Here is a 144179-nt window from a genome sequence, read left to right on the forward strand (position 1 = left end):
CAAGGCACAAAAACATGTTATCCATTTTCACCACATTAAAGCCTATCTCTGTTCTCAGCAGGCACCGAAACGATACTCACCGGTTGACACTTTCACACAGCCTCACCTCTGCAGAGAAGGGGAAAAAACAAAAAAAAAAAACAAACAAATGATGAGGTGGAGAACTTACAAGCTATCTCACGATTTTATCACAACTTGATCAGATTCCATCAATCGCAAAGCAGCATGCTGTGTTCTGACTCACCGTCCACTACTGTTTCTTCGCACTGGTGAGAGGGAAGACAAAGCAAGGAAAGATTAAAAAAAAAAAAAAACGTTATGTACAGCTTCTATTGGGCTTCAACTTTACTCATAACCAACCTACAACAATGAAATACTTACGACACCGACAGGGCGAGGAGGCGTGCAGCCTGAGGGAAAAAAAAAAAACATTTGCTAAGAACTTTACCAAAGAACAACACAGCATTCTTTACCAATTTGAGGAGCCCTGGTCAGGCCATACTGTACCTTCTGGTGCTGACTGTCGAAGTTCACCTATACTTGACTTCAACTCCACTCCAATTCCAGATGGGAGAACTGCCAAAGCGTTCTCCAGGCCTTTCAATCTGTGGAAACGTGCAAAAATGAAAAAAACATCTCAACATTTACTTCTACTCACTGAATGAAGACAAGAAACCAAAGGGAGCCAGATTCTTTACACTGCATCGTAAGAGTCACAGGTGAGGTTGGCGGGGATCACCACCAGAACTGAAGGACGGAAGCTGGCCAGCAGGACCACGAGATTAATTTGGAACCACAGCTCGTAGTCACTGGTTTGGAAGAGAGGGAATTTGGGAGCCAGAGCCGTCAAAGTCAGGTTCAGAATTGCGTCCCGAACGCCTGCATTGGTGATGTAGGTGATGTTTTCCTGAGAGGGGAGGGTGGTGGGGAAAGAGACACCTTTAGGACCACGATGGGACCTTCTAGCACAGCCTGCTTTTTCACAAGCAGCACATTCTTTGTCTAAGCCATTAAGGTTAAACTGCATAAAAAATAAATCAATCAATCAATAAATAAAAGAATAAAAAAAAAAAAAAAAAAAAAAAAAAAAAAAAAACTCACCTCCTTGCTGACCTCCACAAACGTTTCAAAGAATTTCTCTAGCTGCTCCTCATCTCGGGATTTTAGGATGCTGCTCAACACCTCCTTCACCACGGTCACATTTTCAATAGCACCCGTGGATGGATCCAACAGCAGCTCCGCTTTCTGGTCAGGTGACAGGGATTCCAAAGCTGCCAGCTAAGGTGAACAAAACCCCAACACAAAGCAAATGACACATGATTGTTGAGGACTACATAACTTAAATAATTGTTTTACCCCGCTGATGTTCAGCTCCTTGAGGTCTGTGTAATTGGCCACCTTGGAGAATAGACCCAAGTTGATGTCAAGCCACTCAGCATCGCTTCCGATGTCCTTTCTGCAATCTGTTTGTCAAGACAGGGGTGGAAGATCAGCAGCCTGCTTCCGGTGCACCGACACGGGGGGGGGGTGGGGATGAGCTTCACGGGGAACCACACTTCCCGTCAGGGGGCCCCAAATTCCCGGAGCTTGGGTGCAAAGATTCCGGAAACTTCATCACCCTTCACAGCAGGGGGGTTTAGGACTGCAGGGACAAAAACCGGGAGTGTGGGGTTTGGGCCCCCGGGGTTACCCCCCCGCCCCCTTTGACTCTTTATTTCCTCGGTTTGCTTGGGGGTGGGGTCCAGGTTCTGAAAACCCCTTAAGGCCGGAAAGGATCATTTCCCCGGCCCCGGGAAAGGAGCACTACGGTGGGTGACCAACGAAATTCAAAAGAACCAAGTCAGGGGTTTAATCCGGGGAGGGTTGGTTCAAATAAGCTTAATCTTTTCCCCACCCCCGGGCTCACGAAAATTGTTAGGTTGCAACGCCAAGGTAGGGGGAAGAGAGGGGAAAAGTTTTGGGGTTTAGGTGCGTGGCCCGCCCCAGGTTTGGAAAAAGGGGGAAATTCCCCCCTGTTCCCCGGGAAACCACTAAACCCATCAGCAGGCCCGGGGGTCCCCCCCCTGCTGGCGGAAAAATTTTTTTGTTGCTACCTTGGGCAGGCAAACCGAAGCCTTCCCCCGGATTCCCGCCCCCGGCCCTGGGGGGTGCATTAAATTTTCAAATTTTTTTTTAACCCCAAAACGGCCGTTGTTTTGTTTCGCGGGCCCGAAAAGGGGGCCGGGAAAGCACAACCTTTGGTCCCCTTTTTTGAACTTGGGCAGGCTAACAATCATTTTGACGGGGGTTGACTTCTACTGAAATTAATCACCCCTTTTAGAGGGTTGATGCCAAAAATGTACCCGTGGGTTTTTTTGGGGGGTGTTGAGCCCCCCCCACCAAAAGCAGAGGGAAGCGAAAAATTCTTTAAAAGGTTTTTGGGGGGTCCGGAGGGTTTTTTTTAATTCCCCTTTTTTAGGGGTTGTTGATATAAGTTCCCTTTTGCAGAACAAAAGGAAGGGGGTTTTTGGGCCCCGGCTTCTTTTATTTATTGATTGATTGATTTATTTTTTATGCAGTTTAACCTTAATGGCTTAGACAAAGAATGTGCTGCTTGTGAAAAAGCAGGCTGTGCTAGAAGGTCCCATCGTGGTCCTAAAGGTGTCTCTTTCCCCACCCTCCCCTCTCAGGAAAACATCACCTATATCACCAATGCAGGCGTTCGGGACGCAATTCTGAACCTGACTTTGACGGCTCTGGCTCCCAAATTCCCTCTCTTCCAAACCAGTGACTACGAGCTGTGGTTCCAAATTAATCTCGTGGTCCTGCTGGCCAGCTTCCGTCCTTCAGTTCTGGTGGTGATCCCCGCCAACCTCACCTGTGACTATTACGATGCAGTGTAAAGAATCTGGCTCCCTTTGGTTTCTTGTCTTCATTCAGTGAGTAGAAGTAAATGTTGAGATGTTTTTTTCATTTTTGCACGTTTCCACAGATTGAAAGGCCTGGAGAACGCTTTGGCAGTTCTCCCATCTGGAATTGGAGTGGAGTTGAAGTCAAGTATAGGTGAACTTCGACAGTCAGCACCAGAAGGTACAGTATGGCCTGACCAGGGCTCCTCAAATTGGTAAAGAATGCTGTGTTGTTCTTTGGTAAAGTTCTTAGCAAATGTTTTTTTTTTTCCCTCAGGCTGCACGCCTCCTCGCCCTGTCGGTGTCGTAAGTATTTCATTGTTGTAGGTTGGTTATGAGTAAAGTTGAAGCCCAATAGAAGCTGTACATAACGTTTTTTTTTTAATCTTTCCTTGCTTTGTCTTCCCTCTCACCAGTGCGAAGAAACAGTAGTGGACGGTGAGTCAGAACACAGCATGCTGCTTTGCGATTGATGGAATCTGATCAAGTTGTGATAAAATCGTGAGATAGCTTGTAAGTTCTCCACCTCATCATTTGTTTGTTTTTGTTTTTGTTTTTTTCCCCTTCTCTGCAGAGGTGAGGCTGTGTGAAAGTGTCAACCGGTGAGTATCGTTTCGGTGCCTGCTGAGAACAGAGATAGGCTTTAATGTGGTGAAAATGGATAACATGTTTTTGTGCCTTGCAGCGATGGACTTGGGAGCCAGGTTCCTTCCTCGGATCGGCTGTGCGACTTCGGCATCTCTGAATATGCCTGCTCTTCGGTAAGTCTTCCGTGAGCGGTGCACCTGAATGCACCCGTCTTTGCAAAGAGTCCGCTTCTCTGACTGCACAAATCTGTCCACTTCTTTCAAGGTTGCATCATCTCTGTCCTCTGGCGACCTCGTCACGCTGCTGACTTGCAAGCAGCCGAACAGCACGACCGGCGCGGAGGCGTGGACTTTTCTTCCAGAAAGTCGCGGGAGTCCTGGAGGTTGCTCTGTCAGCGTACTCCAGCACAGTATGACACCCCTGCTTTCGGGAACAGGAGATGAAGTGCCGCCTCTGAGCTCTACACTGAGATGTGTCCCTTTGCTTTTTGCAGAACCTCAGTGACCGTCAGCCTGAGCCCCACGTTCTCGATGCCATCGGAGAGGTCAAAGTCAACAACTTCAGCGCCACACAGCTGACGGATGTCAGCTTCGTTGCCCACTGGTTCCAGGGAAGGCTGAGACCATTCTTGCCAGCAGCCTCAAAGGACTTCCTGTCCTGCCTTAGCTCCAAGAACTTCAGTTGCGACACCTACCAAGTTGTGTAAGTATCTTCAGTGCTCTGGAAGTCCTGAAGTGGTATTCAGGGGGGGTGTGAAGTTGAGCGATCCGTAACGGCCGACGATCTTTCCCCAATTAGGGTGCAGGCACTCAGTCGTCAGGCGTCCCTCATGGAGGTGGGGCAACAACGGCTCGTCTTCGCTGATTTCGTCCTTCTCTTCCTCTCTCGAGATGACCTAGCAGGTACTTTAAGCGCATCACTGTCTTGAGCTGCCGTCCGTCACGCTGTAGTGCCCTAGGCGTCCTTCAGCGTCTCGGCTTGTCACGGGTGTTTTGCCAGTTCAGTGCTGTTCTGTTTAATTCCCCCCCATTGTTTAATCCAGATCCTGCCTGTCTTGCTAAGACCACGAGCAGCGCTGACTGGCTGGAGAAGAACTTTGGCAACTTCTCTGTCTACGCTACCTTGGAGCAGTTGCAAACGCTGAATGCAAATTTCTCCAGTGTGAGTAACCTTTGGGGCCTGCTCCAGTTGCCCATGTGAACTGTCATTATTATATGAAACTATATTTTGAGTTTTACGGCAACGGCCTCATCCGTGCATTAACGTCTGCTGTCCACGTTGTGCTTCAGTTTGAATCGTTGACGCTGCTGAGCCCTAGCCAAGTAGCTGAGCTGACACTGAGCTCCGGAGCGTTGAACAGCACCAATCAGATCGACGCTGTGTTCGACCGCCTGGAGGACGGCGACGCTTTCAAGAACGTGGAGGAGTTCCTGACGACTCTAACCGCAAAACCTGAGGCAAGTCAATGAGTCAAAGTGTCTGACGGAGGCCGCGTGGAAGCCACGGAGAAAAGCCCGAAGTCACACTCCCGGTCTTTTGTCCCTGCAGAATCCTGATATCACCCCTGCTGTGAGAGACGTGATGATGAACCGAACCTTCGTAATCATTGCACCCAAGCTCCAGGAATTTGCGGCTCCTGACTGGGAAGTGTGGTTCACCGTGAAGCTCATCCCCATCCTCCCCAGTTTCACCGCAGAAATGCTGCTAGAGGTCACAGCTGACGTCAACTGCACCAACTACCACGTGATGTGAGTTGTTCTATACGTTATATCTTAAAATGGTTTTATTTAAACTAACCCTTTCAGTACAATAGTAGCACTTTTTTGTTGGTCAACTACTCATTCCTAGGAGTAGTTTGTTTTGACAGGTTAAATATATATTTAGAACATATCAGATAGTACCTTTTTTTGAGTGTTTTTTTTTTTTATCACAAATTGCCATTTTCCCATCATTTTTTTTTATGTACAGATGGGCTGCTGTCAATTTAAAATAGTTACATTTTATGTTGTATGGTAAACAGTTATTAGAGGTGTCAAGAGAATCAGGATGTCAGTGATTCTCATATTGTTCACAGTGTTAAAGGATTGAATGTGGCTTATTCACAAATGCCTGTTGAAAGAAGAGAGGAAGTTGCTGCAAATCTAGTAGTTTACCTCAGACATTCTGTGCACCAGATCAGTCAGCCAGGTATGTCTCCATTTATTTTTCACATTGGTAATTTGCTTTGCATCACGGTGCGTACTAAACTGTTTAATCTAAATGAATGCCAACACTTAGCTATATTGTTTTCATGAGTAAAATTCTTCACCATATGCAATTTTACTTTTTCTAAATTTTTTAGCCTGCAAACAGGTTGTCCAAAATGACACTGACTGGCTTGCTCTGAACCTTGGTCAGTTTTTCACCTATGTTCCTAATTCAGACTTGGCAGAATTCAACATCTCTAGGGTAAAGAAAATTCTCTGTGCAGTGATAATATTGAATCCAGTGTGGAGGTTTCCTTCCACAACAGAAGTAAAAGTGCATTTTCTTACTACGCAGGAAGTCATACTTGACTCTCTAACTGGTGAACAGAAAGTGGAGAGAATCTTGACACCAGGTCTGGTGGATGAGGAGTCTGCCGTTAGAGAACTGTTTGGATCTGTTGTAAAGTCTTCCGGCCAGAACCAGTTGGATGAATTCTTTGAGAAATTCGTCAGCATGTCTGCACAGGTGAGAATGTTTTGTGCTGACTTTGCTGTTCATATCATGTTTTGTTTTTGATTGATTGATAGTTTTTTTTTTTTTTTTTTTTGCCAAATAAATGGTGTTTCAGATATTCTGAATCAATGCATTTTTTTGTAGTATTCTCTACATTAGTAAAGGCTATGATGATTAGCAGTACTATGTAAATATACGTTTTTTCTTTTTAAAATACCTGAGAGGGCTTGAAGAACACAGATAAACCATTTATTGTTACAATCATGTGCTTGTTGTGTTTTCTCATTCAAAATGTCTCTGTTCATCTACAGTGATAGCTGAATATCTTTGTCCATATAAGGGCTTTCCTGGAAGTTTTATCTTTTCTATATTTAGCTGTTCAAGAGTATTTGTGACATTTCAGTGTTGTGCTTTGTTTTCAGAGAAACGTGTCAAGCATCAGCACAGCTGTGAGCAGCATCATTCTGAACATGACATTGACGGACCTGGTGAACAGATTTGAAACCTTTGAGCCGCAGATCTTTGCTTTATGGTTCCAGTCATACCTGCATGTTTTCCTCCCTGGGATCGGTCCGGATAGCCTTTCTGTCATCCCCAGGACCATCAGCTGTGGTTCTTACAGAGAAATGTGAGCACTGGTTGATTTTGTGTGACAGGCACCTTTTATCCTCAAAAAATCTGTAACTAAATATTGCTAGCACTGATTTTAGTGTGCTGTAGAGCAGCTATTTTGAACCCAGGTGTATCTAGTCTAGTTCAGTCATCAGTGCGATGCCAGGGTCAGTCAGTCATTTCAAGGGCTTTCACTTTGTGAGAATCATTACAGTGGGCATTTGCTCCTTGAAATGTCACATGAATGGTTGAAATCCAGGTTATGAAACTTAGTGCATTAGTAAGGACCATGCTTTTTAATTTTTTTTTTTTTTTTTTAATGACCATGTTATTTGATGAAGTTCAGGTTAGTGTTTAGTAATGTTTGTTTGGAAAAAAGGTTTCATTTTAATAATACATTTTCCACTTGGTCATTGAAGGAAAGGGGCTCCAAAATGAAGCGTTTCAGGTCAAAGTTAACACCCACTGTTCTGATTAGCTGATGTCTCTGCGAGGGAAATGATCAGCTGAAATGACTAAAGTAAACAGAATTAAAAACTCTAGTTCCTAAAAGATAATTAAGCATAATTTGGGGAGAACCATATTTATATGTTGTTTTAAGTGACATCAGTGGGGAAAAAAATGGACACTATCTACAAGCATGTAAGGTTTATCAATCTGTCTCCAGATGATTATATTATACCATAAATTATATTGTTTTGTGTCTGTTTAGTACGTGTGGCCTCTGATGGAGAGAGTGTCTGTTCTGGGTTACCCAGATATTTAGTTTCTCCACAGCAATGTCTGGGAAACTTTGTGTTTGACATACATTTCCTGTGTTTGTAGTGTGAAAGGCTGTGATGACATTTTCAGCACTCTCACACCGATTCAGACAGAGTACGTCTACAGTTTCACACGAGACTATCTCTCCCATCAGCCCAGCCAAGGTAATGTGTGTGTATGTGTGTGCGCGCTTGTGTGTTAATTTAAGCAAGTGTTAAATAATGTGTCTCTGATATTTTCAGGAAACTCCTGTGTGCAGAGTACTAACAGTGACTCTGACTGGCTGCTGAAAAACTTTGGACAGTTCCGCATCATTGCCAACTTCACTGACTTTATCAACTTGAAAAGAGACTTTAATGGGGTAAGCAGAGAGACGGTAATTTGTGTGTGGTTTTAACTCTCTCACACACTCAGACACCATTTTTGCTACGTTTTCAAATGAATACTTTTTTTGGCATGATTGTGTTGCATACGGTACAACATTGTCAAAGAATTATAGCTAAAACTAGTAATGACAAGAAAAATCAGTATGCTATACCTCATTTTCATATATCCTTAACAGTATGCATATATACTGTAAATGTGTATATGTGTGTTTTAAAACATCATGAGGAAAAGAAAATAAGAAATATACATGGATAGTCTTTGATTTTATTGATTAGTAACTGTTTTTTGGAGTTTTGCTGTAATTGCTTTAATTGTTGCTGTAATCGTTTTCCTGCAGTAGCATCTTCATTTGATCTGTTGTCTCTCTCGATTCTTTTCTCTGTCTCTCTGTCAGGTCAAGGCTGCAGAGTTTCTGACTCCATCTCAGCTGGCTGAGCTTTGCTCCGACCCGTCACGTCTCAGCGGACCAGCGGATGTTCAGACTGTGATGAATGCGCTTCAAACGCAGCAGCTTTCAGAGTTTTTTGATGCTCTTTCTCCAAACATCCGGGTACGTTGTGGATTTTTTTTCTTTGCAGCTGTAAATATCCTCTTCACTTGTTTATTTTCATTTGCATCTGTCCTCCTGCCTCAATCTTGTCTTGTCTTCTCTTCTGTGCAGGTCAATGAACCGGGCTACTCTGCGGAGGTGAGGCGGACCTTCCTGCAGACGGTGTTTGCGCGAGGCGATCTGTCGTCTCCTTCGGTCACTGATTTGGAGCTGTCGGTCTGGCTCACGGTTCGACTCAGGCCGCTGCTCTCTGCCTTGAGCCCAGCCAACGTTACGGTGTACTTTGACATCGTCAGGGCTCGAGGCTGCAGCGTCAAACAGGAGGCGTAAGTGTTTTTACATAACCTTCGTACAGCTCAGTTGTAGAGAGAATATATTTATGTGGTTTACAAACAGTGAAAGTCGATGAAATTTGTTTTTAGCGTATTTTATGGCAGTGGATAACGTATGTAACATAGTTCCTTCAGGAAACCACAGTGACACGGAGTAAAAAACAACAACAGTGATCATGGACAGTATCACAGACAGTAGCATATACACAGAGTAAACGCAGTGTTTTCCATATTTCTCCATATATTCCTTCTCGTCAACTTCGATCTTCTGGAGAGAAACTTCTTTGTGTTCCTACATCTTGCCTTTCATCTATGGGAGGGAGATCTTTCTCTGTTATGGCTCCTAACCTTTGGAACTCATTGCCCCTGTGTCTTCAATCAATAACCACACCGCACGAGTTTAAGTCTAAACTCAAAACCTGTTTAAAATCTGTTTAACCAATATTACCATTCATTATCTGTTTCTTCTTAAACTGTTATGGCTTAATGTCTGTTGTATTTGTTATTATTAATTATTATTATTGTTATTGTTATTATTAATGTGTGTGTGTGTTTGTGACGCAGTGTCAGTGTGCTGGACTCTCAAAGAACGGCTCTGGATGAAAACACACAACATCAGATCTATAGTAACATCCAACAGTTACTCACAGGTGAAACGCACCCAACAAACAGACTCACACATACACATCCATGCATGTCTTCAGCTGTGTAAACCCACTTTCACACAATTTCACATGCTTACATGTTATCTGTGTGCCCTTCACTGACACTGTTGCCTCCTTGGCAAACAATTAAACAACATTCATGAACTTTTTTTTTTTTTTTTTTTGGTGCAAAATGATTGCTTTTTGTTGTAAACGTATATAAACATAAAAGTATGTACATATAGATATATTTGTTTGTTATTTTAAGATTGTCGTGGTTTTTTGAATGTATTTTTAAGATAGATTCATTCATGTCCTAAAAGTTCTTCATGCTGTATGTTCCTGCAGACGCTCCTCTTCGCTGTTATGTCAGTGGCAGTTTCTACCTCTTCCTCAAGTCTTTCTTCCTCCAGTTTGGATTTCCAGACCTCAACTCCTTCCAGTCTCTGATCCCTGAGGACAGGAGGCCTGAGGTACATCAGTGTTCCTCTAATGCTCGATCATTTTCTGTCGCAGCCCTTCTGATTTGTGCGTTTCCTCATGCAGCTGTTGGGCTCCATCTCTATGGCCGAGCTGAGCGAGTTTCTGAACGCGCCACAAACCCTCGGAAACGGGTCGGGACTCTGCGATCTGCTCAGCCAGTACAACCAGACCGCACGCTATCTGGAGATGGTAGGTCTTTCTGATGCCACCGAGCTGCGTTCCACTACCTACGGTAGTGTGCTTAAACCGTAGATGCGCTCCTGATGTGAAGACGCCGCAGTTACAGATCTGAGGCGTCATTGTACATTTCCTTTGGATGTGGATGTGGTTCATTGCAACAAACTCACGTGGACAAAAGATTTCATGTTGTTCTGTAGTTTGAATCTGGCCCATCTCACCTCCCATTTCCCCCTCTCTTTCTTCTGTGTTGCTTCTCTGGGACTGCGAGTGTAAAGGCTGGAAAACACTACATGTCTTAAAATCTGAACAGATTTGAAAACACTAGACAGCATATACTTTCAGATGGTTACCGAGGAAAACTGCTCATCACAAAGTATATATTTCAAAATCTATATTTCAAAGTATCAAATGAAGCTAAAATCCATCATACGCTGCTCGAGTGTTAACATAAACCTGCAGACTGCCTCTGACTTTCTGCAACTAGATTGCAAACCAGGGCAAAAATACAGTATATTTATATTATTTTGAAGGAAGTTTAGAATTGTTTCCTGGAAGATAAAGGTCTCTTTGTGTTAAGCTACCCCTGTCTCGCTGTCCCGCAGGAGCCGCTGGGATCCGTGGGTTTGGCCCGGCAGGTGCTATCCTGCGTCTGGCCTCGAGTTCTGAAGCTGGAGATCCAGTCTGAGGTGGATCAGTGGTTCGACCGTCGGCTCGTGAGATACCTGCCTCTGCTCAGCTCGGCGCTCATCAGCCCCGCGCAGCTCAGCAGCGCCGCCTGTCTGCCCTACAGGAAACTGTGAGCACTTACACGTCGTTAAATACTTCCGCATAAATGTCTCCCTTTATGCTAAGCATTTGTCTGTGTGTGTAGTGTTTCAGTTCTTGGAAACAACTACAACTTCTCCAAAACCGATTTCACCCCAGAGGACGTTTACGGCTCCGTGAAAGTATATCTCACAAATGGTAAGAATATGTACTTTGTATTTATGTTTCAGAAGTGTGGAGCTGTGTGTGTTTGTTTGACAAGCACAATCACACCGGAACATTGAATCTGCTGACCCAGAGAGAGCAGTTGTCATGTACAGATGTGAAACAGTCTTTTCAACCACACAGTATTGTTATTTCTGTGTTACAAACATTTAGATGATCACAGAAGTATGGGGATAAAACTTTATAGTTTGAATACAAATACTGAAGTCTATATACAGTAAATCACCTTCTGAAGAGTAACTTGACCCTTCTAATAAAGATTGTATTGATTACATTGTTGTGGCAGTGGGTGGCAATAAGTGAAGTAATGTTGTTGTTGTATCATTCATTCAAGAGGTTTGTTCAAAAACACTGATTCATCCAGTGATGAAACGAGTGAAGTCTTTACAAATGAATCATTCATTCAAACAGATTTTTTACATTAATTTGTTAAAATGAATATAAACCAAGAAAGAAAAAATAAATGTGTGAGAACTGTGATCACTGTTTAAAAGAAATATGATTCTTAATTTATCCAGCTGTAGTATTTAAATAATGTGTGTGTGTGTGTGTGTGTGTGTGTGTGCAGGTGGCTCACCACGTTGCTACAACGCCTCCAATCCTCAGCTGAACTCCACAAACTGGCTCGTGAGCTACATTGGCATTTTCATCAGATACGTCAATCTGTCTGACCTCAACTCCTTTGTGTCGCCTAACCAGGTAACAAAGGCACCACTTCTGTCACCTGGTGGAGTTTAGGTTCCTTGCCACTTTCACCTTTGTCTTGCTTAGTTGGTGTTTAAAAGAAACATATTATTCAGTTATTTTGATGTCATGGCGCTGACAAAAAACGTAAGCTGAACTGATCTCAATGATGACATAATTGTTTTATGTGGAGCTGCTTTACAGCTGAAATCCATGACAATATTTAAGCGACAGCTGAAGACTCATGTCTTCCGTCAGCATTTGATTGCATCCTGCTGAGAAAATAAATCATTGCTTTCACTTTTCCTTAAAATCTCCCTGTTCTTGCTTGCACTAATCTGAACCATGTCTGAAACTTTGTATTATGAGCACTTCTTGTGTTTATTTGCCTCTTCGTGAAGATTTGCATGTTGTATTCCTCAACTGCAAGTCTGTTTGGATAAAAGCATCTGCTAAATGAATTAACAATTGATGAATTTTGTAACATTGACAACACTGGCTTGACAAACACAAATGTGCATTTCTGAACGTTCCAGTTACAGCACTCTCATGTTGTTCCGTAGATCAATGTCTTCTTGGAAAACCCAGAGAACCTTCAGCTGCTCAACGGCACGGCGACAGTCCAGTCGAGCGTAGCCAACTACTACGTAACACAGCTGTACAATCAGAACCCGTCCTTCAACCCCATCAGGTACGCAGCTGGTCTGAAAATGGCCCGGCATGTCACCAACATGAGCTACGTCTAAAACTCTGCAACTGCAAAAACAACTGCTTAATGCAGAGCACACATGTGTTTGTGTATGCGTGTCTACAGTCTCCCAGGTCAGTTCCTGTGTGGAATCCCTTCATTTGCGTTCGAGCTTCTAGGAGCAGCAGACAGTTTGGTGCTCATCCAGCGGATCAACGTGTTCTGTAATGGAACCGAAATCCCTGAGGTAATCAATCACTCAATCAATTAATCAGTCAGTCCATTGATCAGTTGATCTCATTTGACCCCAATCATCCTGGTTTCAGATCACCTCTGCTCTCGCGGCCAATCTCCCTTCGCTCTCCTCCGACACCATTCAGCTGCTCGGCAGCCAGAGCGCTGGACTGACGGAGGCTCAGATAAGCTCCGCCCCCTCTAATGTCATCAAGGGCGCGCTTTCGACTCTCAGCGCCGTCGCCGGCTGGAATCAGGGCCAAGCTAACGCGGTCATACAGACCCTCATCGAGTCCGACTTTCCGGTGAGTCTGAATAACATGTTTCCTATATGCCTTGGATTCTGTAGTGAGTAGCAGTGTTGGGAAGGTTACTTTGGAAATGTAATAGGTTACAGATTACAAGTTACTTGATTTAAAATGTATTAAGTAGTGTAACTTTTCAATTACTTTATTAAAGTAATGTAACTTATTACTTTTAATTACTTTTTGATTACTTTTCTAAATTTCTAATATTTTCAACTGCTAATCATTTTGAAACATTTAAACCAGGCAGAGTGAACCTTACAGTAGCACTCAACACTGATCACTGTCAGACTTTCAAAATCCTTTATCACTTGAATTAAGATTATATAAGTAAGGGATAATATACATCTTTATTTTGCAATAACAACTGGCTGAATGTACATTATCTCACTTATTACACAGCTGCTTGATAGATTATTTAGATGTTTTGTGTCAAAATTATTAGACACGAAACACTGATCTGAGCTGAACTATTTGAACGCAAAGCTTTCATGAAGAAATCAGTTGCTAGCAAACAGCAAGTTCAAACTAGACATTTTAGGGATACAGCGCAGTCATACCAGTTTTCTTACACAACATTTCACCACATAAATAATTAAGTAGTAGTACTAGTTTGTTAGTTATCTTATGATCCATTACAGTGTACAAAAAAAAAAACGTATGAAACAATAGAGCAAGTCCACAATACCAGGATGACAGAATTAAGAAATTGTACACATAATATTGAATTAAGCTTTAATATTTTATTAGCTAACCAAACATAAAGCTTCCGCCAAGAAAAATTATCAAGCATACAGTACTGACCCGAAAGAGTCTGAGCTGTGGAATAATTTAATTTAAAGCAAAGCCACCACAAATTTAGACTTTTCTTTCTTTTTTTTTTTTTACTTATATTTTTGGGCTTTTTATGCCCTTTATTGTGACAGGACAGTAGAGAGATGACAGGAAAGAGCTGGGAGGAGAGAGGGGAGCGGGATTGGCAAAGGATCTCGAGACGGGAATCGAACTGGGGTCACCGTGAGCGCAGTTGCGCTATATGTCACAACAAGATCATAACATAAATGACATCATAACAAGAAATAGTTTAATAGCTGTGATACTGGGTTTGAAATCAAATGTTTGCATAGTTATGACAGAAAACACTAGCATCTAACAATGCCTTGGAAAAAACAATCTTAAAAAATAAAGTTTATGCATAAACCCAAATAGGAAATAAAAAAGTTATGGAATAAGCATGTGTCCTATTCTGTGTCCTAAACTCCTGAAACATTGGTGTCTTATTTTAGAGCAGTCAATGCAATTTAAAAGAAGTCAATTAAATCTGTAAGTGGGGGTGGGTGTGTGAAAAAATTCAGATGTAACCCCCTTTGTAATCACTGGCATTTTTCAAAAGTAACTGTAATTTAATTACATATTTTTTTCTCAGTAACTGTAACTAATTACAATTACATTTATTTTGTAATTAAATTATGTAATTCCGCTACATGTAACTAGTTACTCCCCAACACTGATGAGTAGGATACAGTTTGCAAACTGCACACTAGGCACAACACCAGGGATTGGCAAGTTTGTTCCTGGAGAGCCGCTGTCCTGCAGAGTTTAGCACCAACTCTGATCAAACACACCTGAACTAAGCTAAACAGTGTCTTCAGGATCAGCAAGGCTACAGGCAGTTGAAGGTTTTTTTCGGGGTTGGAGCTAAACTTGAACTTGTCTACCCCTGCACTACACATTAAACCCAAGACTGGAATGCTCTCAACCGCTCTATTCTTGCAGACAAACTTCAGTCACTTCAGCACTCTCGCCTGTAATTTTCACCTGATCCTAAAGATTCGTTGCCCCAGGACAGTGTTGGAGCTGAACATCACAAGAACAGAAAGGCTCTGCTATACACTAAAACTATATAAAAACTGTTAACTGACATAAAATAAAGATGAACTGAAATAAAGTATACAGGACCTAAGAGAAAATTTCTGATGAATTAAACCAATTAAACTTTGTGGTGTTTTTTAGATCAACACCGGCTCTTCACTGCTGTCTCTCGGCACGCTCGTCAAGGGCGTTCCAGCAGAAACCATCTCCGGCATCGAATCTTCAGAGCTCCTGGCCATATCCCAAAATCCCACCTTCATCAGCAACATCCTCTCAGCGCCAGACATCGTGCAGCTGGTTTATGTCATGAAGGTGTGTGTTTACCTAAGTAACGGTCACCTCTACATCTTGAACCTTCTCTCAGATTCTCTCATCCTCTTCCTCCTCAGATCGTGTCCATAGATGAGACTAAAGTCATCGAGAACGTTCCGGACGCGTTGGCTGGCTCGATCCCGCGCGTCTTGTTGATCCCCCAGGAGTCCGTGAACGTCACTCTGATCAACCAGAAGCACTGGACACAGGAGCAGGTGCTGACATTTTCTCCACTTCTTCTTTTTTTATTTTTATATTGTTTTTTTTTTGTTTTGTTTTTTTACACTTGATCATCAAGTGTTTTAATGATGATGGAAGAAAAAAACATGTAAAGTCCCTGCGAATGCTGCGATTATTCTTGCAAAGGTGTTTGTGTCAAGTTGAATTGCATTGTTTCCCACACAATTCACCGTGAATCACCTCTATGAAAAATCATGTAAAAACAGAAAACCCACACACTAAGGTTGCACTTGTTAACCCTAGTTAATATGAACTGACAATAAAAAATACCTCTAAAGCAATGCCTAAACTTAAACGTCAATTTCAACATTTATTACTTTACACTGGGGAACACATATTTACAGTTATCTAAGGGTTTTCCCTCAATTAACTCGTCGATAGTAAGCAAGTAAGTGAATGAGTTGATGTAGTAGTTATGTTTAGGTGTGGTGTAGGGTTAAGGGATCCAGCTCATGCTTTAATATGTGCCTATAACTACTAATAAACAGCCAATGTGCTTGTAATATGCATGCTACTAAGCAGCTAGTTAATAGTGAATAGTGTTCCCTAGTGTAGGTACTGTATTATTTAATGTAACTGGACTTGCAATAAACAGTTTTATTGTTATTACCTAACAGTGACAAAAATTAATAAATAACGTAACAAATGTATTGCTTATTTTTAGTTAAGCTTAGTTAACACATTAACTAATGTTTACTAATAGGAACTGTAAAGTGTCACTGAAAATTGTAGCTTGTCAGTGACTAAAAATATTGCATTGAAACCTTTGTAGTCTTTCTAAAACGGTGGAAACTTTGCATGCACATTCACGAGCCTGATTAAGAAGTAGTCATGGTATTTCAAGAAGAAATTAATAACCAGTGTTTCAATCAGTTTAAATTTGACCCCAACACAAAAGGAGGGTTAAAAGTCTGTTTGTGTGTTTATACTGTACTTGTTTTTTTTTGTTTTTTTTTTTGCCATATTGTAGGCTGTGATGCTGTTCGGCTCTGTGGCGAGTGTCAGTAAGGACGCTGACGAGTAAGTTACTCAGAAACGTGCTCGTCACACTGCTCTTTTTATGGAGAGCACAGAAATGATTGAAACAGCAGGTGTTTAATGAGTGTTTGTCTCCCTCTGCAGGCTGTCTGAGGCACTGCTGCAGGGTTTCACCTGCACGTCGGCCCAGACGCTCGCCGACCCGAAGGTCAAGCAGCTGGTGAAAGCCTGCAGAAATCGTCCGGGGCGGCAGAAGGTCCAGCTGAAAGAGAGTCAGGTAGGCACCTTCCTTACGTCTGCTCAGTATTTATATTTGCGTTTGTGAGGTTTACGATTAAAGTCTTTAATTGTTGTGTTCCAGCTGATGTGCATGTACAACTATATGAAAGACGAGGCTTCGCCAAGCTTTACGGATTTGCCTTCAGACATGCTGCTTTACTACAAGTGAGTACCTTGCAAACGAAAATAGGTGAATAATCCAAGGTAGCAAATAAACGAGTGTTGCTATCGTACCAAATCTTAGCTGAGCAGAAGAGCATGTTGTGCTCTTGGACGGCAGACTCCACAAAGAGTGACAGGAGTTAGAAATGGTTTACATTAATGAAGTAAACATGTATTACTATTAAAAATGACCAACTGATAAAAGTTCTCCTCTCTGTGAGCATCATTCTATTTCATTTATGGATGTCTCACTGTTTCGCTTTATTCTTGATTTCTAACTTCTCCCTTTCAGAGTGTTTGTTTGATTTTCTTGTTTGTGGTCACCTGTTGTTTGGTTGGTCCATCCATTCGTTTGTTCTTCTGTGGTAATTTGTTGACGTTTGTCGGTCAGCTACGAGAAGGTGGAGAAGGCGAACTGCCGCTCGTATTTCAGCGCCGTGGGCACGGCGGATTACACCGTTCTTTCCGGCGTCCTTGACAAACAGAAGACTCTGTTTAACAACGCACAAAACTGTCTGGTGAGGAGCTCACACACACACACACACAAAGCGTTTCTCTTTCTACCCCAGACTCTTGTAAACGTGCGTATGTCGCGTGTGTGTCGTAGGGTATTTCGGGACAAAGGCTAAGCAAAGATCACGTGGAGGTTCTGGGTAACCTGACCTGCACACTCGAGCCCGTCTACATCCAAAACTCCGATCCAGCCATCATTGAGAGCCTGAAAAACTGCCGCGATCTATCCGACGCTCAGATCAGCGCTGTGCAAACACTGCTGCTCTCAGGAGAAACTGTCTACGGGTGAGAAAAATCATGTTTCTGAATGCAAAGAGCTCTTCGATTATCATTCAGCCATTCAGGGATCACTGCGGTTAGAAGAGTTATTGATTATAAAAAAGAACATTAAAAAAACTGTTTTACCTGGCAGAAAAGGGTTTATTATGAGTGTTACTGACAACGGATTAATTAATTTCATGGCATTTTTTATAGATTGTCTCATACAAACACTTAAATAATGAAATTTCAAACTCAGCCCTGGTGAAAAAAACAGCATATGCTGGTAGGTTTGTTTTGATGGTGGTTTAAGCTGGTCCTTGAGCAGCAACATGACCAGCTTAAACCAGCATCAAAACATAGCTACCAGCATGTGCTGGTTTTTTCACCAGGGAGACCACAGTTAAGCGGTGCATTTATTACCGTGAAGCTGTCTGTTTTTGTAAAGCGCTGTATAAATGAACCTCACCTGACGTATCATTGAGCGAATGAGTGAGAGCTGCGAGGTGTGTTTGCTTTCAGGAGCTCCTCTGGTTGGGATCAGCAGATGCTGGAGAGCCTCGACACGCTGCCGCTCTACTTCACTGGCGACTTCTGGAGCCGCTTCAGCGCGGTAGGGACGCTCATTCTCTGACTCTGTCCTGTCCTCGTTGGTTCCAGGTGTGTGAACTGCGGTTTTATCTGTTGTGTGTGTGTGTGTTACAGCCTACAAAGAGGAAGTACTTGAAGGTGTTCATGCCATTGCTGAGGACGAGAAACACGGAGAAGCCGAAACTAAAGAAACTCTTTAAAAACTGCAACGCTGTATTAGACGCTCAAAGCAGAATCAGGCGCTCTGCAGGTAAAAAAACAAAACAAAACACACACACACACACACAGCTTAAAATATTTGATTTCTACATGTGGGCGAAACGAAACGCCCCTTTCTGCTGATTGGTCAGCCGAAGATCAAACCACGCCCCCGTCAGTTCTTCCGCAGAATAATTAACGCATTTACTGCAACTACATTTAATCTTTTTCTCATCAAACAACAACACTAACGAATAGCGTGACACAACCCGTACCGGGGCAGAGCCTAGACAGGGCTTTCCTCTGCTGTTCTCCAGGGGGTGCTATAGCCTACCGTATTTTCTGGACTGTAAGTCACGTTTTTTTTTTCATGAAACATGCTGTGATTTATTCTTAAATAATTTATATAATGCATTTAACGTCAAATAATCTTATTTTAGACTGTTAAAAGTAGACGTGCCAGTTGTGTTATGGTTATGTGGCATACACCAGAAAGATGTTCAAGGAGACGAAGCAGCGCGTTTTGTTGTTTTATATATTTTTAAAGGGATGAATTTTGCACTCATTTTGATTTTACACAAATAAAAAGACATTTTTTTTCCATTTCGAATGATGCCCTGCTTTTATCTGTGTAACTGAATATTAAGTTGTTTCCGCTGCTGAGGAAAGAAATTGAAGTGATGGCGCCTCGCGCGCTCACACAATCAGTGCACTGTTTATTATCAAAGTAAAACACCGTCAACCAAACACAGAAAAAGTTATTAAGCTTAATTAAATGTGTCTGTTGTACGATAGCCTATAGGCTAAAGGTATCATCACTTGTATAGCTGCTGACTATTATTTTACTTGCACGTTACTGGGACCCGGCTGAAGAAGCATTCTTTACCGAAATATTTTAGCAGGTAAATCGCAAACAGGCTATGGAAACTTTGGACTGAATGAGAGATGCAAGTCCAATATATGTTAAAATATGTTTATATATATATATATATATATATATATACATACATATACATACATATACAATGACAGCACGGAGAGAATGCACAAAGACTTGCTCTGGAAGTTTAGTTGGCAGAGAAAATAAAACACATCAATTATTTGACAACATTTAATACCCAATATTAATGAAAGCAAAAAGCAAAAAGTTATGACTGCTGTGTATTTACACTTCACCACTGGTCTGCACTTGACAGGGCGCGTTTATCTGCTTAGAGTTTATTTAACCCATTGCAACTTATTGGAACTATATGAACTATAGGTTAGGCCTACTCACCTTGTTATTATCTTATTTATTTGTTTATTGGAAATAACTAAATAAATAACTACATAACTTATTAACTAGCTAACTAAATAAATAAAAGCCCTGTCTAGGCTCTGCCCCGTACGGGTTGTGTCGAGCCATCGTTAGTGTGGTTGTTTGATGAGAAAAAGTTTAAATATAGTTTTAATAAATGCGTTAATTATCAGCAGCAGAGGACTATTATTCACGAAACTGCGGAAGAAATGACGGGGACGTGGTTTGATCTTCGGCTGACCAATCAGCAGAAAGGGCCGTTTCGTTCCGCCCATGTGTAGAAATCGAATATTCAAGCTGTTTATTCATTTTCCCACCCCTGAACGAAAAAAAAAAACAAAAAATCAAGCTGAATTCTTGTTTTTCGTTTTTCTGGAAAAATAATAATAATTAAAAAAAATGAAAAAGGAGCCCTTTTTTTCATGTTTCTTCTTTCAGTATTAAATCAGAAAACGAATGGACGAATGATACATGGATTTTCCAGAATCCCTTGAAGCTTTTCTAACATTTCTAATCCATTTAAACTCATTCGAACTCATCTATCTATCTTGCTAATCATGCTAAAACATGCTAGCAAATTACTAATGTTAGAATCATGCTAGAAACATGCTAGCAACTTGCTAATCATGTTAGAATCATGTTAACAACATGCTGGTAACATACTGATCGTGATAAAATCATGCTAGCAACATGCTAGTTACTTGCTAATTATGTTAACAACATGTTAGTGGCATGATAATAATGCTAGCAACGTGCTAATACAATGCTAGTAACTTGCTAATTATGTTAGTAACATGCTAACAACATGCTATCTATCTATCTGGGACTGTATTGCCTTCAAAACTACTTTAAACTTCAAACTATTTCAGATTGAAAACCATCAAACTTAAAACTTTCTGGTCTGGCTTTCTCAAGCCAACTTAAAGTTTGTCTTGACAAACTTTCTTTTATCTAGTTAAATTGATACTACATTAGATGTTTAATGAGTAATGACTGCAAACAACAATGATGGAGCCAACTGGAAACTGATGCGTTATTGCTTGTAACTTTTGACTAGGGATGGGCGATACCTCGTATTTTATTTTCGATCCGATACCGATATTTTCAAGCCAAGTATCATCGATACCAATACCGATACTGATACCTCTAAACTACATTGAGCTTTTAAATTATTTAAAGAATAAAATCAGTAATTATACTTACTTAACATTATATTTGAAAGTCATGTGTTTTAAACATTTCATTTTTTTTTTGTGTATAACACTGTCAGAAAACTAAAATTTTGTATTTTAGCTCTTTACTGGGCAGTAACCTCAAAGGTGCACCTTTCTTTACCCCTAAAAGCCAGGGAGCACACTAGTACCATACAAGTACACACGCATTAAGGGTAGATACGGTGTACCTTGGAGGGTACCTGATGAAAAACAACCATGGTGTTACATAAGTACTAAAATGTATAATAATAATAATAATAATTAGTAGTAGTATTATTAATTATTATTACCATGATGCACAAATTGTTTCTTACAGACAGCAATTACAGGATATAACAACCAATTTGAACTTTAACAACCAGTTTAAATAAATTTACTTACACAAACTAGCCTAGTTAAAATAAATATTTCACATACACTATACTGTTCAAAAGTCTGAGGTCAGTACAACTTTGTAATGTGTCAAGGCTGCACTTATTTGAACAACAACAACAACAACAACAACAAACAGTAAAAACAGCAATATTGGGAAAATGAACAATTAAAATAACTATTTTCTATTGTAATATATTTTGAAAAATGTAATTTAAAAAGCATCTGTGATCAAAGCTGATTTTTTTTACATCATTACTCCACTCTTGAGTGTCACATGATCCTTCAGAAATCATTCTAATATACTTTGCTACTCAAGAAACATTTTTTTAAATAATGCTTTATTATTTCAATGCAATGAGAAGAAGAGGAAGAAATATCATTTCTGATTATTATCAATGTTGAATGAAGCGTCAGCAGCGAACGCTATGTGTGATCGATTGGTTCTGTCTTACAGCATTTGCTTGTATTCCGATGAGCAGGAGAAATAGTTCTGTCCTACACAATAACTCGTTAATAGTCTGTTGTTCCTCTTAGAGGTTTATTTTATGCACCAAACTTCTTGTAAAATAAATAAAATTATATATTTATATATATAATTATATAATTATATATATATCGATATTTCAGGATCGATCCGCCCATCCCTACTTTTGACCAGTAAGTGATCAAAAGGCTTGAAATTAAGGCGATGACAGGTTGTCCTGTCCTGTCATGCCATCTACGCCACTGTTTTTGGTATTTAATTGGTTCAACCAAGATTCTTAATATAAATAACTGTGGATGAAACCTTAGAAAGGCAAATAAAGTTCTGATAATCATAGGAATATATGGAGACAGAAAGTTTGAGTTTAAGCCCTAATCATTTTAGATAACTGTGGCAGAAAGCCAATCACAGAAAGAAGTATAATGATAAGAAGAAGAAGAAGAAGAGGAAAACCAGGATGCTTACACTGGGCCCCAATCATAGTTGGCTCACCATACTGTAGCTGTTAGAGGATTGTTCGATGGTGTTGATGTTTGTGTCGGTCAGACTGCACCGCGGGCAACATCACGGAAGCCACGATCGCAGACGCCTCGTTCCCGTTCGGCTACACCGCGGCCCAGTTTGATGCGTGTCTGACCGTCCGAGTCCTCAGAGATAACCTGGCGGCCGTCACGGAGAAGGTGGACGACAGCGATTTCCAGAGAATCATTCTGAGCAAGCTGAAGCAGGTGAGTGGGCTGTGACGTGCGAGCGATCTCAGCCGTGTCGCGAGCATCGCCGTGTAGCGCTGATGGCCGCTGTGTTTCAGGTGTATCCGGCCGGTCTGTCCGACAGCGCGCTGCAGCTGCTCGCGTCTGTTTCGCGGCAGGCCACGCTGGACGAGATCAGGACGTGGAACGTCACCAGCATCGACACGCTGACAGCGCTGATGGACCATAACAACGGAGAATGGGACAAAGACAAGGTGTGTGTGTGTCTTCAGTGTCAAAATGTGCTTCTGTGACATCTTCAGAGATACACACTGTTTGTGAAGTAAATGTGGTAACACTTTACAAGAAGGATCCGTTCGTTAACTACATGAACTAACAATGGAAAACGCTTCTACGGCATTTATTAATATTAGTTCATGTTAGTCTCAATATTCACATTTTGTTATGACTTAATATATGAAATGTTGGAAGTCATGAGCGGAGCTAGATAAACCTCCATGTGTGTGTGTTTCATAGAGCAAGGAGGTGATCCTCAGGTATCTGAGTGTGACCGGTCACACTTTAGGCAGTAATGAGCTGAACGTTATTGGCTCGAACATCTGCGCGCTGAACATCTCAACACTTCAGAGCATTACAGCAGGAGACCTGAGGTGCTACACACACTCAAACCTTCACTCACACACTCCTTGACCGGCTCACTTCATTCATTCATTCATTCATTCATTCTCATGTCTCTCTCTCCTCGTGTGCAGCAATGCAGAAGTTCTGGATCTGTCCTCATGTTCGTATGAGCAGAAATCAGTTCTGTACGTCACTGCCAACTCCTCGTTCAGAGCTCAGCGCAGCAACGGCCCCATTTACTTCCACCTCATCAGCCCATACCTCGGTAAAACACACTTACGAACATATCATGTGGGTTTGTGCAGAAGTGATGTTTTTTGCTAAAGCCAACTCTCATCCCTAACCCAGCCTTAACCTGTTAACTGTCGGCCCCGCTTTTTATGCGTTGACCTGGAAATGACATTGACAGCTCAAACTGTCATAAATCTTACATTCGTTGAAGCACAGACTTAAAGACTTCAGACGTATTTATTGCGCTACATTTAAAACACATTTTTCAAAATGAAAATCTAAAATGGCTAGAAAATCAAAGTCATAAATCTAAAGTTGTGTTCCAAGTTTGACATTGATATCTCAAAAATGAGCTTTCAGTACAATTTTGGTTGGCTGCAGTACCAGACTTTGATATGAACTGAGCCAGCTCAACCATAAATTTCAGTTTTTAGAAATGGTATGGCAGTATTTGATTTGAATTCGACTTTTAACAACTTGAAGAAGATGCAGAAAGCAGCCGGATGTGCATTACAGTTCGCATTTGAGATGCATCATGCGTCTTAAATGGAGAATCTCAAATTTTTAGACAGAATATTAGAATGGATATCATTCTTTGCACTATTACATGAAACCTAACCAAAGGATCTACCAAGGTTTGCATGATTTTACGTGTTCCTCGCTTTTTCATAATGAAGGTCTGAACTGACTCTGATCGCACGTCACAAATTACTTATGCTAAGTCAAGCCCACAGAAAATCAGACCCAAACTATGAAAACTGATGTCTTGGAGCTGTCCGTTGAGATGTATTGTGTCAAGCTTAGAAAGGTTTACCATGCAAAACATGATTTACAGGTCTTTCATATAGTGTGCTGTGCTCAACATGTTTCACTGTATTAGTGAAGACATTTTTAATCATGTGTGTGTGTGTGTGTGTGTGTGTGTGTAGGTGGAGCTCCTGTGGAGGACGTGAGGGCTTTGGCCTCTTCTAACATCACTATGGACATCAGCACCTTCAGAAGCCTTAGCATACCTGTTGTCACGGTAACACACACACACACACACACACACACACACATATACACATATACACATATACAGCTTCACGTTCCTCTCAGCTTGGATGTGAGTGTGACTATGGCGCGTGTGTTTCAGGGTCTGAGTGTGTCTGACGTTCGCGCTCTCATGGGTTCGGCCGTGGGCGACCTGAAGGTGTTTGAGAACGACTCTGTGGTTCAGGCCTGGATCGCCTCACAGCCGCAGTCTCAGTTAGACACGCTGAACGTGGGTCTGTATGGAGGCCGTGCCGATCCGAGCGCACCCGCACCCACACCCGTCACCGTCCAAAGCAACAGCACTGCTAACAGCACCGGCAGCGTCATGTCGACGGCTCCCGGCCAATCATCTGTGGCGACAGTCACCGCACAAGGTAAAGGCACACCCACTCTCTGATCCACTGAGATTTGTCATTTAAAACACCAGACCTGTGATGTGATCAGTCGAGCACTAATGATGTGTGTGTGTGTGTGTGTGTGTGTTTCAGGATCTGCATCCGCTCTGGGTCTCGGTCCAGGCCTGTGGCTCGTCGTGTCCTGCGTGTGGCTTCTGACCTTTACATGATACATGAGCTCAACATCCATAACCAACATTATCAAAAATGAATGAAATCATGATCAGAAATCAGTTCGATTGACACTCTCTAGTTCTGCACTAGATCAATGTCGGTAATCAATAATGTAGTATCACTAATGAATAGGAACTTAATATCACTTGATTTTTGTCTCTCCCATGTCTGTGTAATCACATTTGTTCTCAAATTATTTTTAATTACATTTTTCAGACTTTTCCAGTCTAATAAAAATATTGACACTTGTTATCTGACAAAAAAGTTATGAAGGAAACCATATTTTGTGAGCTTAATATAACACAACAGCTAATTATTTTGTGCATCAAGAGTAAAATATTATTTTCACGTTCACTGTTACAGTTATAATTACTGACTTTTGTCTTCAATAAAATTAGCGTGCATAAATGAAGCCTGATAAATGTATGAGTAAATATTCAAAATACTTATGTTTATTCAGAGATGTGTGTGTGTATTTGTACCTACCAAACAGTATTTGTGGACAAATCTGTGCACAGATGTTGAACCTGACAAAACCTCCTTTTGGTTTTCATTTGTCCAAAAAAAAAAAAAAAAAAAATTACAGAACAGCAACCACTGCTGGATGAAAGAAGATTACAACAACAATTTTGTGGGGTTATAGCTGTCAGAAATTAGTAGGAAGTGTAGAGAATCACACTTCCACTTTCTTCCATACTTCAGTGACTGTAGTGGGTTTCTGAGTCATTACTATGTTGCCAATAATTTTCATTTGGGTTTAGATCAGGTCTCTGGGCTGGCCATTTCATTATTGCAATGTTTTCAGCTTCAAGGAACTGCATTAGCTGTCTTACGTGGACGACCTTTTTGGGGGCCTTGAATGAATTATCGTCATTGTAAAGCTGCAATATTCAAGAAACCACAGATATATTTGGTTCAGTTCTGATGGCTTGGCTTCAAGTTTCTTTTTTTTTTTTTAACCCATAATAGGACGGATTAGCCACTATTGAGCACTATAAACAAATGTAATATCTGTTTAATTTATACTTGAAGCCGTAGGGCGCCTTCCTGCAGAAACTCCAACAGAGCTCGAGACGCTCCAGGGAATCCCTAATATGGACAAAGGTATCTGACTATTGCTGTAACTGAATAAAAAGATAGAAATGTTTTGAATGGGGAAACATGAAGACAATACACATCTGACTGCCACAACATATTGGTGCCCTGATAGCACACACACATCTCGGAGACGTCTATTTGTCTGCATTTACATCTGCAAGATGTAGTTTGTAGTTTGTATCTGCAATACGTCTATTGGACGTTTCCTATCAGATGTCAAATAGACGTCTATTAGATGTCTTTAAGATCTTTCTGATTTAGAATGTATGTAAAACTGACATCTTACAGACGTCTGCCAGACGTTTGTACACAACAGATGTGTTCCAGATCAAGAGATCTTTAACAGACATCTTGCAGACGTACGTGTACCTGTCTGGGTGTTCTTTAAGCCATTACATAAGTACATTTGTAATCCATTGCTAATTGACGGTATAGAAGATGTGTTCTGCCTCATTCTGTGATCAGAAGCCACATCAGATAGCAAAAGGAAGTTATTTCAAACATTCAACTGATGCATGTTATAACATTTTTTCATGACCCAGAAAATAATTCAAGTGTGTTCTCATCTCGTGCAGCAGAAGTAGAAGTGGTTCAGTCAAAACACTGCATCTGTAACTGCATGAGAGGGTAAAAATCCCCCGCAAATGATCTACCGTATTTCGACAAACTCCGAGGTGCCGTGATAATTTTAGTTATCTCTGTGATTTGGCCAGGATTTGGCGGGGTCGTAAATGACGCAGGCCATAAAACTATATTTGTTGTTGTTTTTTTAAATCTCTCTAACCGGACCATACAATGGGAACTCCCTGAAAAACCATTGTCAACGTCAACTAAGTTACCCACTAGAACCCCTCTCTCTCTCTCTCTCTCAGAAAGGAATGGTTTGTCCCATTGTGGCATAATTTGGACAGTATGATGATATTTCCTCTAGAAGCACATGGATGAAACAGCAGAATAATATTATTGGTTAAACTAGCAAACCTGTGTCAAGAGTGGATGAACTGACTGTCAACAAAACTTAGGTTTGAAAATATGTTTCTAAACATACCATATGCTCAGTTGTTCTAGGCTTCCATGTTAAGTATAGGCCCAAAACACTAGAAATGTCAACTGTGTTAGTCAGTAAAGGTAACATGGTGGACAGCAGCAAACACAGAAGGTATTTTATGCACATATTCCTACAGATCACCTTTATTTATAAGCACTTTATACAATATAGATTGTTTCAAAGCAGCTACTGTATTTAAGGTCATGTCTGGGTTTTCGGGAAAAAGGAAAACTTTTTTTCTTCACATTGTCAAATTCTAGATGTCCCCCTAATTATAGAATGACCCATATATCTTTATTTTGTACAAACTGCAAAAAGTCTTCTGTTAGGTTATAATATTTATAAATTTATAGCTAGTTGTGTATATGATAGAAAACAATAGATGCCTATGCAATGACTACAATTACAACTTTTTTTTCTCTCTCTCTCTTCTCATTTTTCCATGTGTAACATATGGGGGGGATAACATATTCCAGGTTGAATACAGCTTTGTACTGTGGTCAGTTTCTACAGGAAATTCTTTTAAATCATCCATCGGTTTGTGAACACAAAAGTGAAATGTATTTACAGTAATGGGTTAGGGTTACTTACGAGTCCCGGCGCAGAAACACTTGATGAACCTCCGAGCATCTTGCAAGAATGAAAGTAGAGCCTGTCCAAAAAAATAACACTGGCAGTGGTGGGTTACTCTAGTGCTACAAGTCCATCCTCTCAAAGCACATTTCAAGGAAAACTTGTGCTTGTAGTGGTGCTTTCTCTAGAGGAAATCACAGTGCTTGTTTTGAATGATTCTGCAGAAATGCTGCTCAGTTAAGACAGTAAACGAATCAGACGTTCATGCTCCTATCACTACATCATAGAATCCATTACACCAACAAGTGGCATAGCCCAGTTAGCCCAACACTGTATTTATGAATAAACAGAAACAATAGAACAGAGATAGAATAGAAAGTGCTAGTATTAACAGGTCAACTGTTGATGAAAAAGATGCGTCTTTAGCCATTTCCTGAAAGTGGCTCATTTATAACGAAGAAATGTGTGTTAAAGCACTTAGATGGATTCAGTTTGGTCAGTGAAGTTGGTCAAGTCGTCCATTTAAAGTTAGGACATCATCTTAGGTGGATGAATATCTGGTGTTGCCAGTGTATACTAGTAATTCAAAGGAAAACAAAAAAAAAACGAAACGAATGAGAAATCAAAATGAACAAGTACAAAATTCTTTGTATTTGACAAATCAATGGTTATTTTTGATTGCCGATAACTCACTTATTGAACAGTATGCGGCGGTTCAGTCTTCATATTTCCTGCTTCAGACATCCTCGCACTGTACTCGACCGCTGCCTGACCCGGGTTAATCGTTCAGAATAAAGAAATATGTATCATTTACCAAACAAAGACTATTTTCACTTGTTCATGATCAGGTTCAGTTAGACGACAAATGTCAGATATCTTCATATCTTCACCATCAGCTCCAGGGCTCACGATCAGAGTACAGATCAAGTCTGCATATTTCAACAATAATCTGACATGTGTTTATTTTTGGATCTTCGTCCCTGTTTCAGTCGCTTTCAGGTCACGTGCGTGATTCCTCCTGAGTGTCTGCGGCGTCTTCCTCTTTTTATTCTGCAGTCAATAAATTAAGATCCTCAAGAACTCTCACAAGCTTATTTTATCAACCGTGACGTATATATAAATGTGAGGTGAAACACAGGCCAAATTCCTAAAATCATATTTCCCTGTGGTAAAACCTGAAATTACAGTACTGGTGTGTACCAGAAGATTGTTGATCTGCACAAATCAGGAAATAACCTACAGCTATGAAAACACCCTGAATACAGTATATAAGACGCTTGAGATGAAAGCTTCAGACATGAAAATATGCCTTTTCATACATGACACCTGGTTAAACTGGTCTGCCAGTGGTTAATAAATAAGACGCAGGATTTAGTGAAATACTTCCTCATTTCAGGACGTCCTATCGCATAGTCTGCCGTGATGTTTCTCATTTGTTTCAGTTCCAATTCCATTTTCTTTTGTGATTCAGAGCTGTTTCTTGTTTTGTTATTTCATCAATATCAATATGCATCTATATATGGGAATGTATATGCTAAAGTGAAATGTTGAGTCGATTTTTATTGTTCTATTTTTGTTTTTACATTAATACTTTTGTTCTTGTGTAAAATTGTTTGTCTTGTGTTGGTCTTGTTCTGGTGTGTTGTGGAGCCAAGACAAATTTCCACTTGCGGTCAATAACTGTGCTAACGAACTAACTTGTTATTTAAAAGGCCAGATGTCTCTCTGTTACCTGTGACCTGTTTGTCTGTCCATCTCTGTGTGTGTGTGTGAGTGTGTGTGTGTGTGTGTGTGTGTGTGTGTGTGTGTGTGTGTGTGTGTGTGTGTGTGTGCACTGTGGGTGGAGTCCACTGAATGGCAGTGGCTTCAGGCTGTAGAACAGACTCACTCAGTTAAATTCTTCGTGGCAAACACAGCTGACAGGTAAGCTCAGTGATTTCTCCGTGTAAAGAGCAATGGGTTTGTCTGTGTTCTGAGGTTGACCGTGCTCAGGCTGGTGTTTTACCTGTGTGTGTTGTGCTGTTACTCTGGTAATGCTCCTCTGAGAGTGTAGTGTGTGTTCTAATGCTTGTGACAAAGCCTGTAAAATCTGAACTCTTATTGATCTAATCAGATCTGTTGTCTTAGATGAATTATTAAATTCTTCATTATGAGATCAGCTTTGCATGTCTCTACACGGATCATTTCAGTCCCATTAGTCAAAGCTAGTTAATACATTCAATTAACAGTTCATTTGTTACAGTTTTTATTCATCTTTGTTAACATTAGTTCATAAAAATACAGCTACTGGTTAGTTCGTGTTTGCTGATGTCCATAAATAATATTAACAGATTCAAACTCTCATCGATTCTGATTTTTCATTGTAAGTTGATGTTATCTGATGTAGTTGACTAAAGTAGTGTAACCAGTGTTACCAAATTTTCCATTAATTTGTATGATTTTTCACAGCTTTCAGTTGATAATCATGTGAGAGTTTGGCTTCGGAAAGATCAAGTCAAACGTTTGTACATTTTTTCCGTCATGAGCCGATCGTGATTTAGATCTCGTATCTGGAGAATTGAGACGTGACCGAGACGTCTCTGAAGAGTTTTGTAATCTTTTACGTGTTATATCGTGGGAATAAGTGGCGGCGTCTCGAGTGTATGAAGCAAGTGGAAATGATGTTTAAATCACGAGCACCTTCGAAACTGACATTTTATTAAAAGTTTACAGATTTACAAAACTAGGACAGAGAATTTCAGGTGAAATAAGGACATGATACAGTAAATTTACACTATTACACTTATCAAAATGATCATTTAAGTCTAAGTTTAGTTGCTTACCATCTGATGAGCAATTTATACACTGTAAAAAATGATTTGAGTCAAACTACAATAATTTGTCTTAAAATTTGAAGTTCAGTCAACTCAAAAAAAAAAAAAGTTTAGTCAAGTTGAAATGTTAAGTTGTACTATGTGACAACTTATATATTTGTGTTGATTCAACTTAAAATTTTTATGGCAGCTGGGTTACTTACCTAGCTTTTAAGTTTAACAAACCAAATTTTTTGTTAAGTCACCTCAAATATCTAAGTTGTCACTTAGTACGACTTAACATTTCAACTTAACTAAACTTATTTGAGCTGACTGAACTTCAAATTTTAAGGCAGCCGGGTTTTAAGTTGACTCAACAAATTGTGCTTTTCTGTTTTTTACAGTGAAGATATTGTTCCATGTTACCAAATTACATTGGTGAAAGTCCTTTTGTAATAATATGTCAGTATGATTAATTCACATATCGTCTGACAGACTGCTACAGATTCCTTACAGTTTATGATATCATATTAAAAATGTACAAGATTTTTCCAGCATCTGATGTTTTATATTAAGCAATGTGTTTTCCCTCCAACAAATTTAGAGATTACTCTACATGTACCATGCGTGTGATTTTTTAAAAAAAAAACATAGACCGATAAAATAGTCGTAGAAAGTGGTTAAAAAAATTATCATGACATAAATCACAAGCACGGGAGGCAGTGTGTCATTACTTTTATGTTTGATTGTTTTGTTTTATGGAAAGACATTTGTCTTAAGTAGTGTGACTCAGGAGTGTGTTGCTGAAGCACTTCTGCGGTGATCTCCTCGCCCAACCGGTCCGACCAGCTGTGCTCTCCGGTGGCTCTGTTGCGTTTTGTGTGGAATGACAGAGATGTGTGTGAGAACGCGCCGCTGTTTTGTGTTTGTAAGCCAGCACATGCCGCCCCACCGCCCACAGCTCCACGTGACACCTGACACTCATTCAGCTCCCTATGATTTCTAGCTGATCTTAATTCATATGAACAGCTGAAATACATATTCTGGAAATGCTCTTTGAGTTCACCTGTTTCATTTAGTTTAAGTTTGTTCAGTGGATTTTAACTGTATACTTTAAATAATTATATTCCATATAATTTCATTTGAGCCTTTGTATGAAATGAGAAACGGATTCCATTATTTTTCATGCAAAACGTATTTATTATACTTTATTCTAAAAGACTGTAATAATTAACATTTGAACATTTTTGAAAGACCTGTCTTGCTCGCCTAAGCCACATTTATTTGAAAAAACAGAAAAAAAAACATCAATATTGTGAAATATTGTTGGAATTTCAAATGGCCGTTTTCTATGTGAATATCTGTTAAAGTGTAATTGATTGCTGTGATGCGCAGCTGAATTTTCAGCATCATTACTCCAGTCTTCAGTGTCACATGATCCTTCAGAAATCATTCTAATATGCTGATTTGCTGCTCAACAAACATTTCTGAATATTGACAATGTTAAAAACAGTTGTGTTTATCTTTGTTTTTAATTTAAAAGACATTTTTAAACATATAAATGATAGTAATTATATTATTTTATATTAGATTTTATAAGACATTCTGCTTTATGAAATGCCTTTACTTTTGGGTGTAGGGTTAGGGTAAAGGGATTGAAAATACAGTTTGTACAGTAGAAAAAGCATTATGGCTATGGGTGAATGTGTCAGTTCTGGGTTGTTTTGATCCCTTCTTCAAACACCTGTAAAAAGGGCTGAAAGCATAAGACTAACAAAACTTCTGTTTTCAGCGATTCAGTTCAGCAGTCATTTGAAAGAACAGCAAATTAGCATTCCATTCATTTGGCATTGTGTTTTGTTTCTCTAACAGCTGAATTTCGCCTAAGGGAAGGAGATCTGTCCTCATGAGAACGCCTCTTATTTTCCTGCTCCTGTATATGGGAGCGATGGGTTTTGGTGAGTCCACAATTTTCATTTATATTTAAACTAATTAACACAACAGGCACATAATGTCCACGTTATGAGTGTGTGAGAAATGTACAGGATGGTTACTTCATGCTCTGGAATACCTGATTGTGATTGGTCAGTTTCATTTCTAATTTTCAGTGGATTTCCTCCATACTAGCTGTGCTAGTTTCATGTCTGACTCTCCTTCTTCTCACAGAATTAAATCATGCAGACTCTGATGAATATGTGTGGAATGCATTTGTCAGTAGCTGTGTGATCTTCATCTACATGACGTGACTCTCTGTCTCTCTGTATTTTCAGGCCCCGTATGTTCAGCAGTGCAGAAGTGAGTGAAACAGTTCAGATCTTTCCATTATGTAACCTAAAGAAACCTTTGAGACCAAAGGACCCATCCGGAATGCAGTCTTTCTTGTGTTTGATGCTGTTGTTTATCGAAATGACTTAACATTTCTGCCTTTCATTCATTATCATGACCTCTTGCTCACTTTCCATTCAGCTCCATCTCCTCCCTCTGCCTACATTAATCTCTGTCTCATTTCACAATTCACAGTCAAACCAGTGGAACAAGTGTTGGACTTACAGCAGAACAATGCACTGATGTGAGTTCATACTCACACACACACACACACAGATATTTTTAGATTGTTCTTTGTTGAAGAGTTTTGTCTGTTTTGGTAAGGCAGCAGCTAAACACACAAGCTCACTATGAACTAATCAATAATGCAGAACGAGCAAAGTGATATAAAGAACTCTAAGGCTGTTTTTAACATTAAAAGATCTAAAATGACACAATCAAAGACTAAGCAAAACCATTAACAAGACACATGTAGTAGAAGAAGAATACAAACAGGCTGATTAGACAACAATCCTCCAGACAGAAACATGAAACCAAAGGGAACTTGACCGCTCTTTCTAAATGAAAGTAGCCTAGACAAAAACAAGACCATAGACGCAATAAAACCCCACCACTCCCATCAGTCACTAGGGAAAGCCTATGGAACATGTGACTTATCGACTTCTAGAGCAGCTCCTGCTGTTCAGGTAACATATAAAACATGGGAATGATGGACTGTGAGGCAAAATCCAGGGTGACAGAAGAACGGGATCAAGTCAAGTCACATTTATTTTAGGGCTGGGCTATATGGCCGAAAATCACATCACATTTTTTTGGATTTGGATTAAAAATAGATATTTATTTTATTTATTTATTTATTTACTTTTTGTCCAGTGTTGTCTAATGAAAAGATTTATATTAAAGGCAATGAAAACAAATATGGTGAAAGTAACCATGTCGGCTATGCTATATATTATGTGCAAAAAAGGGTTAAGAGCACTTTACATTCTAACATTGTAACATTAAGTTGACTATATCGTTCAAGTTATTTTAAAGCCCTTTATATAAGGCATGTCTTACTCACTCTGTTAAATCGTTAACATTACTGAATATTGTGTATCTTTTAAACAGTGACCCGAACTCCAGCCTGAAATATCAGCTTTTTTGTTAATGTAATTTGAGCATAAAAAACATTTATGGGACAGTTCACGTCAGATGTTGTCGCTGGTTTGAAATATGTTCTCCAGATTTTGGGTTTTCTCCTTTCAAGTTGAAAGGACGTTGTGCCCGGAATACCAGAGGCATTGCAATTCTGGTCACAGAGTGAACAGACTTCACACACATGTGATGCTGTAAACGCACAGTCTCACTTGTGCTGTTTTTATTGTCTCAGTTGGACGGCCCCACGCAAAGCTTCCTGATGTGTGCCGGCGTCCCATCGGAGCCTGACGCAGACCACGTCCTGCACCTGAAGGGACTCATCAGCGCCGCTTTGGACGTCTACTCGTTCATGGTAAACCAGCACACACAGACACACATATCCCATGTGCCTTCACTGCTGCGGCTCCGCCGTGACGCTGTCTGTCTCGCAGCGCTCCAGTGTGGCCGGTGTCCCGGTGGTGGATCTGTCGGGGGGCTTCGATATGACCGAGGATCATGTGATTAAAGCGTGGCTGGACATCAAACTCACTCCTCTGCTGTCGTCCATCTCCAGAAACTTCCTCACATGCCTCAGCAACAGAAACTTCAGCTGCAGCGCCTACCAGACTGTGTACGACAACACGCACACGCGCATTTGAGAAACTGGGGTGTTTATTTTGTTGCGTATGTGTGTGTTTGACTGTTGTGTGTGCTTTGTTGTGTGTATAGTGTAAAGGAGTTGAGTCAGCATTTCTCCGGTCTGGATCCAGTGCGACAGAAGTGGATCTATTCCTTCTTCATGTACCCGTTTCTCTCTAGAAACACATCCTCGGGTAACGCTTCACCTCCAGCACTGGCGTGTTGTGTTGTGATATTTTTCGGGTCGTGTTGTTTGTGTTCTGTGAGGGTTTTCGGGCAGGTTTGAGTAGTTTAATTTTGTGTTGTTGCAGGTTGTGTAGATCCAGAGGACAGCACTGAGGACTGGCTCACAAAGAATTTCGGTTCTTTCTCTGTCCTGGCTCAAGTGCGAGACTTCACATCCATCAATGTGCTCTTCAGCGGGGTAGGAACACTCACTCTCGCATCTGATGTTTGCCTGATGTTCATTCGATGGCAACCTCAATTCTATGCTGATGTTCTGAGCTTCTTTCTTGTCTTGTCAGCTGGAGGTTTTGCACCTCTTGAGTCCAGAACAGAAGGCAGAGCTTCTCCTTCATCCAGAGGTGGTGGGCTTGACAAACAGCTCCCTCGCCCTGGTGTTTCAGAGTTTGCTTTCCTCTCTGATGCCCTCTGAGGATCCATGGCCTTCAAATAACAGCACACAGTTTTACATGAGCACCGCTCCATCCGCCTCACCACAAGACCCTCTCGGACAGGCAAGAATCGTTCCAGTTAGGTCTCACGGATATGTAGATCAGGGCTGGGAAACTCTGGTCCTCGAGATCCATTATCCTGCAGAGTTCAGCTTCAAACGTAATCAAACACACCTTCAGGATTACCAGAAAGTTTGATCAGGGTTGAAGCTAAACTCTGGACGGATCTCGAGGGCCAGAGTTGCCCATCGCCGATGTAGATGAGTAAATACGTAGATGTTCAAGAGACCATAATGTGCTAATCTACTGAGATTCTGAATGATTAATCTGCTCTGACGTATGGCTTCAGGCGCTGAACGGATTCATGACGGCATTTAGTCCTGTCGGGAGTTTTGTTAGGCAGTTTGTGTCCTTGACACAGCAGGTAACACCACACACACACACATTCAGTAAGACATTACAAGCCTAAACTCCATCACCTGAATTCTGCTGTCTATATCTGCTCACTTCCTCAAGCAAAACTTGAACAGCATGCGGAGCGCCACACTGGTGCAGGCCATGATCAACCTGACGCTCGCTGAGCTCGCCGCTCCGTTCAAGCAGAATTCCTCCCAGCAGCTGGTCGCTTTTGACCCCATGAATGTTAACGACTGGTTCACGCACGTGGCCTCTCCCATACTCCGGCGATTCCTTCTTCCCGGCCAGATAGAAATCCACCCCAACCTCACGGCTGTCTTCCATAACCAGTTGTGAGTTTACCATGCTAGTACTGTCATAGTTATGCAGAAGCTTCCTCTGATAGAGTGCTGAGAACTCTCTGATGGTGTTTTCTTTAGCTACATCGAGACAGCGATAGGAACTGGAGTCCAGAATGAAGGTCAGGACATCTGCAGCGTCTTTATTGACAACAGAACGTGCGGGGTAAGCTAAACATACATCTGCATTATTCCAAAACATCTTCTCTGCTAGCATGGCTTTATGATTTCATAGCACATCTCACACAGTGCGTTTATGTCTTTCTAGCTGACGGACCTGGTGGAGCATGTGGCCACTGTCCTGCACTGTGCAGCACGCTCAAACCTCACGCTCAATCAGGAGACGCTCTCCAACGTCCTCCTGCATCTCTCCCAGAACCTCAACGCTCTACTGCAGCAGCTGACCATGACTGTAAGAACTGCCAGATTTCACACCAGTTGTGTAGAAACCAATGTATTTAATATTTTTAAAACAAATTCTGCTTACGTGTTGCTTCTTGCCACTCTCCCAGAACTTCAGTTCCCAGAGTTCCCCCTTCAGTGACATCCTGGACCAAATGGTTCATGACACCTTCACGATGAGCAACTTGCAAGATGAGTCATTTGTGAGATTATGGTTCCAGGTCAAGTTAAAGCCTCTTCTTTCCACACTGACTCCAGAGTATCTCACATGCCTCAGTCACAAGGAGTTCAGCTGCCACACCTTTCAGATACTGTACGTCCATCCTCAAGTGCTAATTCCACCCAATGAACTCTGTTCTTAACTGACCTCCACTCTCATCTGACTTTCATGTTGTCCTTTCAGTGTTTCTGAACTCAGTGACAACATGCTCCTGATGTCAGAAGAAGGTGTGCAGGATGTTTATCTGTATTTCATCTCATCCTTCCTGAGCCGACAAAATGTTTCAGGTACATCAATTTATCCATATATCCCGGTCCATCAATCCATCCATCCATCTATAAAAATATGTTACCGACATGTTTTCAGGTGGCTGCCGTGCTGAGAACAGCAGCATCTGGGTTACTCTGAATTTTGGTGGATTTTCACCATTTGCAACACTGAGGGAAATGTACCAGCTGAGCCAAGACTTCAATGCTGTGAGTTCCCACATTCCCACTGACAAGAACATCTGCTGCATTTCAGCTTGTTTTATTCTATTTCTTTGGCTCTGTTCTCTCTTTAATGTGTTTGATAACTGGACTTCTGTTTGTCTGTTAAATGAAGTGTTTCCTTTGTGCTTTTCAGATAGACGCACTGGTGGTTCTCTCCCCCAGACAGACAGCTGAACTGATAGTTGAGGATTTTGCAGGTCTCCCAGAGAAAAGTGTCATCATAAACATGGTTTTTGATCACATCTTGATTTCTCCTGAAGATCGTGGTCTAGTTCAGATGCTTGGATATCTCATCATGCTAGCTGGCCAGGTAAGAGCATTGAACAGATGGCAGCACATACAAAAGACTTTTTTTACTTAATTGTTACTCATTTAGGTTTTATTTCAGATGGGTTTGGAGTGCTCGTCATACCAGCAGATGTAAGTAAAACTTTTTATATTACACTGTTTCTGAACTGCTTCAGTCGAGGCCCAGTTTCACGTGATTTATCTTTTTTTTCAGCGTTCAGAGGCTGCAGGAATCTGTGCTTCCTCCACACATGATGCAACCCATCAAGGACTACATGAGTCAGCTGGAACAGATGGCACCTCCTGGTACAGATACATGCATACAAACAAAACAAATTAAAATTAAGGTGGACTAACTAAATATCCGAAGATTTTTTTCAGCAATTTAGCTATAGTTAGGATTGACACAAATATTTCTACACTCCGTTTCTGAGATTGTATTGTTTTTTTGTTTTTTTTAACAGGTTGTTTTCTTCCACCGGTTACGGTAAGAATCTCAAGTTTCAATTTCAGGAGTTGATATTTTCACAGATGTAAAGAAAAAAAAAAGTACTTAATGAATCATTATTGATTTGTGGTTATGTCTTTGCAGTGTATTTCAACACCAATCAATGGTAAGTAAATTATTGTAAATAAGCTGTAAAAAAACAACATAATGCACTGCCAATTCAAAAATACACTCTTTTTATTTCCCCTTCTTTTACTTTTACAGAAACCTCAATTTGTAATGGAATCAGCAGGTAGTGCTCATTATGGACTTTTAACTGAAAACGATATTCATGTCAAGAAAATCAAAATAATAAGAAGTTTATCTACCCCACAGTAATGAGACTCTCCTGTCTGCTGGTCTCGTGAGCGCCCCCCTGTAGTGTGGACCTGCAGCAGTACGCTTGCTCGTCGGTAAGAAGAACATCAGTTTAAATGAGCTGATGTTGATGATAGTTTAAGAATCTACGTCCTTCCAAATGTGCAGCAGTTTCTGGAATCACAATAATATTTCCTGAACATCAATGTCCTGATGAAATCATCTGTGTTTGTAGCTCACAGGCTTCACTGCTGAAAACCTGGCTGGACTCCTGAAGTGTCAACTATCCAGCAGCAGCAGTTACTCCAAGGAGATCTGGAAACTGCTTTTCATCAAAGCAAATGATGTTCTGGACGGAGCCCTCATCAGCTTTTCCAACTCGCTAACAAACATGGTAAATAAGCCTTGCACAACTCTCCTCTAGTGTTCACTGTAAGATTGACTGAGAATATGACAGTAATTCCTCCTCATTACATCATCAGTCTCAGCCAATCGGAGGTGATGTTGTGTCCCAAGTGCTGGATGTGATTGGAGAGCTGAGACTGGAGCGCATCAGTCCTGACCAATGGAGTGACGTCACTTTCATCAGCATGTTGTTCACTCAAAATCTGAAGCCGTTTTTACAGTTTGCGTCACCATCCCTACTGCAGTGCACTAGCAGCAAAAACCTCAGCTGCCAAACCTACCAGCACATGTAAGAAAACCATATCCTCAACAATAGCTCAAGACTATCAGGAGCCGTTAAGATGCTTGTTTAACTTTATTCTCATCCATTTTTCAGCTTGTCAATGGTCACACTTTTCAATGAGACCCAAGGAAGAAACATGGTGGACTTCTTCATCTTGCCCTTCCTCAGAAGAAACACAACAGGTGAGGTGGAGGTTCACTGATGTTTCTGCTTCATGTGGAGGTTCTGGAGTTCATGAAGGTGATTTTACTGTGTGTGTTTTGTGTCAGATGCGGGCTGTGTGTCGACTGCTAACAACAGCACTGAGTGGCTGCAGAAGAACTTTGGCCCGTTCTCTCAGTTTGTGTCTCTCACAGATCTGCTCTCCATCAACGGACTCTTTAATCCCGTATGTCTTCACATGTGATTTCATCAAAGGAAATTGACGAAAATAACACCAACAACACTGTACCTTCATTGTTATTTTCTTGTTCTTCTGTGTCTGTAGTTGGAGACTCTGGACAATCTCACTCCAAAGCAGGTGGCTGGACTGATGGCGGAAAATCTGCCTGGTCTTCCAGAGAAGGAAGTCATCATCAATAGGGTGTTTGATCATCTGCTTGTGTCTCCTGTGGAACGAGGACTTCCTGATGTTCTTCAAAACCTGCTCTTAATCTCACAGATGGTAAAATTTACACAGTTGTTCTCAATGGCTCTCCATCAAACCGTAGTCAGATTTCCCAGGGTTTTGCTTTTGCATGTGGATTGTCTTAAATGAGATTGTAAAGTAAATGGATGAGTCTGAAGAAACATGTATGTGTTAACAGCACTGACACTTGTTTGTGTTTCTACAGACCATTATTCCGTGCAGCTCCTACATACTGATGTAAGTGTATTTGGTACCTGATATTGAGTCTCTGGGGTCTCTTGTGCTGAGATCTGCTATAATTCTGTGGTTCTTTCTCAGATTTCAGAGGCTGTTTCAGGCTTTACCTTTCCTGTCGACAAAGATGGAGACTGTGGTCTTCCACGTAACTGAAGAACTCAAGCAGAATGGAGCAAGAGGTGATTCTTGATCTTCATTATCTCTCACTGTCGACTCCTCTAGAAAATCAACATGTTTCTCATTATGTCTGCTGGAATTAATGAATTAATGCTTGTCTTATTTTTAGACTGCTCACTTCCTGAACCTCCAACAGTAAGAGTTTGTTTTTAACATCAGTTCTTTCTCAATCTTGTTGAGTCCTACAGTCCTCACTATGCTAAAAGTGAATACATAAATATTCAGATATTAACAATTGTTTTACATTGTGTTTTTTATTTTGTTCTGTCTTTTATTTTCTGTTGCAGTGTTTGATCACACCTGTGAATGGTAAGTGCATTTCTTCATCACACCTGTTTGGAATGTTGAACCAATCAGCATGTTTCAGTCTGAATGAATGTTGTGATAAACTGGACCTGTATCCTTCCACTAGCCAACATCCATAAACACTGAGCCCAGTGTTGCTCAGATTTCCTCTCTATTGATGTGCTACATTGACAGCTGTTGTCTGTACAGATCTACAACAGCCCTAGAGCCCAGCCAGATGAATAACAATAACTACACTAACAGATACTACAAACCTTCAGTGTTTGGCTACATATGAGAATTAAAACAAGATTTGCTTAGCACTGTTTGTTGTTCAGAGGGACTCATAGACTGAACAGTGCTGAATGAGATTCAAGACTCAAAGTCACTCACTAATCGTCATCACCTACTACTCTGTTCAGAAGGAAATCCATGTTCCTGTGTTAGATGAAGCCCAGTCCCATCCATAAAACATAGAACCCTTTGTTTTGTGCTCATTATTTGCTATATATGCAGGGAATACATGACACTGGGAACATAGGAATGACTTTGTTTTTAACCACGTATCTGTTAACAAGTCTGGGCAAATGTTGTTTTGATCTATTTTATACTTTTATTATTTTCTCCAAACTTGTTGCACTGTGATTTACGGGTGTTGTACTGAGTTCTAAATGAAATCCAGTAGCACTAATCAATGTTTTCTGATGGATTTAACAGCTACCAGAGTTTGTTCAGGAGTCAACAGGTACAAGCAAACACTCTTTTCACTACTTTGACACTGTGACATCATCTGTCAGACAGGAAGTGCTCATGAAATTTTGATGTCTTCCACAGTAATGAGACTCTCCTGTCCGCTGGTCTCGTGAGCGCCCCCTGTAGTGTGGACCTGCAGCAGTACGCTTGCTCGTCGGTAAGAAGAACATCAGTTTAAATGAGCTGATGTTGATGATAGTTTAAGAATCTACCTCCTTCCAAATGTGCAGCAGTTTCTGGAATCACCATAATATTTCCTGAACGTCGATGTCCTCTGATGAAATCATCTGTGTTTGTAGCTCACAGGCTTCACTGCTGAAAACCTGGCTGGACTCCTGAAGTGTCAACTATCCAGCAGCAGCAGTTACTCCAAGGTGATCTGGAAACTGCTTTTCATCAAAGCAAATGATGTTCTGGATGGAGCCCTCATCATCTTTACCAACTCGCTAGCAAACATGGTAAATAAGCCTTGCACAACTCTCCTCTAGTGTTCACTGTAAGATTGACTGAGAATATGACAGTAATTCCTCCTCATTACATCATCAGTCTCAGCCAATCGGAGGTGATGTTGTGTCCCAAGTGCTGGATGTGATTGGAGAGCTGAGACTGGAGCGCATCAGTCCTGACCAATGGAGTGACGTCACTTTCATCAGCATGTTGTTCACTCAAAATCTGAAGCCATTTTTACAGTTTGCGTCACCATCCCTACTGCAGTGCACTAGCAGCAAAAACCTCAGCTGCCAAACCTACCAGCACATGTAAGAAAACCATATCCTCAACAATAGCTCAAGACTATCAGGAGCCGTTAAGATGCTTGTTTAACTTTTTTCTCCTCCATTTTTCAGCTTGTCAATGGTCACATTTGTCAGTGAGACCCAAGGAAGAAACATGGTGGACTTCTTCATCTTGCCCTTCCTCAGAAGAAACACAACAGGTGAGGTGGAGGTTCACTGATGTTTCTGCTTCATGTGGAGGTTCTGGAGTTCATGAAGGTGATTTTACTGTGTGTGTTTTGTGTCAGATGCGGGTTGTGTGTCGACTGCTAACAACAGCACTGAGTGGCTGCAGAAGAACTTTGGCCCGTTCTCTCAGTTTGTGTCTCTCACAGATCTGCTCTCCATCAACGGACTCTTTAATCCCGTATGTCTTCACATGTGATTTCATCAAAGGAAATTGACGAAAATAACACCAACAACACTGTACCTTCATTGTTATTTTCTTGTTCTTCTGTGTCTGTAGTTGGAGACTCTGGACAATCTCACTCCAAAGCAGGTGGCTGGACTGATGGCGGAAAATCTGCCTGGTCTTCCAGAGAAGGAAGTCATCATCAATAGGGTGTTTGATCATCTGCTTGTGTCTCCTGTGGAACGAGGACTTCCTGATGTTCTTCAAAACCTGCTCTTAATCTCACAGATGGTAAAATTTACACAGTTGTTCTCAATGGCTCTCCATCAAACCGTAGTCAGATTTCCCAAGGTTTTGCTTTTGCATTTGTATGTGGATTGTCTTACGTGAGATTGTAAAGTAAATGGATGAGTCTGATGAATCATGTATGTGTTAACAGCACTGACACTTGTTTGTGTTTCTACAGACCATTATTCCGTGCAGCTCCTACATACTGATGTAAGTGTATTTGGTACCTGATATTGAGTCTCTGGGGTCTCTTGTGCTGAGATCTGCTATAATTCTATGGTTCTTTCTCAGATTTCAGAGGCTGTTTCAGGCTTTACCTTTCCTGCTGACAGAGATGGAGACTGTGGTCCTCCACGTAACTGAAGAACTCAAGCAGAATGGAGCAAGAGGTGATTCTTGATCTTCATTATCTCTCACTGTCGACTCCTCTAGAAAATCAACATGTTTCTCATTATGTCTGCTGGAATTAATGAATTAATGCTTGTCTTATTTTTAGACTGCTCACTTCCTGAACCTCCAACAGTAAGAGTTTGTTTTTAACATCAGTTCTTTCTCAATCTTGTTGAGTCCTACAGTCCTCACTATGCTAAAAGTGAATACATAAATATTCAGATATTAACAATTGTTTTACATTGTGTTTTTTATTTTGTTCTGTCTTTTATTTTCTGTTGCAGTGTTTGATCACACCTGTGAATGGTAAGTGCATTTCTTCATCACACCTGTTTGGGATGTTGAACCAATCAGCATGTGTAACGGAGTCTGAATGAATGTTGTGATAAACTGGACCTGTATCCTTCCACTAGCCAACATCCATAAACACTGAGCCCAGTGTTGCTCAGATTTCCTCTCTATTGATGTGCTACATTGACAGCTGTTGTCTGTACAGATCTACAACAGCCCTAGAGCCCAGCCAGATGAATAACAATAACTACACTAACAGATACTACAAACCTTCAGTGTTTGGCTACATATGAGAATTAAAACAAGATTTGCTTAGCACTGTTTGTTGTTCAGAGGGACTCATAGACTGAACAGTGCTGAATGAGATTCAAGACTCAAAGTCACTCACTAATCGTCATCACCTACTACTCTGTTCAGAAGGAAATCCATGTTCCTGTGTTAGATGAAGCCCAGTCCCATCCATAAAACATAGAACCCTTTGTTTTGTGCTCATTATTTGCTATATATGCAGGGAATACATGACACTGGGAACATAGGAATGACTTTGTTTTTAACCACGTATCTGTTAACAAGTCTGGGCAAATGTTGTTTTGATCTATTTTATACTTTTATTATTTTCTCCAAACTTGTTGCACTGTGATTTACGGGTGTTGTACTGAGTTCTAAATGAAATCCAGTAGCACTAATCAATGTTTTCTGATGGATTTAACAGCTACCAGAGTTTGTTCAGGAGTCAACAGGTACAAGCAAACACTCTTTTCTCTACTTTGACACTGTGACATCATCTGTCAGACAGGAAGTGCTCATGAAATTTTGATGTCTTCCACAGTAATGAGACTCTCCTGTCCGCTGGTCTCGTGAGCGCCCCCTGTAGTGTGGACCTGCAGCAGTACGCTTGCTCGTCGGTAAGAAGAACATCAGTTTAAATGGGCTGATGTTGATGATAGTTTAAGAATCTACCTCTCCTTCCAAATGTGCAGCAGTTTCTGGAAATCATTTCTGATGAAATCATCTGTGTTTGTAGCTCACAGGCTTCACTGCTGAAAACCTGGCTGGACTCCTGAAGTGTCAACTATCCAGCAGCAGCAGTTACTCCAAGGAGATCTGGAAACTGCTTTTCATCAAAGCAAATGATGTTCTGGATGGAGCCCTCATCATCTTTACCAACTCGCTAGCAAACATGGTAAATAAGCCTTGCACAACTCTCCTCTAGTGTTCACTGTAAGATTGACTGAGAATATGACAGTAATTCCTCCTCGTTACATCATCAGTCTCAGCCAATCGGAGGTGATGTTGTGTCCCAAGTGCTGGATGTGATTGGAGAGCTGAGACTGGAGCGCATCAGTCCTGACCAATGGAGTGACGTCACTTTCATCAGCATGTTGTTCACTCAAAATCTGAAGCCGTTTTTACAGTTTGCGTCACCATCCCTACTGCAGTGCACTAGCAGCAAAAACCTCAGCTGCCAAACCTACCAGCACATGTAAGAAAACCATATCCTCAACAATAACTCAAGACTATTAGGAGCCGTTAAGATGCTTGTTTAACTTTATTCTCATCCATTTTTCAGCTTGTCAATGGTCACATTTGTCAGTGAGACCCAAGGAAGAAACATGGTGGACTTCTTCATCTTGCCCTTCCTCAGAAGAAACACAACAGGTGAGGTGGAGGTTCACTGATGTTTCTGCTTCATGTGGAGGTTCTGGAGTTCATGAAGGTGATTTTACTGTGTGTGTTTTGTGTCAGATGCGGGCTGTGTGTCGACTGCTAACAACAGCACTGAGTGGCTGCAGAAGAACTTTGGCCCGTTCTCTCAGTTTGTGTCTCTCACAGATCTGCTCTCCATCAACGGACTCTTTAATCCCGTATGTCTTCACATGTGATTTCATCAAAGGAAATTGACGAAAATAACACCAACAACACTGTACCTTTATTGTTATTTTCTTGTTCTTCTGTGTCTGTAGTTGGAGACTCTGGACAATCTCACTCCAAAGCAGATGGTTGGACTAATTGTTAACAGTCAGCCTGGTGTGCCACAGAATGTTGTCATCAATAGGGTGTTTGATCATCTGCTAGTGTCTCCTGTGGAACGAGGTCTTCCTGATGTTCTTGAGCTCCTGTATATTTTCTCCACTGTGGTGAGAAGTGTTTCAGAGATGAGGCTGGAGGTCTTCAGCAGTTTCTAGAACTGTGTATATATTAAGAAGTTGAAATGTGGCACCCTCAACTGAGAGAGTCTTAACATTTATTAAGCCACGTATGGGGTCTGTATCTCAAATTCTGTAGTCCAAACAACAGCTCAAAGTTACTAACTTTACCTTTTGATCCAGTGACCTATAGAATGGTCCATTGAACTACAGTTTTATAGATTTCATTATTTTGTCATTTTACTTATTTACTTTTTTGGATTGCAAACAAACATTGTTCATGATCCTATTGTAATATCATAGTGTGCTATTAAGCTTTCAATCCTGCTTGTTATAATGTTTGTTCTCCTGCGCTCAGCCGTTCTTGCTGCTTACGGTTATGTTCTTCTGAATGGAAATAAATGACTGCTACCGCTTTTCTTTTCTAGAATCCACTCAGCTGCCAAACCAACCAGATAATGTAAGTGTTAGTTTATTAATAACCATCTGAGACAGTTGCGTTAATGACCGCATCTTCTTGACTGCTTCTTTTCTGTTGTGAATCAGCTTCACGAGGCTGGAGCACATCTTGAGGTCAGGAGCGGGTGATTTGGAGCCCGTCATCTGGGCGAGCGTTTACAAGTTCAGCCGCACGGCTCCTGCAGGTCAGCGGCGTACGCTCTGCGTTCTGTCAGCCGTTATGTTCTTTTCCCATGTTCCTTATTAATGCTGCTTTTGACTTTCCTCACAGATTGCGCTCTGCTCCCAGTCGTGAATGAGGTATGTTTGTTATTTCAAACGAATCACTTTCAGAATCCTTTAAGTCTGTTCTGTACATCTCACACTGCCTTTGTCTTTTCCTCTGCAGTGTCCTGTGACTCCATTCAACGGTATTCATCGATTCCTACTCATCGTTTACATTTAGGCTTGTAGCAGACACTCTGATCCAAAGTGAACGAGGAAAAATATTGCTATTGTTTCATGATCATGTGTGAGTGTGCAGTAATGTGCTGATGTTTTCCTCGGTTTGTGTGTTTCAGAGACTCGGGTGTGCAGTGGAGTGGACAGGTAGTGTAAATTTTTAATTGCTGCTTCATTTTCCTGCTTTGTTTTTCCCAGCTTGGACTAACTGTGTGCTCTCTGTCCAGTTCTGCATCACAGCAGTGCTTGATCGACGGACTGTCGTGCGGCTTCGGTATCGCAGTACACGCGTGTTCCCCGGTAATCACATACGAGTCAATATGCCAGAATGCAGCCCTATAATCAGGCGTGAAACGGTTGTGTAAACGGGCGTGTTGTGGTGTGTTCACGTGTGTGTTCAGGTGCTGAACGTGAGCCTGGAGCATCTGGTCACACTACTGCACAAGCATCTGTCTACGGCTGACATGAGCTCAGCTGAAGCCTGGAAACTCTTCCTGACCAGAGTCTCACACCTGCTGGACGTCGCCCTCAGCCAGCTCTCCAACAAGGTACAAGACAGACTCATTTCTGTCTGTATGTCATTTTACTATAAGCAGAGATGGCAAAAGACTTTTTTACTTTAGTTAAAGTGAAGAAGTATGAGCTCTGACATGTACTTAAGTAAAAAGTACCCATTAGTACTACCTGTTTTAGTGTCACGCTGGTAACTGGACCTCACATCACATTGACACATTAATACAAAATAATGTATATTTGAATTTTGTTCACGTATGAATGTATCAAGGCTGAAAACCACTATGTAGAACAGGGGCGGACTGGGACAAAATTTCAGGCTGGGAAATCTCACACTCATCCAGGCCGTCCCATACACACACAACACATTCTGAAACCATGGACAGCACTATTTTTTCTTATGGCCATCACATTAAGAAAAGATTTAAAACCTTAGGCTGTGGTCGTGCAAAATAATTAAAGGTTCCCTCTTGAACGGCACCTTCATTTCCATTTTCCTTTTCAGTCTCTTCATTTTCCATGATATCTCTCTGCATCTCACTGTGTGTGTGTTTACTTTTTTCACTAATTTTCTTGTACCTGTCCCTTCTCCCATCAGCCATTTACTGCTATGAACAGAAATGTCTCCACCTTTTTGCAAACAACCACCTCATTGTATTTGGTTTGCAATAACATAAGTTTATTTTAGGTCAATTTAAAGGATCACATTATGACCAGGTGTTGTTTTATCTTAAAATTCCTTAAATACTATAGATATTATTTTTATTGGATTATCACAAGTCATATTTTTCTCTTTGCAAAATTAACCATGTTTTTTGGCAGATTAATTTACAACCATAATTTTACTACAAATTTCATGGTTAGTCTATGGTTAGTGTAGCAAAACCATGGTTCATTTGTGGTTACCATGGCTTAACTATAGTAACCATGGTTTTAATAGTCACAAAGGTTGTGTTGTTATCTGCCCTAGCTCCCTCTGAACGTATTATAAAACGATGTCTTCTAACATTTGTTTACTAAATTACTACTGTAACTTTACAGTAGATAATAATGATGTTCTTTAGCATACAGTATTTTGAGTGATGATAGTAATTAGTGTAGTTTAGTTTACAGTAGCTATTATTAATCCTCTGGCTACTGCTAAGAGCTGCTAGCGCTTAACTAAGTAAACAAAGACAAAACTACAGTAGCCTATTTACAGATGAAACTAACCTGCACTTGAAGTCCTGAACACGTCAGTAGTTTTGCCCTTCTGATCCACTCCATTCTCAACTCACTCGCATTGATTGGCGGAGACGCGGAGCTGAATCGTGTTCAGTACAGACGAACCGATTCAAGACTTAGAGATTTGTTATCGAATGGTGATCCACAAAATGCAGATTGAAACTAAAGTAACGAGCCTGGGTTGAAAATGTAAGAAGCAGAAAGTACAGATATTTGTGTAAAAACGTAAGGAGTAAAAATAAAAAGTAGTCCGAAAAATAAATAGTGAAGTACTGATACCAGAAAAATCTAATTAAGTACAGTAACAATGTATTTGTACTTAGTTACTTCCCATCTCTGACAGTAAACAATAAACAATACATTTGTTACAGTTGATTTTAAAAATGTATTAGTAAATGTTGAGATTAACAATAACTAAAATATATATATATATATTTAGCTTTTTTTATTGAACGAACGTTCTTGTGAACTTGTTAACAAATGGAACCTTGTAGTGTTACCAAAAACATATATAAAAACTTTAAAATCAAACAAATAAACTAAAATAAAATTCTCTCTCTATATATATTACCTATTGCAGTTGCTAGGGCAGCATTTTTCACAATATTACTAAAAATCTTAATAGTATATCAATGACACTAGAATAACAGAGATTTAGAATCACTCAGTCTACAACACACGATGCTTCAACAATGCTTCATGAACACAGGAACTGAGATGACTGTGAACAAATCCCGCATTTATTCATTCAGAATCATGAATGTTAGTCAGCACAGATTGTGATTAGTCCTGCTGTATGTTGTGATGATTTTCCCCCCTTTTGCTCGTGCTCCGTGTAGTCCATGTGGTGGAGCAGCAGCTCTGCTTCTGTGGTTCTGGATGTTCTGCGGGAGCTGCGACTGAACAGACTCACGGACGAGAGCGCCGTCGCACAGTGGCTCGACAAACACCTGCGGCCGGTCCTGCCGAGCGTGTCCACGACGTTCCTGCAGTGCCTGCGCAGCAAGAACTTCAGCTGCCAGAGCTTCCAGACAGTGTAAATGGCCCAAAACGTCCTCACTTTCCGTTTACATATTTAAAACAAGTCAAAAATACTACTGTATGAATATTTCCGAGTGAATCTGTTTTGATTTGGAATCTGAGTCTTATGATATTGACGTGTGCGTGTGTGTGTGTGTGTGATGAAGGGTTGGAGCGTTCGATGCAGGATATATCCATATGAATGACTTTCAGCGCCAAATAACCGTGTCAGACTTCATCATACCGTTCCTCTCGAGAGCAGGTACTGAACCGACGCTCCTCTCTGTGTGTCGCTCTTCTGTGTGTCCTTCATTATCTCATGACTGACACCGTTTGACTGTGTGTTCAGGTGCGGCGTGTGTGTCCAACGACAACTCTCAGTGGCTCATCAGTAACTTCGGCCAGTTTTCTGCTCTCGTCCCTCTGAATCAGCTGATCTCGCTCAATGCGCAGTTCAACCCGGTACAGTCAATAATACACATTTGCACTGCATTCATCAGTATTTGTGTTTTTTCCCATCAGATGTCTAAATACTTTTAAAATGTGGTACAGCTACCTGAGAAGCAAATCTGTGTAAGATATTAAGGTGTTTTTCTTGGTTTAAGCATAATTTGATATATTGATGTGACTTGTATGCGATGAGCATGAGTTTGCAGGGGCGAAGTTTAAGGCGGGGCTTGGTTCTGTGCCTCCGTTGCTGGTGGTGGGCGGGGGGGGAGGGGTCTACAATCCAATTTCACCAAGTACAACATGTTCCTGGATCAACATCCTTGTTGATCTTGGAACAACATTCCAATCAACCAACCAGAATTAACGGGATAACTTTTCAGGAAATGTCAGTTTTAGGCTTATAATCAGGATGAGGTACTTTTACACCCTTGCTAATCACCTATCATTTTCCTTTGATTTTAGGAATAAATTATGGGTAAGGTTAAGTTTAGGGGTAGGGAATGGGCTAAGTCTATATTTTTGGACAGTAATGTTGATCCAGGATCACGTCTTACTTGGCAAAATCGCGGCGACCACAATCCAACGCTCTCTGTTGACTTTAAATGCTCTTGTTTTTGGGACAACAGCTTATAAAAACTTAGTTCTGGGTTTTTTAGCTTGTTTACTGTACACATTGTCGCATAGCAGCTTTTATACATTGTTCTGTTTTTTGTTATAAGTCAGAAATGACAAGGAGGCAGCTTTCCGCAATACAAAGTCAATGGAGAGCATTGGGTTGCTCCCCCCACCCCAACCCCCCGGTGGGCGTGGTTTTCTGATTATGACGCGCACCGCTCTGTCTCTATGCGGATGTGGGCGTGACTCCAAACGTACTCTTACAGTGGGAATAAGTAAGATAGGGGCGGAGTTTAAGTGGAATGAGTGATTGCAGAAATCTGATGTTTCACTACAAGATCCAGTTATGACATTCATCTCTATATTGTATTTTTAAAGAATAAAACATATGTATAGATGAATTGTTCACAATAAGATCTATGACTTGGTGAACGTTCCTTGCATGATGACTTTAACGCAAGAAGAAATTAAAAAATTGAATTCAAGATTCTCTCAGAACAGGATACAGTATGTTCCACAGTTTTGCTTCTGAAGGTATTTTACTGGAAAACAATGTGTTTTTGAAGTGTGCAAGAGTTTTAGCTTGATCTTTGCTTGCTTTCTTCTCTGTTTCCAGATGAGCAGCCTGCTCTATCTCTCTCCAGAGCAGCTGGTCGGGCTGATGTTTGACGACATTCCTGGTCTTCCAGAGAAAAGTGTGGTCATCAATGCCGTGTTCGATCACCTGACCGCGTCTCCACAGAAACAGAGGATCGTCTCCATGCTTCCCATCATGGTTGAGTCGTCAACGACGGTAAAAAGAGTTTTTCAGTGCACTTTTGCATCTTTTTCTCATTGCTGTCCCACCACTGACCCCTGGACGTGTTTGTTTCTGACAGAGGAACGTCTCCTGTGCATCATATCAAACCATGTGAGTGTATTGTCATACGCTGAATGTGCTTCACGTGCAGAGTCTCACGTCTCGTGCTCACACGTCTGTCCGTCTGTTTGCTAGTTTCCACCGTCTGGATCATCTGATGGTCAGTGTGCCGGTGGATCTGGAGGCAGCGATTCTGAGGAGTAAATCGGCTCTGCTTCGGAACGTTCCGCAAGGTGAGACGAGATCACTTTGACTATTATGAGATCACAAATTCATCTGAATTGGGTTCACCGCTATGTTAATATATATCGGACATTGCAGGAATATGCTTTACACACGCACACTCATGAGTGTCTCTCTCACTCTTTTTCCCAGGTTGTGTGAGCTCTAGCAGACAGGTGAGTGTTGTAGTGCCCTTAACTGTATTGAATGTGCACTATGTAAAGCTGTACTTGCAGATATAATAATATTAATAAAATAAAAGACACTTAGGGTGCTTTCACACCTGTAGATCGATTGCTTTGCTCCGAAACAGGGGTTACAATTATTACAATGTTGCTTTTTATTCATGCTGCGGTTTGCTTTCACACAGCAAAGTTTCTAAACGGACCAAATGTGTTAATACAAGTCACGTGCAAGTAAACTGTCCTCTCATTGGTCAAAGTTCCATGTGTTTTTTCTGGGATTCCGCTCAGCTGTCATCTGTCAGGATGGAACAGCAACAGCTTTGCGGGCTTATTGTTGCATTTATTTTTTTAAGGTATCGTTATATTAATTTATCATTTTGAGTCCATCATCAGGAAAACATTTTTAAAACACACCTACTACAATAAGACGGCATTATAAAATGAAAAATCGCTTCGATTTTGAATGGCGCAGACAGACACAGGTTCATTTTAAGTGGTATTATACAGTGTGATAAAGCCTGGTTCGTTGGTCCGTTGGTCCATTGGATCGGATTGCTTTCTCACTACAACAGAACGGCTCCAGTGTTCATTTGAAAGCGTACCGAGAGGAGGTATCGGTACGCTGCTTTGGTCCGTTTTTGGTGCACACTCGAGTGCGATTGCTACATTCACACCTGTCCAAACGAACCGCACCAAGAGGGAAAACGAACTCTAGTGCGATTCAGCCAAACCAAATGAGGCAGGTGTCAAAACACCCTTAAGCACAGTTAAGAGAGACACCTTCATGACTGTTTCCTAGTGCACTATGTTATAATATCAAATTAAACATTTTAAATAGATGTTCATTTTAAACCGTTTTGATTTAATAATCTTTTGTCATGCTGTAAAGCAGTGCACTTATTTTGATGTGTTGACTAGACACTGATGCTTAAGTATAGTAAGCTGCTTTGGCTGTAGTTGGTTTTAAGCTTGAAGATGTAAGCTCATCTGATGCTCATGTGTGTCTCTTTTGTCTCTTCCAGTGTGGCTTCACACCAGTGAATGGTTAGTGATCATCTGATTGGTTAGTTTGGTTATTTCTGCCAGTAATCGTGTACTATGTGAGCTGACGCTGTCTCTCTCTCTCTCTCTCTCTCTCTCTCAGAAACAGCACTGTGCAGGAGCATCAACAGGTGATAAACACCTTCAGTGAACCTTCAGATGATTTTAGAACTCAGACTTACTTTCAGTTGATTATTTGAAGAACAGTTGGCCTATTAATCTATTATCAAAATATTTGTTAGTTTCAGATCTAGTTCTGTGAGGCGTATCAGTGTTCTGATTGGCCGGTTGAGGTGTATCCGTCATACTCATCAGTGTGTGTATGTTACAGCTCTGTTCTGTTGGCGTATCTCGGCTCGTCTCATGACGGCAGTCGGCTCTGTGAATTCAGCATCACACAGTACGCTTGTGCAGAGGTACACAAAACACAGACATTTGAACACTCTCTGTAAATATGTATTTTATGTATATATGTATATAATGTATTTTGTGTGTTCAGTTGACAGATCTGAGCTCACAGGACCTGGCGACCGTGTTGTCATGTGGTCTCAACGGGAATGAAAACGTGTCCGAGGAGATGTGGAAACTCTTCACGCAGAAGATCAACCCCGTGCTGGGTCCAGCGCTCGACCTGCTCGCCGACACGGTACACGACAACACTCTCGTCTCTGTTCATTTATATGCATTTCAGGCTATGTTGACATCAAGATGCACTGGCAAAGTCAAACATTGCAATAACAATAAATGAAAACAAGAAAGTAACACTGAACTGTGTCTCTGTCAGAGGCTGAATAAGTCCCGCCCCTCAGTGTCATTCTTGAATGTGATTGGAGAGGTCACTCTGAGCTCCTTCAGCTCCACCAATCTGGGAGACCATTCGTTCGTCCAGCGCTGGTTTAACTCCAGGCTCCGCCCATTTTTACCCTACGCCTCCGAGATGTTCCTGTCCTGTCTGTCCACCAGAGACTTCAGCTGTGACACCTTCAGGAGCGTGTGAGTTTATCTCTCTCTCACACACACACACACACACACACACACACGTCATATGTTGATGCAGATCTGATATTTGGTCTCTTTCAGTGTCGAGAGCTTCGGTCAGAGTTTTGATGTCATGTCCACCGATACACAAGCTAATGTCTACGTTGACTTCATCAAAGTCTTCCTCTCTCAGAACAGTACTGCAGGTTGGACACACACACACACAGAAACGTACACAAAAACATACAGTATTTGTATCAAACGCTCAGCTCTGATGTGTTGCTCTGTGTTTAGGGTGTGTGAACATCTCTCAGAGCAGCTCTGATTGGCTGATCAGCAGCTTTGGACGTTTCGCTGTTTTCACCACAGTCACAGACCTCCAGACGCTCAACCCCAACTTCAATGTGGTACGAACACACGCACGTATACACACTCAAAGATGTAGCATGTACAGATGCGTGTGTTGACGTGTCCCTCTGTGTTTGTGCAGTTGGACACTCTGGGTCTGTTGAGCATGAGGCAGTTAGTGGAGGTTTCCAGCACTCCTGGATTCTTGTCCAGCTCCGCTGCGGTCAATAATCTGCTGCTCTATGTGCCGGACGCTCAATTCACAGCGTTCTTCTTATCCCTCTCCAATACGCTACAGGTAACACACACAAAACCACCTAACCCATACTATTCATCAACATGGAAACTCTCAGCCAGTCACAGCACAGAAGCTCTGCTCTTCTTTGTGATTGGCTGCATGTAGTGCATCTGGGTTCTGATTGGCTGATTAATCAAACAACGTCAGTTCTGAATAACCATTTGTGCTGTATGAATGTGGAATAACATTTTTTTCCCAATAAAATAAATAAATAAATAAAAAGGCCCAATAAAATATTTTCCCCAATAAAAAAAATCTGGCTTTTTATCCAGTTAATAGATTATTCACAAACAGAAAAATAATCGTTAGTTTGTGGCATATAAATGTGGAATAAGATGTTTAATTCAACAATCATCCAATTCATAGGTTATCAAAGTAATCATTAGTTACATCCCTAGTTCTGAGTGGGCATTTGAGGAGTGTCTGCGTTCTGATTGGCTGTTTGTGGAATATCTTGTGGAATATCTGTGTTTTGACTGGCTTTTGCAGTATCTGTGTTGTGACTGGCCTTGAATCTGTGTTCTGATTGGCTTTGGTGTGTGTCTGTCAGATACAGGGCGTCGTTCTCCCTCCTCCCGTGCAGGAGGCATTTCTGCAGCAGGTGTTTGACAGGGCCAATCTGACCACATCATCAGATGCTGATCTGCAGAACTGGATCCTGAATATGCTGCCTTCGTTCATGGCCAACATTACAGTCCAACACGTGACGTCCTACTTCAGCATCATCCAGCAGCGACCATGTTCCATCAGCCAGCAGGCGTAAGACTTTCACATACATACACACACACACACACACAACCCGTCTGCGTGCTCACCGCTGTTTCCTCTTCCAGGGTGCAGCTCTTGAACACGTCCAGCTCCACCTTCCAGCCCGCGACACAAGATCAGATCTACCAGCTGATCCTCGGCTCTCTCACAGGTGTCCGTCCATCCGTCCGTCCATCCAGTCATGTATTTATCACTCCATCCGCTCACCCGTCATCCTTCTGTCTCCACAGGCCCCGCCCCGCTGCGTTGCTATGCTAACCAGAGCTACTACGCTTTCCTGACGTCCTCCTTCATGAGTTTCCAGTTCCCTAATCTGACCACCTTCCTGTCGCTGATGCCGGCCGCCCGCGTGCCAGAGGTCAGACACGTCTGCCAAGAGTCCATGAATGAGTCTATAGCTGAAAGTTACGGTCATTTTTCTAAATCCGTGCTTCTCAGCCAGCGATCTGAAAGATGACTTAGCAATCCATAGGTTACAATTAAAGGGAAGTCTTCCAATATTGTTGAGGACAGTTGGAGACAAAAGGCCGAGAACTGTTGATTTAGAGAAATATGCACCAAAGCGCGCCTGTAACTCTTCATATTGTAAGTTGTCTCGTATTGTATGTTTGTCTCCTCCCAGCTGATGGAGTCGGTGTCTCCAGCGGAGGTCAGCAGTCTCTTGAACCGGCCCAACGCTGTGGACGATGTTACCAAAATCTGCCAGTTTTTCCGAATTTACCCAAAAACACCCCAGTACTTACAGACGGTGAGGACATCTTTCACTCCTTTTAAAACATAGATACGAATGTAATGACCCGGTAGATTTAAACCTGATAATATCTGGTTCTGATGATCTTGCATTAGCCGCTCGGCTTGTTTAGCAGCTCCTGAATTGCTCTCATTAACTGTGAAATGGCCAAAGCAGAGCAGATTCGTAGTCCAAAGTGTGATGTGGTAGCAGTAAATGAAGAAGCGTCTCTCTGTGTCCCGCAGGAGCCGCCGTTGTCCGTGGGTTTGGCCCAGCAGGTGTTGTCCTGCGTGTGGCCTCAGGTTCTGAAGGTGGACAGCCAGTCTGAGGCGAACACGTGGTTTGATCATCGACTGCTTCGGTACTTGCCTCTCCTCACCTCACAGCTCATCTCTCCAGACGTCATGCAAAACGCCTCCTGTCTCTCCTTCAAGAAGTTGTGAGTAGCACGTTTTTGCATTGTAGCATTGTGTGTTTTCGGTAGCATAGTGATTTATGAAGTGCAGCTCACCCTTGGTTTATGTGACTGCTTCAGTAGTGTCAAGACTTCAAAGTTTAGGGACTCCAACTCCAAATTTTGTTCAAAATGGCATCATGTCAGTTTGTTCTTAGAATTGTATTGGGTCTCAACAGTAGCTGCTCAATCTAAGTTGCTTTCCTCTAAGGACATGTAATGATGGCAGATTTTGTGTGTTACTCTGTTTAGTGTTTCAGTGATGGCTAAATACGACTACGCTGCAGCGCCGTTTTCTCAGAGAGACATCTACAACACCATCCTGATCTACCTCAACACCTGTGAGTTACTATGACCGGCTGCATGATTGATTCTGCTGTCCAGCAAAATCGGGATTTGTCTGACGATGAGGCGTGTTTGTCGTTGTGTTTTCAGCTTCAACTCCTAAATGCTATAACGCCTCTAACCCCGATCTCAACTCCACCGCCTGGTTCGTAGACTACATCTCCGTCTTCTTGAGCTTCATTACACTGGATGACCTCCTCATGTTCGGCTCGATTCAGGTGTGTCAGCCTACATCTTGAAGAACTCTCAGTTTCTTGTTGTATCCGTTCGCTTTAGGTTATTATAAACACTCGATGGTGGTTTAAAGCGAGGTTTGAGTAAAAGCATACTACTAATCTCATGAATTGTCTTGTGTAGCTTGATGCTAATGTTAGCTCAATTATGCTTCATGGTGTATTTTGTCAAAAATAATTAATGTAAGCTTGCAAAAGATGTTTTCTATTCTTTTCTAGAAAGGCTTTTGATAATAGGCTGGTAAATGTATTTTGGGATCCAAGTAATGTGGATTGGTAAACCATGTAATTCCAGAATAAAAGCTAATAATGGCTGAATAAAAACAAAAGAACAATTAATGAATAAATGAATAATGACGATTATATCACATACCTGGCGAAGGTGTGAAAGGTTCGCTGAGTGAAAAAAAAAAATAAAAACATGAATGGGGCAATTTGCTGGGCCAGACATCAGAGCTTATAGAGTTTATTTGCAAAAACAAATAACTCTGTTTTTTTTTTTTTTTTTCAAAAACCATATTTTTATTATGTTATCACATTTTTATTGTGTTAGTTGGCTGTATTTTTTAGTTATTTTTACATAATCAAAATAACTCAACTGCAGTTAATTGGAATGCACACTGAAAAAACATGATTACTGAAAATTGTTAAATCTGTTTTTGCAAATGAACTCTTCAAATTATTTTATTAGCCTTCTCTAAAAAACACGCATGACATGGTCTTAGAAAATGTTTCATAAAAGAGAAAATAATCATAAAATTTGAAATGAAGCATGAGTAGGCTTTTAAAAACCATTTACCACATCCACATCATTTTTTATACATTTAAAATATTTTTATTTTTGTTTGTAATGTTTGAGCTTGTATATCTCCATATTCATGTCAGTCTTAGTCTTGAACAGTAAACTTTCAAGTGTCAGCTTTGTAAACATGTTGATTATGCATCATGTCATCCCGAACTCAAAAACATTTGTGTTTTTCAGCCGTTCATGGTGAACCTGGAGAACCTGCAGCTCTTCGGTCAGATCAGCGTTCCTGATGATGTCATGGAGTACTACGTGACTCTGCTGTTCGACTTGAATCCGTCCTTCAGCGCCTACTAGTGAGAGACGCCAACAACACACTCAATAATCAGCCTTAATCACATCTTGCTAAGCTACACTACAAAAATAAAGGTTCCAAAAGGGGGAACCTTTTAGTGAACAGCTTTTAATTGTGTGAATCACAGTTTCAGAACCCTTTCCCATTATAAAGGATCTTTTGTGTGATGGAAAGATTCAACAATGTCAATAAAAAACCTTTTAAGAGTGCACATTATAAGTCATTTAATCCATCACAAGCCGCTCTCATCAAATCACACTTTTTACAGTACCATCACTTGAAAAATCCCCCTGCTGAGAAGACTGATTTGGTTTAATGGTTTTGGCCACGTGTCTGTTGAATCAGTTAAACCATAGATCACTTTAGACACACAAGCCAGTCAGTCAGGCTGATTACTGTTTGCTTGTGTTTATAGTCTTCCTCTGAAGTTCCGATGCTTGGCTCCTGCGAGCTCCTTCCTTGAGTTGAGTTCGGAGCAGCTGAGGAACATCTCATCCAGCATCCATCAGAACTGCACCGACGTCCTACCCGAGGTACGTTCATGTGTTCATGTCCTACGCAAGTAGTTTATGTCAGCAGAAATCATCCCTATCTAAGCTAAACGCGCACGCGCGTGTGTGTGTTCAGGTGTCGGCGGCTCTGGCGAGTAACGCGGAGGTTCTGACGGTGGACTCCATCCAGGCTCTGGGTCAGTCGTGCACGGGTTTGAGCACGGCTCAGATCAGCGGCGCTGGAGGGCAGGTGCTTTTTAACGCGCTGTCTGTGCTCAGTCTCGTTCAGGAATGGAACCTCGATCAGGCCATGATGATCATCCGAACCCTGCTGTCGTCTGGAGTTTACCAGGTACAGACCACCAATACCACTCAAAGCCAACCCAATCAAACGTCATGTGCCTCTGAGGAGCACACGGTAGTGCTGCTTGATTCCTGAATGAATGTTGGTAATTAAATGGGCTGAATGAAAGATTCACTGACTCGCTCTCAAAGAAAGTTACTTGTTTCATTCCTAAATGAATCAGTGTTGTTGAACAAATCAGTGATTCATTGACTCACTTGTACAGTTACGTTCCTGTATGAAAACTGTCTGCTGTATAATTGTAGGTGTACTAACACACATCTGTGTCTGTGGCAGATTAACAGTGCCGCCAGTCTGCAGAACTTGGGTTCGCTGATCGTCGGTGTTCAATCATCAATCATGAGCCTAATCTCAGGAAATACCTTCCTAGAGGCAATGAAATCCGAATTGTTCATGTCCAACATCATTGGCGCACCCGTAATCGTCCAGCAGACCGTCGTCAGCCAGGTAATTCGCACGCTCACATTCGCTCATCTCCGGTTCGTCTCAGCTTCGTCTCGTGACGTCTCTCCGCGTCTGTCTTTAGATCATCTCTGTGAGCAGCTCGTCTGACGCCATCATCACAAACGTTCCTGACGTCATGGCCACAGAAATCCCACGCGTCTTCCTGCTGGGTGTGTCGACGTCATCCGCGACCCTGCAGACGGTCAACCAGAAGAAATGGAAACACGAGCAGGTGCGCCAGGCGTCTGCATTGTGACGCAGTGAAAACATGCTATTTTCTGTTAGGAATGCTTTAATGTCATTGTATATGACTTTAGAAATACAGAATAGCAACTCTCAGAGGGCAAGGGACACTTAAACAAGAAAAAAGAAAATACTTCAGATATTTAAGTTAAAGGTTAAGAATTAAAAAAGGGGTACAATCTAAAACATTGAAGTCATACTGCATGTTGTATGTGTTGTAGAGCGTATGGTACATAATACTAATGACACGGGTGATTTTCTCTTCCTCTCAGGCTGTTTTGATCTTTGAAACTGTCGCTGCACAGTTCAGCAACCCGGATGAGTGAGTGACCGGCTCTTATCAGTCAGATTAGATGCTGTTTTTTTGTTTTGACCAAGTTAACCTGTGTGTGTGTGTGTAGCATGTCTTTCCAGGTGCTGCAGGGTTTCACCTGTTCACGGATTCAGAGTTTCAGCACAAGTAAAATCATGAATCTGATCCGCGGCTGCAAACGGCGAGTCAATCAGACGCTCGTCCTGCAGGAGTCACAGGTGAACAAGCACAACATCATTTAAATTAGGATGCTCCTTCATGTCCAGTAGAACTGCGTGAATCTGCTCTGGTCGACGTCAAACCCTTCAGCTTTATCATTTACCCAAGAAAAATATTGGTATATGTTTAAATTCAACATCACCGAATCCATCAGGTCCTTTGATAATGCTGATGTCTGTGCTGCTATTTTCCCTCCAACATGTTGTCATCTCCTGGAGGATGATGTCATTCAGGAAGTGGCTTTAATTAGTTTAAAGAAATTTTAGAAAGAAGGAAAAGTGATACTGAGGACACAAAACTAGTGTTGGGTTCGAGTCCACCTAGGTCGAGCCCGAGTCTTTAACCGATCGAGTCCAAGGAAACACTACTGTTTGTCAGTATCTTAACATTGTTTTAACCTAGCGGTGCCCAAACTCGGTCCTGGAGGGCCGGTGTCCTACAGAGTTTAGCTCCAGCCCCAATCAGACACACCTGAACCAGCTAATCAAGCTCTTACCAGGCAAACTGGAAACCCCCTGGCAGGTGTGTTGAGGCAAGTTGGAGCCAAACCAAGGACCAGGACTGAGTTTGGGCACCACACAATGTCAGTTGAAATGTAAGAAAAGCAAACCTCTAGTTGATCTGGCCATTTTGATTTTTGATTTCACAACATCTCATAATTAGTGTCCTGCTCTGCTTAGCAAACTGCGAGCACCCCTGCCCTGCACATTTTATATGTCTCCCTCATCTAACACACCTGATTCAACTCATCGGCTCATTAGTAGAAACTGCACAACATGAATTGAGTGTCTGATGAGGGAGACATACAAAATGTGCGGGGCAGGGGTGCTTCCAGGACCGGTTTGAAACCCACTGTTTTAGAGACGTTATTCATCAATGTAGTAAAATTCAAGGGTGGGGGTAAACGAGTAGGTATCTTTGTGAATGGGGCCTTAAGAGCAGAAAATGCACCTCTTTTATTTCTGATTGTGGCTGTGTGTGTTTTGGGTTGTTTATGACTTTTTTTTTCTTGGATGAAAATGAGGCTGTGAGGGATAAACATGGTCTTTACAATGACACATACTATGTAGAAAAAACAGTAGATATACTTTCCGTAAGTCACAGCAAACTCACACCTGTTTTATTTTTGAATGCATTTATAGTTACATTAAATACAATAAATTACATTATATAAGGAATAATTGATGATGGGCTAATTTTCTATTAGAAAATCATGAACACTCAAGGTGATTTTGGACCCATAAAAACTCTTGCTGCAAAGATGTTAGAAAAATTATTTTTCTTTGAAGCAAGAAACTGCCACCATGTTTAAAAAATAACAATAATTTCAATACAGCAAAAACGAATAAACTAATGTAAGTAAAACATCATCAAGTTTACCGAAGGCAAGTAAACACTTCAAGTATTACTTACAAGCAAAAGTATTAATAAATATATCAATCAAAAATACAAATGAAACATTATTTAACAAAAAAAAAAAGAATCTTTTAAAACTTGAATTTTTTTAGTTTTCTTTAGGTAGGTCTATGTAAAGGCTACAACAGAAATAGACCAGTACAGACATTTAATTTAGTAATAAATGTAAAATAAAACAAATAAAAAGATGATTCTTATGACAGTTAATAAGTGATTCAGTCAAGAAAAGTGAGTGATTTTCTCTTCTCCTTCTTTTGTTGATTAATATTTATAACGTGGTCTGCTGCTGCAGGTTTACGCTGCTGTCGCTTTAACATCTGACGCACAGATCAACTATTTTGACGCATCAGTATTTCTCCCAACTGTTCAGGTTTACTTCAGACAAAACCGACTTCATTTACATGAATAGTCTCCAAGATGAGCATACGTGTAGCAATACCAGAACCTATTAGAAGCGAAAGAGAACTCGCTTTAACTGTCTGAGAGCCTACTGGACAAGACTTAAAAACACATGCAGATACTAAATATCGCTTTCGTGATAATGCATCGAGTCAGTGACATTTCCGTCAACTGTCTCGGAAAATATCCCGAGTGGGTTTACTATCTTTTTCATTATGTTGACACACATTTGCTGATGATGTGCAGGAGAACACAGAGGTCTTTGATCTGATCATTCAGACGAGTGCGAGCGTGTTCACGAGTGTGTTGATGTGTGTTTGTCCCTCAGCTGACCTGCATGTATCAATACATCAAGAGCGCCGATCTCAACGCCTTCTCCCAGTATCCCGCTGAAGTGCTCATCTACTACGAGTACGTCTGAAAACGCAAACGCACACTCAGATCCTCAGTTCGACTCATGCCGTTCGTGAGTTCATGAAGACGAGACACGGACATCAGGATCATCACGTGTTTGTTTGTCTGTGTTTCAGCTACTCGGCGATCGACAGATCTGTGTGCCGCTCGTATTTCTCGTCTCTGGGAACGGCCAGCTTCTCTGTTCTGTCCAGCACTCTGTCCTTCAAGAAGCAGACGCTGTTCAACAATGCCAGAGACTGTCTAGTAATGAAAACACCCTTTCATTTAAGTTTTTATATTCATTATGCACTCAATCAAGGATTTGGGCTTAAACTGAACACATTCATGTATTTAGAATGCATATGCAGTTGTCATGCTTTCAAATTACACTAGTTTTAACATAAACTAATTGAACTTAATTTAAGATCATACATCAGTGAGACGGGTCAGATTCCTGCACGCAAAACATCAAGCTGTAGTTTATTATTAACTGTTTGATTTTATTAAAGTAATGTTTTTCATTTAAATTTATTTGGTAAAAACGTATAAGCATGGTTAAAATATCCCTTACAAAAGTTAACCATGGTTTTACTATAAATAAAACCAAAAAACCATGGTTACTATAGTTAAACCATGGTAACCACAAATTAACTGTGGTCTTGCTACACTAACCATAGTTTAACCATGGCATTTGTAGTAAAACTATGGTTATACAAATGGTAATCAAAGCACCAAAAAACATGGTTAGTACACCTTTACTATAATAAAACCGTGATTAATTGTCGATATGACTAGCTGTGGTTTGACTAACTTTAGTTTACTGTTAGCTATGAAAAAATACTTCTAAAGCACTTGTTAATCTTAGTCAATGTTCATTTTAACATTTAGTAATGCTAAAACTTTTATTAAAATCAAAAGTTGTATCTGTTAATATTATGTGGTTTAATATTAATGGACCTGAGCTGAACTAACAATGAACAGTTACAAGTGTATTGCTCTTGGTTAGTTGGTTAGTTAATGCATTAACAAATGTTAACTAATGGGAAATCTGACCTGTTTGATTTATGTATGATATTTATGTATGTATGTGTGGTTTATCAACAGCTAAAACAAACATTTCACCCACAACTGAACCCATTAAAAAATTGTTACTTACAAGCTGAACCAAAATAAATAAATAAACATATATATATATATACACACACACACACACACACACACACACTGCCCTCCAAAAGTTTGGAAACACCCTAGAAAAGTGTGGCTTTTTAATCTGTGATAATTTTGCACTGATAAGGGACAACACAAACTACGAAAACATATTTTATAACATAAACAATTTATACATAGAAATATGAAAATTTATTATGTCATCAAAATGAAAATTATTATTGCTGCTCTTCAGTGATAATGTCAACTTACTTTAATGTATTTGCACCAAAAAAATGATAAGGATTTATGCTGATATTGTCCAAAACCACACTTTGCCAGGGGTGTTTCCAAACTTTTGGAGGGCAGTGTATATATACATACATACGGTTTCACTTTATTTTGATGGTCCCTTTAACACATTCTATTGATTATAAGTAATGTTGTACCTGTACATATGTACTAACTCTCATTAGTGTGTTAGTAGAGCATTGGTAGACTGGTAGGGTTAGGGTTAGAGTAAGTTGACATGTACCTGCAAAGTTACTTATAGTCAGTAGAATGTCTGTTGGGAGACCATCACAATAAATAGTTATCAGATATTAAGACAGTCTACTAACACTCTAATGAGAGCTAGTTGACATGTAGGTTCAACGTTACTTATTGTCAACAGAATGTTCAAAAGGGACCATCAAAATAAAGTGTTACCATACATACATACACACACACACACACATATATATATACATTAACTATAGGCCTAATTATTTGTATTTGTCAACAAATCAAAAATGTCAAAACTCCACTTAGATTAAATGTTTTTTTAGCACAAAGGCAGTATTTGTCTGGTTGTGTTTGACAGATGTTGACGTGTCTAAATCATCCGCTGTGGTGTTTGCTCTGTGTTTCAGGGAATCTCGGGTTTTAAGATCAGTCGGGATCAGCTGGAGGTTTTGGGCAGCGTGTGCTGCTTCCTGAGCGCCGATTACATCCAGAGCTCAGACCCGTATGTGCTGGAGAAACTCAAGCAGTGTGAAGATCTATCGGCTCAGCAGATCTCTGCGCTCGAGAGCGTCCTGCTGGGAGGAAACACCAGCTACGGGTACAAACTCACTCACACACGCATTGCCACACTTTTCTCCTGTCCGTTATATGAGCTCAGACTGACGCCAGACTTTCCTCTCAGACCCTCAGACAGCTGGAACAGAACCACGCTGGAGAACCTGGGCCTCCTGCCGCTGTACCTCACCACCAACATCTGGGGCATATTCTCACAGGTACGACCGCAGGGAACCGCGCCAGCGACGGGAGCACGGGGCTGTGTGTGTGTGTGTTTCAGTATTAACTCTCTCTCTGTCTGTCTGTGTGTGCGTGTTTGTCAGACGAATAAGCAGAGGTTTCTGAAGACGTTCATTCATGACCTGAGGAAGAACAATAAAGCTTCGGAGATGAAGATCCTGAACATGATGAATGAGGTCAACAAAATCTCACGAGTCAAAATCAAGAGATCCGCAGGTGAGAATCACTGCAGAAACACAGCAGAACCGTTATTACACTGACGTTTGGGGTCGCGGAGATGTTTTCATGTTTCTGAAAGAGTCTCTTCTGCTCACGGAGGCAGTTTTTTTTTCATCAAAAATACAGTAAAAACAGTGAAATATTATTTCTATTCAAAACCGCCGTTTTCAATGTGAATATCTGTTAAACTAAACTAATTGATTTCTGTGATGCGCAGCTGAATTTTCAGCATCATTACTCCAGTCTTCAGTGTCACATGATCCTTCAGAAATCATTCTAATATGCTGATTTGCTGCTCAACAAACATTTATGATTATTAGCGATGTTGAAAATATTTTTGTGGAAACTGTGACCCATTTTGTTTTTTATTTCATTAAATAAGCATGTATAATAGCTGCGTTTGTGTGTTCTTTCTTGTCTCATGTAGAAACAGCATGTACTGTGGGGCAGATACTGCAGGCTCAGGTGTACAGCGACATGTTTCCGTTTGCGTATGACGTGACACAGTTTAACGCCTGTTTGAGCGTCGAAGCGCTGAAGGACAACCTGGAGGCCGTCACCGACAGAGTTTACGACAGGAGCTACCAGCGGATTGTTCTGGACAAACTCAACCAGGTAAAACACGCACCTGAGCACTGCTGTAACTGCTGTGTCGATCATAGTGTTGCCATAGAGATGCATGTGTGTCCCGCCCCTCAGGCGTATCCGGGCGGAGTGTCTGACGAGGTGCTGCAGGTTTTAGGCTCCGCCTCCCGTGCGGCCACGCGTGACGATGTCAGGAAGTGGAACGTGACCAAGATCGACACGCTCTCATCTCTGATGAACCAGCGCTACGGAGACTGGGACGCGGAGATGGTACCGTGTGTGTGTGTGTGTGTGTGTGTGTGTGTGTGTTGTTATACTGTGCATACTAAGTAATGTAAGTCATGTCACATGCATTGTGTATGCACTAGTGTACACATAAAAACTGAAGTATGCTTTGGTGTTTAGCAGAGCTGAGCGTCATGAAGTGTGTCTGGTTCTTCAGTGAGCTGATGTGTGTGTCTCTCTCAGGTCCAGCTGCTGGTCAGTAAGTATCTGAGTGTGAATGGAAACACTCTCGGCACTAACGAGCTGAACACGCTGGGAGGAACAAACCTGTGTGTGCTGAACACGAGTGTGCTGAGCAACATCACACCTGCCAGCATGGAGTGAGTATACACACACACACACACACACACACACAGACAGGCATCTCTGTAAGGACTCTCTCTCTAACTCATCTCTGAAACCAAACCCAAATTATTAGCTGGTTTCCAAAATGCGGCTGATTTCAGGTCTTTGAGGACATTTGGACATTTGGTGTGTGTGTGATTATTAAAGCATATTTTGGGGACTAATTTGTACCCATAAATGAACTTCTCCTGTGAACAAAACCTTTCAAAACTTCACTCTGGGGTTTTTTAAAAATTGTATAAAATAGTAGTTTTATAAAATAATTTCTATTTATAACTAGCTGTACATGGAAACAATAGAAGTCAGTGCAATGTCTCCATTAAGATAAGTTTGTGTCTGTGTGGTTTTTTTTTTAAGATTTGCTAACAAACGTGTATGTATGTGTGTGTTTTGCAGGCGAGCTTCTGCTCTCTCTTTGACCAGCTGCAGCTCGGAGAAGAAGTCGATTCTGTTCAGTATTGCTCAGAACGCGTTCGACACAACAAACACACGCAGTACAAACACCGTCAGCATCACAACATACCAGCTGCTGCAGAACTACCTCGGTAACAACACGCACGACTCTGTATAGCTGTCTTTGTGAGGACATACACTGACACAATGCAATCTCTAGCTCCTTACCCTAAACCTACCCATCAGAACTAAGTGCCTCACCCAAACCCTTACCCTAAACCTAAACCTAACCTTCACCCAATTATAACCTGATCCCCAAAACCAAGTGTTGACTCTCAAACAGGCCTACAGGGGTCTCAGAAATTGTCCTTACTCTGATGGTCTAAAACTCAAAGCAGCCCTCACAAAGATGTTAGCTGTACAAGTGTGCACACACACACACACACACATATTCTTGCATATTTGGTTTATAGGGGTGTACATTGTAGTACCCATGTCATTATAGACATTTGTGTCCTCATGAACCATATACACCAGAACACACTCCCTCATGCTTCAGGCTGAACTTGTGTGTGTGTTTACAGGCGGTGCTGATTCGATGTTCATTCGCACTCTTGTGAACTCCAGTGTGAATATGGACGTGCTCACATTCATGAGTCTGAAGCAGAGCGTCATCAACGTGAGTCTCTTGTCAAATCATTCATGTGTGATGATGAAAATCATTTTAAATCAGGGTTTCTCAAATGGGCGTTTGCCAGTTGGTGAAAAGCTGATGAGTAATTGAATTGAGGGCATTATACATTTTACACATTTGAGAACAGACACAGAACTCCATTACAGTGGTTGTTCGAAGTCTAATCATCTGCTCGTCTTCGTTAGTAGGTGTGTTGCGTTCGTTAATCCTGATGCCGCTGCTGTTTGTGCAGGTGCTGAACGTGCCCGAGGTGAAGAGTCTGTTGGGTGTGAATGTGGGTGATCTGAAGACGTACGAAAGCGCGGCACAGATACAGGAGTGGATCAGGCTTCAGCTGCAGTCGGACCTCGACACGCTGCAGATGGGCCTGACGGGCGGCAGGAACTCCACCGCCACAGAAACCACCACCAGCACTGCCTCTGCCGCTACCAGCAGCACTAAAGCGCCGTCAGCCCAGACCGGCACCGTCGCCACCACAGGTACCAGTGACGCACTGCGCTTCTGAAACATAATGAGAGGAGACACCGGGGCTAGTTGTCACAGCTTTTAGCTGGTTTTGCATCCGAACTCTTCATATATTTTAAGTAACACTTTTTTGTTATGGCTCTTGTCTTTATGTATTTGGTTTTATTTTGTTCACTTACAGAAAACAGAAATGAACAGAAATTATATCTTCAATATACAATAGTTTTGAACATATTAAACCACTGCTAGGGAAAACAGTGAAGCAACTAAGACAAATCATCATGGGTTGAGTGCTGTGGATGTTGAACTCAGCCGTGAATTCACTTAATTTCTGATGTCCAGTCCATTCATCTTCAGTAATGTTCATCTGCTGATACAGAGCTCAACATCTCAGCATCTCAACATCTGTGTGTTTTTCTCTGCAGCTGCTGGATCCAGAGTCTGGTCACCTGACTGTCTGCAGCTGCTCCTATTGGCTGTTACCATGATGACACTGCAGCTGCTGCACTGATGATGTCATCATCACTATTCTTCCTGTCTCTCGGTCTGTCTCGTATTTAAAGAGTTTCTGCACTTTCACTTGTAACGCACTTTCCCTTTTCATGGACTGACATGAACTAGTTCTGTCTGAAATTAAAGAATAGACCAATCTAGACTGATGTAGTCACATCTGACTCAGTTAAAGATTTGACACTGAAATGCTAAGTCTCAAAAACCTCTCAATAAATATTTATAATTACAATGATTTTTGTTTGCATACGTAACAGAGACAAGCTGAACCCAGCAAAGACTCTGATTTATGAAGACTCCAGGAGAACTCAGTGAATGTAATATAAAATAAATGTATTGATTAAATCACAAGATAAATAAATTCATGTTTGTTATCCTGGTTGTCAATTTCACATATTTAGTTCTGCATTTAAAAAATATAAATATTTTCATTCTCACTTTCATTTTTATTATTAATTTCATTTCCTATTCTGCATATTCTTTTCTATTCTTTATTCACATAGTAGCATTCAGTATGGGTGTGTGTAATACGTGAATTCCAGCACACACACACTTCTACACATCAGAGATGTTTTCATAAATCTGAACGTTGGTATGGTTTTACGTGCGTACGATGAAATCCACACAAACATTCAGATTTATAACACCTCTGATGTGTAAAAGTGCTTAGCGGCACATCAGTCTCGAAGCAAACGTACACACTTCTCCTTGTGGCAGAATCACAGTACTGCAAGTATTTGGAAATCTAAGCAATTCTTGGCATGTTTTATAAATGAGGCCCAAACGCACTAAAGTGTCAACACTATAACACTGCTCTCCATCGGAAAACTTATCTTAGATCTAATTTTTCTATGCAACATTTTATAAATGAGGCCCATGTAATCTTACAGGACTTCAGCAGTAAGGTGAAATCATTACACAACATGCCAAAGAAAAAAAGTTTTAAGAGTAGACTTAAAAATAGATAAAGTTGAGGCAGTTCTGATATGAACCGGGAGACTGTTTCATAACTTAGGGCCGACAACAGAAGCACGATCACCTCTGTTTTCGGGTCTTGTCCTGGGGACTTGCAGTAAACCAGAATCAGCAGATCTGAGTGATCTTAAAGTGTATGGATGTAACAAATCAGATTGGTAGTGTGAGGCCTGATTCTGGAAAGATTTATAGACAGACAATAAAGTTTTTAAAGCAATTTTATATTTGACCATCAGCCAATGCAATGAGGTCAAAACTGGTGTGATACACTTATATTTGCGTTTCCCATGAAGAAGTCATGCCACTGCACTCTGAATCAGAAGACTTGATGAATCACATGACTGCTGGTGTGTCTTCATTGGAAGAACAAGATCCAAGTCTTGCAGTGTTTTGAGATGATAATATAGTGATTTAGTTAATGCTTTGACATGCCCACTGAAGCTAAGGTCTGACTCCAGAATCACACCAAGATTCCTGACCTGATTTTCAGTTGTTTGACCTCAAAGGTTAGGTCAAAGTATGCACTCCACTTTGAGAACTTCCTTTTTTTTTCCAAATGCAACGAGTCAATGGGGCTGTAGGCACTGAAAAATAAGGGTAGGTAAAGTAAAACTAAACTAAAAATAAAAAACTAAAATATCTCAAAATGTTGGTGAATTGCTGATGTACTGTATAAAACCATATACAATCATGAACTACACAGTTAGACAAATACAAATCTTGCTCTAAGATTCTCCATTGCTGACCAAGTATATTTTGAAAAAACTTTTGTTTTTGTAATTTCTTGTATCAGCTAGAGCAGTGGTTCCCAACCACGTTCCTGGAGGCCCCCCAATGCTGCATGTTTTCCATGTCTCCTTAATCAAACACACCTGATTCAGATCATCAGCTCATTAATACAGACTCCAAGACCTGAAATGGGTGTGTCAGACAAAGGAGAGATGTAAAATGTGCAGCGTTGGGGGGCCTCCAGGAACGTGGTTGGGAACCACTGAGCGAGAGAATGAGCCTTCAGTCTGAGAGTGCTGTTTTGAAAAAGATGCTCGTTGAGCTGAAGTGAATCAGACCAGTGTTTAAAAGTGGTAAAGCTTATCTTTCTGAAGAATCAAGATGAGTTCAGCTTTCACAGCATCACTGTGCCTACGTATAATGTCACAGATCTTTCTCATGCCGTCCTGACTGGTTAAACTCTGTGTGATTTCTGAATATTGTTCCTCATGAATTAGCTGCTGCTGAAGCAGTTTATCTGAAATGATCTTAACATTTTGAACTCTCTGAATGAGATCTGACCAGTGGTCATCAAAATATCTTGCTTTATCTGCTACGCTATTCAGAACCGACTCGTCTCTCTGTGGATGAATCTGATCAAGTTCATCTTTCTCAATTATCGCAGTCCAAACAATCTTCTTGTCCTCCTCTCTGATAAGAGTCATCTGAAGATCATTCTCCAGACGTGTCTTGATCTTAAAGAAGTTTGGGTCTGTTTCTCTTCTGAGTGTGATCCCTTCTTTGGGATGGACGGAGGCATCAGGAACATCAAGAATGTGTGGGGTTTTCATCCGAAATGGCCTGTCAGGTCTGGGATGCAAGATGGAATAACTTGATTTTTCAATCTTCTCAACTTCTTCTTTTGTACGAGCATCAAATGGAAAAAAGTACACATGTAGAATGAGAGGAACTTCAGAGCACATGTACAGAAGAAGATCACAGTGTTCATCCCATCGCATTATCCATCTTACAATTAATGTTTTAATAGAGAAGGATGGTCGGACAATCTTAGCATGGAATCGTGTCAGATGCACAGGTTCTACGGTTATTCCCTCTTCTTTTACACTGAGGACTTTCACAGCATCTCTAAGGGAAGCTTCAGACTCTCCTAAACAGGCGTAATGTGGCAGATGAACTTCCTCCAGTTTCCCTGAGATCACCGTCACGTCCATCACTGGGGCGATTCGGTTGCACTGCAGCCTCTCCAGCTCTGCGTTCAGGAACTGACCGTCTACAATTTGATACTGAAGGGTGGCGTCACAATCACAGACCCATCGCATCCTGGTCCTGACACACTCGTAACGACCTGGCTGAGTGCTGAACCTGAACTTTAACACTCCTTCATCTGTACAGGCCGACGGCTCAATCTGATCCCACTGATCTGGATCAGCTATATGGACGCAAGCCTGACACTTCAGCAGAGGATGAATATTGAGCCCAGAAGATTTGAGGTTACAGGACCTGTAGCACAGAGAGAGGCAATGAAAGAGTAAGATGGCTTTTAATCGGTAATTAAAGTAGTCTAAACAAAAAATACATACATATATATACACATTATTTCTGTGAAATGTCAGGAGCATACAATGTCCTATCTGCCTGTGGACATATGCTATACGTTTTAAGAATAACCATAAATAAGTTTGTTTATTGTCATTGTAATTTATTGTGATTTGTACTCTAATGTTGTCTCACGTGGGAATAAGATAAAGTAATTTGAAAGCTTTGTGTTCCACCCTCCACCAACAGCGTCTCTTGTTCCGCTTTACAGACAGTGTGTTTTGGAGATGTGGATTTAAAGAGAGCACTCTGAAATTTTATGAAATAAAATGTGACAAGATTTCTAGTCGAGGTGAAAATCGGTCTCCACTTTTGCTTTTTTATAGAAACAAAAACTAATGTTGGATAACGGTTGCTTCATTTCGAAACTGAAAGTGTCTGCTCTGCTCACTGCCTATATACAGTTCACACGATTGCGAATTCAAAAGTAAAACTCGTTTTAAAAAAGTTTCCAGTACCCTGTATTTTGAGAGCAGCTCCCTGATGCATGCAAATTAGGCTTCATAAAGTATCTCCCCGTATCATAACTATTTTAGGCTGGGCTGCTTTGATTATGATTGAACTTATTGTTTGCATTTAATAAGACTAAGAAAAAACATTTTGTTATTATACCATTTTTATCTCTATGTTCAATTTGTGAAAAGAAGTTCCGTTAGGAGGTCTTAAGTTCTAGCTCATAATTCATGTACAGATATATATAATTCATGACCACAGAGAGTCAGGACCTGCCCCCCCTGCTGGTCTCACTAGCACCTCGTCCAGCAGCATCCTAGTTTCCTAGGAGGTCTGCCATCCAGGTACTGACTGCTTAGCTTCAGCAGGCAACCAGTCTTGGGCTATAGGGCATTTAGGGCATTTCAGAATTCACCTGCAGTCTATTTTATTCCAGTCATTTATTTGGTCATTGAGGATTTCTTAAAAAGTACTGTGTAAAAATCTCCTGAACATAATCTCATGTCTCATCACACCCCTAACAACTGGACTAAATCGATCCTGGACCAGGGGTGATGGTGATGATAATTTGTTGTTATAATAATAGTTTTAATAATAGCCTGAATTAAAATAAATCAAGACTTTAGATGACTATGGGCACTGTTTCACTCATTGCAAAGTGCCAGTCCACAAGGAAATTATTAACCTATAGGTTGTTTGCAATCACGTGATTCTGAGGACGCGCGAAAATGCAGCTGGAGGGCAGGAAGTGATTTTTCTCTATAGGAATCAATAGCAGAACCTCAAAATGACTATGTTTTCAGTTGTTTATGGAAATCGGTCAAATCGAGAAGTTTTATTTAATATCGTGTATGAACATCTGCTGTTGCATAAGGAGGAAAAGGCAAGTAATTCACTGAAAAAAATTGGGAAAAGTGGCTTGTAAACCTGCGTCTGCGGTCAGGAGGAGAGTCAGATAATGCTTGTGTGTGCGAATGATTAATAAAAGATATAATAATATTAAGATATGAAGAAATATATAAATAGATACAGGGTGAGACAGTGAGAATTCACTCAATGCTAAATGCCACACCTACAAACAATGCAAATAAGATATTATATACAATTGAACCTTGTGAGATTGCGATAAATTGAAGTGAGTCACAGCTTTTTAGTGACTATATAAAAGCGCTATATGCTCGCTTTCGAGGCTATAATCAATTGAGAATTTGAAAAAACGTTTCGCTTTACATGCTGCTAACAGGACCAATGGCCAAAAACCCTGTACAGCAGTAGTTTTAGGAGTGACATATACCCTGCATCCTTCATATAAATGTGGGAATCACTTTTGAAAGAGTTTGCTTGCTATCAGGCTTAGTTGCGTAGCTTATTTCCACCGCCTCGATGACAGGCAACTGAGGCAGCTATTTCAGTTTAGTTGAAAAATCACTCCTCTTCATAACATAAGGATCACATCAAACATATGTTGTGATTTTCTGTTTATACGTTTCTCTTGTACAGTACAGACTTTCCTCCATCTCATCCGTTCTGCTTTTTCAGTCACTTCTGAAAGTTCGGTGCATGTGCAGGGTTTTGTGTCTGTTGGTCCTGTTAGCAGCACATAAGGCGAAACTTTTATTCAAATTCCGATCTGATTATAGAAAGCGAGCAAATACCACTTCCATATAGTCACTAAAAAGCTGTCACTCACTTCAATTTATTGCAATCTCACAATGTTCAGTTATAATCAATGATGCTCTCAGAGCTACAAATATAATATCTTACATTGTGTCTACGTGTGGCGTTAGGGTTAGGTGAATTCTCACTGTCTCACCCTGTAGATATTTATATATTTCTTTTATTAATATCTTAACATATTATTAGATCTTTTCTTAACCATTTGCACACACAAGCATTATCCGACTCTCCTCCTGACCACAGACGGAGGTTTACAACCCACTTTTTCCTGCGCTTTTCAGTCAATTTCTTGCCTTTCCGCCCTTTTAACAGCAAATTTTCATACATGATAAAAGATATTTTGTGGTTTCTCGGTTTGACTGATTTGAGCATCCATAAACAACACAAAACATAGGCATTTTTGAGTTTATGCTAGTGATTCCTATGGAGAAATATCACATCCTGCCCTCCAGCTGCATTTCGCGCCACAGCAATGACGTCATGTGCAAACAACCTATTGCTTTTATAAGGCCCAGCAATTTTTAACCTTCAAAAGTTGTGTTTGAAAATGAACAAGTTTTAAGTTATATCATGATATATGTAATATTTAAGCAATATCACATTAGCAAATATGCTGAAGATCAGAATGGCCTAGACACAAACCAATGTAAAGACGTCCTATCACAAACCAGTCGTCACACTGCTGATCAGGTTTCCAGTACTGATACATATGTCCTTTCTAATAAATACAGCAGCTCCAAGCAAACGTTCTAATCAAATCTGAGCAAGTACTTTGAAAAATAAAACTAAATTAGCCAGAGCGAAATTATCATGAAGATCAGAGTCAAACTCTATATTTCACTCACCCAACTGTGTGTGTATCACTGATGATTCTCACAGGAGGCTGTTTAATCTGACACAGAGACACTGAGGAGTCTAAAACCAAAAATCCAGCATAGAGGGGTTCAGTGAATGTGGTGTTGAATGTGTGTAAGTGTGTGAGTGTGTGTGTGTCAGAGACGCTGTAGAAGGACAGAGAGCCGGCCGACACGTCCACATACACTCCTACTCTATTAGAGGATGAACGGACAAAAGGTATATTAGTGCTGTTATTATTGTGACAGACAGTGAATCCATCATCAGAGGACTCCAGACTCCAGGATTTATCACTGAATCCAAACAAACAGTCTCTTTCTCCTTTCCTGCTGATTCCTTTATATGTCACTGCTATTTCAGCCTTATATCCACTCCTTTCAGCCTCCCAGTAACAGCGTCCAGTCAGACTCTCAACACACAGAACCTGACGAGCATATTCAAATCTCTCTGGATGATCAGGATACGGCTGATGATCTTCCACATATGTGATGATCTTGTCCTGCTCAGACAGGACGAGTTGAGTGTGTGCTGTGTTTGGATCCAGTGTGAGATCACATGCATCTGAACACAAGAAGAGAGAAACATCTATATTAGGGCTGTATGGAAGGACCAACCGGACGAGTGCTGTGACTGCATCGTCACCAAAGCTTACCATTTGCATTTTTCTAAACCAATCAAATGCATAAAGCACAAACACACAGAGACGGTATGCAAACACTAAAGTGATTTCTTTTTCACATTTTCTTGCGTTACTATCAAAATGCCTGTCTTCGGGAATATCTTCATAAATACAAATTATATCTAAATAATAAGAGAGTTATATAAAAAAATTATATCTAAAACAGATGTGTATTATTATATTGGATCCATGGGTTAGGTCTTAAAGTGACATAAGCCTAATAAAAGAGCTGTGTCTGTTACCACATGATGTCCAAGTCCAAAACAGTAATTAAACAAATATAAAACCTTAAGTATTAAAAAAGACATTTCCACAAGACTTCTCTAAAGTTGAATCCACACATTACCGTTAGGTTTTCATAATATAGTGATATGGTATTTACATCATCTTTGAGAGCAAAGGGACCCTTATATTGTGACAATCCACTAGTGAGACATTTGACCGGACCTCACTAGTTAAAAATGCTTAAAAATCAGCCAAAAGACGTTGTTAAATCTAGTGTTCTGCACGTTTCTCTGTGTGGGCAAGTTTAGCGGTGGGGTAGTGGTTGGATTGATAGAAAATAATATTAACCTGATAGAAAACCAATGGCAGTCCATGCAATGTCCTCACTAAGAAGAGACATTTGAGTGTGTGTGTGTGTGTGTGTGTGTGTACCTGTTATTTATCACGTTATGATAAATAACAAGAACAGTAATACCAGTAAATTTTGGGACATTATGGTGTTTATCTGAAAATATAACGATGCAAACATGTTTCCTGTAAGGGGTAGGTTTAGGGTTAGGGGATAGACAATATCGTTTAGTCAGTATAAAAACTATAGAAGTCTATGGAAAGTCCCCACAATTCACAAAAACAAACATGTGTATGTTTGTGTGTGTGTGTGTGTGTGTGTGTGTGTGTGTGTGTGTGTGTGTGTGTGTGTGTGTGTGTTTGTAGACCTACACTTTCGTAGTCCTGCTGTCATCATGATCTCTCCTCCACGATCCACACTATAAACACACAAACACACATTAATGTAGATCTGCATCATTCACACACAGATCAATGTATCACACTGCCAACCAAACATACTTGAGTATCTGCAGTTTATAGTTTGGATCGTCCAGTTTGTGTTTGAGCAGCTGGACTCCTGATTGTCCTGGGTGATTGTAGCTCAGATCCAGCTCTCTCAGGTGTGAGGGGTTTGAACTCAGAGCTGAAGACAAGTAACCACAGCCTTCCTCTGTCACCATACAACCAGACAACCTACAGACCCAGTCAGATCATCTACAGACACACATCAACATTGAGATTGACTGGGTGTACATTATCCCTAATATGTTGTTAATACCTCAGTATCTCCAGTTGACAGTTTGGACTCTTCAGTCCATCAGAGAGCAGCTTCACTCCTGAATTCTGTAGGTCATTGTTATTCAGGTCTAGCTCTTTTAGGACATAGTTTGAGGATTGTAGAGCTGATGACAAACTCTCACAACACTGACCAATGAGATTACAGCTAGACAATCTATAACAGAATAATAATAATACAGGGAACAAATACAGATTGGTTTATGAAAGTAAAATGGTGCACAAGGTGAGTAATAGAGCAGCGGAGCAGGTGATGCGGAGATGTCCAGGGATAAAGTAAGTATCAACACACACACAAGCAGATATTAGACAGTCTACTCCTACCTCTAGAAAATAGACTATTACTTCTAAATTCTAATTTTATTTATTTGTTTATTTTATTTTTATTATTTTTTTTGCTGTATCTTGATAACATCCTAAGTGGACTTCCAAGAACAGTACCAAATAAAAACGATTATTCACACATTTATGTAAGCACAAATAAATTACAAAACTCTGTTTAAACATGTATTTACAAAACATTCATAACAGAAAACATAATAGTATCGTAACATGGCCTCTTTTCATTAAATTTTGAGCTGAAATCCATTATATTTACTCAAACAGACACACCTACCTCAGTATCTCCAGCTGACAGTTGGGACTCTTCAGTCCATCAGAGAGTAGGACCCCCAATTGTCCTGGGTGATTGTAGCTCAGATCCAGCTCTTTCAGGTGTGAGGGGTTTGAACTCAGAGCTAAAGACAAATAACCACAGCCTTCCTCTGTCACCATACAGCCAGACAACCTACAGACACACACAGTCAGATTTTCTACAGATACAGAGTCAGATCATCTATAGACACACATAGTCAGATCATCTGCAGACACAATTGTGACCAGTTGACCACAAATAATCTCTTATATGTTCTTAATACCTCAGTATTTGCAGCTGACAGTTTAGACTCTTCATTCCATCAGAAATAATCTTCACACCAGAGTCCTGTAGGTGATTGTTACTCAGATCCAGCTCTCTCAGGACACAGTTTGAGGATTGTAGCGCTGATGACACCATTTCAGAATGCTGATCTGAGAGATCACAACCAGAAAGTCTAGGAGAGATTAAATCAAATTTATAAAATAACAATACAATAAACACATGCACAGAGGTTGCCAGTTTTCTGCCATCAAGAATGTGGTATGATCATGAGAGCGTGATAACCTGATAATTTTATCATTCAGGTTCATTAATATCTAAATTAGATGAGCTCCTGATAGTCTTAACCAATGATGTGATGGGGAGAGAGTTGCAGTGACATTAGACAATCAAAACAGTGGCCATTTATCATACACAGAGCATTTCTGACAGATGGTCAGAATTAGGATGGAAAATATATATGTCAATATTGAATATGATACTTTACTTAATGGGGTCATGAACGGCATCTTTATTAAGTTCCAAATTCAGGTTCGGGAAGCATTTAGTCCTGTTAATCATCATCACGAGCCTATATAAGCACCGTCTCAGCATCAAATCTTCTGGCTTTTGTCACCGCCCTGTCCCACAATCAGTGTCCCAACCTGACGAACGCCAGCACTTCACGTCCAACGAAGAATGCTCCACAAAGACCCTGTTAATCTGGTTCCACTTTCAGGTCATAACAAAGGAAATCGAGCCTGTCAACATTTGCCCAGGCACCTCCAACAAGCAAGCTTCTCCACCCATGCACCCCAGTCGTTTCAACTCCTATTCAAATTCCAGCTAAACTACCGGAAAATCTCCCATTCTCAAAATAGGAACGTGGACATTCAACTCATTGAGGAACACTCACCACCTCAAATATCAATTTCCGATGAAGATAAGGAGAAATTCAACATGACTGCCATCTTACACAGGACACACTGCCTCTATGGAAGCTCTGTCTGTATCTTGACTGTTTTCACTCCTGGTCATTTGGATTTGGCTTATTTGTCAGCACCCCAAAATACACAGACCTTTCTAAAGCCGAGACCATCTTGGGAGGTGGTCTGAGTATAGTTCACTTTCAGCTGTCAGAATGGTCCTCTAAATTGTGCGTTGTGAACACAAATTCCTCCAGGCTCACGTAATGCTTTTTCCATTCGTAAATTCCAATTTAGTTGGTCATCAGACGCTTTGGTACAAATTGACTGTTCGCCATAGCTGCTACTTCTGGCAGATTTCTACAAATCATGTTTATGATGTACATTTTTGTGTTAAGCTCACAACGTGATATTTAATGATATTATTAAACCACTGTATGAATATTTGAATGTGGACGTCACAGCTGACTTGCAGTGGAAATCGAATTTGACGAAGTTGTCATTAATTCTGTTACTTTTCTGTCAATATTGCACAGTCACTTCAGGCCATTTCAATCGTATAAAACTCTATAAAAATGTAGGGGGCACTTGACTAGACCTGAAATTACTTCCACACCAGTGATTTCTCCCACCATTCTCACAGCAGATGTTATTAAAAATTCTCTCCCAGTGCTGCAGAAGGAATTTTGCACAGCATTTTCTTCTCATTTTTGCAAAAGTGAGTTAATTTTTTTCTTTTTACATCACTGCAGTAGTGACTCCTCTCCCACGAGAGCCCTCTGAATTGTTAGCCCCTCACCTTTCTTATATTTCCCTGATTCTGCATCAGTGAAATGTGATCTGCACATTCTTAGAGGGTTAAACTTGAAGCTCAAGCCGAGCCTCGGGTTCGAGCCTCCACTGAGCACAGCAAGCCACAACAACGACAAACCTCTGAACAGTCTGGAACAGACAATGCAATAGAGATAAAAACATTAGATCCAAAATAGTCAAAATAGCGTGCGTCAAAAATGAATCTGTAGTAAAGTAAAGCAAACAAGGAAACAGTGTTTCACTGATGTGATCTGGAGCACTTTCCTAATTTCCCCCTTTGTTTACACCAGACACAAGTGGTGCAGTGTGACTACAGATAGCAGGACTCATTCTAATCGGTGATTCTGTCTAAACTGGATGTGGCACCCAAAAATAAATTGATGTCCCGTTCTCATTGTGACACTCCAAGCATTCGTGCTGTTTCTGATGTGAAAGAGAAATGGATTTGTGACACGGCGCATCAGCACTGTGTCCAATAAAGAAGGCACTTCAAAGACTATTTTTCACAACTTACACTACACCATGTCTTGTAATCTTGTAATGACATCTGTATGGTTTTGTTGATGGAGTAATCCTGTTTGCATCTCTCTAGTATTTCCTCTCTACTACTACAAGCACGTATCAGTGGGCATGGCTAAACAGGCAGTGATGTAGAAAAAGGCATTGATCTTCTCCAGCAAAGGTGGGCTTTTACCTCAATATAAGGCATAAAGTGGCACATTCCAAAATGAGCCGTTTTCTGAGCTTGGTCTCAATAAAAGCTGTTTTTAAACTAATGAGAAAGTTTTTAGTTTTGAAACTTACAGGATGTTTTTATAGTACATTGACCTGTTATATGTAAAAAATAAATAAATAAATAAATAAAAATTAAGGGAAATTGGATTTCTCAGTTCATGACCCCTTTAATGATTAAACACTCACAGAGCTTTTCTGCAGTTGATCACAGCTGGTATCAGTCTTCTTCTCCCCTTATCTGATGTGTTGTATTTCTGAACATCCAGCTCATCCAGCGGCTCCTCTGACATCTGAATCATGTAGGCGATTGTTGAGCAGTGAGCAGGAGAGAGTTTCTTCTCTGAGTGTTTGTCTGATTTCACAAACTCCTGAATCTCTCTGGACAGAGTCTGATCTTTCACTTCCAGCAGACAGAGGAACAGATTGATCGATTGACCAGCTGAGAGACCATGTATATTTATTTTTTTATGTAGCATTTGACGTTTCTTTTGTAGCATATCAATTTCATCTACATATAGCCCATCATCATTATCATTATCATCACCAGTGTCACCCTTGATTGTCTCTTTAATGTACCATGTGGTTCTCCTGATGCTCTCTGGTCTGTTCTCTGTGTGTGTCAGAAGATCCTGTAAGAGTCTCTGATTGGACTCCAGTGAGACGCCCAGCAGGAACCGCAGGAACAGATCCAGGTGTCCATTCTCACTCTCAAGAGCTTTATCTACTGCTGATATTAGTAGATCATACAAAGAGATTGTCTCAAACTTGTAAAATCTGAATTCATACTGAAACAACATCAGTGGCTCCATGTTTTTCATTGAATAGCAGTAAATTACATAGAAAGCAGCAAGAAACTCCTGAGTGCTCAGATGAATGAAGCTGTAGACTTTCCTCTGATCAATCACAGATTCCTCCTTAAATATCTCAGTGCAAATCCCAGAATACACTGAGGCGTCAGTGATGTCTATATCGCTCTCAATCAGGTCCTCCTCATAGAACATCACATTGCCCTTCATCAGCTGATTGAAAGCCACTTCAGCAAGTTTCACAATCACTTCTCTGTTGGGCTGCAGGAGTTTCTCTGGATCTCTCTCTTCATACTTCAGATTCCTCATGTTGATCTGAATCAGCAGGAAGTGGATGTACATTTCAGTCAGAGTTTGAGGGATTTCTGCACTCACATCTTCTTTCAGGAGCTTCTGAAGCACAGTGGATGAGATCCAGCAGAAAACGGGGATGTGGCACATGATGTGAAGGCTTCTTGCTCTTCTGATGTGTGAGATGATTCTGCTGGCTTGATGCTGGTCACTGATTCTCTTCCTGAAATATTCCTCCTTCTGAGACTCACTGAATCCCTGAATTTCTGTCAGACGGTTGATGTATTTGGAGGGGATCTGATTGGCTGCTGCTGGTCTGGAGGTGATCCAGATGAGAGCAGAGGGAAGCAGCTCTCCTTTCATGAGGTTTGACATCAACACACCCACTGATGAAGTCTCAGTCACATCACAAACTTTCTGATCATCTGAAAACATCAGTGTGATTCTGCTTTCATCCAGACCATCAAAGATGAACACAACTTTACACTCCTCATAAATCTTTGAGTCCAGATCTTGAAGTTCAGGATGAAAGTCCAGCAGAAGTCTGTGAAGACTGTACCGATGATCTCGGATCACGTTCAGCTCTCGAAATGGAAGAACAAACATGAAATCTACATCATGATTGTCTTTTCCCTCGGCCCAGTCCAGAATGAACTTCTGCACAGAGACGGTTTTTCCGATTCCAGCGATGCCTTTAGTAAGAACAGTCTTGATTTGGTCTTTCTCCTCACGTCCTGGTTCAGGTGAGGATTTAAAGATGTCATTGCAGTAGATTGGAGTGTCTTGTGAGTGTTTTGTTCTGGCTGTTTTCTCCATCTGTAAAACCTCATGTTCTTCATTCACTCCTTCACTGTCTCCCTCTATGATGTAGAGCTGTGTGTAGATCCTGTTCAGGAGGGTTTGATTCTCCTGGAGTCTCAGTCCCTCAAATAATCTCTCATACTTGATCTTCATGCTGGTTTTGAGCTGGTCTTTGACTCTCTGTAGTTCATCATTCACTGGTTGAGGAGAATCCTGCTGCAAGACTCCAGTCTGATACACATCTCCATCTTCAGCTCTGAAACAACAACAGTGAGGATTTATTGGAGGAACAAAATCAAAACGTAAATCATATACTGATACTAAATCAATACAGTTATCAATCTTGTATTTTCTGTATAATTAATGTCTTACATTTCAGTTTACAATTTAAAGTTTTGCCCCACAGGTGGAGTAAAATGCCTCCCACTCTGACAAAGGCATTTGCTTTATACATTTACAGCAAAATCTGAGTACAGACAGTTTTAGCTTAAAATGAATCAATTTATGAATCAAAAAGAATCAATCATTTTAAATTACATAAAAATGTATGAAAAATGATAAAAAACAAAACAAAACAAAAAAAACATCTCATCTCTCAGTGTGAATTTGGTATTTCTGTCTATCATAGGGCAGTTAAATCACCACCACACGTTTATCCTCACCTGAGGTCAAAGGTCACTGGCTCATGAATGAATTTAAGAGGCTGTGGCATGGATCTGTCACTCCTCAGAGACACATCTGGAGATGAAGATCTCTGACTCTTCATCTTCCTAGAGATCCTGGTAAACATGAATATAAATATAAATAATTCTTCCTAAATTCTGTCGGCTGTTTCGTTTATTATGAGTCAGTCAGTTCTCTAAAGCCTGTTTCACACTGGCAGCGTTTCTAGTGTGTAACTGAGCCACGGCTGATAGTGATTATTCCTCTGATCACAATCACGTTACCTGCTTTTGTTTATGATCGCCAGCATTCACAACTGTCTCCCATACACACACACCATTACAAGTTACTCTATTTAAAATGTAATAAGTAGTGTAACTTTTCAATTACTTTATAAAAGTAATGTAACTTATTACATTTGATTACTTTTCTAAATTTCTAATATTTTCAACTGTTAATCATTTTGAAACATTTAAACCAGGCAGAGTGAACCTTACAGTAGCACTCAACACTGATCACTGTCAGACTTTCAAAATCCTTTATCACTTGAATTAAGATTATAATAAGTAAGGGATAATATACATCTTTATTTTGCAATAACAACTGGCTGGATGTACATTATCCCACTTATTACACAACTGATGGCCACAAAAGTAAACAATTAGACACAAAACACTGATCTGAGTTGAAATATTTAAACGCAAAGCTTCCATGAAGAAATCAGTTACTAGCAAGTGGCAAGTTGACAGAATTAAGAAACTGTACACATAATATTGAGTTTTAATATTTTATTAGCTAACCGAACGCAAAGCTTTCACCAAGAAAAACTATCAAGCGTATAGCGCCAACTTAAGTTGCCTGGATAAGTCTGAATTATTAGATTTTACCAGTTGTTATCGGGGAATAACACACCTTGGAATGTCATGACTGACCAATCAGAATCCAGCATTCCATGGAGCCGTGTAATAATTTAATTTAAAGCACAGACACCACAAATTTAGACTTAACACCCCTTATTTACATTGAATTTTTTTTCAGGTTAAATACAGATTTGAAATCATAACAAGAAATAGTTCAATAGCTATGCTATACTGGTTTTGAAATCAAATGTTTGCAAAAATATGACAGGAAACACTGGCATCTAACAATGCCTTGAAAAAAAAAAAAACAATCTTAAAAAATAAAGTATATGCATAAACTCAAATAGGAAATAAAACAGCATTCTATCTGCATTCTGAGCACTTTGAAATATTGAGCTTCAAAGTTTTTGCGTTCCATAGATTTCTGTAGCTAGAACCATTTTTGTTTTCTAAAAAAAGGCCCAAAATGTACACAGCTTACAAAAGAAACATCACATCGTGTAAATAAGTTGTCACCGAGTAAGAATATGTGAATAACTCAATTTTGACAAAAATGTCAGATAGAACCTTATAATTCGACGATGTAGGCGACGATGTGCCCTAACCTCCTGAAACATTGATGTCTCATTTTAGAGCAGTCACAATGCATTTTGGAAAGTAGTCAATTAAATCTGTATGTGGGTGTGTGAAAAAATTCAGATGTAACCCCTTTTGTAATCATTAACATTTTCAAAAGTAACTGTAATTTAATGACATATTTTTTCTCAGTAACTGTAACTAATAACAGTTAGATTTATTTTGTAATTAAATTACGTAATTCCGTTACATGTAACTAGTTACTCCACAACACTGAATATAACATGCAATGTAGTGTAGATTATATGATCAAAATGCTTCAACATCAGCTATACTTTTAGGCTACTTTAAATCATCTTAAAAGTATCCACCTCATTTTCCCATAAGAGTGGGCGTGGCCATTTGTAAATTCAATGTGTCTGGCTTCCGGTCTCATTTGCTTCCAGCTGTTTTTAACTATACAAAACAGCTCATTTTGGTGCTTGATACTGCAAACTAGCTTTTCTTACCATATTATTTTAAAGTGTTATCTTAATTATGAACCCAATGGTTTGTAGTGCAAACAGTTTTACTGTTTACTGCACTTTATTGTTCTCGTTATTGTTTTCTTACGGCGGCTTGAAGTCTAACACATTGCCAGAAAATAGCTTACTTGCCCACTGAAAAATAAGGTGGATAGTTCAGCCTAAAATGAAGAGACACACACCATTTAACCATGATATGTTAACCATGTAACACGCTGTCTGGTGTAGATTGTATGATAAAATCTTCCGCTTTGGCTATACTTTTAAGTTTCAATCTTTTAAACACGCTTGTGGTTTTAGCAACTCTGGTGAGTTTTTGATTTCTTGAAAACAGTGCTAAATGTTATATGGTGACCGCAGTTATTCTTCCTTCCAAATATATTTAGCAAATTTTAGGATATTGCATTGTTTTTTGTTTTTTTTTGTTTTGTTTTTTGGCCAATAAGAAAACATGCACATAAACTGTGATTTTGCATGTAGTTAAATTTGACAGGAGTGCTAAGGAGTTAACTGACCAATCTCAATCACACCATCTCAAATTTTGTTTTAATAATTCTAAAAAGTGCTCGATCCAAAGTCCATCATCAAAATGATTTTGTATAATTATCTTCCAGACAATCACAAGATTGTGTTCCAAACATCAGGATTTGATATTGCATTTGTCATCTGCTGCTTTGAGGCGCAAGTCATTTGTTACTTAGGGAAAAAGAACCACAGGTTCCCCCAGTTGCAGCAATTTTCATTTTTATTACTAATGCTTTGTTTTAATGTTTTATGCAATATTCTAATTTTACGCAAAAGTTACATTCACAACTCTGGATGGAAACATAGCTTGTGAGAAAGTAATTTCACTATTGTTCTAAAGGAGGAACTGCTACTTTTTTTAGTGTTTTAAATGTTCATTTATGAGCGATAAACCTAAACCTAAAGGACAGACCTAAAAATTTAAAAGTAATACAAGTATACTAAAATGTAATTCTCATTTTCATTTGCTATTGTACAACCAAGATACTTTTTCATCCATTTATACAGTTCAGTTGTGTAGCATATTAATTTATTTAAAAACAAAATGTTTTGTTGTAAATTAATTATTTGCATTTGAATACATTTTAAAAGATTGATTATGTTTTCAAAGTTTTATTCAATTTAATTCATTTCATTAGACAAAATTGTACTGAATCATAAAACACAGAATCCAGAAAAAAAGAAAACATTTAGGGAAAAATAAAATGGATTTCACAGGGCCTTAAATCAAACTTTTAGAATTTCCTTCCCCAATAAAATATAGTATATAGTGCAAAAATATTGTGATTTTCATCTTTATGTGAAGAGCAAAGGAGTTTACAACATGCATTGGGGATCAAAATGATAGAACAACCTACAATTTTTCTTTTTTTTTTTTTTTTAATTTTGATTGGCACTGCTTAGTCCTATTTGTTTTAGAATGACATTTCATAAATTAAAGGAGGAGTCCACTTCCAAAACAAAGATTCACAGATAATGTACTCACCCCCTTGTCACCCAAGATGTTCATGTCTTAAGTAAGACAAGACGAGTGTTTGACATTAAAAAGCATATAAATTGTATTTTTTTTAATGAAAATAACTGATCGTTTTGCTAGATAAGACCCTTCTTCCTCGGCTGGGATCGTTTACAACCGCATTTGTGATCGTTTGAAGCTGCATTTAAACTACATTTTGGAAGTTCAAAATCGGGGCACCATATCAGTCCATTATATGGAGAAACATCCTGAAATGTTTTCCTCAAAAAACATAATTTCTTTATGACTGAAGAAAGAAAGACATGAACATCTTGGATGACAAGGGGGTGAGTACATTATATGTGAATCTTTGTTTTGGAAGTGGACTTCTCCTTTAATTGTATTCTGACGCACATTAAATAATAATAATAGTAATTAATAATAAATAATAATTTATTGAGATATTTAAATGGATCAAAATTAGAAAACACTTAGAGATACCTCCAAGTTACTGGTGTTAATCCGGCACCTGGTGCTAATTTCCTCAATTATATGACAAACCCTATTTCTCCAGTTTTTACTGAAATTGTAAGATGGCAGGCCACTAAGGCGAAAGCCTGAAACAGAAGACAGAAGAGCAAGTTTAATTTACTTTGAACCCTGAGTGTGTAAAAAAGTCAGAGAAAGATGGAGGAGGAAGTGTCATAGTTTGGGGGATGTTTTCTGAAACAGTATTTGGGGCGCTTGTACAGATGGCTGGTGAATGCTTAAATGTTTATCAGAACCTCCTTCAGCAACATGCAGTTCCTGCCCTGCAATCATCTCCCAATCACCCTGCAAAACAGCTAAAGCAGTTCCTTGAGGGTAAGAACATTAAAATAATGAAAAGGCTGGCCCAGAGTCCTGATCCAAACCTGACTTGAAATCTCTGGAAAATCCTTGGCAGCACAGTAATGGCTAAGAAACCCACTACAGTCATTAAACTGTGGAGGAGAGTGGACCAAGATCACACCAGAGCTTCAGATGTGCTGAAGTCATTCAAAGTAATTCCTACTCATTTCTGACAGCAGATAAACAATATTTCAGAAAAGAATCATGTATAGGCTGTTCTCTAACTTTGATCTCTACTGTATCTTACCACAATACATTTACAGTTAGAGCAGCAAACAGGAGGGTACAAAATCTCTAGCTATAACCAACTAGAAATGTTCCTATCAGGGTCTTTGTTTATGATTATTCAACTTTTTGCTAGACTTTTCTTAAATAAATGTCACAGAGTAAATCACAGAGTCAGAGGTCACAGCTTCAGCACTGAATTTAACAGGAGGACCATCCATTGATCCATCTCTGATCATAGAATAATGTCTGATAGATGAATAAATGTAAATGTATAATAGATGCACCGCTGTGAAGATCTGAAGATGCTGTTCTCTGACTCCCCCTCCTGGTGACTCTATGATATAATAATTCATAGACATCTCTACACTCTAACTAACACAATACAATTAGTTCAGAAGATCTCATGCTGTTGTATAAAGGTGCGTTCACGCCATATCGGAACTCCCGTAATTACGAGATTCCAACTTGTAAAAAGCGTTCACGTCCTCGTAGAACTCGTCATTACAACTTGTGAACTGGGAGTCCTCTGAGAGCTACGACTTGTACCACATGACCGCTGTACCACCGGACCAACGTAGGCTCTGTTTAGGCGTTGATAGTGTTGCCATAGAAAAGCATAATTCCGAGTGTGAGGACGTGAACAGCTCCGAGTAGAACGTCACGTTTTATCTCGAAATTACAGTAATTATGATATGGTGTGAACGCAGCATAAGTCAGTGTATTGTCTCTTGGTCCTCACCTGGGGTCAGAGGTCACTGCTTCATCACTGAATTGAAGGAAAAGGAAAAGTCACTCTCTTATTCTTTCCATTGTTCTCTCTGTTCTCTATAATTTAAGTATGATTTGGCAATAATATTAATACTAGGTCGTTTTAGCAGATGACTTAATTCAAAGTGACCCTATGAAAAATAAAGATTAAAAATGCACTTGAAATACATTTATGTCATGCTAAGTATATTACAAATACGTTTACAATTTTATTTTTTATTTTATAATACACTGTGATTGTACTTTTGGTATACTAAACCGGTACATTTAAAGTCTGCTAAATCAGAACAACCAGTTTTGCACTTTAACTGTGCGCAAGTATAGTGCTGAAGTCCAACTAATGATATACTGAAGTATTGATTGTGCTAAAGTGAAACTATTGCAAGTATAATTTAGGTACACTTTTAAAGACTGATATTATGCAACGATCATACAATCCTCATCAACAGTGACATTAAAACATATTTAGGCTTAATATTAAGAAATGTGCATTGTGCACAAGTAGAACTACAAATAAAGTGTAATAAATTGTAATTTTTGTATTATTAAGTCACAAGCGATATGTCAGTAAATATGTTAATAGATTTGAACTATACTATACAATGTATTTTTAAATATATTGCTTTTTTTTCCAGTGTTGTTCATCACTTTTTTACATGTACATTTCGGTAACGATGACAATCGGATGTTAATTCATGACCTTCACAGAGAAGAAAATATCTCTTTAATGATTTTATTTCTGATTTTCATAGATCAACAGAAACAGATAGCAAATGGATCCTGTTATTTAAATTTCACTTTTGATATCTAATATCCATTTTATGGGCGTCAGTTTGTATTCTCGTCAGTTCAATAGCAGTGGTTGATATGATCTTTTAAAAATTGACTGAACAACATAATATAATAACATGGCACGATTTTAATGCCTGATAAGTGTACTTACCGTGAAATGTGATCCTTTTTGAGGGTTTTTTTAACGTCCAGCGTTTCTAAAGTTTAAAGGCACGGCGCGTCACCGGGGCGCTGGGGGGTTAGGACAGAGATGCGCGCGTCTCAATCAGCTCGAGTTCATCAGTCAGGACACTGATGAGGGCCTCGGCCATTTTAGGGATTGTCTTAATCGCAAAATCCTTTCAGTGCACTGAAACGTTCACTTGCTAAATAGTCTCACAATGCACAGTGAAACCAAGAGTGCATCATGCTCACATTGGGCTTGTGCAAATACCCACACATGCGGTCTGTGCACTTGACCACTTGTCTGCTTACATGACGCATTTCCTGTTTTTGCCCCAAGTGTTCCAGTGGGCGTGAAGACCACAGGAGCGTATAGAGCCTTTCATTGCCACACTTACAGTGTTGTAAAAATGCAAGTGTTGGCAGAGATTTGCATTTGAAATAAACATCTAACTATCTGTTCAAGTCCCTATAACAGATGACACAACAGCAGGCTGTAAGACAAAACCTTACTTGATCACTGTACTTAGGTAGTATTTTTTTGTTGTTGTTGTTGTTGTTGTTTTTACTTTATTCAAGTACAATTTAAACTTACTACTTGTACTTTAGTGTACTTGCTTTACTTTGTTACATTTCTGAAAAAAATACTACTTGTTACTTTTTACAATTTTATTTAAACTTGAAAAGTTTATTCTGTAGCATCTTGACCAATCAGACACACCGTTATTTGTTACATTTAACAAATAATCTTTAAAAACCAACAAGCCAGCTATATGCTGGAGTTCTGGAGACAACCCCCAAAAGCAACTAACAACCCAAAAGGGCCCGACTGCCAGGACTACCATCTGATAACATAGGTTTTATTGCTACAAGGAATGCCCATAGAAATGGACTCTCCCCTGTTCACTGACAGACAAACCATTCTTTGACCGTCCTATCACACATAACCCCAGGTCATTGTGTATAGTTTTACACTGTAAAATCCAATAGTTTACCTTACTTAGATATAATTAGTTATCTTTACTTAGTTGCTATACTTACTAGGTTTTATTAAGTTACAGCTACTTTCAAGCGAGTAAAACAGTTTACTTACTACTTTGAGTGACGCTTACTTAAAATATTCAAGTAGCCACAAAGAAACCAATGACAATAAACCAGTGAGAGGCAGCAGTGCACTAATATGTTGCTAATTTGCAAAATAACAACAGAAAGAAGAGAAGCAATTTTTTTTGAGGTGGCAATTGTTAATCTGCAGTTATTTTTCACTAGTTACATTCACTCATTTCCCAAAGTCATCTTGAATGTTGTTTCAATACAGCTACATATTTGAGAGATCATCACATAAGCTGACTTCATAAATTGATGTTGATTTTCGTAAAATGTTGTTGGTGTGTCTTATTTTATTTATTTATTTTTTATTATTATTATTTTTTTACTTACCATTATAGCGATTAATGTTCCGTTTGGTTGGGCACTTGGAACTTTGCTTTTTTTATTATAATTTTCTTCCTGTTGATGCAGCAATGCAACATGAAGTCATAGTTTTTGATTTCAAGGGAAGAGAAGTAATAAGTAGGTTGCTTTTAGAAGGTAACCTTCAAATTCTGATGTTTCGATTAACTAAATCTTTCCAATTCTTTAGCTAATGTATTTTTTATATTTATTAATGATCTTTTACAATTTTATTGTTCTTCATAAACACCTTGAGAAACTTTATTGGGTTGAGACAGTCCTTTAATATTTGTGATAATGTGCTCAAGTCACAAACTTCAACATTCAGCATGAGAATCACAACGATGGTAACAATTCAATTTTATTTATTTTTATTAATTGTGACAATAACCATTATATTATTTTATTTTCTCTTTTTGTTGTGTTACTGCTGACACAAGTCAGTAAATAAAATTAGCAAATAAAAACAACAACAGTAAAACAAAGCAATTGCATAATTTATTCATGCCGCAATGCACTCTGGGAGTCAGTGAGTAGCTATACTAAGTCAAGTGTAAGCCTGAAGTAAATGATCAAGTACCCCCTACAGTTCTTTTTTAGTTACTAGAGCTCCCGTGTAAGTAAACTATACTAACTAAGCATTTGTCACTACAACATACTATTCTTATTTCACTTTACTTAGTTTTTTTAAGGCAATCGGTTTGCATGCTTTTTTTAAGTAAGCCCAACTAATTAGATTTTACAGTGTACTGCCTTGTATTTTGTTTTTTTGTATTTGTATTTGTTTTTCTACTGTTTTATGTATACATAATTGTAGATTACTAGTTAGCATAACCCAATCTATACCATGTTTGGTCTCCTTAAATTCGTATTTTGATGATCTAAAAGATGGTGTATATTATATGTTGATATGCAACATAATAGTGTTTTAAGAAACCTTAGTAGTTTTGCATCAACACCCAATTGAGGTACATATCAAAATACCATGCTCACAGACAAAGAGTCGTAAACTTTCCCTCCAAAAGTGAATGTCACCATTGGCTCTTGGACCTCCTGAAGGTGCAGCCTCCAGAGACCTTAAAGGCGTTAAAGTCTTTTTAGTTTCTTCCCGCGTGTCAAATGAGTGACTCGCCTCAGTCTGTCTGCGGTTCTTTTAGAACCTAAGAGGATGAGGAGGATGAGCTAGAACTCTTTTGGACCCCAAAGCGCTGTGCCAGGCCTCGAGGCCTTGTCTTTCCATTCACCAAAGACCTCAGGATTTCAGCTGGATCTCTCTGTCTCAGCTCTTCGCTCTTCACTTTCCACCTGGGAAGAAACTCCCAGTCGCCACCGAGTCAGATTAACATCTTTGGAGTTCAGCACTCTTCAGACCCGGAAGAACGTGATCGCGATTCCAAAAACACCACTGCTCCAAACCATCGAGACTTTCCCCCAAGACTGCATCCAGACACTTGTTCAAAGACCAAGGCAATGCAAGTATCGTACATTTAACTAAACAAAACAGAGTTCTAGTACAAGCTGTAGACAGCACTGATGGTTTCACTCACACTATTTTCATAGCTTCATTTCCTTGTCTCTCTCTAATGGTCTTTCACTGACCCTTCCCCCATGTATGAGTGTCATTCATCTATCAAAAAATGTCAACACATCTAACTCAGCAAAATCAGGACGTGTGTCCCTTTTACGATTTCCGATTCAAGCTACATGCTCTAACGCAATAGTACTTTAAGAAAGTTATTTTCTGTGGCCAAGAAAATATAATTTCTTAGAGTCGATATGAAATTATGCTGAATGTTCACTGGACGAACAGATTAGTTGATGGAAAATTAAATTCTGCTACAGTTACTGCTGGCAACTGATATAAATAATTGTAATTGATCATAATTAATTGTAATTATTTATATACATTTCCCTTTTTCGCGCTACAATTCATTATTTTTGTCCATTTTTATATAGCCGTTAGATGAATATAAAATAAAATCAGTGATGAGAATTTAAAAACAAATTCATGTTTTGGTGGGAATGACTGCTTTTTAAATGAAATGTTACAAATTGTATGCTAAATTAATTGTAAATCATGTTTAGTGATGTTCTTAGTCATGTTATAATGATGTATTGAGTAACATTTAAAAAAACATTTTTGTTTTTTTAATGTAAAGAATTAAATGATCTGCTCATGAATTAGTTGTAATTAATTATATATAAGTTAATGTTGTATGTACAATTCAATGTCTCTCCTCGCTGATTGGACAGACGTTCTTCTGTCCTGTCTGGAATATGTTTCTGGCTTATGTGTGGCTCATTACAGGAAAACTCCACCCAAAAATGAAATTCTCTTTTCATTTACTCACCCTCATGCTGCCCCACATATATATGACTTTCTTTCTTCAGATGAACACAAAGATATTTAGCTCATATAATGCAAGTGTACAGGACTGCTTAAAAAAAAAAAAAAAAAAACGCTGATTCATCAACAGGGGCTGATTGGGTTACTGTCATTAAAATGATTATTTTTTCTCTACAACTCTCCTGTAGCATTTTGTTTTTTCCCTCTAACCAAATGTTTGTATTTCTGCCTGACAATTTTTTTTTTTATATGCAGTTTATTTTTTAAGCAATTTTACTAATGAAACAAAATTATCCTTTCCATTCTTTTCCATATATGTGACCCTGGATCACAAAACCAGTCGCAAGGGTCATTTTTTCAAAATTGAGATTTATATATCATATAAAAGCTGAATAAATAAGCTTTTCATTGATGTACAGTTTGTTAGGATAGGACAATATTTGGCTGAGATACAACAATTTAAAAATCAGGAATCTGAGGGTGCAAAAAAATCATAGTATTGAGAAAATCACCTTTAAAGTTCTTCAAATAATGTTCTTAACAATGTATATTACTAATCAAAAATTAAGTTTTCATACATTTACAGTAGGAATTTTACAAAATATCTTAATGGAACATGATCTTTACTTAATTTCCTAATGATTTTTGCCATAAAAGAAAAATCAATAATTTTGACCCATACAATGTATTTTTGGTTATTGCTACAAATAAACCCCAGCGACTTAAGACTGGTTTTGTGGTCCAGGGTCACATATATATATATATACACACTGTATATATATAGGCTAGGGTATTTTCTATATGTAATATATAATACAATTTAAAGTCATACTTTTTACTTTCACTCAAATATGTTTCGATTCTGTGAATCGAACAGAAGCGGTTGAGATCCACATCTGTCAGCGGATCCCTAATATATCTGCTCATAGATGATCCGCTGACAGACACGGCTTTTTAACCCTCTGGTTGTGCATCTGTGTGAGCGCTCGGTGAGGAGCGAGAAGCCCTGCACATTGTAACCAATCACAGTCATATCTGTTGAGCATGTGAACACTATAGCCAATCAGTGATGTTTAAAGTGCACCTATTATGCCTTTTTCAAATATGTCCTTTCATGCATTGTGTCGTGTAGCTGTATGTGAACATAAACTATCTGCAAAGTTGTGAAGCCGACAGTGCACGATAAATAAAGTTATTGTCTATCAAAAAAAAAGAGTCGGCTCACCTCTGCCTGAACGAGTCGTCAGGAATTCGAATATTTTTCTGTTACGGCCACACGTCACGAAGTAACACATTTGTATAATGTCCGCCCACGTTCTACGTCGCGAACAACTTGTCCGCCCACAAACAGTAAACTTTCCATGGTGGTTTACATCACATTTACAGAAGGTGCTGTATCCTACGCTGTGAGTAAAACTGCTTTTTATTCACTTCCAGGGGCGTTTCTAGGATTTTAAAACATCCGGGGCTGGTGCCAAAACATCAGGGGCTAGTGGTAGTAGGTGGGAGCTCACATCATGCTCACATAAGATTTAGTAGGCACAAGTGGTTGAACTTGGATCCTTCTAGGTGGGTCCGGGGGCATTAATCTGGGGGTTAAAGACCTTGTCACACTATTAACAGTAGTAAATAGTAATCACTGTGCAAATAGCAAACATATCAAAGTATTATAACAAAATTATAACATTACAAACATATGTTAGACAAATAAAATAATACATTTGAAAATGTATTAAAACTGTAACAAATATATAGTTGCATGCAAAAATAGGGCCCTATTTTTTTTTTTCCCAAATTCCGTTTTATTTAATTATTTTCAAATTCTGTTTTCTGTTTTCATTTTTCTGGTCTTCTTTTTAATGATTAAATTTAATTTTATTAATCAAAATGTAATTAATCATGTGTAATTAATTAAAACCATGAATCTTATACAATTTACCTCAATTTATCAAAAGTTTAGAAAATGTACATGTTTGGGACCCTATGAAATGTTTTATTTTTGATGACTTTACGTTTTATTGTTACCAAATATGTTTTAGCTTGTCTGTTTAATTGAATGCATAAAAACAGCTTTTATTTATTTTTACAATAGCCTTATGGAATTCTGTGTTGTGTATGTTTCTGGTTGTCAGATGAAGGTATAAAATATAGATTTAATTTATCTTTTAATGAAAATTATATTTTATTTTTGGCAAATAAAGGGGATTTATTTGCCAAAAATAAATGGAAGAAATATTGTGTGAAAAAAATGTATTCATTTTTATTAATTAATAGTAGTAGTAGTAGGCACGTACATTATACTGAATGATGAATAAAGTTAAACCGAACTTTTATTTTGACGGGTTGCCGACTTGCCGTGAATACCTTTAAATTTCTGTGTATATATTTGACGCTTGTTTTACTCAAATGAAACTGTGAAATGCTCATGAAGTGACTAATGTATTTATGCCTTCATTTAGTGAAACGGCAGACACTGAAATCACTGCGCGTGTCAGTATTACATGTACAGAAAAGGAAACCGCGCATCCGCGCCGTTCATTTATAAAAAGACACGCAGAACATGCAGGATTCATATTTAAACAGTCTTTTGCTGCATAATATTTACAGATCCCTATCGCGACTTCATTTAAGTTTAACGACCAACTTTTGATTAATTAATTCAAAATTTTGACAAATTCCGTGGAAATATAGGGCCATACAAAAAACATTCGGGGCTGGAGTAAAAACTTTCGGGGCTCGAGCCCAGAATGATTAGCCCTAGCGACGCCCCTGTTCACTTCCAAAAGATGATGAATCTACAAAGATTGTATTTTCTGGCGATCCTTCAAAATACGTAGTTGTGTATGTTATGTTGTGTCATGCTAACCGGCTAAATCACGCTTCTGTAGTTCTGTTGTTCAGCTGTGGACCCACTGTAGTCTGACAATTTGTGATTGCTGCAGCTTGACTGTCTGTCTGTCTCATTAGTTTAAGTGATGATAAAGAATGAGCACGAAGCGGCTTTCACACCGAATGCGGAAAGCGCTGTGCTATGAAACACATTCGTTTCAATGTATTCCGACCTGCGAGGGCGGCTTGTTTCTGCCTCGACCAAAGCGCACGCGCAGCGGACAAAGTTCAAATGAGTTGTTCAAATGAACTTTTGCTGCTGCGCTCTGAAGGGCTGCACTGAACCCAGCGGCCACCGCAGCGCTTTCCGTGTTCAGTGTGAAACCGCTTAATGCATTATACAATGTTGAAGTTTACAACATAGAGGTGTCCCCGGTCAGGGGCGTTGCTAGGGTCAGAAGAGATAAGGGGCTTAGCCCCTAAGAAGTAAGGGTTAAGAATTTTTTTCTGAACTCTTCCCTAGATCATTGCCTTAACGCAAGTCTGTCACTGAGCTCTACAGGCAGTTATCTTGACCTCAGGACTTGGTTTTTGCTCTGATATGCATTTTCAGCTGTTAGACCTTTTCTGAGAGCTGTGTGCCTTTCTAAATCATACTCATTCAAATTAATTTGCCACAGTTTAACTCCACTCGAAGTGTAGTAACATCTAGAAGCAATATGAATGCTCCTGAGATAAATTTCGAGTTTCCCAGAAAAGGGTATGAATACTTATGCAACGGGATCTTTTCATTTTTTTATTTTTAATAAATTTGCACAAATGTTAAAAACCTATTTTTTGCATTGCCATTATGGAGTAGGGAGTGTAGATTGATGTGGGATAAAAGTAATTTAAAGTAGTTTAACATAAGGCAGCAACATAACAAAATGTGAAAAAATAGAGGTGCTCCAATCAGGCTTTTTTGAGGCCGATCACCGATCACAGGAAGCTGTATCTGCCGATCCGATCACCGATACCGATCTTTTTAAAGCCTCCTATTAATCATGTAGAATTATTTATAGAGATACTCCAATCAGGATTTTTAGACACTTATTCAGGGCCTGATGTTTTTGTTTTGTTGTTTGTTTGTTTTGAGAGAGAGGAGGTTTTTTTTTAATTTGAGGGGTGGAGGGGAGAAAAAAAAAAATATTACTATCAATCAATATATTACCATAAATACATTTTCTTTATATTTACCGCAAACAATGTGCTGTCACTTTAATTCTGCGCGTGCAGCACAGATCTCTGCACTGCTGCAGATACACCACTCCTGGAACGCACTACTAGACTGCAACCATGTGCATCTTGAGCTTGAACGCTTTAATCCGTTAGCATGAAAATGGAAAAAAAATACGCACTGCAAACGGAGGTACGTGAACGTGGCGTTATGTTTACGCTTCAAGTGTGCATGAGCGCCCAGTCTCCAGGAGAAAGCGCGAGCCCTGAATGGTTAAACACTGGAAAGAATTAAAAAGAAATGCAGTTTACAAACTTTAGCGATGATGTGACACTGATTCTATTCTGCAAGTAGCAATTCCTGTGTCGACTGTGCAGTTTGCTGTCAGACGCGATGTTGTGATTTAAAGTCATTTGCGCACTTTCGAGAGAGAAAGAGAGAGTGCGTGGTCATTCACTCGCGCTGTTTGTGAAATTACGGCTCACATAAGGTTTTCAAATTACTTTATAAGTTATTTAATGAAGAAATATGAATTGTATTTCAGCATTATAATTGTTTTACCCGCGCCGAAAAGCGCCTGATCATGCCGCTGCATGTCGTACCAAACCTCTCACGGCAGGCGCGTCATCAGCTTTAGATCGGTTTATGCCATCGGCCTTTTTAGAGACCGCCGATCAAACATCCCCAAGGGATTATCGGCCGATAACGATCGGTAGCCGATCGATCGGAGCACCCCTAGAAAAAAAATGAAGGGATATGAATAATTTTGCAAGGCACTGTATATAATTTTCTTAGTGTTTTTTTTTTTCTTCTTGAAACTACCACAGTAAATATTTGGTGAGGGTTTGGTAATATACTATTAGTCATCAATACACATCAATATGAAAATTTTAACTGCAAGTTAATGACTTGGGTCTAAGCTTTAGGTTAATTGTTATTACTTAGCATACTGATTTACCATTGGATTGCGAGCGGTGAGTACCTTCTGGATCCTGACCCTCACTGACCACATCTTTGATGCTTGATCTCTCTAAAATAGAGTTTAAAAGTGGGTGATGGGAGAAATTACAGATAATTTGGTTACATTACATATTGGTAAATTACCAACTACAGCATAATTCTGGATAAACTGTGAACTCATAAAGACATGTACTGAACAATTCTCTTTTCAGTAGTCACTTTTAATAGTATGGAAAAATCTAAATTTTTGACAAGGCTAATGAGGTGTAGCAAGCTATAGCCTAAGCCAACCATTTCTGATTTAACTATTACAGTAACAGATGCGACTGACTATATCATATCTAGATAAATATGTCTAGATATCTATATCATATCTAGATAAATATGTCTAGATATCTATATCATATCTAGCAAGCTAGTACAATTTACGTTTTTCTAAATAATGCGCGTTATTTACATTAATATGACGCACAATTTATTGATTACAGTTATTTTATTTCACCAAAACTACACACATTTTAGAGTGTGAAAACAAATATTAAGCTTCATCAACTATTCAGTTTCACGGAACAGTTGTATTATTACCTCATCTGCTCCTCAAAATAATGAATGAATGACGACAGTGCAGTGGCGGGATTTTTTTTTAACACTTGCCGTCTGACAACAGTCCCACCTGCCGGTAGAAACAGGTACTGCTGAACAGCTGACTATTTAAACACCCGACACAAAAACTGCGTTAAGCGGAATACGCGTGATGTAAGCGGTAATCTATCACAACCAGACTGCTTTTCATTATGGACAGGCGAATTTTAAGTACTTGGATAACAAAATAAAAGTTATACAACCTATTTTATTTTAAGTGCAACATATTCCAAAAGATCAGGGGCTTTTGACAATACATCAGGGGCTTAAGCCCCCCAAAGATTTTTGGATTTTTGCAGACCTAACTAAACCCTTTTGATCTGGGAACGTTTTCAGCACCTTTCCAAGCATCCAAGAATTGCGAGGGGCCACAGTGTCTGCAATAAGAACAATGTCACCTGGTTGAAAATTACGTCTTTCTTTAGTCCATTTTTGCCTTTCTTGGAGTAGAGGTAGGTACTCTTTTATCCACCTCTTCCAAAAGAGGTCAGAGAGGTATTGTACCTGCCTCCTTCTTCTTGCGTATTGGTCTTTTTCATTAAACAGCCCAGGAGGCAGGATAGGCATTTTTCTCATTGTAAGTAGATGGTTGGGAGTGAGTGGCTCCAAATCGTTTGGATCACTGGATACTTTGGTAAGGGGTCGATCATTTAGAATAGCCTCTATTTCACACAACAAGGTGTGAAATCCCTCATCGTCCAATGTTTGCTGACGTAGAACTGAAGACAATACTTTCCTTACCATTCTTATGATGCGTTCCCACGTACCTCTATAGTGCGAAGCTGCGGGAGGATTAAAACTCCACTTGATGCCTTTGTGTTCCAAGGTTTTCTGAATCTTGGTTTGATTCAAGTCTGCAAGGGCCTTTCTCAATTCTCCTTCCGCACCAATAAAATTTGTTCCATTGTCAGATCTTAAGTGGGAAACTTGTCCTCTTCTACATACGAACCTGCGCAATGCATTAATGCAGGAGTCGGTGTCTAAAGCATAAGCAACCTCTAAATGGACTGCTCTACTGGCCATGCATGTGAAAATCACGCCATAACGTTTCACGAGAGCGCGGCCTCTTCTTACTTCAATTGGACCAAAGTAATCCACTCCTGCATTGGTAAATGGAGGTAGATCTATGGTTAACCTTTCTTCAGGTAAGTCAGCCATCAGTTGCTTACCTAATTTTGCTTTCTGTCGCCTGCAAAAGATGCAACTCGAAAGGATTCTCCTGGCAGCTGCATTGGCGTGGGTGATCCAGTACTTTCTTCTTAATGTTGAAAGAATATGGTTCCTTCCACCATGACCAATCTGTTCATGGATATGCTTAAGGATAAGCTTGGAAATATGCTGGTCTTTGGAGAGAATTACAGGATGTTTTACCTCTTCTGGCATTGCAATCTTACACAGCCGACCACCAACTCTTAACAGTCCATCTTCAAAAATGGGATTTAGTTTGTAAATGGTACTATTCCTTCCGATTTTAGATTTCCCAGATTCTAATGAAGCAATTTCCATGCTGAACCTCTTTCGTTGGCAAAATTGGATGATGGCCTTTTCTGCTTCAAACAGGTCATCCAAAGACAAGCACTGTCTTGTAATTGAAGTCTTAACTTCCTGCATCTTGTGTTCCACATTGCTCGGGTTGTCTGATGTAACCATAGCCTGCTTTCATTGGCTGCTCAGCTCCAGTAAAATGCTCTTTAACTTTAGCAACCATGCTACTGCTACTTTAAGTCGTTTCCACTCAGAAAAGTATGTGATCAATCTGTAAGTGGCATTATTGGTGTCTTCTACAGATACAGGATTTGTTGTGAGCTCCCTTTTAATTTCTGGATCATCATCAGGAATGCTTACTGCAATGCTATGATCTAACCATTCTTCTTCTGGTTTCCACAGAAACTCTGGACCATTTAACCACCTCTTGCAGGTTATGAGTTTCTGAACTGCCATTCCCCTAGATGCATCATCTGCTGGATTTTGAGAAGTGTGGATGTACTTCCATTGGCTCACATCCGAAGCCTCTCTGTTAACAGATACTCTGTTTGCCACAAAGGTACAAAACCTTTTACTCTCATTCTTTATGTATTTCAGGACAGATGTGCTATCAGTCCAAAAACACGATTCCCTTAAATCCAGCTGAAGTTCCTTTCTGAGCATTTTATCAATGCTAGAACAGCGGCAGTTAACTCTAGTCGAGGAATGGTGACTGGTTTAAGAGGTGTCACTCTAGACTTGCCAAGAAGAAATGTGACATGAGTGGTGTTATGCCTATTCTGTAATCTGAGGTAAGTTACAGAGCCATAACCCTTTTCACTGGCATCTGAAAAGTGGTGTAGTTGACCTTGAACAGGTTGTCCAAAGTCATGTGGCTTCAAACATCGATCAACTACAAAGGCATTCAGATGATCCAGACTGGTAACCCATTTGATCCACTGTTGGTCTAGAACTGGTGGAATCTCATCATCCCAGCTATAATTTGTCCTGCATAACTCCTGTAGAATATACTTGACAGGAAGTATCAGTGGTGACAGGTATCCCAAAGGATCATAGATTGAACTGATTACTGACAAAATCCCATGTCTACTGTGCATTCGCTCTTTGCAAACAGTCTTGAAGTTGAACGTGTCTGTTTGCACACACCATTGGAGTCCTAGAGCTCTTTCTACCGGCAGGTGATCCCGATCCAAGTTAAGCTCAATTATATTTTTGGATCATTGGTCTTGCTCTGGAATGGATTGCAAAACCTCACGGCTGTTACTGACCCATTGTGTCAGATGGAAACCACCTTTGTGACAGAGAGCAGCCAGGTCTTTAGCCATCCAGATAGCATCCTCCTCTGATGGTAGACTCTTCAGACAATCATCCATATAGAAATTCTTGTAGACGGTATCGATTACCTATAAATCAAAACTGTGCTGATTATCTTCTGCAGTCTTCCAAAAGCAAAACATGCACAGCTGGGTGAACTGCTCCAAACAAATGAACAGTCATTCGATATTCAATGATGTCTTGTGTTACGTCACCATTGGGCCACCACAGGAAACAAAGGAAGTCTTTATCCTCACTAGTCACTCTAACTTGATAGAACATGGCCCGAACATCTGTCATAAAGGCAACTGGTTCCTGTCTAAACCTTAAGAGAACTCCAATTAACGAGCTTGTCAGATTAGGGCCTTGCAATAACTGACCGTTCAAAGAAGTTCCCTTGAATTCTGCTCCACAGTCAAAAACAACCCGCAACTTGCCTTTGCGGGGGTGGTACACTCCATGGTGCGGAATGTACCAAACCTTACCATCATGTCGCTCAAGCTCCTGCTTTGGCACTTCTTCAGCATAGCCCTGGTCAACCATATTATTGATGAAGTCTGTGTATTCCTGTTGGAATTTCTTGCTCTTTTCAAATTTTTTCCTTATTCCAAGGAGGCGCTGCTTGGCAATGGAGAGATTATTTGGCATATTTACATCCTTGCTTTTGAAAGGAAGCTTCAAACTGCAGTGTCCTTCTTTGAGGTTTACAGACTCTTTCATAATCTCCATAAACTTAACATCTTCTCTAGACATTTCCTCTTTGTCTTCCAGCATGTTCTCATTGAAATCATGTAAATATTGCTTCTCCAATAGCGATTCCAATCTCTTTACATCAATTCTGTTCACTGTAGCAGTACAACCTTTACTTTGACAACCGCCAATGGAACCATTTATAACCCACCCCAATAGGGTTCGAATGGCATATGGCCCATCTCCATGACTGTTCACAACTTCCCAGGGCTCAAGTAACTTTGAGGCGTTGGTACCAATCAACAACTCTACGTCCGCTTGAATGTGTGGAATGTGAACAGTATCAAGATATGGCCACTCCTCCAAGTCTTCTTTCTTGACAATGTTAGCTGAGCTCACAGGCATCTTGCTTTGTGTGTAAACTTCTGGTAACCTATAAAAGTCTTTGCCAGTGAGGCATGAAATCTCCAAATTATTAACAACATAACTTGTGACTGTTGATTTGGGACTCATCGTGAGCAGTGAGATTTTTGTCTTGCGTCCATTTAGATTCAACCTCTCTGAGGTCATCAAACTCTCTGAGGTCATCAAACTCTCTGAGCAAAATGTAGAAGTACTGCCTGTATCCAAAAAGGCATAAGTTTGAATGACCTTGTTGCCTAAAGAAGACTTAACTTGTACTGGAAGAATAGGTAGAATGCCACTGCTGTTCCCAGCCCCTGTATGATTACATGCCTGTGCAGACACAAGTGCATTGTTTACGGTTGGTGCAGCTGTTTCTACATGGTAACTATCATCAGTGTTAACAGCTGTATCAACTTTCTTTTTGAAGTGTATATGCATAACAGTAGGATGCTTTTGTTGGCAGGTTTTGCAAGTTAAACGCCTTGTGCACTCCTTGCTCCAATGTCCAGTGTGAAGGCAGCCAAAGCAAACAGCATTTCCCTTTAAAAAGTTAACCTTTTCCCTGTGTTTTATCTTCTCAAATGGTTTACATTGTTCTAGAGAGTGATTTTGAGAACAAAACAGACAAGTGACAGGGTTACTCAGTCTGTTCTTAACTTGGTGAGTTGAATCTTCAGTCTTTACCTTAATTTCCTTGGCTGTGTGTCTGTCAACATCAGTAACAGTAGTAACAAAACTGTTACCTTTAAATTTTGACTTTGATAGAGACTGTGGATTCCATTTGTCCACATCCTTAGGCTTACTGATCATTCCCTTTTCCACATTCTGGATGTACCCAAATATTGGATCTGAGATGATTTTAACTTGATGCTCAATAAAGAAGACAAGATCAAAGGCAGCTCTTCGATTACGTTGATCCAGAAGATCACATGCAACAGTTCTCCATTTCTCTCTTAGTTTAAAATGAAGTTTTGAAACCACTGTTCTCATATTGGCTGGCATATCCAGTTCCTGTAAGTACTGCACCTCCGACATCGCATTACAGCAACCTCGCAGAAAGACTGCATAATCTTGAAGAGCCGTCACGTCTTCTCCTTTAATCATTGGCCACTGAAGCACTTTCTCCATGTAGGCAGCAGACACCACATGATCACTTCCAAAATGCTGCTTAAGCATAGCTTTAGCTGATACATATCCTCTTTCAGGTCTCATGTTCATGCAGCTACGAACAATTTTCTTTGGACGTCCCTTGGTATATCTTTCTAACAAAACACAAGCAATCTCCTTTGTTGTTTGTCTTGTCTTCAACACAAAACTGAAAAGTTTTCATAAATGAGTTGAACTGCAAAGGATCTCCATCAAATATTGGAATTTCACGTGGAGGAAGGTGGCTAGCCTTTTGTTGCTGTATTAGCAACTCTGTTATTTGCTGCTGTTTTTGAAGCACATTTAGCACTGAAGGAGACTGTTCCCCAGTATTTGAAGAAACCTGTGCTCCTATGGTTGATCCACTGGGTTGTGTATGGCATGTTGCAGCTTTTCTGTGCACTGGAATAGAAGTTTGAACAGGTCATTGCTGTGCACTCTTTGTTGGTAGTACAGGTAAGCCATCATAGCTGCTTGTTATAACCACTGGTGGTTTATCAGAACTGCGAAATGAAGCTGTTGACTTTGGTTTTACTCCTTTGTTAATATAAGATTCCATCCCATCTGATACCAAACTTTCAGTGGTTTGTTGCTTAAACATTTTGAGGACTGATAACTTTGCAGTGGAAGCTGCTATTTCAGCATCAAGCTCCATTTGTTCCTTTTGCTTCCTCAATTTTTCCACCTGCTCTTCAATATCATGTCTCTCTTTCAAAGATTCTGCACGTGCAACAAGAGCAGCTCTTTCTGCCTCCACCTGAATGCATGCTTGTTGGACAGATGATTTGGATTTAGTTGAGCCAGACCTACTGTGTTGGCTTGACGTATGACTGCACACCCGAGTTCCAACATTGGAAATACTATTGTTAGGGTTGATTTCACGATCAGTGCACTGATTGTCCTCTTGATGCTGGCCCATCCATTTATTGACAACAATAGAAAACTCCTCAACCCACAGCGATTTGGCTTTAAACCATGTTTCATGTTTCTCTCTCTCATCACTTGGTAATAAAACTAATAAAGACTCATGGGCTTCTTTTGCCTCTTTGCACTGGACTTTAAACTTCTCAAAGGTGCTTTTAACATCTTTTTCATTGTCAAAGCTAGTCATAAGATCATTCAGTGTTCTTTTAAGATGAGCCGCCTTTTCAAACTTTGATTTTCTCAGTGTTTGCAACATATCAAGTTTATGGAATAAACCTTTTTTAGTAAGTTTTACCTCACGTTTTTGAACAGATTGGTCGAATTTACCAATACCCTCTACATCTTGTGTTTGACCCTCGTCAGGACCAGTCAAGCTACCATGAGCTTCACTTTTATCTGCCATTTTGCACCTTAAAACACTCACTGTTTGTTCACATCACATACAAAAATACATACTTAAACACTGTAAACGTGAACAAGATAAACCATAACAAACAGTTTTTTTCCGTGTGCGCACACTCATTTTTTTAAAATGGCCGTGTAAATTTGTCAAGTCAGTTGATGGTAGCTCGAGCTTTAAAAATGTCACATCTCATACCTTGATATTCCACCACGTGTGCAGTTGTGCAGTCCGTGAATGAAGAAACAACAGCGTCCTCCTGCAATGCTCCTTAGACCCTGCAGACCTCACAGTACATCCATGGCGGCAACCCACAACGAAATCCACGAACGGGCATTTAAATCCAACCACCACTTTCGAACGAGCGATCAACGTGCTTCCTCCTGCAGATCAGTCGACCTGTCCTATAGTCTCCAATTTGATCCGGTTCAGTCCGTTGATGGAGACATCCAAATCAAAACCAGCTCCAATTGCGGTCAAACTTTTTGACTTAATTGTGTAGGTGCGCATCGTATCATTGGTTTTGACGCGTAGTTCTTGAACTCATCGACAACAAAATGCAGTGTTCATACCTTTGAAAATAAAACTTTGGATATTCCAATCCATTTACTGTCCTATTTCTTTTATCAAACAAAAAACACAAACAGCAAAATTAAACAACGATTAGTCCAAGTTCATCACGGTCAAAAAGTTTGTTTGACCTTCTTCGGCGCACGGCCTCGGAGTTAATCTGAGATCATAAATACACTATACACCCTCATGTGGCGTGAAAGAAAATTACAACCAAAAAAATGTCTCCTACATTTCTAGTAAAATGTAATTTATTCCTGTGATTTCAAAGCTGAATTTTTAGCATCATTACTCTACATTATCCTTCAGACATCATTCTGATATCCTGATTTGATAATATCCTGACAAAAAAAAACATCTGCATTACTATTGTTGAAAACAGCTAAGTAGAATTATTTCATGTTTTTTCATGTTTCTTTGATAAAGTTCAGAAGAACAGCATTTGCATTCATTCATCTGAAATAGAAATCTTTTGTGACATTATAAATGTCTTTATCATCACTTTTGATTAAAGCATCCTTGTTAAATAAGGACTCCAAGCTTTTGAATAGTATAATGTTACAAAAGCATTTTATTTATTTTATTTCAGATAAATACTGATCTTTGTGTCTTTCTGTTCATCACCTAATCCTGAAAAAATGCACTCAGCTGCTTTAAATATTGATGATATAATAATAATAATAATAATAATAATAATATTCAGAAATGAGCAGAAAATCAGCATATTAGAATGATTTGTGAAGGATCATGTAACATCTGAAGACTGGAGAAATTATGCTGAAAATGCAGCTTTGATCACAGAAATAAATTACATTCAATATATATATATTTAAATTGAAAGCAGTTATTTTACATAGAAAAACATATTTCACAATATTACTGCTTTTGCTGTTATTTGGATCAAATAAATGCAGGCTTGGTAAGCAGAAGAAACATTTAAATCGTGTTAAAGTGTATATTTTTGTATATTTTTAAATTAAATTATTGAAAAATCTTGTGAATTCGCACTCTATTGTTAGTCCGGGTTGCAGTAAAGGCTACAGTTTGTCCGGTCAGAACAATGATGTCTCACTCAGATAATCCAAATCGGTTTTATTGAATGTGCATAGATGTGTGATGCACGCACACGCACAATCGCTGAAACTCCTCCGATTTGGATTATTACACTATATTTCAAACTATCTACAATATTTAACTTATCTACTTTTCCCGTTATCATCCACCTGCTCTCTTCTCCGTCACTTCGCAAACTCCGATGGAATGTTCAGGAAGAGTCCATTTCGCGCTGGATGACGGGGGTGACTGGAAGAGTCCATGTGTTAAAGGGGAACACATTCTACAGCCGCCCCCAAATTCACAGTGTGAATTTGCTAAACCGAATTGTCTTTGCTACTCAGGGAGAGGGGGCAGACAAATAATCTTGGTTACAGGTCGAGTGTAAGTCTTGTCTTTGATCTGTACTTCTGCAGATCTGATTCTTTGGTCAGACCAGGAAAGACCTGAACAATTTTCCCTACAGGCCAAAGAGCACGGGGCAGTTGCTGGTCAACAATCATGACTGTGTCACCGATTTGCAGGTTGGCTTCTTCGGTTCTCCATTTCTGTCTGATCTGGAGATTGGGCAAGTAGTGCCGGATAAAGTGCCTCCAAAAGTGATCAGCCAAGACTTGGCTATGTCTCCATCTCTTACGGCTTAGGAGTTCAGGGTCCTGATATACCACTTGTGGTAATGAGGCATCTCGCTGCCCCATCAGCAAGATGTTAGGAGTTACTGGATCTGGGTCTGCAATGTCCAAAGATGTGTAGCCAATAGGCTTGGAGTTGAGGATGCCTTCTATCTCTATGAAGACAGTTCTCAGCACTTCTTCTGTAACTGTCTGGGCTCCAATGGTGACTTGAAGTGCAGTCTTTAAGGAGCGTATTTCTCTCTCCCAACATCCACCAAAATGGGGTGCACTGGGTGGATTGAAGATGAATCTGATCTGTTGGCTGGCGAGTTGGGCTTGGAGCTCAGGGTGTAGGGCAATGAATGAGTCTTTTAGTTCTCTTTCTCCTCCTTTGAAGTTGGTACCCTGATCTGCTAGGAGCTCGAAGGGTTTACCACGTCTTGAAATGAATCGCCGCAGAGCCATCAAGAAGGAGTCCGTGTCTATACTGGTGAGGATGTCAATATGAACTGCACGTGAGGTCATGCATTTAAAGATGATACCCCATCTCTTCTCATTTCTACGTCCCACCTTTATGGTGTAAGGTCCAAAGCAATCCACACCTGTCGAGTAGAAGGCAGGTCGATGGATCCTCAGTCTAGCAGGTGGGAGGTCTGCCATTCTGGGGGGATGTGGTTGTCCCCGCCATCTCTGACACTCTGAACACTGTCTTTGGTGGTTACGGACTGCAGCTCGCCCTCGTATCACCCAGTATTTCCTCCGAAGTTCAGCAAACACCCTATCCGGCCCTGGGTGATGCAGTCGGTTGTCACAGTCCTTGATTATTAGTTTGGTGATCGGATGGCGTGATTCAAGGACAATAGGATGTATAGCATCCTCCTCCAGTTGGGTGTCTTGACGGAGCCGCCCCCCAACTCTTATGAGTTTGATATCCTCATCAAATTCAGGAGCTAAGCACAACAAGCGGCTATTTCTTGGCAAGGGTTTACCTGCTCTGAGGCAGGACAGTTCCTCTGGAAATGACTCGTTTTGGCTTTGACGAAGGACTGCAAGTTCTGCCTCTTTGTAGTCATCTGCAGTTAGGATATCAGTGGCTGATCCGTTGACATGGTGTGTATGAGCCTTCAGTAACTCAGGAAAGGTCTGGTACTGCAGTGGATCTGGAGTGGGTGGGGTGGAAACTGACAGACCACAGAAGACTGGCTTTCTCAGTTCACCGTCTTGATCAAGGGATGTTAACGGTGGCATCTCTGGCCAGTGGTCAGTTGTTTGTCTGAGAAATTTGGGCCCTTGGTTCCATCTGCTCTCCTGGCCAATGTCACAGAGAGATTTTCCCTTAGTGATGTCATCTGCGGGATTTTCCTTTGATGGCACATACTTCCACTTATCAGACTCCGTGAGTTCCTGGATTTCTGCCACTCTGGTGCCTACAAACACTTTAAAACGACAGGAGGGTGAAAGCAACCAGTTAAGAACAGTGGTGGAATCCGACCACAGAGTGACACTGTGGATGGGCAAAGTCAGTTCTGTCTTCAGAATCTTCACGAGCTGGGCGCCAGTCACCGCTGCACACAACTCCAATCGTGGAATGGTTTGCTGTTTCTTCGGGGCTACCCGAGATCTAGCAGCTACAAAGGCTACTTCCACTTTACCTTCAGGGTTTTCAGTTCGTATGTAGGCCACAGAACCATAAGCTTGCTCTGAAGCATCACAGAAAATATGGATCTGCCTGGTGCTAGTAGAGTGATCCAGATCTTTACTGCAGTAACATCTTGGCCACGCAATGTGCTGTAGATCATCCAGCTCACTCTTCCAAGCTTTCCACAAGTTTAACAGCTCCTCAGGCAGTCAGGGATCATCCCACTCTCTTTTCTTGTCCCATAACCTCTGCACAATTACTTTGGCCCGTGTTGTGAATGGCACAATATAGCCGATGGGGTCATACTGGCTAGCGAGGGTTTGGTATATGCTCCGCATAGTTGGAAGTGGAGGGTCTGTCCGACGTTGCTTAAACGACAGAGTGTCTGATGAGCAATACCAATGTAGCCCAAGAGTTGACTCCTGTGTATCCTGATGGCCTTCGCTTAGCCACTGGAAATTTTTTTGAGATCGAGCATCAACTGGCAGGTGGCTGATGACTGACGGATCATTGCTCGCCCACTGTCTTAAGTCAAAGCCTCCTGAACTTAAGAGGCTGCGGAGTCTGTCGACAAACTCTTTTGCTGTTTCACTTGAGGTGAAGCTCTGAAGACAGTTGTCGACATAGAACGATTTCTCCACCGAGAAATGGGTGTCTTCAGACTCACTGTTATCCAGGACGTGTTTCTGTAGAGCGAATGTTGCACAGCATGGGCTACACGTTGTTCCGAATGGTAGAACTTGCCATTCGTATACGTCTGGTGTTTTGTCTCTTTGAAGATCTCTCCAAAGGAATCTCAGCAGCAGTTTGTCTTCAGGTAAAAGGCGTACCTGGTGGAACATTCCACGAATGTCACTACTAATCGCGATGGAATGTTCTCGAAAACGCAGAAGAACTGCCAGAAGAGAAGGACTGAGTGGTGGACCTGGGAGCAAGTACTCATTCAGGTTGTAGCCTTGGTAAGCGAACGAGCAGTTGAAGACGACCCTTTTCTTTCCATTGTGCTCCACCAGATGATGTGGAATGTACCAGCTCTCTCTGGAATGATCCACCTGTTCAGGAGAGAGTTTTGTGATGTAGCCAGCTTGCAGTAACCTGACTATCTCCTCTTGGTAGGCTGCTGCTTGATCATGGTTCTTGTTAAGCCGATTCTCTATCCCTCTTAGTTGTGGCAGAACAGCTTCTTTGGGTGCCTGTAGACATGGCATACCTTTGGCACGGAGAAGAGGGGTGGCATAGCGCTGGATTCCGTTCACATCCACTCTCACTGTTTTGTCTTGAAGAAGTTGGATGCACTCTTGATCTTGTCTTGACCTTGTCAGTACCTTCTCATTTTGATATGGAAGAATGTCCATTTTCCACAGTTTCTCCACATTTGCATAAAGATCGTTACAGGGCCACAAGCTTGTGAAGAAACATTGCTGTGGGGAAAGCCTGCTGGTTAGTTCTTGTGCTGGGCCTTGTAGTGTCCATCCTAGACGTGTTCTCACAGCCGCAGGGCCACCAGGAGGACCCAGTCTAACTGGTTCGATCGGCGTGATTAGGTGAGGGCAGTCCGAACCAATGAGAACCACTGGTTTCACTTTGTAAAGGTGCTGTAGTGGCAGGCCAGCAAGATGCTTGTACCTTTTCTGGAGTACCTTAACTGGATGGGTGTGTTCTGCTAGGCCCAGGCTGTTGGCTGTGAAGGCTCTCCGAATCCTGAAGAGCTTCCTTGGGTTAGTTACTGAAGACACAGTGAAGGTCACAGCCGCCCCGTGAATGGTCTGGGTGTCTTGCCTGACTGTGCGCAGAACCAAGTCCTCTGGCTGTCCCTTCAGATTCAACTTCTGGACGGCTTTGTGTAGGATGATGGTCCGCTCTGACCCATCATCCAGGATTGCATATGCCTCCATGGATCTGTTGCCATTCTGGAGCAAAACTTTGGTTACCTTCAACAGAATTTTGTTGTCACAAGTTGGACGGTCCACATACAAGACTGCACTGGCTGGAACTGCTTCCTCTGTGGCTCTACCTTGTTCATTTACATCGTGGAGTGCCTGCAGATGTTTCCTGTTGCAAGTTGAACAGAGGGCTTTGAGTGTGCAATTAACGGCATGATGACCACGCCCACAGCGCCAGCATCTATTTTGACCTTTAATCCAAGTCACTTTCTGTTCCTTACTGAGAAGCTTGAAGTTCTCACATCCATTCAAGAAATGTCTGTTGTTGTCGCAGTATGGACAGTAAACATTTACCCCTTCTCTCTTAGCAGCAGCTGGTTTGAGTGGATGAGCTGGTGCTACAGGCCTGGCTTTTGGGTTCTCTGTCCCAAGGAGGATAGTAGTGGGTTTACGAGGTTGCTTAGAGTCTCGCCTCATCTCCCTTCTCTGCACTGATGAAACTTTGGGCAGCCTAGTATAGTCAGTGTGCTCCTCCTGAACCTGAAGCTCGTACTCAAGCCAGTCTGCAAAGTCCAATAAGGTGGGGATGGTGACATGAAGAGGGTGAGTGTACCTCTTGAAACTGGACCTGAGGTCATGTGGCAGTTTACTCATCAATCTAGAGACATGTGACCTACACTCCAGCTCAACATCGCCTTTCTCACCCAGCTGTTCCAGCATACTAACCAGGGAGCGCACCTGGAGTCCGAACATCCGAAAAGCTTTCACGTCTCCACTGCGAATGTTTGGTCCATCCATCAATTCGGCAGTGCGTTGCAGTGCTAGATGGTGAGGCTGGCCATACATTTTATTGAGAGCTCTCATGGTGTTTGTGAAAGGAAACCTTGAGTTGCTGTACGAGTCTGCCACCAGAAGTGCTTCCTCCAGTTTCAGGTGGTCAGTGAGGATCTGGTACTTGAATTGTTCTGTTGCATCCTCAGGTAGAATGTTCTCTAGCGCTATCCTCAGTCTAGAGAATTCTCTAGGATCAGGGGCTGTCAGGAAGGGGATGGTTGGAGCAGGGCCTCTGTATGTTTTCTCCTGTGTGGATGGAGGCTGGTGATGAACTTGTCTGTAGTCTGTGTGAACAGGCAGCATCCGCTCCTGTGCTGGGGTCTTGAACTCTGACTGATGAGATTGAATATGCTGGGAGGAACGAGGATACCTGGGTTGAGGTGGGTCACTGTAACGTGCTTGTGGTGGTACTCTCTCAGGCACTGAGGAAGAAATCTCCATGTTCCTAAGATCCTCAACTATCTCAGGGTACTCATCCACTGTAGCAGGACACTGTTCTCTAATGACAGCAGGCAGCGTTGGTGGCTTTCTCCGTGGGGCTGGAGTCGGACGGGACCGTTGTGGGGTCTTTGGACTCACCACTGGAGTGAAGGGACCTTGAGATGGCACTGGTGAAGTCACTGGCCTGGAGGGGGTTTCCTTTGTTGCCTTAAGACTTTGAAGTTCATCATGCAGCATGGCATTCTGTTGGCGCATCTCCTGTAATACTGAGATGATCTCTGGAATCTGGCTGGCTTGACGTCGCAGGTCTGCATTCTCTTGTCTCATCTCCTGCAACATGGTTGTAAGCTCTACCTCCCTTTCTCCTCGCCCATCAGATGCACTCGGCCATTCGTCTCTCAGTATCCATTTCTCAAGTTCGAAATCTTGACTGACTGGAGAACTCGATCTGGTATGTCCTACTGTACTCGGTGACGGTACTCTGCTTTGACTGCGGCTTGGGAGTGGCTGTCGATGCTGCAGTGGCTCACCAAGTTCGTAGTCCACTAAATGAGCTGGTGGGTTAATCCGTCTTCGTGGATGCACAACGGGCACTTCCTTCTCGGGTTGAGACATCTCTGTAGCAATTCACCGCTCCGGCTCGAAGGACCATGAAAAATCTTGTAAATTCGCACTCTATTGTTAGTCCGGGTTGCAGTAAAGGCTACAGTTTGTCCGGTCAGAACAATGATGTCTCACTCAGATAATCCAAATCGGTTTTATTGAATGTGCATAGATGTGTGATGCACGCACACGCACAATCGCTGAAACTCCTCCGATTTGGATTATTACACTATATTTCAAACTATCTACAATATTTAACTAATCTACTTTTCCCGTTATCATCCACCTGCTCTCTTCTCCGTCACTTCGCAAACTCCGATGGAATGTTCAGGAAGAGTCCATTTCGCGCTGGATGACGGGGGTGACTGGAAGAGTCCATGTGTTAAAGGGGAACACATTCTACAATTATTTTTGTAAAATAATAAATATGAAATACCCCATGAAGCAATGGATTTTTTTTTAAAATTCATATATTTAAAGGAGAAGTCCACTTCCAGAACAACAACTGACAGATAATGTACTCACCCCCCTTGTCATCCAAGATGTTCATGTCTTTCTGAACATCTTGGACGACAAGGGGGTGAGTACATTATCTGTCAATTGTTGTTCTGGAAGTGGACTTCTCCTTTAAGTATGTGGAGGACCTTGTGATGAACAAGGCCTGAAGGTCGATGTCATGTTACCTGTGTAATCTGTTAATGCAAACAGTCTCTATTCAGCCTGTGTATGTGTAAGCTACTGCATATGAAGAACTGTTGTTTCTGTCATTCAGATGTTAACACTTTGTGATAAGTGGATCACATCTTTAGAAAACTAAACGACAACTATACAATACCAACTTTTACAGTAATTTTACATTCTTTTACAGTACACCAAGATCAAACTGTATCCTTTTAAATTTGATACATTTAAAATTTGCCTTGGGTAGGTCAAAATCAATCATAATAAATGTGAATTTATATCAGCAGTACTTATTAACAGTTAGCCTAATGAAATCAGTGCAAGAGTTTTACAGGCTGTTATGATGATGAAATCAGCTCCATAGAGACGTTGAATATATGAGATTTAAGTTGTGCCATTTTAGCCTAGACATCCTTTACAAAAGTACAAAAACATTGTTGTATGTAAAATGCACTCTTGCCTTCTAGTATCGATACATTTTATTGACTTTATCAATAAAACACACTACAAACAAATATACAAATCAAATCAAGGCATTACATTTGCCAGACAGGAATTTTCAAGATTATAATATCTGGTATCACATTAAGTGAGACATATTCAGTGATGTATAAAGAACAGAGCCCTAAACTATTAGTTACACTATGGAAAAATCTGTCACTAAGACACACACTATATTTCACTTCCTGTACCTGGCCGCATGTGGATCACTGATGATTCTCACAGGAGGCCGTTTAATATCACACAGGACACTGAGGAACCAGGATAAACCCCAAATCCAGCATAGAGGGGTTCAGTGAATGTGGTGTTGAATGTGTGTAAGTGTGTGAGTGTGTGTGTGTCAGAGACGCTGTAGAAGGACAGAGAGCCGGCCGACACGTCCACATACACTCCTGCTCTATTAGAGGATGAATGGACAGCAGGTATTTCAGTTCTGTTATTATTGTGCCAGACAGTGAATCTGCTTTCAGAGCAGAACAGACTCCAGGATTTATCATTGTATCCAAACAAACAGTCACTCCCTTCTCCTTTCCTGTTGATTCCTTTATATGACACTGATATATAAGCATAATTTCCGCTCCATTCAGTCTCCCAGTAACAGCGTCCAGTCAGACTCTCAACACACAGAACCTGAGGAACAGGATCAAATCTCTCTGGATGATCAGGATACGGCTGATAATCTTCTACATGTGTGATCTTCCTGTTGTTGTCCTCAGACAGAATGAGCCGAGTGTTTGCTGTGTTTGGATTCAGTGTGAGATCACAGGCATCTGAACACAAGAAGAGAGAAACATCAAGAACAACACAACAGTGAAGATGTGTGTCTGTGTGTTTACAGCTTGAACTATATTTGTCCAAGTCCAAAATGTCCTCACTATTCACAAATGTCCTCACTAAATATAGTGAAAGCTGTTGAACAGTGATTTGGATCTCACTAGCAGTGCTGGGCCTAGACTTCTAGAGCCCAAACTCTGTGAAAAACCCCTGTCAGGCCTGAAACAGTGCAGTCTAGTATTGTGTTAAATATGTGCTCTTTCTGTGAAGAAAAAGTACACACTTTGAGTATGTAGCAGAATAGTAAGCAAGCTTTGGGGCAGACTAGTTTGTCATAACTGCGTCTTTAACGCTCTTTTGCTCAGTTTTGTGCATTCTGTCCCAATTTAAACTGCCATGTCAATCATCTTGTCAGTTAACATCATGCACATTTCATATATAATTTAAATGTAAATGTCTCTGCGTTTTGTTACTGTTCTGTCGCCATCATCCAAATCAAGCATGGTGATCTTTTATTTCATGTCATTATGTTTGCATTGGCTCTCGTGTTGAGCTATTTCGCCATTAAAGTATTCAGTGTCTACAGCAACTGATGTGGTGCACATTATTCTCTTTCTATGAAACTTGTTAACAGTTAACCACATTTATCATATCCCTCAAACCCCTTCTTCTGCCTGTCCATCAGTCTTGCATATCCACCATGTTTGTAATTTTTTTAACGCTTTTTATGCATATTTGTAGTTAGAATCGAATACTAGTCCAACTCACAATGTGTATGCTGCATAAAAAAGTCATCTCTATTTCTATAACGCTTCGTACAATACAGATAGTTTCAAAGCAGTAACAGATTGAGATTGTGCTATAAAGCAGCTCTAACAAGCCAATAGTGTGATTCTAGAGCTCAAGTCAGTTCAGTAAGTGTACATTTCATCAGTTGTGCAGACTGACTGTATATTCAGTGTATTTATGCACATACATGTACAGGTGCTGGTCATATAATTAGAATATCTTCAAAAAGTTGATTTCACTAATTCCATTCAAGAAGTGAAACTTGTATAATGTATACATTCATTCCACACAGACTGATATATTTCAAGTGTTTATTTCTTTTAATTTTGATGATTATAACTGACAACTAATGAAAACCCCAAATTCAGTATCTCAGAAAATTAGAATATTGTGAAAAGGTTCAGGATTGAAGACACCTGGTGCCACACTCTAATCAGCTAATGAACTAAAACACCTGCAAAGGCCTTTAAATGGTCTCTCAGTCTAGTTCTGTAGGCTACACAATCATGGGGAAGACTGCTGATTTGACAGTTGTCCAAAAGACGACCATTGACACCTTGCACAAGGAGGGCAAGACACAAAAGGTCATTGCAAAAGAGTCTGGCTGTTCACAGAGCTCTGTGTCCAAGCACATTAACAGAGAGGCGAAGGGAAGGAAAAGATGTGGTAGAAAAAAAAAAATGTAACCCTGGAGAGAATTGTGAAACAAAACCCATTCAAAAATGTGGGGGAGATTCACAAAGAGTGGACTGCAGCTGGAGTCAGTGCTCAAGAACCACTACGCACAGACGTATGCAAGACATGGGTTTCAGCTGTCGCATTCCTTGTGTCAAGCCACTCTTGAACAACAGACGGCGTCAGAAGCGTCTCGCCTGGGCTAAAGACAAAAAGGACTGGACTGCTGCTGAGCGGTCCAAAGTTATGTTCTCTGATGAAAGTAAATTTTGCATTTCCTTTGGAAATCAGGGTCCCAGAGTCTGGAGGAAGAGAGGAGGGGCACAGAATCCACGATGCTTGAGGTCCAGTGTAAAGTTTCCACAGTCAGTGATGGCTTGGGGTGTCATGTCATCTGCTGGTGTTGGTCCACTGTGTTTTCTGAGGTCCAAGGTCAACGCAGCTGTATACCAGGACGTTTTAGAGCACTTCATGCTTCCTGCTGCTGACCAACTTTATGGAGATGCAGATTTCATTTTCCAACAGGACTTGGCACCTGCATACAGTGCCAAAGCTACCAGTACCTGGTTTAAGGACCATGGTATCCCTGTTCTTAATTGGCCAGCAAACTCGCCTGACCTTAACCCCATCGAAAATCTATGGGGTATTGTGAAGAGGAAGATGCGTTATGCCAGACCCAACAATGCAGAAGAGCTGAAGGCCACTATCAGAGCAACCTGGGCTCTCATAACACCTGAGCAGTGCCACAGACTGATCGACTCCATGCCACGCCGCATTGCTGCAGTAATTCAGGCAAAAGTAGCCCCAACTAAGTATTGAGTGCTGTACATGCTCATACTTTTCATGTTCATACTTTTCACTTGGCCAAGATTTCTAAAAATCCTTTCTTTGTATTGGTCTTAAGTAATATTCTAATTTTCTGAGATACTGCATTTGGGGTTTTCATTAGTTGTGTTTTAATCATCAAAATGAAAAGAAATAAACACTTGAAATATATCAGTCTGTGTGGAACGAATTTATGCATTATACAAGTTTCACTTCTTGAATGGAATTAGTGAAATAAATCAACTTTTTGAAGATATTCTAATTATATGACCAGCACCTGTATATGTGAGTGTTACCACAAACTCCAAAAGACACAAGATAATCCTGTTTTACATTTGTCATCTGTGTGGATTTTGGTGTGTATATGAATAATCATTTGATGTTTGTGTGTAGAGTTACTATGAAAAAACACCTTTTGATAAGCGCTAAAACAGTTTTGAAACAAGTGCTTTCTTTTGTAGTTTAGTTTAGTTCCAAACCAAAGTGAACAAATGAATCCCTTCATGAAGCCATATTTCTACAGTGTCAGTAACTGCATGTTAAATAGGTGTGATGCTGTGAATTAAATTGCTTATATAGAATTTTGTACAGTTGACCTCGACACTTCAGTTTACATGGTCGGTGCTATTCAATCTGGTTTCCACTAGCTTCAATACAGAGACTTTACGGTTCACATATAAGTGTTGTGTGTCGAATTCAAATGGGCAAGCGCTCATATCTGTTGGACTGAAATAGCGACACTAAACAAGCATTAATCGTTCTTGAAACCATATTAGTGTGGACAAGGCCTATGGCGTCCAATCGAAATGATCCATGTAAAAATTAAAGACAAAGCATCAAGAACATAAAGCAAAAGAGCAAGAAGAATGTATAGGAGGGAGAGGTAACGGAGCATTCGCACAATCACATTGGTGGACCAATGTCATCACAAGCTTGAGTACCAATTTGATTTGAGCAAGTGATTACCAGCTTGCAGCAGTTGCTTTTGTAGAGCGCACATGTACTAAAATTATGGATTATTTTATTAAAACCCAAACAATTTTTTTTAGTGTTTGGCCAGTTTTTATGTAGTCCAGCTTCTGGGACAGGACAGTCACAACAACCCAATGACTGAAATGAGTGCAGATATTTTGCATCCTCTTCAGGTAGTTCTCAGTGCTAACCAACTTGCATTTCTTTGGTAAAATATAGGTTTGTGTATATTCTATAAAACAGTTTCTTTGCTGTGAATCTTTTTTTGGTCTTGTAATATCACTGTCTAATGCAGTGGTTCTCAACCTTTTTTGGGCCAGTGCCCCCCCTACCCATTATCCAGGTCCCTCACCGTCCCCCATCAAATAAATCGTAGTCTAATTGTCCTCACTGAATATTAAAGTTGATTATTATTATTTTGTGTTTATAATAAGGACTGTTATTATATTTACAGTAATCCAAATGGGGTCATTATGATTTTTAGGAAATTGCTTCATTTCAAGGATGCATTGAATAGATCAAAAAAGACAGTAAAGTCCTTTTTTACAGTAAATTATTTTAAAATAAGTGTAATAACATTAATTTACAGAGTTTTTAAGCATGTTGGTGGTTTTCATTGCTACAGCTTCAGTGTTGTTGAAATGCGGATATATCTTGTTGCCCCAAATTTAAAAAGACAGTGGACATTGTTATTTTGGTGAGTAAATACCACATTTACACATGCAAATAGAAGAAATAGAAACCCTACTTTACTATTTTTCATAGATTTTGTGAGAATACTTCAAAGTTTACTTAAAAAAAAAATAATAAGTGCAACCCTAATTCTAGAAAAGTTGGGACATTTTGTAAAATAATAAAATCTGTAATTTGTTCATTCTATTTAACTTTTGACATATTTAACAATTTGACATATTCTTAAGTTTTCACAAAACGCCAACTTTTAATTGGGCTTGTAGAAAGATGGGAAACATATGCTCCTCATTTTCAAAATAGTTACTATTTTAGTGCTGTCCTGATTTATATATTTGTTATAGTCAATTAAATTTCAAATCTTTTCAAAAACTTTTTTGTCAGTGTGTTGTGTCAGCTATAATAATAATAATAAGAAATGTTTCTTAAGCAACAATCAGCATAATTTCTGAAAGATCATGTGACACTGAAAGCTGTAGTAATGTACTGTAGCTTAGCATGAGAAGTAAAAAGTTTTTTTTTTTTTTTTTTAAATGGTAGATTTACTGTTTTTACTGTAGGCTGTTTTTTTTTAAACAAACAAATGCAACCTTTTTTATGAACCCATTAACAAATCATACTGATATGCATGTATCTTGACCCTTAAAACAGCTCATACATAATATTTTTTTTTTTTTTTAATGTCATTAAATGGCACATGACATTCATCACATTTTTGATTTATCATTTGAAGTATCATCATTAGAAGCAAAAAAGGAGCAAAAAAGCCACGTGGACATAAATTAGGCTATAACTCTGAGCTTTGAATAAACTCTTTAGAAATTTTGTATTCAAACCAACTGCAGCCAATCAACAAACAAAAAGTATTAATGTTTTTTCTTGTTTAGAAAAATTAATATCTCTTGCTTTATCGTGTCTAAACGCTTGCTAAACACTAAAGTACTGAAGTTGTTGCTAAGGAAATGATACACCGTCAGGTCTAGGAGCGGAAGTACTGGTGTAAACTAGCAGCGAACATCACTACTACACTGACCGCGAACAGCGCGACACGTGTGTTAAAGCACATCGATCCCGTTACAATCAGTCGTTCAGTAACAACTGAGCGCGAGCGCTACAGTAAACGGATGGCGCGTTCTATTTCTGCTTGCGGGATTCAACGCGCCTGCGCCACAGACAAGTTGACAAATAGATATAGAAAGTGCGTTTTGACATATCCAGTAAAGACAGCGTTAGGATGTGGCAGACCATTTTCTTTTCAAGTTTCAGCTCATACATCTTTGGTGTAAACTCGTCTTGACCAAACGCACCCCCAGAAACAGCTCAACACCCCCCTTTCAAAAATATTGCTTCCAGCGCCCCCCGATGCTGTCTGAACGCCCCCGTTGAGAAACACTAGTCTAATGCAAGACCTCAAGTAATGTCACTTGCGGAAGTGCAGTCTGAGCACGCATGTCTGAAAGTGCATGTGGATAGAAGATATCATTAACCTGATAGAAAAACAATCAAAAGCTATGAGATGATAGTGAATAGTGATAGTGACAGTGATAGTCAACAATCTGTCTGTCTGTGTGTGTGTGTGTGTGTGTGTGTGTGTGTGTGTGTGTGTGTGTGTGAGTCTGTTTGTAGACCTACACTTTTGTGGTCCTCCTGTCATCATGTTTTCTCCTCTATGATCCACACTATAAACACACAAACACACATTAATGTAGATCTGCATCATTCACACACACATTCAGTATGTCAGTATTAGTGTTTGACATACTTGAGTTTCTGCAGTTTATAGTTTGGATCCTCCAGTTTGTGTTTGAGCAGCTGCACTCCTGATCGTCCTGGGTGATTGTAGCTCAGATCCAGCTCTCTCAGGTGTGAGGGGTTTGAACTCAGAGCTGAAGACAAATAATCACAGCCTTCCTCTGTCACCATACAGCCAGACAACCTACAGACACACACAGTCAGATCATCTACAGACACAAACACAGACAGATCAACTACAGACACACACAGACAGATCATCTACAGACACACACAGACAGATCATCTACAGACACACACACAGACAGATCATCTACAGACACACACACAGACAGATCATCTACAGACACACATCCACATTAAAACTGACTGACTGTACATTATCCCTTAGATGTATTTAATACCTCAGTATCTGCAGCTGACAGTTCAGACTCTTCAGTCCATCAGAAATAATCTTTACACCAGAGTCCTGCAGGTCATTCTTGCTCAGATCCAGCTCTCTCAGGTGTGAGGGGTTTGAACTCAGAGCTGAAGACAAATAACCACAACCTTCCTCTGTCACCATACAGCCAGACAACCTACAGACACACACAGACAGATCATCTACAGACACACACAGACAGATCATCTGCAGACACACAGACAGACCATGTACAGACACACATCAGTATTGTGACCAGTTGACTGTAAATGATGTCTTATTTGTTGTTAATACCTCAGTATCTCCAGCTGACGGTTTGGACTCTTCAGTCCATCAGAAACAAACTTTACTCCAGAGTCCTGCAGGTCATTGTTACTCAGATCCAGTTCTCTCAGGACACAGTTTGAGGATTGTAGAGCTGATGACAAATTCTCACAACACTGAGCAGTGAGATTACAGCCAGCAAGCCTGAAAGAGAGCAGAACACACACATCAACAGACAGATCATCTACAGACATCAACATTGTGACCAGCTAGTTGCAAGTGATGTTCTTAAAAGATTAGTTAAGTTCCAGAATAAAAAAATCCTGATAATTTACTCGCCCCCTTGTGATCCAAGATGTTAATGTTTGTGGTTAAAAAGTACATTTTTATTTTTTAAGAAAATGACTCATCATTTTGCTAGATAAGGCCTTTACTCCTCAGCTGGAATCATGTAGAGCGATTTGAAGCTGCATTGAAACTGCAGTTTGAAAGTTTAAACAACTGAGCACCATAGAAGTCCACTATGGGAAAAAATCCTGGAATGTTTTGCTCAAAAAACTATTTCTTTGTGAGTGAAGAATGACATGACCATCTTGGATGACAACAGTGTGAGCAAATTATCAGGAAATCGTATTCTGGAAGTGAACTAATTCTTTAATACCTTAGTATCTCCAGCCGACGGTTAGGACTCTTCAGTCCATCAGAAATAAACTTTCCACCAGAGTCCTGCAGGTGATTGTAGCTCAGATCCAGTTCTCTCAGGACACAGTTTGAGGATTGTAGAGCTGATGACACAACTTTACAACACTGATCAGTGAGATTACAACCAGCAAGACTGAAAAAAGACAAGAACACACACATCAACAGTCAGATCATCTACAGACACACATCAACAATGTGACCAGTTGACTGTTAATGATCTTTTATATGTTCTTAATACCTCAGTATCTCCAGCTGACAGTTTGGACTCTTCAGTCCATCAGAAATAATCTTTACACCAGAGTCCTGCAGGTCATTGTTACTCAGATCCAGTTCTCTCAGGACACAGTTTGAGGATTTTAGAGCTGATGACAAACTCTCACAACACTGAGCAGTGAGATTACAGCCAGAAAGTCTGAAAGAGATAAAATAAAATGTAAGAAATAAAGCAATAAACACATGTACAGAAGGGTTGTCAGTTTTCTGTTTTCAGGGAACGGAGGATGACATGATCTGGGAATAATTCAGTTGTATTTAATTATCTGTTAGCTATGACTCCAGTGGTTTAACCTCAATTTTATGAAGTGCTTTTGGATTAAAAAAACTATTTACCACTCTATTTACGTTTTATAATTCTGCTAATAATACGTCATATATTTCAACACACATATTTTGTTATTCATTATCTGTTCTTTTTTGACAGATTACTATTCATGACATGACATGACATGGAGAAAATATATCTGTAGATGAATAAAGAAATTGTTCAACATTTTTATTAATTACGTGATTCATTTTAGTTAAAAAAATGACCATGTTGTATTAATTTGTTTTCCCATTATTTAATTAAAAATTTAATAAATTAAACATGGCCAAAGAAAGGATTAATAAAACATCCTTATCCAGCCTTGTCCAGGGCCTGGACAAGAAGTTGTGCAGACTGCTCTTTTAATAAGCGTCTGATCTATCTGATGTTGTGCAATGCAAACCTGCAAGATCAAGCAGTTTTAGCTATGTGGTCTATGAAAGTCAATTGGTCATCAAAGACTACACCAAGATTTCTGGCTGAACTTGATGCGGTAATTGTTGAAGAACCTAACTGGATTGTAAAGTCATGCTGTAGAGTCTGAGTGGCAGGGAAGACATAGAGCTCAGTCTTTGCCAGGTTGAGCTGTAGGTGATGTTCTTTCATCCATGCTGAGATGTCCACCCGGCAGCCTGAGATCCGAACAGCTGCCGTTGGATCATCTGAAACCTGACTGATTAACATACAGTTTTTTGAGCAGTGGGGTTACCCGAGCCTGCTTGAATGCAGTGGGAAAAGTGCCTGTGAGGAGAGATGTGTTGATGTGTGTGAGTGCTGGCAGGAGTGTAGGAGAGATTGCTTGGAGAATGTGTGAGGGGATAGGATCTAGTGGGCATGTTGTGGGATGGCTGGAGAGGAGAAGTTTGGATACTTCTGCCTCCGAAAGGGGAGAGAAGGAAAAGAGGGGAGTTTTAGCCGTGGATGTTATCAGGTTTAGTTCCGGAATGTGTGAAGCTGAGAACTGACCACTGATTGTGGTAGTTTTGTCTGTAAAGAACGTGGCGAAATCGTCAGCTGTTATAGAAGTGGTGGGAGGAGGTCGAGGGGGACAGAAGAGTGAATTGAATGTTTTGTAGAGGTTACGTGTGTCTGGAGCATTGTTGATCTTGTTGTGGAAGTATGAGGACTTGGCAGTATGGAGTTGAGCAGAGAAGGATGAAAGCAAAGACTGATACATACTCAAGTCAGACGGATCTCTTGATTTGTGCCATTTTCTCTCTGCTGCCCTGAGTTTGGAAGGATGCTCACAAAGAACATCGGATAACCAGCAGTTAGGAGGGGTGGCCCCTGCTGGAATGGAAGAGAGGGGACATATATTGTCTAGGCAAGAAGTTAAAGTAGAGCATAAGGTGTCAGTTTCTGCATTAACATCCAGGGATGGATGGGTGAGTGAAAGGGAATGCGGGTTTCATATAAAAGTAACAGGTACCGGGGTCGGAGGTAGCAATATGTAGGTTAAATTGAATGATGATATGGTCGGAGATGTGTAGGGATTTAACCGAAATGCTGTCTGCAATAAAATTGCGTGTGTAAATTAGATCAAGATGGTTGCCTGATTTGTGAATACTTGTAGTGACAAGGCGTTTGAAATCAAATGAAGCTAGGAGTGAATGGAAGTCTGCAGCATAAGGCTCGTCCAGATGAATGTTACAGTCGCCAAAGACTAAGAGTGGTCTGCCATTCTCCGGGAATAAGGAAAGCAGCCCATCCAACTCCTCTAGGAAGGTGCCCAGTTGACCAGGAGGGTGGTAAGTTACCACAACGTGGATTTGCATAGAGGAGAGTGGGTTGCGTACATCCAGTTGTTAGAAATGAGTCTCAAGGGGTGTGAGAGAGAGAGAAGTTATTTGACAGAGCAGCTGGGGTTGCTGAGTCTTTTGGACAAATCCAGGTCTCAGTCAAGCCCAAGATACTGAGTCTAGATTGTAAATAAAAAGCCAAAATGAAGTCTGCTTTCTTGACAGCTGACTGGCAGTTTCAGAGACCAACAGTAAAAGAGAAAGGTTCAGTGGAAGAAGTGGTGATAGGGTGCAGGTTAGAAAGATTGCGTTTCCTTTTGCATGTGATGTTAGAGCATTATTTAGAGACAAACGGAATGTATTGGAAACACATGATAGACGTGGAAAGAAGGACAAAGAGGAGAGTGTTGAAACGCAAAGTAAAATGAATACTAAAGTGCGTTTTCCGGTTTCGTTGCTCTGTTAAAAGTCGCTCGCTCAGGAAAAGTCGCAGGTCTTTTTCCCCTTGTAAAATGAAACAAACATCAATAGAAATAGGTAGAGAATGAATAAATTCTTCCTAGCAGTGGCTAATAATTTAAACAACACCTATTGAAATTAAAGTATTAAGCAAACACTTACAAGCTGTCGCTGCTGCCTTCTCTGTGGACTATAGTCCATAAAAAGGTGGATATAGAAAAAAAACGCATGTAATTGTTTAAATGAATGTACAGATATGTTATTTACTGTACAAGTGTCCAGTTTACATGTGTACAATTTTCGGTTTCCTATGTATAAATATGTCAGTTATGATGGGCAATGTATAAAAATTGCTTTAACTGTTCAGACTGAATATAGCCTGCGGGCAAAAAAAAAAAAAAACGTATTGTGTCTGGCTGTCCTGGTCGGTGCTCTGTAATAAAGACCTGCAGTCCCACGGGAGTATCGTGGGACCCAAAGCTACAGAGTGCGGCGTGGGAAAAAAAACTTGAAAACTTGGAGAGTGCAGGTGCAGGCAGGTAGACACTCATGTGTGTACGGGATGCGGGAGAATAAATGATTCGCAGGACTCCCGCAAAATAGAAATATCTAAACATAAAATATCTAAAAACATATAAATTGTTATTCATCTACTGCACAAAAGCAACAAGAGAGAATATAATAAATATAAAATAAAAATGATTAACAAGCACAAGGATAGGCAGTTTCGATTAAAATGTGTTTGCAGCATGAGCAATGTAGCCATCTGTTGATTTTTGGAAACGCAATGGCCAATCAGAGGTGTTTAAGTTGGAATCCACTCAGCGCTCAAAGATTTTTGCACAGTGCTAAATATTGCATGCTCACTGCTCACAAATCATCTCATTATTACACACGAAGGGTAGACAAAAATTTTCACAATGAAAGTTTCATTGTGCACATATTCATTGTTATATGAGCTTTATGAGATCGCAATGAACTGAAAAGTCAGCTTTAAGGGAGTGCTGTTTGCTCGCATTGCATGCTGTTCAGCCATGCATGCATGCAGCAGGCGATGCTTGCTTTTATGTTAACAATAACAGTGGTTTGTGAATGCTGATGCTTAGCCTAAATAAATATTTTATCAGGAGCATTTATGTTGGGATCTTGCAGAACTTACGAGATGTTACAGAACTATTTCATATAAATTTCATCTACATACTAAAAAAAAAAAATCTATATAGGTTAGGCAAGGCAACAATTCTAAGAGAGAGTTGGCAGGGTGTGAGGGGCAGAAAATTATTTTCTTAACCCTTGTCCTCACTCTGGAGGTGTAAAGACCTTGGAGGTTGGGTGAAGGGGCACCAATTATCCTCTCAGCAGTCCTGACTGTCCAATGTAGTCTCCTGATGTTAGCAAGGAAGTTCAACCTTTGCTGGGCCTTTTTTGCAATGGAGTCTATGTGAGTGTCCCACTTCATGTCTTGAGAGATGGTGGTGTCCAGGAACCTGAATGTCTCTACTGCAGCCACAGTCCATGATGGTGAGTGGGGTTTCTCCTGAAGTCCATGATCATCTCCACTGTTTTGAGCATGTTCAGCTCCAGGTTGTTAAGACTGCACCAGACAGCCAGCTTTTTAACCTCCTGTCGATAACCAGACTTTTTGCATAAGACAGATGGTGGTACTGTTATCTGCATACTTCAGGAGTTTGACAGAGGGGTCTTTTGCAGTGCATTCGTTTGTATACAGGGAGAAGAGCAGTGGGGACAGGTGATCCACTGACAGGTTGGGGAGAGCACAGAAAGGTGTCTCACCTTGATCTGAAGTCATCAAACAAAATCCTTGCATAAGTCCCAGGTCTATCAAGATGCAGGAGATAATGCAGTGCCATATTGACTGCATTATCCACAGACATGTTTTCACTGTAGGCAAACTGAAGAGGATCCAGCAAGGGTCCAGTGATTTCCTTTAGGGTTGGGACCAGTCTTTCAAATGATTTCATGACCATAGACATAAGAGCAGGTAACTACATACAGTCCCAGTAATCAGTTGAAGATCTGTGTGAAGATGGGGGCCAGTTGGTCAGCACAGATGACCAGTTCTTTGTGAACTGAAGTGATTTACAGCTTTTTAGTGATTATAAACAGAGCACGCTGTTTGCTTTCTAGCCTGGATATACAGGTGCATCTCAATAAATTAGAATATCGTGGAAAAGTTCATTTATTTCAGTAATTCCACTCAAATTGTGAAACTCGTGTATTAAATAAATTCAATGCACACAGACTGAAGTAGTTTAAGTCTTTGGTTCTTTTAATTGTGATGATTTTGGCTCACATTTAACAAAAGCCCATCGGCGTGGCATGGAGGTGATCAGTCTGTGGCACTGCTGAGGTGGTATGGAAGCCCAGGTTTCTTTGACAGTGGCCTTCAGCTCATCTGCAATTTTTGATCTTTTGTTTCTTATTTTCCTCTTGACAATACCCCATAGATTCTCTATGGGGTTTATGTCTGGTGAGTTTACTAGCCAATCAACCTCACTAACACCATCATTTAACCAACTTTTGGTGCTTTTGGCAGTGTGGGCAGGTGCCAAATTCTGCTGGAAAATGAAATCAGCATCTTTAAAAGGCTGGTCAGCAGAAGCAAGCATGAAGTGCTCTAAAATTTCTTGGTAAACGGGTGCAATGACCTTGGTTTTCAAAAAACACAGTGGATCAACACCAGCAGATGACACTGCACTCCAAATCATCACAGACTGTGGAAACTTAAAACTGGACTTCAAGCAACTTGGACTATGAGCTTCATCACCCTTCCTCCAGACTCTAGGACCTTGGTTTCCAAATAAAATACGAAACTTGCTCTCATCTGAAAAGAGGACTTTGGACCACTGGGAAAACAGTCCATTTCTTCTTCTCCTTAGCCCAGGTAAGACGCCTCTGACGTCGTCTGTGGTTCAGGAGTGAGGAATACGACAACTGTAGCCAACTTCCTTGACACGTCTGTGTGTGGTGGCTCTTGATGCTTTGACCCCAGCCAGTCCATTCTTTGTGAAGTTCACCCAAATTCTTGAATCGATTTTGTTTGACAAGCCTCTCAAGGCTGCAGTTCTCTCGGTTGGTTGTGCATCTTTTTCTTCCACACTTTTTCCTTCCACTCAACTTTCTGTTAACATGCTTGGATACAGCATTGTGAACAGCCAGCTTATTTAGCAATGAATGTTTGTGTTTTACCCTCCTTGTGAAGGGTGTCAATGATTGTCTTCTGGACAACTGTCAGATCCACAGTCTTCCCCATGATTGTGTAGCCTAGTGAACCAAACTGAGAGACCATTTTGAAGGCTCAGGAAACCTTTGCAGATGTTTTGAGTTGATTAGCTGATTGGCATGTCACCAGATTCTAATTTGCTGAGATAGTGAATAGGTGGGTTTTTGTTAAATGTGAGCCAAAATTATCACAATTAAAAGAACCAAACACTTAAACTACTTCAATATGTGTGCACTGAATTTATTTAATACACAAGTTTTACTTTGGGTTTAATTTGACTTGAATTACTAAAATAATGAACTTTCCCACAACATTCTAATTTACTGAGATGCACCTGTAATTATGTCCTAGAATTAATTTGCCTATTTAAGCCTGTGTGTTTTTGCCAGACTTCGCAAAGACTTGTTCACTGTTAATGTTGTTCTGAGTTACGGGATGTTTACCCAGTTCCTGTCATGGGCTTGGTTCTTTGCTGGTTTTCTTAGATTTACCTGTTGTGTGGTACGCATGTAGTGTGAGTGTTAACCGCGCCAGAGCACGGAACAGATAATACTTTGTGTGCGCTACTGTCATCATTACAACCGCAAACATATTCTACTACTACTACTACACTACACTTTTCAATTAATTTAATTCAGTCAAGTATTTTGAGGCGTATAATGGGTCTGGTTCTAACCTAATTGATGATAAAGAAAATTAGTAGTTTGTAAGTAAAACCGGAAATTGTTTCATTAATGTCAGCTGGTTCCATAATAATTCTCTGATACATAAAAGTGAAAATCAATGCAGGGCATGAATTTAAAATTAATTATTACTTATTATTAGGCAGAATATTAGCAAAAGTGGTTTTTCTACATTATCTCATACGTGACGCAAGCGTGCTCTGGCCCATAAAGTTTAGTGCAAGTGTGAGTGCAGGCCAGCGGGGGAGTGGGGATAATCGTGCTTGGGCTCGGTTCAAGGCAACCGTGCCTAGTGTGAGTACACTCTAAGACAGCCCAGATTTTGAACGGCACTGCCTAGCATCCATCTGGGGAATCTCTGCTCTCTACCCAACAAAACGGACAAACTCCTTTCACCTTCCTGGACAAATAAGGATTTTTCAAACTCTGCTGCTCTGTGGAAATCACTTGGCAGCGGGACATGCTTTTACATCAATGAAAGGTGGTGTACAGATGTAACAGTGTCAAAGAATATGTGCTGTCCCGATCTGGAAGCACTTTTCATTAACTGTAAGCCATTCTATTTGCTGCAAGAGTTTTGCTCTTTCATTCTCATGAGTGTTTACATTCCACCGCAAATGCACTTGAGCCTGGCTTTACAGAAACTCGCTGATCCGATCACAGACACAGAAAGCAATACCTGGACTCTGTTTTAACAATTCTTGAGGATTTTAATAAAGCAAGTCTCTCACGTGAACTGCAAAAATACAGCTGGGCAAAGTCCCTTCCTGCTTCAAGTGGAACGACTACAGACCTGTTGCTTTAACGTCTGTGGTCATGAAGTCATATGAAAAACTGGTTTTGACTTATCTGAAGAACATCACTGGACACTTACTGGACCCCCTGCAGTTTGCCTCCTGAGCAAACAGGTCCGTAGATGATGCAGTGAACATGGGACTGCACTTAATCCTGCACCATCTGGACAAAATAGGGACTTATGTGAGGATCCTGTTCATGGACTTCAGTTCGGCCTTAAACACTATCATTCCAGCACTCCTCCAGACCAAACTAATCCAGCTCTTCATCCCTAGCTCTATCTGTCAATGGATCACCAGCTTTCTGATAGATAGGCAACAGCTAGTGAGAATGAGTGAATTCACATCTAATAGGCGCACCATTAGCACTGGTGCTCCTCAGGGTTGCGTCCTCTTCCCACTGCTCTTCTCCCTCCACACCAACAACTGCACCTCTAAAAGACCCCTCTGTCAAGGTCCTGAAGTTTGCGGATGACACCACAGTCATCGGCCTCATCAAGGATGGAGATGAGTTTGCTTACAGACAGGAGGTTAAAGAGCTGGCTGTCTGGTGCAGTCACAACAACCTGGAGCTCAATCCACTCAAAACAGTGGAGATGATAGTGGACTTCACATTTACATTTACATTTATTCATTTAGCAGACGCTTTTATCCAAAGTGACTTACAGGTGGGGAATACATCGAGCAATTTGTCCTAAAGAGGCAAAACGACCTACGAAGTGCTCAAATTATATAACAGGCATTGTTCAAATAAGTACAAGCTAGAAAGGGAAAAGAGTAGAAAAAGATTTTTTTTTTTTTTATTTAAGTCAAGTAGTGTCGAAAGAGATGGGTTTTCAGCAGTCGCTTGAAAGTTGTTAGGGAGTTGGCATTCCGGATAGCGGTGGGAAGATCATTCCAACAGCCAGGAACGGTGTAAGAGAATGTTCTGGAAAGTGATTTTGTGCCTCTTTGTGATGGTACAATGAGGCGTCGCTCACTGGCGGATCTTAGAGTTCTGGAGGGAGTGTAGATTGGTAGCAGTGAGTGGAAGTAGGCGGGCGCCGAGCCTGTGGTTGTTCTATATGCAAGCATTAGTGTCTTGAATTTGATGCGAGCTGCAATTGGGAGCCAGTGCAGGGTAATAAAGAGAGGAGTGACATGGGCCCTTTTGGGCTCGTTGAAGACCAGTCGTGCTGCTGCATTCTGAATCATTTGTAGAGGTTTGATTGTGCATGCGGGAAGACCGGCTAGAAGAGCATTGCAGTAGTCCAGCCTGGAGATGACCAGGGCCTGGACAAGGGCAAAAAAATCTGCACTCACCATCATGGAAAGCACTGTAATGACAGTAGAATCATTGACCTTAAAAGACTACAGACTACAAAGGATAGTCCGGACTGCTGAGCGAATAATTGGTACAACCCTCCCTACACTCCAAGAACTGTACTCATCCAGAGTTAGCAAAAGGTCAAGCAATATCAGAGTTTCAGGAATAACTTCTGCAGGATTCAATCTCGATATTGCAATGATTGACAGTGATAACCATAGCAATGGACAAGACAAAAATATTATCTGTGGAAACAGATGTGCGTTAAGGCTGGAGCAGCTCAGTAATTTCAGAAGCACCTCAGTGTTTTAATTCTTGAAGCAGCCCTGATTTGTAGTTCAGAACACTCATCAGACACTCTCTGCATGAAAGAGCGGCGATTCACATCTTTGTATTTCCAGCCCCACAATGACGCCTATGACGACTGACTTGCCAGAGCCGCTCCTGTCAGTTTGTGTTTTGCATGCGACTCAAATACTCCACTCTCCACCCAAATATAAAAGCTCTTGTTGGTGTATGAAGGTTTGATGGATGAACTTGTGGCTCGATTAGATCCTTGTTGCATCAGAAAGTGATAAAACTTTCACTGCTAACTGTAATAGTTAACTGTATCAGTACTCAAACAACTGGAACATTAAACATTTATGATGAATAATTACTGAAGATTAAATGTTACAATGCTATATTGTTATTCCTAATAATATTATCAGTAATTTATGTAATAATTTTATCTTCATTCACAAGCGAAAATGTCTCAATTCCTGCTTTACTGATCAATGGTGTCGACCGTCCCTTTGCTTCACCTGCTGCTGATTTAACGAACAAGTTTCACATGTGACTGGGTTATATTTACCGCGGTGATAACAGACATTTGATCGACTTTCTACTGTATTAAAAAGGCATGTCATGACACTTTTAGGATTTTCTGGCCTGTTATTTAGGAGGAAATATCTAATTTAGGAATATTTTTGTCAGATTCATTATTGAATATGATACTTTAGTTAATGATTAAACACTCACAGAGCTTTTCTGCAGTTGATCACAGCTGGTATCAGTCTTCTTCTCCCCTCATCTGATGTGTTGTATTTCATGGGGTTCAGCTCATCCAGCGGCTCCTCTGACATCTGAAGCATGTAGGAGATTGTTGAGCAGTGAGCAGCAGAGAGTTTCTTCTCTGAGTGTTTGTCTGATTTCACAAACTTCTGAATCTCTCTGGACAAAGTCTGATCTTTCACTTCCAGAAGACAGAGGAACAGATTGATGGATTGACCAGCTGAGAGATTACCATGTAGATTTTTTTTTGTGTGTAGCATTTGAGGTTTTCTCGTAAGTGTATACAGCCTCTCAACATCATCATTATCATCATCATCATCATCATCATCTTTAATAATGTTTTTAATGAACCCTGTGGTTTTCCTGATGCTCTTTGAGCTGTTCTCTGTGTGTGTCAGTAGATCCTGTAAGAGTCTCTGATTGGACACCAGTGAGACGCCCAGCAGGAACCGCAGGAACAGATCCAGCTGTCCATTCTTACTGTCAAGAGCTTTATCTACAGCTGATCTTAGTAGATCATACAGTGAGTCATTAGATCTGTAAAATGTGAATTCATGCAGTGGCTCTTTGTTCTCTGTTAAATAGCAGTAAAACACATAGAAAGCAGCGAGAAACTCCTGAACGCTCAGATGAATGAAGCTGTAGACTTTCCTTTGATGAATCACAGATTCCTCCTTAAATATCTCAGTGCAAATCCCAGAATACACTGAGGCGTCAGTGACGTCTATGCTGCTCTCAATCAGGTCCTCCTCATAGAACATCACATTGCCCTTCATCAGCTGTTTGAAAGCCACTTTAGCAAGTTTCACAATCACTTCTCTGTTGGACTGCAGGAGTTTCTCTGGATCTCTCTCTTCATACTTCTGATTCCTCATGTTGATCTGAACCAGCAGGAAGTGGATGTACATTTCAGTCAGAGTTCGAGGGATTTCTGCACTCAGATCTTCTTTCAGGAGCTTCTGAAGCACAGTGGATGAGATCCAGCAGAAGACGGGGATGTGGCACATGATGTGGAGGCTTCTTGCTCTTCTGATGTGTGAGATGATTCTGCTGGCTTGATGCTGGTCACTGATTCTCTTCCTGAAATATTCCTCCTTCTGAGGCTCATTGAATCCCTGAATTTCTGTCAGACGGTTGATGTATTTGGAGGGGATCTGATTGGCTGCTGCTGGTCTGGAGGTGATCCAGATGAGAGCAGAGGGAAGCAGCTCTCCTTTCATGAGGTTTGACATCAACACACCCACTGATGAAGTTTCAGTCACATCACAAACTTTCTGATCATCTGAAAACATCAGTGTGATTCTGCTTTCATCCAGACCATCAAAGATGAACACAACTTTACACTCCTCATAAATCTTTGAGTCCAGATCTTGAAGTTCAGGATGAAAGACCAGCAGAAGTCTGTGAAGACTGTACCGATGATCTTGGATCAAGTTCAGCTCTCGAAATGGAAGCACAAACATGAAATCTACATCCTGATTGTTTTTTCCCTCGGCCCAGTCCAGAATAAACTTCTGCACAGAGACAGTTTTTCCAATTCCAGCAATGCCTTTGGTAATAACAGTCTTGATTTGGTCGTTCTTCTTTTTTTTCTTCTTATATCCTGGTTCAGGTGAGGCTGTAAAGATGTCATTGCAGTAGATTGGAGTGTCTTGTGAGTGTTGTGTTTTGGCTGTTTTCTCCATCTGTAAAACCTCATGTTCTTCATTCACTCCTTCACTCTCTCCCTCTATGATGTAGAGCTGTGTGTAGATCCTGTTCAGGAGGGTTTGATTCTCCTGGAGTTTCAGTCCCTCAAATAATCTCTCATACTTGATCTTCATGCTGGTTTTGTGCTGGTCTTTGACTCTCTGTAGTTCATCATTCACTGGTTCCACACGTTTATTCAGACAGAAGACAGAGGCAGCTCCTCGAGAGATGTTTCGGTCTCGATCTGCTCTGCTGAAATATCAAAAGAAGAACAGATGAAAAATATCTGAAATAAAAAAAGGATAACTTAAAATCTAAATTAATAGAGATGTCATTCTTGCATTTTTGCCTAACTTTCTTTTCAGTTGATCTGTTTAACACTTTTTGTAATGCACATTGTTCCAAAATAGGTAAATGCAAAGAAAAGGAAAAGAGTGTCTTACAATCCTCCAGCAAACAAATAAAGGTGACAAAGAAATAAACGGGCGTCGTTTGCGGGAATGAGGAGTAGTGACGAGGAAATCAGGAAACACAGTTTATTTTTATAATCCATACAACGGAGCAGGAACGAACAGGAACAGAAGGGAATCCACACACAAACAACTCACAAAGACGTTTAAATACATGGAGTGACATAAACAATAACCGACAAACCAAAGGGGAACAGAACTAGACTTGTATACACAGACTAATCAGACAAGGACAGGTGTGAACGATTAAACAATGATGTAATAATTGAAGACGGAACAGGAAAGACCAACATTGGCATACATTGGGAAAAACCACAAAAACAGTCCACAGGGGTGTGACATTACCGCCCCCCCCAATAAGGTACGACACGCGCTGTAACAAATATACTGGGGAGGGGGGGGGGGAGGGGGGGGGGGGGGGGGGGGGGGGGGGGGGGGGGCGCCGCCCTGGAGGCTTGTGCAGGGCAGACACAGGAGGGATAGGAGGTACGCCTCCAGGGCGGATCAGGGAGCCCAGGGATTCATGGCGGAGCATACAGTCCGGTATGCCATGGTGGGTCAGGGAGCTCGGGGAGCCACGGCGGAGCATACAGTTCTGGGTGCCATGGCGGGTCAGGGAGCTCAGGGAGCCACGGCGGAGCATACAGTCTGGGGTGCCATGGCGGATCAGGGAGCTCGGGGAGCCACGGCGGAGCATACAGTCCATGATGCCATGGCGGGTCAGAAAGCCATGGCCGAGTACACAGTCCAGACGGCCAAGGAGGTTCAGGGGGATAGCCCCCCCCCCAAAATTTTCTTGGGGAAACTTAGGGTATTGTCAACCCAGGAGAGTACAGGAAGGCGTTGACACAGGAGGGCGCTCAGGAGGCATTGACACAGGAGGGCGCTCAGGAGGCGCAGGCACAGGAGGGCGCAATGGAGGAAGCGCCGGCTCTGGAGGATGCTCAGGCTCTGGAGTGCCCTCTGGAGGACGCTCAGGCTCTGGAGGGCGCTCTGGAGGACGCTCAGGCTCTGGAGGGCGCTTTGGAGGACGCTCAGGCTCTGGAGAGCGCTCTGGAGGAAGCTCAGGCTCTGGAGGGCGCTCTGGAGGACTGGACGGGACCAGTGGAGACTTGGGAGGGCTGGACGGAACCAGCAGAGACAAAGGAGAGCTGGATGGGACCAGCGGAGACAAAGGAGAAAGGAATCCATACTGATAGATTGTGTCCTTAAGGCATATGTGGCTTGCCATATTCAATGCCATTATTCCAGAGCGCGGGGCTGTCACAGGCTTACTCGAGCACGGGGAGTGAGCTGGCCGCAGCCGGAGTCTGTGGGTGGGCCGTGGCCCGAGTCCAAGAGCAGTTCTGATGAGGGAGGAGCTCTGGAGAACTGGGGTGAGCGAGGGAGGACCGGAGGGAGTGAGCTCGTTGGAGCAGCACGCGGAGGACGCTGGCTGGTGGTGAGCTGGAGCGGCCGCGTGTTTACAGATGGGGGGAAGATTTGAATCTTCCACATCGACGTAGAAATTTGAATTACAAAGAGCCAGGACATAGTTGATAAAATCCGCTACGGGTCTGCGGCAATCGTCAGGAGTTATGGAACAGAACAATTTGTCATCATTTAGCCCCATCTGAAAACACACAAAATCATGGAATCGCTCCAACTCACCAGGTGTAACACGCTCAGACATTCCTCCACGTATTGCTCCAACAGCCTCTCCGCCTGTTGGATGTTCATTAGTAAATCCTCAGCCCAGAACATCTTGCTTGTAGGTCGGTTATTCTATCACAGGTGTCGTTTGCGGGAATGAGGAGTAGTGACGAGGAAATCAGGAAACACAGTTTATTTTTATAATCCATACAACGGAGCAGGAAGGAACAGGAACAGAAGGGAATCCACACACAAACAACTCACAAAGATGTTTGAATACATGGAGTGACATAAATAATAACCGACAAACCAAAGGGGAACAGAACTAGACTTATATACACAGACTAATCAGATGAGGACAGGTGTAAACGATGAAACAATGACGTAAAAATTGAAGACAGAACAGGAAAGACTAAATAAGGGCATACATTGGGAAAAACCACAAAAACAGTCCACAGGGGTGTGACACTCACTAAGAGCTTTAAGAAATGGGGAAGAAACCTCAACAAACTGCCAACAGAAACTCTGCTATCCAGTAAGTTTCTATGTATCTATATGTATATCTTATATAAGAAATTGCAACGAAGCTTGGTATCGACGACCCAGAGTTATGCAAAAGGGATGTAGAGAAACATCCGAGACAAGTTTTCCAAAGGCATGTAAAGAATGAAAGTGTTACAGAGTGACTGACGTGTGAAGTGGGCGGATAGATCTGCATAGCTTTATTGATAAACAAAGACAAGTTCAAACATAGGCAGGGTTGAACACTGGCAAACAGGTATATTCGGGCAAGACGCCAGAGTAATCCGTAAGGCATGTGGGGGTCGAATAGCGGCGAACGTAATCCAAGGGACGAGGCAAACGGGTGATCCAAATAGACAGGCTGGAGTTAATTCGAGGGAAGAACAGAGTCCGAAACGACAAGGCAAAGGGTCAAATCCATGACAGGCGAAAAGTCCAGGCAGGCGGAAGGCAGACAAGACGATATAACCAGGCTAGAAAACAAGACTAGGATAAACTAACTAAAAACACGACTGAACTAGACTAAGGATAAACGAAAGTGGCTCCGTACAGCTGCTAACACAATGAGAGTGCTAAACCCAATGCAATACTCTGCCCAGAATAGTGGGAAGGGCCTCGTATTTATACCATTCATGATTGGCTGGAGCTGTGAGTGTGGTGAGTGAGGTGGAGCATGGGAAATGTAGTCCGGGGTGTAGTGCAACAGTCTGTGTAATGGCAAGGCGACCTCTAGTGGCGAGCAGACTGAGAATCAGAACCAGATTCATGACAGGAATGAAATGGTGGAGATAAGTCAACAAATCCAAATAAATAAATTTGCTAAAAGCAAATTCAAAAGGTATGCAATAAATGAAATGCCAAAACAACATAGAATAATAAACCTTCGTTTTTATCAAAATTAAATCAGGACACCACATAAAATAAAAAAGGTTTAGTACCCGTCTCATACCTAGATACACTTCATCATTGCATCATTGTTGTGTTTGGGGATACGCACAAGCGGCGCCAAACATATTTACATTATCTACAGCCCGCCTCCGGCAGCGCGGGGGTGTTCCAAAACAGTTTCAAACTTCTTTTTGCCCACAAATGAAGAATGAAAACAAATTTCGTTTGAAGTTTATCGGGGCCTTTAGGAGGAGGACAAAGGAGAGGATGTGGTATGGATTGCAAAGGGCTGGTAGGAAGGCAGGATGACAATTCTGGTGGAAATTCAGGCGGAGGACGGACCCCCAGGACGAGGACGACAAACAGGTGGGAGAGGAGCCCAAGGCGGAGACGCAAGCCGTCGAGCCAGGGTGATGCAGAGGATCCGGAGGGCCAAGGCAGAGCAGATGGCTCCAGAGGTATGGATCCGGAAGGCCAACAGAGGACCAAGGTAGAGCCGGACCGAAGGAGGAGCCTGACAAAGCTGAAGGGACAGAAGGATGAGGCTCAGCCGCAAGAGTGGAGTCCCGAGGTGGCAGATGGTCAATGACTGACCAAGGTGGAGCTAGAGGGACGAGGGGGCCCAGCGGATGGTGGGCTGAGGGTGAACTGAGGGGCTGTCAGGAGACAGCGCCAAAGGGGCAAGAGATGGCAAGGCTGAGGAAGCAGTGATGATAGGAGGTGGCAGGAGAGGGAGAGAGGGTGGAATTTCAAAACAGTTTAAAAGTTTTGATGCAGTGTGTACTGCCCACACACACCAAATAGCCATTCCCATCACTGAGAGCGCCAGCGACAGGGGAACGACCAGGGGAACAGTTCTGGACAGATAGACAGTTCACAAATGGCCTCTTTGCCCGAAACAGAATAGCCAGAGAATTCAGGGCAGACATAACCGACCTCCATGGTCGGGACGGGAAAAACAGACAGTTCATAATTGGCCGTAACAGGACGGGGGAGAGTCCAGATGATGAAGGAAGACATATTATTGTTTAAGTACTCAGAGTTCTTGCTCAGCTCACCCTCAACGGTGGTGCAGTGGGCGAGGCTTTCCACCATGCCCTCGTGCTCCACCAAAACATCCACTGTCACCTGTGTTGTTGCCAGCTCTCGAAAAGAAACTATTAATCTTTATAGTTAATACATTTTTAAATGTTTTCATCTAATGAACGAAAGAAATCATCAGTATCTTAATTAGTTCTGTGCAGTGTCTACTTGTGCAGTGTGAATTGGCCTTAATACTGTACTATGTCTCACTTGGGGTCAGAGGTCACTGCTTCATCACTGAATAATAGAGGGTGATCCATGGATCTGTCACTCTTCAGAGACACACAACTGTGATCGGGAGATGAGATCTCTCACTGCTCTCTCGGTTCTCAAAAATGAGAAACTGACTTCAGACCTGCATATGAAAACAAAAGAACAAATGACACATGACATTGTGACTACTCCAGGCACTACAGTGAAAACAAACTTAATGCTACACACACACAATGGCATTCTAGAGAAATTCTGTTGTACAATCTTGTTGCTCAAGTGGAGGCTCTTTTTTTTGATGAAAAAATAAGACAAAGCAGCGTCTACAAAGTAATAGTTTACTCTGGTGCGCAAGAAGCTGACAGATCTCAACTCCACTCACTGTGTGTCTTAATCATTTAACGGTCAACAGCAAGACACTGACATCGTCTAAATTACATATTTAGCCACTTTCAGAATGTGTAGAATTTTTATAGCAATCAAAAATGATTTCATATTCAAACTTATCACTCAGGCTGGAATACAGTAAATGACTTTTAGAGTCTGAACAGATTTTAAAATACTAGGCATCACACACACACCGACACTGCACATACAATTACAAGGGTCACTTCAGCTTTTGAAAATCATAGTATGTAATTACAATTTTTATACAATTAATTTATACAAATAAATATATTTGGCACACAAAATGAGATGACAGAGAAACTCTTATTTACCATTTAATTAGCTATATGAAAAAGTAACTGAATGACACATCATTCTACCTAACATCTAGTTTTGTAAGTCATATGGATAAGAAACAAAATAAAGGTAATTGACAATACGCTTTCGTTTTGGATAAACTATTTAATTCACAACATAATCTCTCTTAAAATACATTATAGGGTTATGATAATCAAAACCTTGTTGTCAAAGGCCTTGTTGTGAAGAGATGCACAACAAATGAAAACATTGTGTGTTCTAAAATCAGCTCAAAATGTCAGACATGTTTAATCTTCACCGACTGGATGGAATCAGAGTCTGTGACCAACGTAGACTGTTTTCTATAAAATCTGTCAACACAAACCTGCAGCCTGGTTCTGACTATGGCAGCTAGCGTCTACTTGTCCAGATTATACATCGGTGGAGAGTTGTGTAGTTTAATCCAGCCTTAAACCGGCTGCATTTTGTAATTCATTTTAAACCATTGTTATTGTAGTAAAACTAGTCAAAGGAGTGTGGTTTTACTATAGGAAAAGCGTAGTAACTGTTTTTTTGGCATACTGATAACCACTTGTATAACCACAGTTTTACTACAAATACCATGGTAAAACTATGGTTAGTGGGACAAAACCATGGTTAATTTGTAGTTACCATAATTTAACTATAGTGATGTTTTTTTTTTGTTTGTTTGTTTTATTTATAGTAAAACCATGATTAATATTCGTAAGGGAGGTGACAAGGATCTTCAGTAGAACAACCGTGAACTGCCATAATTGCAGTAAAACGAATTTCTGTCCTGTCGGCCTGTGCTTGTAGCGCCAGAGCGTGCTGTACAGATTCATCTGTATTTAATTTAGAATTTAGTGTTTGACAAATGTATTCAATTTCTGAATATTTCCTACTTTGACATTTAATAACGGGCTGTGAAGATTGCTTTAAATTCACTTAAATTATAAGTTGTTATTCTAATAAATGTTACGATTGATGAAATGGATCTCAAATTATACTGTGATGTTGAATGGCTATAGTCAGTGGTTAAATATTGTGACAAAAACAAGTAACCTATTGGTAACACAGGCCCGTAGCCAGGGGGCGTCCGGGTGGTTTGAACGACCCACCCCATCCAGCCAAAGGTCCAGAATTTATGTATGTTTTTTTTAATAAACAAGTGTTCTTTTAAATAACAGCGCACTTTTAAAGCCATAAAAAGTATTAAATACCTTAATTTGTATAAGAAAAGTCTTAATTATAATTTCAAGAGGTCTTAAATTTGGGGACGGAAAGACAAGAATCGCGTTATGGATTAATGTGCTAGTCAATTGAAGCGCACCACATGGACTGCTCGGATCACAGAATCGACATACCTAGAAGCCATGTAGTTCATTTTTATACCATGGTATTGAGATGAATAATTACTTTTAATAATTTCATCATATAAAAATAAGGTTGTTACAATTTTTACAGATGTTACTGTTTTTGATAATGAACATTATGTGAGCTGTAAATCAGGATATCAGTTTAATATATTACTAGACATCTTGCTTATTTCATATTAATTCTATTTCTGCAGGTCTTTAAAAAAGTAACAAAAAGCCTTAAATTTGATTTTAAAAAACCCTGCATAAAATTCCTTCCTTGATATTTGTATTTTGAAAAGGAGGACAGACTGCATAGGGCTCTGAGGTTGAAAGGAGCCCAGAATGGGGGCTCAGAAAACTCAGTGGAAGGGTGTAGCATGGGTCAAGGAAGAACACAGTATATTCTGACCAGGGGCAGTTCTAGAACCTTTTTTCAGACTGTCATCAACTTTTTGGATCCAACATGGGTTGGATTTCTTTCTTTTGAGTTCTTAAAGTGCACCAAATGAATGAATTTCACTTTAATATGTATAAAATTTTCTCCTGGGGGGGGAACGCCCCCACACCCCCCCTACAGGGACACACGTCCACCCACCATTTGTATATGTGTCGGTAAAGAATCTGTGAATTTACTGTATTTAAAAATGTCATTAATTTAATTAACTAACTTATTGCTTTAGGTATTTGCGTATATATTTACTGAACAAGGCGATATCTTGGTAAGCAGTTTGACAACATTGTAGTAAATATTTTTGGTGAATCAAAAAAATCATGCTTATTAAGATACCAGCACACATGATAATACAGCACAAATTGGTGCATGAGTAGTCACTAAAATTAAGTACTTAAACCTCATAGTCAAATACAAAATGGGTGGGAACTGAAAAAGGTCCACTTTTTGGAAAAAAAAAAAAGAACCCCTTCTTCCCCTAGGCTGGCTACGGGCCTGTAACAGTGATACTCGCCTTCAGTCATAAAAAGGATGCCATTAAACAAATATTAAACTCTCCTACATTCATTTGAAGATTGAATATGATTTTTTTTTTTTTTTTTTTTGCATTTATAAAACAAAACATAGTACTTTTTAAAAATGTATTATTGTGTCGCAACACATTTTGCTTATGTTATTATTTGCTTATTGTTATTATTTTAAACCAGCGGATGTAGCTGAGCCCTTTCGGGAAAGCGGCGGCGGCGGCAGCTGCTGGTTCCGTTAGAAAAACGATGAGCAAAACTCCGGGCGTCTGCAATGTTTTCATTTGCACCTTTGTATATTTCCGATTGCAAGGAATCCTAAATTGATCTAAAAGCAGAATCTCTAGAGCTCATTATAATCATTATAATCCCGAAGCTGAAATGAGCGATTCATCCAATATGCATCACTGCAGCTCACGAAAACAAGAGTTAAAGTTTTCAATTCAGTTCGAGTTTAAAATGATGACGACGCGAAAACGAAAACTTTGTGCAATAACACGGCATGCTATCAAAGGCATGTAAATGAACTTACCCTGGAGTATTTATTTTAGAGTTTAGTCTTCAAAATGTATATTTTCATTTCCTTTCATTTACTTTCGGTTTTAACACAAAGGACCCCGCGCAGAGTGAACGCGCATGCTCTGCTCTGTGTCTCCGGCAGCGACGCATCTGTCAAACAGCGTCAAAGATCGACATACAGATGTAACCGGTCTTCCTCTGACACTGTTACGGTCTGCGCTGACTACAACAATGAGAAATGATTTCGTTCTGTGATTTTTTTATAATAACTTAATAATCAAAATGATAATAACATATCAAAAATAAAAAACATGAAACCATGCTACAAATAACAGTGCAAAATAAATTGTTACAAACATTTATCCAAACATATGGATCTTCTGCAGCTCATTTTAGATCAATCATGAATTAGAATAGAAAACAAATTGATACAACATGAATGAAGAATAAACTATATCTGGATGGGGTAGAGAAACAGTACAACAATGAGAAACGATTTTGTTCTGTGATTTTTTTTTTTCCACCTGGACAGATTAAACACCAGTTAATCAATTAGTTAAAAGTCACCGTGTTCTGCTGACGCTCATACATATTCGCAAACAATTGTACTCGGTAAAAAAATTGTTAAATCTCACCCATCCACTAATAGAACTAATAGAATATCTCATTGTATTGAAGGAGCACCGATAACTGCTTCCTCAGCGCGGGCTGAACCGAAATGACGTCACGGCGTAACATGATTATAAAACTCTTTTCCAAAAAGGACACAAATAAGAATCAAAACAAAATCAAAATGTTTTCGTGAACATACTAATATAAAATAAATGCATGAAAATTGAAAGGAAGGGTCATTAATGAAATACATTAACTTAGATCGTGAGCACAGACTCTTATTAACATCCGTCACATAGACACTGACAGATTACACACACACACACACACACACACACACACACACATCTGGATCAGTCCCCACTAGCCTTCATCCGTGCTCAGGGTTTTTTTAACAGTCAGTAAAACTACAAAATATGTCAAAATCACAACTAAATCGATTTATAAGATAAAAATTACAAATGAGAGAAATTTCTGTGATTTTGTTTGTGATGAAATAGCTTTTTATGAGAAAACTACCAAACTTCACTCCACAACAGATCGTCAACACAACCTTTCCGAAATGACACAATACTTGCTGAAGAAATGTTGAAACATTTGGTTCATTTCTTCCAATGAGCTGACATCAGAAAAAGACGTAAATCAGAATGGCATCAATTAATTTCTCAACAGGATCAATCTGCCGCAGCTCCGTGAACAGCAAAGAAACTGCCAAGAATCACCTATAACACAACAACAACAAACAACAACAGCCCTACAAATCATGCCCAACAATAAACAATAAAGCAGCAGGTCCTGTGGATTCTGGTGGAACAGGTTTGGTCCATTTTATCACCACTCTTCATCAGAATGATAAATGAATCACAACAAAAAAAACTGAAACTCACAGCTAATATCTATCATGAATGCTAGACTAGCGTCCGCCAACACACACACAATTTTCAGCTTAATGTGCAATCTTCAATTCAAAAAGCAAAAACCATCATAGTTACTTTGAGTGTGGACACACAAAAGCTTTTGATAGGATCAGCTGGACGTTCCTGTCTTCCACATTAGAGAGATTTGGTTTTGGAGAGTCATTCATTAACTGGATTAAAATTCTCTATGCATCACCTTCAGCCACTGTCAACACCAATGGACCAACATCATGTAGCACTGAATACATCCCAGTCAGCACAGATTTTACACTCAACTTTCCACTTGGTGTCTGCTGTGACAGTAGATGGGTGTTAACCACATTGTATAAGTGCAGCCTTAAAGTGCTAAAATGGTAGAATGACTTTCTTAGAATGCTGATTGGCAAAGCAGTTCTTGAATGGGATTGGGCTGTTCTGAACAGGTGACCCACAGCAATATGATTCTGTGGAAAGTGATTCGACTTAACGCAGCGTTGCGCAACTCGATCAAATTCTGACTTGAAGCAGTGCATGCCGGTTAGAAATTTTGTCCGACTTGAGGCGGCGCCGACGCCTTGTGACTGTCACGTGTGTCATCAAAGTATCGCGATAGTGATTCGAGAGCAGCGATTGACTCAGCGGCGCAGTTTCTCCAGAGCGGCTGCAGGACTCTGATGATCACATGACTGTTTCACGATTGACCAGATTCACCGCATGACAACGATCACGTGTGTTTCGGGTTTATTCTAACATCCTCAAGTCCGATAATGCTGACAAATCTGTTTTTAGAACAGTAAAAGTGTTTTACTGTAGTCGCAATGTTATATTGAGTCAGATTCATCATAAAACACTGATAAAAGCATAAATAACCACACTTTATTAGTATTTAAATAGTATATGTTTATGTTGATCATTATTCTTGTTCAGATGGCACTGTATTAAGCAGTATATGAAACGTGTTTCTGTTGCTCATGAAAACACTTTTGAAAAGTCTGTGTATTTGATGAATATTGCATTTAATTCACTTTATCTGTGATAGTGCATGCAAACACCTAATATAATTATCACTTAGCCCTGATGAAAATACTCTCACTGCATCTTTACATGAAAAGCAAAGGGGTTTACAACATATATTAGCATAATACATCTACAGTTGATTGTGTTTGAAATAAAAGACATATACGTTTTTTTAATGACAGGAACAGACATTCAGGAACAGAGGGCGACGACTCTAAAATACACTGGAAACATCTCAGAAAGTCTGGATATAAAAAGAGAATAAAGAATGAAAAACTAACAACTGCATTCATGATACAGATACTGCAGACAGCTTCATGAAAGTCAGTGACTTCTAAAGGTAAAGCACTTCTGCAGTATTTTCTCTTGTTTTCCAGTGCAAATGTCTAAAGCCTTTAGAAAAAAAGACTGGAGGAGTAAAATGTCAGATAAGAAGTCTTGAGTTCATGATTAAAACATGCACAAACACCTATCAGAAAAATCAACTTCATTCAACAGGAAAACTGATATTTGCTCTTGTTTCAAGAATAAAATTACTTCATTTAGTTCACACAAAGCAAGATACATTTACTTCTGCATCTGACAAAAATACTGAATGCTTGCCATGATTTGAAGAAATTTCTGTTTGAAAAAGACTTTCAGTTTCCATTTAAGAGCTTCTTAAGAAATTAATTTGTGGAACAACAAATTAAGACTTTTTAAAGACTGACAGAAACTCTGGTACAATCACAATTTTCTCATGAGACGTCTGATGAACACTAGATGTAGTGTTTGATGAAGAAGAGAGATCTTTTGAAAAGATGAATAAATAATTGTCAAATGAGAACTGATCGAACACATTTTAATGATTTCATCATGTGAGGTGCAACACAGCCTTACTAGCTTTGACTCATTCCTCAAAAGAAAGTGTCCTGTGTGTGGAGAGACGTCTGTGGTGCTGCTGTTTCCTCAAACAGAGCAGCAATTATTCATATAAGAAGTGAGCGATTAATATTATTATTATTAATA

At 40.4% G+C, this 144179-nt stretch overlaps 5 protein-coding genes across 16 annotated transcripts in view; 2 read left to right on the forward strand and 3 right to left on the reverse strand.

Moving 5' to 3' along the window:
* The window catches only part of LOC127160178 (uncharacterized), a 107074-nt gene extending 105459 nt beyond the window's left edge, over window positions 1-1615 (reverse strand). The window contains exons 1-8 of the mRNA XM_051102860.1: window positions 1552-1615; window positions 1357-1463; window positions 1102-1278; window positions 699-907; window positions 508-605; window positions 382-410; window positions 245-266; window positions 81-108 (exon numbers count right to left, since the gene is read on the reverse strand). Coding sequence (XP_050958817.1) covers window positions 81-108; window positions 245-266; window positions 382-410; window positions 508-605; window positions 699-907; window positions 1102-1278; window positions 1357-1463; window positions 1552-1615 — 734 coding nt within the window. The remainder of the gene's footprint in view (window positions 1-80; window positions 109-244; window positions 267-381; window positions 411-507; window positions 606-698; window positions 908-1101; window positions 1279-1356; window positions 1464-1551) is intronic.
* A 937-nt stretch (window positions 1616-2552) lies between these two features.
* Window positions 2553-25360, forward strand: LOC127160258 (uncharacterized). Its single transcript, XM_051102951.1, has 45 exons — window positions 2553-2878; window positions 2972-3069; window positions 3166-3194; window positions 3305-3326; window positions 3463-3490; window positions 3574-3649; window positions 3741-3872; window positions 3970-4178; window positions 4275-4378; window positions 4519-4637; window positions 4766-4933; window positions 5025-5224; window positions 5551-5663; window positions 5818-5924; window positions 6018-6188; window positions 6599-6804; window positions 7614-7714; window positions 7793-7911; window positions 8332-8487; window positions 8599-8813; window positions 9384-9469; window positions 9812-9936; window positions 10010-10135; window positions 10729-10922; window positions 10998-11089; window positions 11685-11815; window positions 12364-12491; window positions 12615-12735; window positions 12815-13027; window positions 15041-15211; window positions 15289-15426; window positions 16422-16471; window positions 16574-16706; window positions 16791-16873; window positions 17262-17388; window positions 17478-17668; window positions 18164-18254; window positions 18347-18482; window positions 22347-22528; window positions 22609-22764; window positions 23027-23160; window positions 23263-23396; window positions 24292-24386; window positions 24498-24771; window positions 24886-25360. Exons 1-45 carry the CDS (start codon window positions 2553-2555, stop codon window positions 24960-24962), a joined length of 6087 nt encoding a protein of 2028 aa, XP_050958908.1. The 3' UTR covers window positions 24963-25360.
* A 4170-nt stretch (window positions 25361-29530) lies between these two features.
* On the forward strand, window positions 29531-69485 carry mslnb (mesothelin b). 6 transcript variants are annotated; one of them, XM_051094957.1, is made up of 87 exons: window positions 29538-29608; window positions 32350-32435; window positions 32748-32772; window positions 32998-33046; window positions 34175-34294; window positions 34374-34552; window positions 34651-34754; window positions 34872-34984; window positions 35085-35297; window positions 35584-35658; window positions 35751-35983; window positions 36071-36155; window positions 36258-36401; window positions 36502-36704; window positions 36795-36898; window positions 36978-37087; window positions 37236-37412; window positions 37491-37522; window positions 37605-37696; window positions 37855-37877; window positions 37983-38004; window positions 38103-38130; window positions 41045-41120; window positions 41263-41421; window positions 41510-41721; window positions 41809-41897; window positions 41985-42103; window positions 42203-42379; window positions 42555-42586; window positions 42668-42765; window positions 42873-42898; window positions 43051-43072; window positions 43770-43797; window positions 43887-43962; window positions 44082-44240; window positions 44329-44540; window positions 44628-44716; window positions 44804-44922; window positions 45022-45195; window positions 45633-45664; window positions 45751-45848; window positions 45935-45963; window positions 46052-46073; window positions 46224-46251; window positions 46332-46404; window positions 46506-46652; window positions 48681-48877; window positions 49029-49123; window positions 49211-49323; window positions 50543-50719; window positions 50805-50836; window positions 50921-51018; window positions 51161-51183; window positions 52215-52236; window positions 52337-52364; window positions 52565-52649; window positions 52733-52879; window positions 53018-53226; window positions 53314-53417; window positions 53506-53618; window positions 53702-53857; window positions 54408-54616; window positions 54691-54776; window positions 54856-54983; window positions 55248-55373; window positions 55601-55794; window positions 56062-56150; window positions 56245-56372; window positions 57370-57488; window positions 57903-58020; window positions 58115-58330; window positions 58619-58789; window positions 58869-59018; window positions 59302-59351; window positions 59431-59560; window positions 61705-61787; window positions 61907-62036; window positions 63833-64023; window positions 64108-64198; window positions 64304-64436; window positions 64867-65054; window positions 65139-65294; window positions 65493-65629; window positions 66051-66199; window positions 66632-66726; window positions 66974-67220; window positions 67632-68260. In XM_051094957.1, exons 2-87 carry the CDS (start codon window positions 32384-32386, stop codon window positions 67715-67717), a joined length of 9678 nt encoding a protein of 3225 aa, XP_050950914.1. In that variant the 5' UTR covers window positions 29538-29608; window positions 32350-32383; the 3' UTR covers window positions 67718-68260. The 6 variants fall into 6 exon arrangements, with proteins under 6 accessions (XP_050951269.1, XP_050951197.1, XP_050951119.1 ...); XM_051095312.1 differs by lacking the exons at window positions 42203-42379; window positions 42555-42586; window positions 42668-42765; ... (6 more) ...; window positions 44628-44716; window positions 44804-44922 and having other exon boundaries at window positions 29531-29608; window positions 67632-69485; XM_051095240.1 differs by lacking the exons at window positions 41985-42103; window positions 42203-42379; window positions 42555-42586; ... (6 more) ...; window positions 44329-44540; window positions 44628-44716 and having other exon boundaries at window positions 29532-29608; window positions 67632-68881.
* A 189-nt stretch (window positions 69486-69674) lies between these two features.
* Window positions 69675-88399, reverse strand: LOC127154025 (NACHT, LRR and PYD domains-containing protein 3). The gene is made up of 10 exons (XM_051095439.1): window positions 88231-88399; window positions 81960-82076; window positions 79586-81553; window positions 76948-77121; window positions 76647-76817; window positions 76014-76187; window positions 75755-75928; window positions 75626-75672; window positions 73992-74562; window positions 69675-70920 (listed from the first exon to the last, which is right to left on the reverse strand). Exons 2-10 carry the CDS (start codon window positions 82061-82063, stop codon window positions 69765-69767), a joined length of 4539 nt encoding a protein of 1512 aa, XP_050951396.1. The 5' UTR covers window positions 82064-82076; window positions 88231-88399; the 3' UTR covers window positions 69675-69764.
* A 24429-nt stretch (window positions 88400-112828) lies between these two features.
* Window positions 112829-133017, reverse strand: LOC127154100 (NACHT, LRR and PYD domains-containing protein 3-like). 7 transcript variants are annotated; one of them, XM_051095538.1, is made up of 9 exons: window positions 132728-133016; window positions 130563-132536; window positions 120973-121146; window positions 120694-120867; window positions 120063-120236; window positions 119752-119925; window positions 119358-119531; window positions 119228-119274; window positions 112829-113640 (listed from the first exon to the last, which is right to left on the reverse strand). In XM_051095538.1, the coding sequence occupies exons 1-9, from the start codon at window positions 132835-132837 to the stop codon at window positions 113090-113092; spliced, it is 3552 nt and encodes a 1183-aa protein (XP_050951495.1). In that variant the 5' UTR covers window positions 132838-133016; the 3' UTR covers window positions 112829-113089. The 7 variants fall into 7 exon arrangements, with proteins under 7 accessions (XP_050951495.1, XP_050951843.1, XP_050951549.1 ...); XM_051095886.1 differs by lacking the exon at window positions 120063-120236 and having other exon boundaries at window positions 132728-133017; XM_051095592.1 differs by lacking the exon at window positions 119752-119925.
* Between the last annotated feature and the right edge of the window lie 11162 nt (window positions 133018-144179).

Source organism: Labeo rohita, chromosome 1 (assembly GCF_022985175.1).
Source record: "Labeo rohita strain BAU-BD-2019 chromosome 1, IGBB_LRoh.1.0, whole genome shotgun sequence".
NCBI lineage: Eukaryota > Metazoa > Chordata > Actinopteri > Cypriniformes > Cyprinidae > Labeo > Labeo rohita.

Coding starts and splice junctions, on each gene's coding strand:
- LOC127160258 (XM_051102951.1), top strand. CDS start 2,553: ATGCAGTTTAACCTTAATGGCTTAGACAAAGAATGTGCTGCTTGTGAA. Junction 3,873..3,969: donor CTGGAGGTTGCTCTGTCAGC/GTACTCCAGCAC, acceptor TGCTTTTTGCAG/AACCTCAGTGACCGTCAGCC. Junction 7,912..8,331: donor TGAAAAGAGACTTTAATGGG/GTAAGCAGAGAG, acceptor TCTCTCTGTCAG/GTCAAGGCTGCAGAGTTTCT.
- mslnb (XM_051094957.1), top strand. CDS start 32,384: ATGAGAACGCCTCTTATTTTCCTGCTCCTGTATATGGGAGCGATGGGT. Junction 43,073..43,769: donor TTTGATCACACCTGTGAATG/GTAAGTGCATTT, acceptor TGGATTTAACAG/CTACCAGAGTTTGTTCAGGA. Junction 56,151..56,244: donor CCTGATCTACCTCAACACCT/GTGAGTTACTAT, acceptor TTGTGTTTTCAG/CTTCAACTCCTAAATGCTAT.
- LOC127154025 (XM_051095439.1), bottom strand. CDS start 82,063: ATGAAGAGTCAGAGATCTTCATCTCCAGATGTGTCTCTGAGGAGTGAC. Junction 76,188..76,646: donor TGTCAGCTGGAGATACTGAG/GTAGGTGTGTCT, acceptor ATTCTGTTATAG/ATTGTCTAGCTGTAATCTCA. Junction 75,673..75,754: donor TATAAACTGCAGATACTCAA/GTATGTTTGGTT, acceptor GTGTGTTTATAG/TGTGGATCGTGGAGGAGAGA.
- LOC127154100 (XM_051095538.1), bottom strand. CDS start 132,837: ATGGATTATAAAAATAAACTGTGTTTCCTGATTTCCTCGTCACTACTC. Junction 119,532..119,751: donor TGTCAGCTGCAGATACTGAG/GTATTAAATACA, acceptor GTGTGTCTGTAG/GTTGTCTGGCTGTATGGTGA. Junction 113,641..119,227: donor GACAGGAGGACCACAAAAGT/GTAGGTCTACAA, acceptor TCTTGTGTTCAG/ATGCCTGTGATCTCACACTG.